The sequence below is a fragment of the Leucopleurus acutus genome (assembly GCF_964270905.1).
Source record: "Leucopleurus acutus genome assembly, chromosome: 20".
NCBI lineage: Eukaryota > Metazoa > Chordata > Mammalia > Artiodactyla > Delphinidae > Leucopleurus > Leucopleurus acutus.
The window spans coordinates 58,624,464-58,751,608 of record NC_139162.1 but is presented as its reverse complement, the minus strand read 5'-3'; the positions used below and the strand labels follow the sequence as shown (position 1 = coordinate 58,751,608).

Genomic DNA, 127,145 nt, shown 5'->3' with positions numbered 1-127,145 from the left:
CAGTTCTTGGGCGTCCTGCTCAACAAGCTCCAGCCCAGGGTGGTGGCAGAGCAGCCCAAGAGCTGCAAGAAGGCAGCCTGCCTGGTGGAGGACCTCACCAAGGCCCTGGCGGAACCAGGTGAGGCCACCTTCCCAGAGGACAGTATGCCTTTGAGGAATGGGAGGGGATCAGCCCTGGAAGGAGTGACATTGACAGAATGGATCCCAGACCCCAGCCAGCGGGTTACCTGAGAGAGTTCAGTTCCCTCATGTATAAGAGGCACAGAAGCTAAACACTCTGAGCTGGTGGGGCAGCTCCTCAGCAGGGATCTGGCCCACACCACCCTGCCCAGGGGCATCACCCTCATGGTTGCCTCATGGGCCAGGAACGCTGCTTGGGTTCCTGCCCTCACATCTGCCTTCCAGATGTAAGGAAGCAGGAGGAAGCAACCCCTTAAAAACTAAGTAAGTATTCTCGGCACACTTCCGTCTCCTTATTATGGGAAGAAGGGGAGCACTGGGGCTGGGTGGGCAGTCTCCACCACATCTGAGGGCAAGGCCTATGGACTGGTGGTAATGGGGCCCTGGAGCCTTGGGCTCAGGGTTAGAAGCCTGCGTCCATGTTCGTCCCCCACCCCCAGCCCTGTGGGCTTACTGTGAACCTCTTGGGCTTACTCTCCCCTTGGGTGGAAATGGGGATGCCATCAAGATCTCCCTTGGGGTCCACCCACAGCTTTGAGCAAGGCAGTGCGTCACAGGGAAGCACACTGAGTCTTTCCTGTCTGCCATTACCAGGTGGGCCGGCGAGAGCCAGCGAAGACCCAGAACCCAGTAAGACCCAGGCACCCCCGAGACCTGTGAGTGACCAGCCAGCTCTTGGGTACGTGTGGTGGGCCAGGGTCTGTGGTTGGGAAAGGCCAGGAGGGAGACATTGTGCTAGTTCTTGAGGGAACCCGAGGGAAGCCAGGTAGCTGAGGCCTGGAAGTCTGTGCTGTAATTCCGACTTCTCCCCACAGGCTCTGTGAATGTCACGAGTATTATTTTTAATTAAATTCCTCTTCAGAGATGATTCAAATTGTACGTGCTTATCAGAAACAGTGAAAAGCATCAAGGTATAAAGAAGAAAGTAACAATCTCCCAACTCCCTCACACCCTCTGCAAATCAAAGCAAGGTGCGCACCCTGGCATTTGCCCCTTCGAGTTCTTTTGTACATCTCACCTGAGTGCGCACACATCTCACCCGTGTATGCACACATCTCACCCACGGGCCTGTGCAGAGGTTGGCAGCCCGTTTCCCTGAAAATGATGCCTGTAGCACTGGCTGTTTGCATGGAGCAACCCCTCACCCACCCAGGCCCCTCCAGGCAGTGGCTCGATATCCAATGGCATCTCCTCACCTCCATGGCGTTTCACAGGATCCACCGTTCGTTGTCCTAGAGTGGGAACTTTGCTGCCGTTAAGGTTTCTGCCTCTCCCTGTAAATATGCAGTGAAACGTCCTCAGACATGTGCCTGGGTGTGGGAAGTTAGTTCTGTTTGGGTAGGGTGGGATCCTCAGGACCATTGGACAAAGGGCATTTCCACGTGGTTTTCCGAAAGTTCTATAGCATATATGTACAGGGTGCCTATTTTCCCACATCTGTGCCAGCACTGCATATTGTTGCTTTTTAAGATCTCTACCGACCCGATGGGTAGAAAAATGTGTTATCTTCTTTTGGCTTCTGTTTGAATGTGTAGGGCCACTGCTGAGCTTGAGCTGCTTTTTGCTTTCTTCTTGGCTCTTCTGCTCTGTCAGTTGAGGACACGTGTAGGGTCAGTGGAACCCTGGGACCTGCTGTGATGTGACCATGCTGGGGCCTCCCTGACTGGCTTGGGGGTGCCCAGCTGTGAGATCTACTCTCCTCAGCTTTGCCTTCCCTTCTCCCCAGTCTCTCCTGTTCCAGACCCCGTGCTTCTGGAACAGGAGAGCATCGGGGAGAAGACCAGAGAGGCCAGGCCCACAAAGGCTGAGCCAAAGGTGGGTGGGTGGGGACCCACTTGCCCAGCAGCTCACAGGGCCTGTCCCACTCTGTCTTATCAACCTCCCTCCCTCCCTCATCAGTGTGCTGCCAGCTGCCCCAGGGAGGCTAGAGGATGAGGAATGGTGTTGGGCTGAGGTTCCAGGGCTGGGCACCCAGGCTGCTGCCTCCCCAGGAAGCTAAGGGACGAGCCTGGCCCTGAGCGGTGGGTGAAGCTGGGGGAGTTCTCTGAGACCAGGGGGAGGGCTCTGACTTGAGCCGTCCCACTGCCTCCTGGGGAGTGCTGGCCAGGTGGCCCCTGACTGCAGGCTCCCCCCAAACCCACTTTGTGGTGACTCCATGGCCTCTTCCCTGTCCCTCTGGCTGTGTCAGGTGGACCCTTAGTCCCCCCAAGGGTGCACTGTGGCTGCCAGCGGCAGCTCCCCTCCTCACCCTTCCTGCTGCGTCTGCTGTCCCCAAGTCCCACCTCGCACCAACCAGGACTCCTGGCCTCACCCGGCCCCCCACCCAGCAGCTGCCTCCCCACCCTCAGGCACCTTGCTCTTCTGCATCGAGTCTCAGGTTTTGTTGCCCTTGGGCATCACAGGTCCCTCAGACCTCCTGGGCTGGGCAGAGTACAGGGTCCCTGGCCACGTGGGCCACCTCTAGCCATGTGCTGCCCTGCAGTACATGAGCCTGGGGGGTGTCCCAAGGGAAGCCCTAGGTGGGCAGCACTTGCGGGGGGACCTTTGTGTGGATCTCCCGTTCATGGATCTCAAGAGCCACGGCAGGAAGCTCTACACATGCCAGAGCTGTTGGAAAACTTCCACTTCAGCCTGGCCCTGGCCAAGCACCAGAATTCCCATGAGAAGGAGAAAGGCAATGCATTGGAGAGTGCCCTAGGCACCCCCGTGCTGCATGTGGAGCCCATGCCAATGGAGGATTGGCAGGCTCCTGGAGAACATGGGAGGTGATGTTTTCCCTGTGCACTCTGAGGCATAGAGATGAGCCACTTTCTGTAAGTGCCCCCAGAGAAGGACAACTACCTGCCTGAAATTTCAGAGTAACACATTGGGCTCCTTCGAAACCCTTGCGTGGCTTCCTGCGATGTCAGTGTGGATTTAAGTCTGCTTGTTTTCTAAACGAGCTAAGGTGGCTGAAGCACTTAAACCCAGGAAGGGCCCACATGAAGCCCTCACCTTGCAAACACAGCTGTAAAGATGCTTACCTGTGAGCACAAGCCGCCAGGAGTGAAAGAAGACTGCTTTCTTCTCTGACCATTTCAGCACCACCCACACATTGGAACATTGGTCTTTGCAAAGTGTACGAGTTGCCTTAAGTGTGTGATTGCCAACTCTTTCTTGAAGTCAGTCTTGTCTGTTCCTCTTGTTAGAACTTCCCAGGGCTGCTGTTCAAGCAGAAATCTTGCCTGCTGTTTTGTTTTTCTCGTAAATATGTGATGGCAGGTTTACTTCTGAGTCCTCAGTAGCGTGCCATTCTCCAGTTTAACTCACATGGGTATGGAGTGGCTTACAAAGATCACAAAAACACTCGGAGCCTAGTAATTGCAGTGTTTTCAAACTATGTCTCATCCCATTAGTGAGTTGAAAAATCAAATTAGTGGGTGGCCACCGGCATTACAGAGCAATGAAATAGAATAAAATAGGTCAAAATTCATAATGTAGTAAAGGCAAATATTGTTTTGTGAAACTTTTCAGCCATACCTCTAAATATGAGAACTGGTTGCAATGTAAAATGTATATCTTACTAGGCAGGGAGTGGGGGTGACTGTGATCAAAACCAGTTGAAGACACCAATAAAGGTTGATGAGATCTGCCTGCGTGGGCAAGGGGAACTTAACTCCTTGGGCTACGTAAGGCGATCTTTGAGTTTTGCATTTAATCTCAGGTTGCAGCATTGTTTTCATTGCCTGAGCGTAAATTTGACTGCTTTCTGTGGATAGAGAAACTGGTGCCTCTTTCTGTCACTGTGTTTGGGCAGGCAGTCTGTTGTGATGGTGCCCGAATCACGGGGGCTTAACATAATAAAAGATTTATTTCCTCACTCACATCACAGTCTTGTGGTTGCTCTGCTTGAGTGTTAGTGGGTTCACACGGAGTGTCAGAGGGTAGCTGTGTTCATAGGGATAGGGGGAAGGTAAACCACATAAATGGAAACCTGGCAAGATGGGAATGAGTTCCAACGGGAAGGAGATGCTTAAATACCTTATGTAATGGACTGAGTTGTGTGCCACCTTGCCCGCCTTCCCTCCTTCCCCCTGCCCCCAGCTCATATGTGGAAGCCCTAACCCCTAATTTAGAGATAGGGCCTTAGGGAGATAATTAAGGTTAAATGAGGTCATATGGGTGGGGCCCTAATCCCATTGGACTGGTGTCCTTATAAAAAGGAAGAGCAGAGATTGCTCTCTCTTGCCAAGTGTGCACAGAGGAAGCTAGGAAGAAAGGTCTCACCAGAAACCAACCCTGACAGCACCTTGATATTGGAGTTCCAGCCTCCATAGCTGTGAGAAAATAAATTTGTGCTGTTTTAAGCCACCTAGCCTGTGTGTTTTGTTTTGTTTTGTTTCGTTTTTTGTGGTACGCGGGCCTCTCACTGTTGTGGACTCTCCCGTTGCGGAGCACAGGGCTCCGGACACGCAGGCTCAGCAGCCATGGCTCACGGGCCCAGCTGCTCCGCGGCATGTGGGATCTTCCCGGACCGGGGCACGAACCCGCGTCCCCTGCATCGGCAGGCGGACTCTCAACCGCTGCACCACCAGGGAAGCCCAGTGTGTTTTGTTTTTTGTTTCTCATGGTAGCCCGAGCAGACTAATACATGACCCCCGTTATTATTTGGGTTGATGAGTTTTGTAAATCAGTGTCAACCAGTGCAACTATCTGGAACACAAACAGCCCAGTTGCTTAAGAACTACTTTGACATTTGTGTTCCTTGAACTTTCAATTTCAGGTGTGGTGATTTTTCCTAGAGAATTAGTGGGGAAAAAAAGGAGAAAGCTACATACATTGAGAGGCTGAAATCCTTTCTGGATCTAGGTGGAATACTACAAGTAAAATACATACAAGTGACTAGGACGCCTATTTACATGGAGTTAAATACCCAATTACAGAGGAATGATGACTGAAATTTTGGTAGAGCCATTCAAAGAATAATGAAGCATAATGATAATTAAGAAGACTGTAGCAACATGGAAGAAAAGTTTCTAAGTGTAGCTCAAGAAGTAGAATACAAATATTTGTTACATTGTAACTATAAAACATGGTGGAATTTTGGCTGCATTTGTTTTTGCTTTTTGAATTCCCTTGGAAATTCTTTATTTACAGCACTTCAATAAAATTCATTTTTCACCATTTTGAAAAAAATTCTCCCAATCATGGAAAACTGGAAAAAAAAAAAAAAGAAATGAAGGAGAAAAAATTTTTTTCTCATGTTCCCAGCTCATAGGAACTTTTGACATCTCAGTATCCGTCCTTCCAGTCATTTTTCTGTGTACAAGATTTGGTATGTATGTGTTCAGTGCATATATAAAATTTGTGAGCATCTTCATTATAAATGTGTGTGTGTTTCTTGAGTATCCTGAGTGAGGGATCAGTCCAGATTCATTGGGCCTGTCGCTCACACGACTGAGAAGTCCCTCTTTGGGAGGAAGAATTAAAAATTACTAAGATAAAATGAGGTGTTAGGCTTTGGAAGGGGTGCAATAGAGTGAAGGACCTTGGAGTTTCAGCTTCATTTACTTCATGGCCAATCCATGAAACCCGATCCTCAAAACATAATGTAACTCAGGCCTCTCTCAACCAGTGAGCACCTGAGTTTATAGAAAGGACAGTTTCCAGAAGCCTTAGTGAAACAACCAGCTCTCCAGCTCCAGCCTCTGGCCGACAAAAACTGTCTCTTGAGAGTTGGGCTCCTGAGAGGCCACACACAAACTGAGGCATTTCTTAGGGCAACCCTCCGAGGCTTCCCAGAAGTGTAGGGAAAGGGGCGTGGCTTCTGCAGTAGGAGGTTCTGGTTTCCTGTAGTGGAGACTGCTCTGAGAGGGAGACTCTGGGACAGATAAATCTAATCCTTCCCAGGTTCTTACCAAGTTTCTTCTCAATGGTTCATATCCCTGCACCTTTGGATGGGAGTTAAGCACAGACCCATTTTCCCTAATGCCTGACCCAACCCAGCTTACCCTGAGGTTAACAAGTGGGGACATCTAGCGATATTTTTTCTCTCTGTAGAATAAATCATCCATTTGTGTGCTTTACTATGTGTTGGGCAGGGTGGTGATGGAAGAAGAACAGCAAACAAATTCTAAATTTCTTTTATTAGGTTTGTTTTTGTAGTGGTTTGAGAAAAGCAACTCTGAAACTATTTTACAAGTATTTTAGAATTCAGCAAATTAGTACGTTTATTTTAGGGGTCTTAGCATTCTCGCTATTGAAGAGGGACATAAAAATACGGGGAGTCACAGATTGGAATGGGAGGTATTTCTGTGTATGTATATGCACCCATATACCTTTTTGTGTGTATCTATGTAAGTGTTTATACATGCGCCTTAATTTCCTAGCTCAGCAGTAGACAACCTAGTAGCAGTGAGCACACCTGGCACTCAGATTTGGTCCTGAATAGCATCCCCTACTAATATGAACCAGTTCTTTGGACCTGCAGAAATATGGCTGATTTCGGGGCTGATTTCAGGGTAGAAACAAGATGAGTTTATAACATCTTATACTGAAAATGATGAAGGCATGTCACAGGGATGGCAGGAACTTTCCTGAAGGGACTATTATTGGCCACATCTGGGACAACATGAGCACCAAAAAACCTAAGGACAGCAGTAAGTCATAAAACAGGTGGTCACCAAGGCATCAGGGCAAGCCTCTCTGAAAAAGCCAACAAACCACAAGTGCAGAGGCTCCTAATGTGAGACCCCTCCCACCTCCCAATCCACCACACAATAATGCAGGTGTTATTATCTCTGGCCAATCTTCACCTTGTCTCCTTCTCTCTATTCTGACTTTGATGCTGCTCTTCCCAGCACATCTAATTTCCTTGAGGACAAGAAGCTACACAAGGATAGAAGCACAGGGAAAGGGAAGAGGATACATGTAATAAAGGGAGGGAGGACAGAACACCTGACCAAAGGACCAAGGCTATTGAGCTGCCTTGTCCTGTACAGCCACTTGCTGGCTACATGTGGCAAATGAGCACTTGAAATGTGGCTACAGCAAATTAAAATGTACTGTAAATGTAAAACACACACTGGATTTCAAAGACATAGTATAAAAAGAAAGCAGAATATCTCAATTGTGATTTTTTTATATAAACAACATGTCAAAGTGGTAACATTTGGGATATATAGGGACAAATAGTAAATTAATTTCACCTGTTTCTTCTTTTTAAATGGGACTATTACAATATATTTAAAATTTACCGATGGGGCTTACACGTTGTGTCTATTGGAGAGTGCTGCTATGCACTACTTACTGATTTTAAGTGTTTTTTTTTTCACTCTCATAGTTCTTTATTCACTTATTGTTTCCCCCACACACACTAGAAGGTAACCTCAGTGAAGGCAGGACCTTGTCTGTCTTGCTGTATCCTCAGAGTGTATGACAGTGCCTGTAGTAGGGGTGTATAGACATTTAATGAGTGAACAATAAGTGACGTCTCTCCATCAGTTTGAATAATTTAGAGATGATTATGTTGGTATCATTAGTCATGATTATGTATACACCCAAGCTGCATTTTTACTATTTACTTTGCAACTTCTGGTTACTGTTTCCATCAATCTAATTTATATTCCTCCCAGTCATCTCCCTCCCTTGCACACATTTACTGACTCTCCAGTGTGTGCTTTAAAAAACAATATTATTTTATTACTACCAGCAGAAGTGGCCTGCATGGGGTGGTGGGTGTGCCTGGCTCAGGGTATGTGTGGGCTGTGAGGGGTAGATGATAATTGGGAGGCTGAAGGAAAGGGAGTGGGGCTGCAGGCCAGGCCCAAAGTCTCCTCTGATTTACTTCTGGGAAGAGGTAGACTTAATAAAGGAGTCATGGCAAGCTACGGCCAGGCCGCCAACACGATTAAGAAATTCTTGGAAATCTAGCTGCCCATCAGAGTCGAGGTCCAGTTTCTTCATCATGCAGTCAAGGACACTAGGGTCCTTCTGGTTCTTTGTGAAGGCACCCAGCTCTGTATTCATGAAAATAAGGAACTCGGCCTTGGAGAGTTTGCTGTTGTTACCGTCCCTTCCAGCATGCTTTTGGAAAACAGCAATCAGAAACTCAACGCACCGTTCAGTCTCTGTAGGGCTGGATATTTTTACCACGTTCGGAGAGGAGCGAGGCACGGGGCTGCGAGCGGGGAGCGGCGCGGCAAGCCATGATTTTCTCACATGGTTTTTAAATGACTGAAATTAAGTCCAAAAAAGAGGGGGCATTCCACAAGCATACTGAGGAACAGTATTGGAAGACTATTTGCAACATGGTTTCCCCAAGGGAGAAATTTCAAGTTAACTGGAAGCTTATATCCTAGCACTGTGATTAGAAAAGTCAAACTGATTGTTATAACCCTAACTGATGGTTAGTGACAAAAACCAGCCAATGCAATTTACATATGGGTTCTAGTGAGGGTGACAAGTCACTGTTTAAGGATCACGGTTGTCAGGGTGACTGCTGTTAGTGGATTCAGGGTTCAGTGAAATACTATAGACTGCCTTCAAGTTAAATTTTATAAAAACAAAAGCTTATTAAACACCAGGATAAAGAATCAATGAAAAAACAACAGTTCAAAAGATTAACTTGTACATTTCTCAAGAGATAAATCTTGCAAAACATAAGGTTCCAACGTGGGTGTGCTCTTGCTCATAAGATGGTGGCTTAACAAAGAAAAAAATCTTCCTCTTTTTGTGAAACAGCAACATCTGCATTTCTAATGCCTGTGAGTTCTGTAGAAAAATTTATAGCAAGAACAGAGCAGCAAAAGCCATCTCAGAATCTGCAAGACTCCATGGAAGTGGCTTTACCTTTCAAGTCTTCCTATACAAATCTTTTCAATTCCATTGCATATAAAGATTAACTTATTGCAATATAATGCATATAACTACTTTAAAATCTGTTTATAGTACATGGATACTTTGTCACATGGCATTCACATCTGTGAGGCTGGTGGCCATGTACCTTGACCAAAGAATTTACACAAGTCAGAAAATTTTGTACTGAGACAGCTGAATATTCATGGTGATTCCATAAAGTGCCACTCTCATGTCTGGAACACTCTGCCATATTGTTTTTAGGGAATATCAGAGTCAAGTTGCACCATTCATAAGCAACCCCTGCCAAGAATGTAATGTACAATAATGATAAATTCTGACTGCGTTTGGTTCTTTTATATGAAAGGCATTCGCTGAGTTTGTCACCACTTTGAAAATCTCTGGTTTGGAATATGGTGAATCCTTAGAAGCCACCCCAGATCCACATTTTTTTCCATTTCTCTTTTGTAGGTTCTATAATGAAGCATTAGTGGCTACTCATGGCTGAAAGTCCTCAACAGTGATTAACTCCACACTTCCCTACTGTCTGGATGATCTGATATCCCGGGATGGATGACCCAGAGCTAGGTATTCCCACAATCATTTCCATAAATATGAACTCTCTGTGGGGGTGTAAGGAGTTTGCTGAGCATGAAGCCTTGGGTATAACGTTTGTGTTGTTTCTCAGGAGTATGACTGGGTCAAATCTGGTAAGCAATGCGCTATAGCTTAAGGCTTTGCTGGGTCCCAGAACATGTGGAGTGGGTCTACCCAGCATGAGTTCTCTGGTGCTTGGTAAGGGAGGAGCTGTGTGTGAAGGCTTTCCCGCAGTCCCTGCACTCATATGGCTTCTCTCCTGTGTGGATCCTCCGGTGCTGAGTGAGGTGGGTGCTCTGCCTGAAGGATTTTCCACAATCCTGGCACTCGTAGGGCTTTTCCCCAGTGTGTGTCCTCTCGTGCTGGCTGAGCGATGAGCTGTGGCTGAAGGATTTTCCACATTCGTTGCACCCATAGGGTTTCTCCTTGGTGTGAATCCTCTGGTGTTCTATGAGGAGGGAGCTCTGGCTGAAGGCCCTGCCACACTCATTACACTCATAGGGCTTCTCTCCCGTGTGGATCCTCTGGTGTTGAATGAGTGGCGCAAGCTGGCTGAAGGCTCTGCCACACTCGTTACACTCATAGGGCTTCTCCCCGGTGTGGATCCGCTGGTGTTTGGTCAGGGATGAGCTGTGGCTGAAGGCCTTCCCGCACTCGCTACACTCATAGGGCTTCTCCCCGGTGTGGATTCTCTGGTGCTGAGTGAGGTGTGTGCTCTGCCGGAAGGCCTTCCCGCACTGACTGCACGAGTAGGGCTTCTCACCCGTGTGTGTCCGCTCATGCTGGCTAAGCGACGAGCTGTGACTGAAGGTTTTCCCACACTCGTTGCACCCGTAGGGCTTCTCTCCTGTGTGGATCCTCCGATGCTCGGTCAGGAGCGTGCTCTGGCTGAAGGCCTTCCCGCACTCGCTGCACTCGTAGGGCCGCTCACCTGTGTGTGTCCTCTGATGCTGAATCAGTGGTGTGATCTGGGTGAAGGCTTTTCCACATGCCTGGCACTCGTAGGGCTTCTCCCCCGTGTGGATCCGCTGGTGTTTGGTCAGGGATGAGCTGTGGCTGAAGGCCTTGCCGCATTCTCCACACTGGTAGGGCTTCTCCCCGGTGTGGATTCGCAGGTGCTGGGTGAGGTGGATGCTCTGCCGGAAGGCCTTCCCGCACTGACTGCACGTGTAGGGCTTCTCACCTGTGTGCGTCCGCTCATGTTGGCTGAAGGAGGACCTAAAACTAAAGGATTTCCCACATTCACTGCACTCGTAGGGCTTCTCACCTGTATGAGTTCTCTGGTGCTGGATCAGTGGGGCAATTTGGTTGAAGGTCCTCCCGCACTGAGTGCACTTATAAGGCTTCTCACCAGTGTGGATTCTCTGGTGTTTGGTAAGCGCTGAGCTGTTTCGGAAGCCTTTTCCACATTCGTGACATTCGTAAGGTCTCTCTCCCGTGTGTGTTCGGTGGTGTTCGATGAGTGCTGAGCTGTGACTAAAGGCCTTTCCACATTCCTGACATCTGTAGGGCTTCTCTTTTGCACAGGTTTTCTGTTGAGTATCTGAGTCCGGATCCTCCCTCTTTCCATGTGTTCCCCACACGGGGGGGCCTTGCCTTTTAGGAGTCATTGGTCGAGTTGAGAGATCAGGCCTCAGACTCAAGTTTTCCCCAAACCCATTCCCCTGCTGCTTCTCCTGAGTGGGTGTCTTCACAGGCATGAAGGCAGACTGCACCACATGGCTATCTGGCCTCTTGCGACCCTGTTCCCAGTGGCCCTCAGCATTTTCACCCTTGGAGTTCCACAGACTTTCCCACAGGAACCTTTCTACCAGAGCATTATTGGGTATTTCTTCAGTTATGTCTTGCTTCACAGTTGATAGTTTGGTTTGTCTAGTTTCAAAGTCTAAAAGAAACAGAAAAATGGAAATGTCCCTTAATCCCAGTTCTGGGGGAAGAGTTTGTGGTGGCTGGGTGGGTGGATGAAAGAATAAAACTGATGGTTTTGAAAGGTCCAAGGCACAGGTGGCTTTGTCCATTAAAAAAAATAGAGTTTTGCAAATCAGAGAAGGAACAGGAGAGGGAGGAGAAGCACAGAGAATAACCAGGGGTGGGGGACTTGGTGTAGGGGTTTTCAGGGGGAGCACAGAGAATGAGGGTGGGAGACAGTGCTGAGGAGAGAGTTAGAATCCAGGGAAACTGCTGACAGACGCCCTGGGCCTGGAGTACTGCCAGCCCAGAGCAGAGCTCAATGGGCACGCTGAACGAACAAACAGATACATTTGCTCCTCCTCCTCCTTCATTTTGGCCCTCTCTGCACAGCCATGGCTTCGGTGTCCCCACCCTGACACCGAACTGGCCTAAAGGTGTGACATGGGCACCGTTCCCATTTATGTTACACTCTAGTGAAAAGCTAAAAATAAAAAAGGCCAAGCCAGATGTGGTTGGCAGAACAGTGGCTCCCAAATATATACACATCCTAATCTCTGGAAGCTTTGAATCTATGCTTAACTTACATGTCAAGGAGGAATTAGGCCGCTCATCATCTGACATTAGCAATCATCTGTGATTACCCTCATTGGCTTATCGGGGTGGGCCCAATGTAATCAAAAGAGTTCTTCAGTGTGAAAGAGAGAGGCAGGAGGGACATGATGTGAGAACGCTTGACCAGCCATTGCTGACTTTGAAGATGGATAAGGCCTTCTGTCAAGGAATGTGGGCAGTCTCTAGAAGCTGGACAATGAAAGGAAACGGATTTTCCCCAAACCCTCCAGAAGAAACACTGCCCTGCTGACACTGTACTGTAGCCAAGGGAGACCCATTTTGGACTTCTGACCTCTAGAACTGTAAGGTAATTTGTGTTGCTTCAAGCCACTAAGTTTGTGGTAATTTGTCACAGCACCAATCCAAAGCTGATATAACTAAGGACTGGTTATTATTCGAGGCTAGGGAGACCCTGTTATAACCCCCCACACACACACACTGGCTCATCCCTTATTAGGCCCTGGTGATGGGCCACTGCTTACATAGGGTCAGGGCCTGTCGCCAGAGGGCCGGGACATTCCCACTCCCAACAGACTTGCCTGCTGGTCTCAGGAGCTGGACAAGAGGTATGAAGAGCAGAACTACCCAGCCAACCTACAGGCACATGGAAGAGCCCAGCCTGGATCCACCAGCACACCGATGCATGAGTCATAGGTGATTCTTTGGTTTAAACCCCTGAGGCTGGAGTGTTTGTTACATGGCAAGAGCTGGCTGTTGCACTGCCTTGGTGGCCTTGTGCTTGCTGTTTCCTCTGCCTGGAGTTCTGTCCTCCCAGATTGTCTCATGGTCACATTGTTCTCATGGTTTAGCCTTCAGCTCACACACCACCTCCTTGGAGAGGCTAGCCCTCATCTCTCTGCTCAGTCCTCACCCCAATCCTAGTCTCTATCTCATCCCCTGCTTCCATTTCTCAGCATTCATCATAACCTGTAATCATCTTGTTCACTGTTATTATTATTATTTTAGCTATTTATCATGTGCTCCTCTCCCTCACCAAAATGTAAATTCAGTGAAGATGGGAACTTGGTCTCACTCACAGCAAAATGGATGCTTGGTGAATGTTCCCTGAAAGACTGAGTAGTTAATTTGCTCTGAAGAATCAGGGCAGAAATGGAGAGAGAACCTGGGGGGTGAATGGGTTCCTCCCAGACCTGCAGGGCTTTCATCTCACCTGTGCACACACCTCGGGGGGCTCCCTTGTCCACCACCCACAGCTCCACCTCGTGCTCCAACAGGGAGATGACGTCCGGCTTTGGGAGCCAGTGTCCTGCTCAGGGAGAAACCCATGGAGTGAGCATCTGTGTCCCAGGACCCTCCCCAGCCCTCTGCCCACTCCACCCTCAGTCTTCCGGGACCCAAGCGGCTGGGGTTCCAGGAGGCCATGGTGTGGTAACAGCCTCTGACATTCCTTAGGGACCTCCTCCCCTCATTCAGCCCCTGACCCCATCCCTGCCCCGGTGTGGCCAATCAGAGCTCTGCTTCATCCCGTGCCTGCTGGCAACAACGACCAGGCTGGAGGGGACCTGGCTGCCAAACCAAGACAACCCAGGGGCCTTCTATGGGTGCCCGGGACACAGAGCCTGCCTCTTCTGCTGGTCTCAAACCTGGGAGAGGCACCCTCTCAGCTGTCTTGTCACCTTCAGAGGGCCCCGTCTGCGAATGGAGGCAGAAAGGGGTATGGGGGCGGGAAGCAGAGGGGTCCCGACAGCACCATAGGAAGATCCAGGTCTACCTGGGGTTCTGTGGTCATGGGACCCGGTATGTCCCTCTTACCCCATGACTTTCTGCTTCTGGCATTGTTAGCTAGGGTCTGTCATTTGCAACCAAAACATCCTAATTGACATTCCCTGCACTGAAACAGGTCCCTGAAGGCCAGGTATTTGCTTTTATGGCCTAGATCTACTCGCACTTTTATCCCAGGAAAATTAGAATCTGTACTGTAGGCAGACCATCAGGGGCACGGGGGTGGCCTCACCCACAGAGGCAAGGAGCCCAAAGGTCTCCAGCATCACATCTCGGTACAGGGTCCTCTGGGCTGGCTCCAGCTGTCCCCACTCCTCCCAGGTGAACTCCACGACCACGTCCTCAAAAGTCACTTGCTCCTGAAACGTCACACATGAGCGTCCTCAGTGTCCCCGGCGTGGCTGCTAGTGGCAGCATCTGGTGAACGGGGGCCTTGGCCAAGTGGGTGGGAGAGTCTGGGGATTTGGATCAGGTTTTTACTGTGGGGCCCGGGACCCTGCTGGAGAAGAGTCTCTTGAAATGAGAAATGCTGCTGATGCGTCATCAATGAAGGGGAGGATGGTCCTGGCGAGTTGGGTTCACAGGAAGTGTGCTTGCGTGGGTAGCCCCTCCGAGAAGTAGCTGGGTCTGGGCAGCGGGGAAGGAGCATCTGGAAACTGTCAGGTTGGCTCCCTGCCTCACCCTTTGGCCAAAATAACATCCTGATGGGTCCAAGATGCATACATAATGAATGAAACAAAGCCCTCTTTAAGAGATGAGAGGGTCCATGCTGCCACGAGCACATTTTACAGAGACTGGGAAAGCTTAAGTGTCTTGCCCAAAGTTATAAAGCTAGTAAGCAGCAAATCCAAGGATTGAATCTGGGTGACTTTATTAAGAATCTGTTCACGTGTAAATTAAATTCAAGTACATGAAGATCCATGTATATGTAGAAAATCAGTGTGGTAGTGGGAGCATTTCAAAGCAATGGACACACCAGGGCAACTGGCCCTCTGTTAGGGGGAAAAATCAGTAGATCCCTACCTCACCATAAATAAAAATAAATTCCAGAAATATTAAAGAGATGAATATAAAAAAGGAAAAAGTTGGAGAAGTATAGGCCATGAATTTAATAAATGGGTGGTAGAGAAAGTCTTCACAAATAAAATATAAAACACTGAAAGTCAGAAAGAAGAAAATGAGTGTGGTAGGCAGAATTGTGTCACTACCATCCCTGGATTACATGGCAAGGAGGAATTAAGATGGCAGATGGTGGGACTTCCCTAGCGGTCCAGTGGTTAAGACTCTGTGCTTCCACTGCAGGCGGTATGGGTTCGATCCCTGGTCGGGGAACTAAGATCCCACATGCCATGGTGCGGCCAAAAAAAAAAAAAAAAGATGGTTAGATGGCATTAAGGTTGCTAGTCTGCTGATCTTAAAATAAGGAGATTATCCTGGAATATCCTGGTGAGCCCAATATAATCACAAGGGTCTTTCAATGGGGAAGAGGCAGAAAAGTCAGCCTCACAGTAATAGTATGTGAGGAAGACTCAAATGGCCAAAGCTGGCTTTGAAGACAGAAGCAGGTCAGGAGCCAAGGAATGTGGGAGGCCTCCAGAAGCTGGAAAAGGCAAGGAAGTGGATTCTCTCTTAGAGCTGCCAGAAGGAACACAGCCCTGCTGACACCCTGATTTTAGCCCAGTGAGATGCACTACAGACTTCTGACCTCCAGAACCATAAAATAATAAATTGTGTGGTTTTAAGCCACTAAGTTTGCTAGGATTTGTTACAGAATCGACAGGAAAATAATACATTCAGCAATCACAATGCATGACTTCTGGATGACAAAGCCTTTACAAGCCAATTCCAGGACCCATGACAGCAGAATGAATATTTGCACCATAAATGGAAGGAGAAGGATGAGTGGCCAGCACATGCAAAGAGCTGACAAATCAGTAAGTAAAAAGCAAACAAGAGGACAGAGAGTCTGGGCCTTCTGAGAAGAGGATGGCTTAGCACCCAGGCATGGATTACTTTCACAATTGGCAGGTTTTTAAAAATACATACACTTGTTACGCCAGCAATTCCACTTCCCCTCCATCTCCCCCTTCCCCCAAGAACCTTGCTCCCCTGCTGCAACGTCATAACAGGCAACCGGTAATGGCCTCGATGCCCATCGTGGCAGAGCAGCCAAAGTCAGGTTCTGGAAAATCTGCAGCCAAGCATAAGATGGGGGGCACTAATAGGCACAGCTGGGGAACGACCTTCCAGATGGAAAAATCCTGGATGGCGGGACGTTGCCAGCCCAGTGCTATTTATGTAAAAGGAAACAAAGCTCTAATTCTAATATTTGTCTGGAAATGTGTACATAAACACAGGAAAATGAGGCACGTGGAAGTGACAGCAGTGGCAGCTTTAGATGGAAGCCTGGGAGATGGGGCTGAGGAGCAAGGGGGACTTTATAAGTGCTGCTTGACATTTTTATAGCGAGAATATCATTATGGGATATTATTTATTAAAAAAATAAATAAGCCAATTCATCAACCTAGAAATCACTATGAAACGTATCATGGTTTTGATACATTAAGAACTTTAAACTTGTGAACCTTAAAAACAAAATTCAGAGCAAACACATAGATGGTGCTGAAAGATGCACGTGGATTGCTCACTTAATAACCCCAGGCCACGGGTGATCACATCCAACCACTGTTCACCCAGGGAGGACGCCAACGAAGTCACCCAAAATCACCCAGGGAGAAAGGGCTGAGCCAGGATTTGAACTTGGGTAGTCTGGGTCCAGCGCGTCCCCCTACTGGCCATGTGGCTGAACCACCTCCCTGAAAGACAAGTGAGAGAAAAACACACCCCAGGAGTCAGAATGGAAGTTCTGGGCCGGCAAGGAACTCGCATCCTCCTATCGGTTCCTCCTTGGACAAACAAGGACCCCTGAGATGTCACAGCAGCAGCGACTGAGGGAGGGGCACGAGGGAGCCCCAGGGAGGCTAGGAACTTCCTGTGCCTCAGCTGTACCATCCACTGGTGTCCATACATGCAGTTGCCAGGCTGCACACTCAGACAAATCTATGCTGTGCACAAATGACACCTGAATACACAGAAGAGGGGCTGGGGAGACAAAGAGCCAATGGAGAGTGGCCAGGCAAATGAAATGGGTGGGGGTCTCCAGTGGCAGGACCCCTGAGGACTGTTTCCTAGTCTTCAACTTTGGACATTTAGATAATGGGTTAATAGAACTACCATATGATCCAGCAATCCCACTCCTGGATATATATCTGAAGAAAACAAAAACAGTAATTCCAAAAGACACATGCACCCCAGTGTTCATAGCAGCTAAGTGTCCATCAACAGATGAATGGATAAAGAAGACGTGCCATACGCGCGCGCGCACACACACACACACACACACACACACACACACACACACAATGGAATACTACTCAGCCATGAAAAATGAAAATTTGCCATTTGCAATGGCATGGATGTACCTGCAGGATGCTATGTTTAGTGAAATAAGTGAGACAGAGAAAGACAAATACTGAGTATTATCTCCTATATGTGGAATCTAAAAAAATAAAGAAATGAATGAATATAATAAAACAAAAACAGACTCATAGATATAGAGAACAAGGCCAGTTTCTTCCATAATCAAGTGGGTAATTTATGATTTTCTTTAAGGCCCATGAGGTTTGGGCACAGACATCCTCCACAAAGGGATTTTCATCTCACAGAAGCAAGCACTATGGATGGCTAGTAGGGGAGATGCAAGGTCTATAGACTTTGGCCATGTGGGTGGGAGTGAGGCACACAAGGTGGCCCACATCCTGGACCCTGGTCTACCAGGCAGAATCCGCCTCCGCTCGAATTTCTCCCACCAGAACTGGGCATCTGGGAGGTGACGCTGTGAAGACCCGGCCCTGGATCCACATGATGGAGATTCAAACTCCAGCACCAGCTGTCTTTTAACTGCACTGTGCCTCCCTGCCCTCATCTGCAAGTTACTGGGAGCTCCCTGAGGGCTGGTGGGAGGAGTGAGGGAATTCACAGGAAGTGTGTACCCTTGGCCCGGCGCATAGTGGGTGGTTTACCTGAGGACCCACCGTTCAAACAGCTGTGCTGGGGGGCCCGGGGAGATTTTATTTTCTCTCGCCAACCCTCCCTGCTTGCTCCACACCTTCCAAACTCATTAGGTCTCGCTCAGTGGTTATCTGCGGAGTCCTAGGTGCAGGTCACCGTTCAGGCCGTGGAAACAGGACAAACACAGCCCGCCTCCTGGTGCTTGTATGCTAGTTGCAGGGTCGGAGAGCTGGCAAAAATGAAAACCCCAGGAGAGGCCAGTGCTCTGGAGAAAATGGGGGGATGCTGCTGGGCAGCCACACAGGGATCTGAAGGAGGAGACATGAAGGCAGCAGGATGTGTGCTGGGCACTGGGGACCTCAGGGGGCAGGTGGTCTGCGCCAGGCCAGGGGTTCTGAGCTCACGCCTGCCTCAGCCACTCCCAGTTGCGTGACTTGCCCCTGTGTCTTCATCTCCTCCTCATCCCACCTCGTGGGACTGATGTGGGGGCTGAACAGAGTGATGTGTCCAGCACTGACCAGAGTTCCAAACATTCATTGTTCACCCATTCACTGTACACCTACTGTGTGCCGGGCCTTTGCACGTGGCCAAAATGGCCAGAACTGCTTCCTAAGGCCCCAGGCCCCTGAAGCTGGCCTAGGAGACCTGGTTCTCAGTCTTCCTGCCACACGTGTGCCTGGTCTTCATGTTAGGTGCCTGGTCTTCATGTTAGGTGCCTGGCGTGCTCCCACCTCCAGGCCTTTTCTCATGCTGTTCCCTCCACCTGGAACATTCTCCCTGTGGGCCCTGGCCTCACCCTGTTCTTTCTTGCAGGTCTGTTTGGGGGCCACTTCCTCAGAGAGGCCTCCTGGGCTGTACTGGTTAATGCCTGGTCCCCAAGTCCACCCTCTTCTGGGCCTCATTTCCCTGCCCAACACTTGGCAGGTTTACATTCCTCATATGGTCTGTGAGCCCCCGGGGATGGAGATTTCTGCTCATCTTGTCTGTTCCTCTACCTGGAGTACCTGGAACAGTGCCTGGAATGGTGCCTGCTCATTAGCAGTGCTCAGTACAGGTTGGCCAAGTGACTGGATGAAGAGAGTGAGCTGGGAGAGCAGACCTAGAGCCCTGTGTTGAGAAAGTGCCAGACACATCAGTGGGATGGATGAACCATGTCTGCCAGGGTGGCACGGAGCGGGGGGGAATCCAGGAGGTCTTCTCGGAGGTGGTGAGGTAAGAAGTGGAGGAGGACATGGAGCTGATTAAAGCACTTTCCTGGTGAGGGCAGAACGAGCCTGGTGGGGACCACAGGTAGAGCCTGGGAGGCCTGAGAGTGAGGTGGTGGTGTACTCACCGGGTCCCTGGCAGTGAGGAGCCCAGCGGTCATTCCCTCCTCCTTGGGCCTCTTGCAGGAACAGCCAGCTCCTTGGCAGGCAGTTCTAGGGGGAAAGGGGATGTGAGAGACTGGACAAGTGACAGGTGACCAGTAACCCCTGGCCCTGGAAGCCCTGTGTGCAGGTGGAAGGAGCTCAGCACCCAGGCCAAACTCAACAGCAGTGCAACCTCAGCTTGGCATTTCCCGAGCTCCTGCTGTGCACCCAGGTGCTAGTCCAGGCACTGCTGAAGTATGAGCTCAAATTTTCCTTACCCATTCCAGACAGGAAATCTGACCGCCAGGTGGGCAAGGAGCACAGTCTGGGTTGCACAGATGATTTCCAGGGTGATGACTTACTGTGACAGAAAGCCAGACAGTATGGGGGTCTTGGGCACTGTATGGTGTGCGTCAGCTTCCCTCTCATAAAATGATGGCGGTGACCCAGGACAGAGCTTATGGGAATTAAAATGTGAAAACGGCTGGAAATGGAGCCCAGCAGGCAGCAGAATACACAGGAAGGCGATTGTTGCTGGGAAGGAAGACTCTTGCTTCAGTCAGCATCTGTTTAGCATCTACTACGTGCACGGCCCAATTCCCAGTGATTTACAAGCCGTTGCCTGGTTGAATGCCTAAAATGAAAGTCAGGCCAAAGGCAGGACGTGTTTCCCTTCTCTCTGTAATGTCCCTTGACGACCCTGCCTATGCACCCCTGATTCTGCCCCATCCAGCTTGTGCTCCGTTGTCTTCATTGCAGTTTCCTGGATGGGAGTTATCTTGTTTAGTGATGTTTTATGGGCTTATCATCATCTCCCTGACTCTCCTGTGGCATCCAGTGTGGAGACAATGTTGGGGGGCTCTAGGATATAAGATGGGCCTGGCACCCAGGACATATAAATACCTGCTTGTTGAATTAATGATGGAGCCTGAATGGTGCCTGGCATGCAGTCGGTGCTCAATAAGATTTTAATACAATGAGTCTGTTTCCTGGGTCCCAGGTGGCTAGGATCAAAATCTGGTGCTTTGGCTCTCCCTCTCCTTCATTCTTTAGACAGAAGTCCCTCAGGAAGGTGAAGCTCCAGAGATGACATTGTGGTGGGGCCTCGGCCTTACCCACTCTCCAAACCCTGGACGTCCCGCCAAAAAAGGGAAGGGACGCAGGTCAGGCTGGCTCCAGGCTCTGAAGGGTCCGGCCAGCCAATCTCTTACTATGCTCACGAAGCCAGAGACCCCAATGCCTTCCACCAAAGCCAGTACCCAGCCCCTGCCCCAAGCCCTCCTCTCGGACCCTGAGACCACCCCCCAACCCCCTACCCAAACCGGGCCCCGCCCACTCGGCCCCGCCCATACTACCCCCAGCGACCCGCCCTGGGCCCAAAGCAGCAGAAGAGACGAGACACAGACGCGCGCCGTTAGGTACACACCCGGGCCGGGGCCCCATAGAAGACCTTGGACCCGCTCCCGCCTCGGCCTCCGCAGCCCCTGCCACCCCCAATCTCACTTACCCACCGGACTGTAGGACAAAGGCCACGGCAGCCACCAACCAACCTGCGCCTGCGCAAGACCGCCACGGGCCGCTACTGCGCCTGGGTGGGCGGGCGCCGAACTACATCTCCCAGAGGGCGGCACGTGCACTTCCGTTCATCTCCCTGGTCGCCCCGCTCCCGCCCGGGGCGAGACTGAGCGGTTCGGAGCCCTTTTGCTGCGCTCCATGGAATGGAGGAGGAAGGCTGTACCGCCAAGGGCCGGGACTGCGCCTGCGCGAAGGGCGCTGAACTACATCTCCCAGAGGGCCACGCGCGGCTCCCTGCGCATCTGTCCCCTCCCGTTGGATTCATTAAGGACAGGAGTTCGAGTCCTGACGCCTGTACCTGTATCACCGTCAAAAATATTCCCTACCCGCTGATGTGTGAGGAGCCTTATGACCGTGGCGCCGGCGCTCAGCGGGTGATTAGCTGGGGGGCTAATTTTGGCAGAGGGTTCAGGAGTGAAAGGGAGCAATCCCTGGATGGGCTCTCTTGGTAACAGACTCCTTTGTGTTCTCTATTTCTTGCTTAAAGAAAAACTTTAGGGCTTCCCTGGTGGCGCAGTGGTTGAGAGTCCGCCTGCTGATGCAGGGGACACGGGTTCGTGCCCCGGTCCGGGAAGATCCCACGTGCCGCGGAGCGGCTGGGCCCGTGAGCCATGGCCGCTGAGCCTGCGCGTCCGGAGCCTGTGCTCCGCAACAGGAGAGGCCACAACAGTGAGAGGCCCGCTGCAAAAAAAAAAAAAAAAAGAAAGAAAGAAAAACTTTAGTCCACTGAACCTTCCTGGAGTTTCAAAATGTCTGGCTTGAAGGTTAATGATCGGAGGAGTGAAAGCAAGCAGAGACAAAGAACAGAAATCCAGCTGGAGAACTTGTAACAATTTAAATAATGGATCAGTCATATAGCAGAGTCATAGGACCTTTAGTTCCTCCCTGAAGGACATAGATACCAATGTCAGACTTGCATTCCTAAGTGGTTTTTACAGAAACCAAACTCCCATCAGATGGAAACTGCTGACCATAAGCACATAGACTCCAGGCCAGTTGGAACGAGAAGGTTGATGATGTTGACTCCGAAAACATCATCCTGTTACCTCGCCACCAACCAATCAGAAGAAAGTCCGTGAGCTGCAACCCTTACCCCAATGTTGCCTTTAAAAACCCTTCCCTGAAAGCCAAGGGAGAGTTCAGGTCTTTTGAGCATGAGCTACCTGTTCTCCTTGCTTGGTGCCCTGAAATAAACACTACACTTTTCTTCACCACACCTGGTGTCATTAGATTGGCACGTAGGGCAAGTAGACACAAGTTCAGTTTGGTAACAATATTGGAAACTATACTGTAAACTTTATTGTTGTAAAACAAACCAGTGTTTAAAAATACATTAAAAATTGAAATGAGAGACTTCCCTGGTGGTCCAGTGGTTAAGAATCCACACTTACATTGCAGGGAGCGTGGGTTTGATCCCTAGTTGGGGAACTAGGATCCCACATGCTGTGTGGCCCGGCCAAAAAGTATAAAAAAAAAAAAAAGAAATAAAAAATTCACAAAAACTTCAAACACAAGAGCAGTTTACATTTTGCCACACTAACCCAGGCTTGAACAGTTGCCAGTATTTAGTACATGGTTATAAGAAACATCACAGGCTAGACACTTGAACATTTTAAAACTACTTTATACATTGCTATGTAATTGTCAAAATGGTGCATTTCAACAGCAGCACAATATTCAAAGCTGATGTGCCCTCACATGATTGCATTCGCCATTTGGTGAACACTGACCAAGGCCTACCAGGTGGCAGGTCCAGGGTACAGCAGCCAAGTGTACAAGGTGAGAACATTCACCATTCCCCCACTTGAGTTGGACTTATTTTCACTAATGCGGGTGGAACATCTGTGGAGTAGTGAATGGAAAGAATCTAACCATGGCTGAGCCATGTGCCTTTGCCCTTTTTTTTTTTTTTTTGCCTTTGCCCTTTTAAGAAGGGACTGATTGATTCTGATCAGTTGGGGCTTGCATGATGGATCTGAAGCTGAGAAAAATGTTTCAAGACAAGGGCATTTCTTTCTTTGACTGAAACAACTATTTCTTTGGAAAAACTCTGACTCTGAAAACAGGAGAGAAGACAATAAGAATTCTTATGTTAGGAAAAAACCTAGCTGGTTACATCTTCTTTACACGTACAGAGACACGTGAAAAGATTTGGCTGGTTCACGTGTGAGTGAAAGACTTTAAATCTTGTAAGCTCTATAACAGTGGTTATTATGAGGAGACATGACAGATGGCTCAAAATTGGAATGCACTGATGTAAACGAAGCAAAGCCAAGCTTAGCAGCTTTTCTTTAAAGGTGTCCTGTACATTCAGAGACTATAAGCTTTAAAATGTACATAAAACGTCAGTTATCACTTCCCTCACCTGCAAATCCAAATACAAAAAAAGACTCAATTTTGTTTTTCCTGTTAACTTTTTTTTTTTGCGGTACGTGGGCTTCTCACCGCTGTGGCCTCTCCCGTTGCAGAGCACAGGCTCCGGACGCACAGGCTCAGCGGCCATGGCTCATGGCATGTGGGGTCTTCCCGGACCGGGGCACGAACATGTGTCCCCTGCATCAGCAGGCGGACTCTCAACCACTGCGCCACCAGGGAAGCCCTCTGTTAACTTTTTCTTCCACAAAATGTGTACCCTTGTCTCCCCAGTTTCCTTTTACCAGATCATGAAGCATGAATACACTTGTCATGATGAAATCTTTTTCCCAGAGGTCTGGGCAGAGTCCTGGTGACGAGCTGTTGGTGGAGCCGTGCCAGGTTTGCCTGCCCATGAGGGCACAACCCAGCCCTGACGTTGGGCCAGGTCGCCCTGCTCAGCTCCCCTTGGATTTGCCCCTCTGTCCCCTGCCTCTGACCATCTAATTCTTGTTTTTTCCCAACAAACTTTCACAAGCTTAAAGGCCTGCAGGGGCTGGTTTTTTCCTAAAGGGGCTGATACTAATGGCTCCAGCCAAGTGGTGTCACGGGGACAGGTAAGCCCAGTGTCCCGGGTCTGGATTTCTCAAAAGAAGCCAAAAGTCTGCATTTGTGTGTGGAATCTCTTGATTTTTAAAAGCTGGCAGGGATTCAAAGTTTTTAAAAACACTCTGCCAGTCAAATAACATATACTGAAGGCTACCTCTGAGCTGACCTCACCCTCCAGACCACGACGTCACCACTGGCTGGGGCTTTTTGAGCCCAGTCTTTCTCCAACCACAGGGGGATGCCTCCATTTGTCTGTGACAGGACCCCCCATGAGCAGCTGCGTTACAAATCAGTGAAACTTTCAAGGAATTCTATAATCATATCCTGGAAAGCACAACTGCATTAGTCTGCATTTTTGTTAATTTGTTTGATGTACATCTAAATATACCACAGTGTTTACATAGCCCTGTGGATACATTTTTTCCTTTAAAAAAAAAAATATCATTTCGGGAGCCTCAAAACCTAGCAGTGCCCAGCCGTCCTCTGACCCCAGAGGCCCTGGCTGGGGTGGGGAAGAGTCCTCCGGTGCATGAGATGATGAGGGCCAGCAGTGCATTGCAGCACCCAGGACCAGTCTCAGCAGCTGCTGAGCTCAGACCCCGGGGGTGCGGAGTCTGAAGCCTCTAAGGGAAGCCGGGCTCTGGGGGGCTGTGTGAGGAAGGGCTGATGGCGGGAGGGAGCTGGGATGGGGTGGTGCAGGATTATTCTGCTTTCAGGTTGGGGATACATGGAATGGTGTGTTTGGCTGGATTCTGGATTTTTTGTTTCTTGCTGAACACTAGGTTTGATTGTAAAACAAACACCATTGAATTCTGTAATAGTCACCAGAGAACCCGCCGTCCACAAGGGGGAAGGCAGGACTCCCTTCGCTCTTCTGTCTTGTATGTGACACCCTGAGACCCTCAGCAGCAGTGAGTCCTGCATCCTCCTCAGTGGCTGTGACCGTGACCAAGGATGCAGAGGGACTGAATGAGTGAGAAGACCAGGACGTGTGTGTGTTTGGGGGTACGTTAGGGCATGTTTAGTACCCCTCCCCACTTGGAGGCGTGGGCTGCCATCCAGAGTTGTCTAGATACACATGCTTCGGCTGGGCATCGACACCAGGACATTCCCAGGCCCTGTCTGTACCTCCAAATACAAGAAACATCCCAAAAGTCCCGTGGACCTGGGCTTTGATCATTACAGAGACTGCGAAGGGCGGTGAGTGGGACCTGGGGACCCAGATCTATCGTCTAACCAACGAAAGAAAAGCAAAGAAGAATAATGGGGAAATGTGGCCGCCAACTGGTTATTTATTGCTTTCAGGGACAGCAATGGGGGGGGGACAGTCAGGAAATGGGTAAACATGGTCAAAATGTACAAACTTCCAGTTATAAAATAAGTCCTGGAGATGTAATGTACAGCATGATGACTATAGTTAATACTACTATACAGGCATCGCCCTTTATGGGAGTGAGAGGGGATGCATTCTAAGACCCCCCAATGGATGTCTGAAGCCACAGATAGTACCAAACCCTATATATACAATGTTTTGTCCTATACATACATACCTATGATAAAGTTTAATTTATAAATTAAGAGATTAACAACAATAACTAATAATTAAATGGAACAATTATAACAATAGGCTGTAATAAAAGTTATGTGAAGGGAATTCCCTGGCGGTCCAGTGGTTAGGACTCTGCGCCCTCTCTGTGGAGGCTGGGGGTTCGATCCCGCAAACTGCGAGGCGTGGCCAAAAAAAAAAAGGTGGATATGGTCTGTCTCTCTCAAAATGTTGTTCTGCACTCACCTTTTTTCTTGTGATGTGAGACGATACAATGCCTACAGGGTGAGATTAAAGAGAAATGAAAGACATAGGTGTCGTAACCTAGCGTTAGGATACTGCTATTGACCTCCTCGTGATACTTCAGGAGGAGGATCATTTGCTTCGGGTGATCCAGGATCATCATGTGATGATGTAGATGGTTGGGTATCCGAGGCAAGACGGAGCAGGACTGCTGAGAGTTCATCACGCTACTCAGAAAGATGTGCAACTTAAAACTTACGAATTGTTTATTTCTGGAAATTTCCTTTTAAGATTTTTGGACCACAGTTGACCTCGGGCAACTGAAACCATGGAGAGTAGAAGCTTGGATAAAGAGGGACCACTGTATTGTATATTTGAAATTTCCTAAGGGAGTAGATCTTAAAAGTTCTCATCACAAGAAAAAGTTTTGTAAGTACAGGCAGACCTCGGAGATATTTCGGGTTTGGTTCCAGACCACGGAAATAAAGTGAATGTCGCATAAAGCAAGTCACACACATTTTTTGGTTTCCCAGTGTATATAAAAGTTATGTTTACACTATACTGTAGTCTATTAAGTGTGCAATTGCATTATGTCTAAAAGCACAATATGCATACCTTAATTAAAAATACTTTATTGTTAAAAAATGTTAAACATCATCTGAGACTTCAGTGAGTCCTAGTAGTAACCTGAAAGATCATTGATCACAGATACCATAACAAATATAATAATAATTAAAAAGTTTAAAATATTTCGACAATTACCAAAATGTGACTTAGAGACATGAAGTGAGCAAATGCTGTTGGAAAAATCGTGTCAATAGACTTGCTCCGATGCAGGGTTGCCACAAACTTTCAATATGTAACAAATGCAATATCTGCAAGTGGCAAGAAAGCAAAATATGCCTGTGCATGTATGGCGATGAATGTTAGCTAGATATATTGTGGTGATCATTTCATAGTACAGTAGTCCCCCTTATTTGAGATTTCACTTTCCGTGGTTTCAGTGACCCTGGATCAGTGGCATTCTGAAGACATTAAATGGAAAATTCCAGAAATATGAAACAGTTCGTAAGTTTTAATTGCAGGAGACGACATTCACCTAACTTTTATTACAGGATATTGTTATAGTTGTTCGATTTCATGATTAGTTATTGTTTTAACCTCTTACTGTGCCTAATTTATAAAGTAAATTTTCTCAAAGGTATGTATGTATAGGGACAGAACATAGTGTATATGGGGTTCGGTACTGTCCGTGATTTCATGCATCCACTGGGGGTCTTGAAACGTATGCACCTTGAGTAAGGGGAGACCACTGTATATAAAAATGTTGGATCACTATGTTGCACACCTGAAACTAATGTAGAAAGAACGGAAGAAAGAAAGAAAGAAAGAAAGAAAGAAAGAAAGAAAGAAAGAAAGAAAAGAAAAGAAAAGCAAGAAAGAAAGAAAAGAAAAGAAAGAAAGGAATTCATCAAGCCCAGGCCTTCCTTGCTGTGCGTGGAGATGGCGTGTGAGCACGTCTATGGGGAGAATCCAGGATGGAAAAGAAGCTCCATCTACACATCTGGCTACCTGTCAGGCACTTGTGTTCCACCTGGGACTGACTTCTCCATCAGGCACTGGAAACCTAGTGCCCAGGACCCATAAAACTTTTCTTAGAGGAGGAGATTTCTTATGATGTTTTAAAATTTATTTATTTATTTATGGCTGCATTGGGTCTTCGTTGCTGTGCGCAGGCTTCTCATTGTGGTGGCTTCTCTTGTTGCAGAGCACTGGCTCTAGGCACGTGGGCTTCAGTAGTTGTGGCATGCAGGCCTCAGTAGCTGTGGCTCACGGCCTTGGTTGCTCCGTGGCATGTGGGATCTTCCCGGACCAGGGCTCAAATCCATATCCCCTGCATTGGCAGGCGGATTCTTTTTTTTTTTTTTTTTTTTAATTTATTTATTTGGTTGCATTGGGTCTTAGTTGTGGCAGGCAGTTTCCTTAGTTGCAGCTCACCAGCTCCTTAGTTGCGGCACATGGGCTCCTTAGTTGCAGCATGTGAACTCTTAGTTGCAGCATGCATGTGGGATCTAGTTCCCTGACCAGGGATCGAACCCGGCCCCCTGCATTGGGAGTGCGGAATCTCAACCACTGAGCCACGTGGGAAGTCCGGCAGGCGGATTCTTAACCACTGTGCCACCAGGGAAGTCTGTGATAATGTTTCAATTTCTTTTAAAATCAGACGAGGGAAAAAATGAACATAGTGACTACTACATCCTGGAATATATTCATCTTTATACCAGCATGGTCATAAAATATAACTTTCTAAAAATTGAAGTAAAGTTGGCTTACAATGTTGTGTTAGTCTCTGCTGTACATTAAAGTGATTCAGATCTGTATATACATATAGATATACTTTTTCAGATTCTTTTCCATTATAGGTTATTACAAGATTTTGAATATAGTTCCCTGTGCTATACAGTAGGAACTTGTTGTTTATCTATTTGTATATAGTAGTGTGTACCTGTTCATCCTAAACTCCTAATTTATTCCCCCCCTTCCACTTTGGTAATCATAATTTTGTTTTCTATGTCTGTGAGTCTATTTCTGTTTTCATTTGTATCATTTTTTAGCTTCCACATATAAGTTATAGGTATTTGTCCTTCTCCGTCTGACTTACTTCACTTAGTATGATAATCTCTAGGTCCATCCATGTTGCTGCAAATGACATTATTTCATTCTTTTTTTTATGAATGTAGTATTCTGTTATATCTATATTTCTATATAGATATAGATATAGATATCTCACATAGTCTGTATCCATTCATCTGTCAATGGACATTTAGGTTGCTTCCACGTCTTGGCTACTGTAAGTAGTACTTCTATGAACATTGGGGTGCATGTATCTTTTTGAATTAGGGGTTTCTCTGGATGTATGCCCAGGAGTGGAGTTGCTGGATCTTATGGTAAGTCTATTTTTAGTTTTTTAAGGAAGCTCCATACTGTTTTCCATAGTGGTTGTACCAATTTACATTCCCACCAACCATGTAGGAGTGTTCTCTTTACTCCACACTCTCTTCAGCATTTATTATTTGTAGACTTTTTGATGATGGTCATTCTGACTGGTGTGAGGTGATAACTCGTTGTTTTGATTTGCATTTCTCTAATAATTAGTGATGTGGAGTATATTTTCATGTGCCTTTTAGCCATCTGTATGTCTTCTTTGGAGAAATGTCTATTTAGGTCTTCTGCCCATTTTTTGATTTTTTTTTTTTTGATATTGAGCTGTCTGAGCTATTTGTATGTTTTGGAAATTAATCCCTTGTCAGTCGTATCATTTGCAAATATTTTCTCCCATTCTGTAGGTTTTGTTTTCCTTTTGTTTATGGTTTCCTTTGCTGTGCAAAAGCTTATAAGTTTGATTAGGCCCCACTTGTTTACTTTTATTTTATTTCTTTTGCCTTAGGAGACTGACCTAAGAAAACATTGCTACAATTTATGTCAGAAAATGTTTTGCCTATGTTCTCTTCTAGTAGTTTTATGGTGTGATTTCTTATATTTAAGTCTTTAAGCCATTTTGCGTTTATTTGTGTGTATGGTGTGAGGGAGTGTTCTAACTTCATTGATTTACCTGTGGCTGTCCAGCTTTCCCAACACCACTTGTTGAAGAAACTATCTTTTTCCCATTGTATATTCTTGCTTCCTCTATCAAAGATGAATTGACCATAAGTGTGTGGGTTTATTTCTGGGCTGTCTATTCTGTTCCTTTGATCCATATGTCCACTTTTGTGCCAATACCACACTGTATTGATTACTGTAGCTTTGTCATATTGTCTGATGTCTGGGAGGGTTATGCCTCTAGCTTTGTTCTTTTTCCTCAGGATCGCTTTTGCAATTCTGGATCTTTTGTGGTTCCATATAAATTTTAGGATTATTTGTTCTAGTTCTGTGAAAAATGTCATGGGAAATTTGATAGGGATTGCATTAAATCTATAGACTGCTTTGTGTAGTATGGCCATTTTAACTATAATTCTTCCAATCTATGAGCATGGGATATCTTTCAATTTCTTTGAATCATCTTTAATTTTCTTTCTCTTTTTTTAAATATTTATTGGAGTATAATTGCTTTACATTGTGTATGATAATTTTCTTTATTAATGTTTTATAGTTCTCAGCATATAAATCTTTCACCTCCTTGGTCAGGTTTATTCCTAAGTATTTTATTTTATTTTTTATTTTTTAATTTTATTTTATTTCTTTGATGTGATTTTTTTTTTTTTTTTTTTTTTTTTCGGTGTGCAGGCCTCTCACTGTTGTGGCCTCTCCCGTTGCGGAGCACAGGCTCCGGACGCGCAGGCCCAGCGGCCATGGCTCACGGGCCCAGCCGCTCCGCGGCATGCGGGATCCTCCCGGACCGGGGCACGAACCCGTGTCCCCTGCATCGGCAGGCGGACTCCCAACCACTGCGCCACCAGGGAAGCCCCTGATGTGATTTTTAAAAGGTTTTTTTTTGTTTGTTTGTTTTTTACTTTCTCTTTCTGATATTTCATTGTTACTGTAAAGAAATGCAATAGATTTCTGCATGTTAATCTTGTATCCTGGACTTCCCTGTGGGCACAATGGTTAAGAATCCACCTGCCAATGCAGGGGACGTGGGTTCGAGCCCTGGTCCAGGAAGATCCCACATGCTGCGGAGCAACTAGGCCTATGTGCCACAACTACTGAGCCTGCACTCTAGAGCCCTTGAGCCACAACTACTGAGCCTGCGTGCCACAACTACTGAAGCCCGCGTGCCTAGAGCCCATGCTCTGCAACTAGAGAAGCCACTGCAATGAGAAGCCCGCACACTGAAACAAAGAGTAGCCCCTGCTCGCCACAACTAGAGAAAGCCCATGCACAGAAACGAAGACCCAACACAGCTAAAAAAAAAAAAAAAAGCCCGTGGCTGCTGATGCCAGACCTGCCCTAGCCACAGAGGCGCCAGATGCCCCAGGGGGTAAACCCTTGGAAGTCACACAGCTGCAGGGAATCAGCTCAGATTTCAGCCCTGCCTCTGCGTGTGGGTAACCTGCAGGCACTCGTGCGCTCCCAGACCTTATAGAGGTTGAGCTGAGCCCACTGTGAGCACGCTGAGAATGAGGCTGCTATGGGGGGGGGTCATGCCCTCCCCTTTACGTGTGCATTGACAATGGCCTCCCCAGTTGTGGCCTGGACCACACTCCAGGCCCTTTGGGCTGTCCCCACACAGCTGACCTCAATCCTGTCCCTGGATCTGTCTGTTGAAGCCTGAGTTTCAGCCCCCAGGCACTGCATACTCCAGCTGGTGAGATCTCTGGCTGGGAAGTGCAGCAAGGTGACCAGGACCATCTGTGCTGCTCTGTCTCAGTCCTGCCTGATGCAAGGCTGCTGCACTCACCTCTGAGCCTCTGAGGCTCCCTATCTGTGCTGGCTGATCTCTCAGCCAGGGAGGATTGCCAGGGAAAAGGAACCCTTCCTCCTTCACAGCTCCCTCCCATGAGCACAGGTCCCATCCAATTCCTTTTTCTTCCCCCTTTGGTCCTACCCAATCTGGGGATCTTTCTTGCAGCTTTGGTTGTATGAGATCTTCTGCCAGCTTTCAGTAGGTATTCTGTGAGAACTGTTCCACATACAGATGTATTTTCGATGTACTTGTGGGAGGACGTGGGCTCCATGTCCTATTTCACCATCTTGATCTCTAGCTCATTAGATCTTTTTTCAAATATAACTTTTTGTTTGTTTGTTTTTGTTTTTTGGCCGCACAGTGTGGCTTGTGGAACCTTAGTTCCCCAGCCAGGGATTGAACCCACACCCTTAGCAGTGAAAGCACAGAGTCTTAACCACTGGAGAGCCAGGGAATTCCCGTCAAATATAACTTTTAATGTTATTTTGTTGAAGCTCAAGAATGTAACTTTTTTAAATAAGAATTTATTTATTTATGGCTGCATTGGGTCTTCACTGCTGCCCACGGACTTTCTCTAGTTTTGGTGAGTGGGGGCTACTCTTGGTTGCCATGTGCGGGCTTCTCATTGCGGTGGCTTCTCTTATTGCAGGGCATGGGCTCTAGGCACACAGGCTTCAGTTGTTGTGGCTCACGGGCTCAGTAGTGGCGGCTCATGGGCTCATTAGTTGCGGCTTGTGGGCTCTAGAGCGCAGGCTCAGTAGTTGTGGTTCGTGGGCTCCAGAGTGTAGGCTCAGTAGTTGTGGCCCAGGGGTTTAGTTGCTCCAGGCATGTGGGATCTTCCCGGGCCAGGGATCGAACCCGAGTCCCCTGCATTGGCAGACAGATTCTCAACCACTGTGCCATCAGGGAAGTACCGCAAATGTTAAGTTTTGATATTACTTTTATGGGGCAAAACCACACAGGACCCACAAAAGTCCTAATACAACCCTGGGTCCCTGCCTTTGCTCGTCTGCTTAGGTGTATACAGTGTGTCTGAGACCCATGCCTGCTGTAACAGGTTACATTCCTCTGGCGTCTCTGCCTCGGTTTGTGTGGTGCGTATGAGCTCCTGCCTGGCCTAGGCAAAGCTTGGTGCAGCGGCTGAAAACACAGTCAATTAACTCCCGCAGCTCTAGAAGCCACAAGTCCAGAGTCACTTGCCTTGCGCTCATGCCCAGGTGTCTGCCAGGCTCGTTCCTTCTGAAGGCTCCAGGGAAGAGTCTATTTCTTGGCCTTTTCTCAGCTCTTGGTGTCCCCACATTTTTATGCCTTGTGGCCCCTTCCTCCCCACCTTCTCTGCGGTCTTCACGACCTCTGTGCTCACGTCGCTGTCCTCCTTCTCTGCCCCCCTCCCACTTAACACCCTTCAGGAGCTTCCCATCTGAGAAATGAAACCCAGCCTCCTTGGGAGCAGCGTGTGATACACCTGCCGTGTCCCTGGCTCCCAGGACTTGGAGCGGGAGGTGGAGAAGCCATATCAGGCCCAGCAACCCGCCACCCCCATAACCTCACCTTTCCATAGACCCAGGCACAACATAGAGGAAAGCCCCTTGCTGGAACTTCAGGATGGCAACGGGGAAGCCTTAAAGCCAGCCTGGGCCCTGCAGGCTGCGCGGGTCCCCCAAGTACCATAGCAAATGCTTCTGGGCTCCTCTCCCTGGGGAATGGGGAGGAGCTCCAAGGGCTGCTTTATCTGCCTTGCCGCATGTCACCACGCCACAGGAACCTGAACCACTCAGCGCCTGCGGATGCGGACGAGGCTCGTGCCTCTGCAAAGCCGCATGTGTCACCCGGCTTCCCGGGGCAGCGTGCAGAACCGGGAACCCTGTTTTCTGTAAACGGCAAGTCCATTCTGAACCGAGGGCCTGGAGACGCCCTAATCGCAGCACTCATGCGTGATGGACCTGCTCCAGACGTTGTGATGGGGCCTGACCACATGGTGGGCAGCCAGGCACCAATGACCACGTGCACGATGGATAAAAATCCCTCCCGCGACCCCATGGACTCCTGGAGCTGGCGACAGGAGGGTGCACCCGCGCACAGAATGGCCCTTCTCACCCCCTGACTCTTGTTCCTGCTGTGCCCTCCGCCTGGTGTTCCCCTCTTGTTCACCATGAACTCATTGACACTCCTCCCAAAGCCTTCGCTATTCCACCCTGCGTCGCCTGGCTTTCGCATCCACGTCTGCTTTTGGGGGGCCCCTCAGTGTCCAATTCCTGCACTTTTGTTGACATTCCTAGGAAAGAGCGAGCCCTGTTCCATGCAGCTGGCCCTGGGAGGATGCAAGCTCACATGGGGTCACAGGGGCAAGACAGCACAAGGAGGGACGAAGTCTCTTCAGGGGAAAGGGGAGCCCAGAGCGGCGTGGGGTCAGGGCCGCCCGAGGGCGAGTCCCCTCTGCTGAGCTTTCCCAGACAGACCCGGGCGTCCATCTGCACAACCAGCCCGCGAGTCTCTGGGACAGGGTCTGCGCCCCACCGACCTAGCGCAGGGGAGGGTTTCCGACAGGGCCCAGGGTCCGGGTCGGGGGCAAGCCTGGTCTGCAGCAGCGCCGGGGGGAACCGGTGTCCTTCTGACGGAGAGCAGACAGACGCAAGCCGCAGGCCAGATGGACAGGTGGTAAAAGGGAGGCTCTCCAGTTACCGACGGAGCGAGAGAAGTGAGGCAGAGGCGTGCGGCACAGTGACATTTATGTAAAAAACAAAAATTAAAAGCACAGGTGCACGGAACTCGATGCATGTTGGGCAGGACGTGTGCAGGGACACGGTTTGCTGGGATGGCCTGGGGCGCTGCGGGCGGGGAGGGGGCTGGGACTGGAGCGGGTGGTGGGGTGAGAGCAGGGCTGGGTGGATGCAACACTGTAAGTCCCAGAGGAAAAAGAAGCGATCCGTGGGCACCGGGCCATGGAGACGTGGGCTGGAGCCCAAACTGGGCACCCGCAGGCTCTCGGTGCGGCCGCCCCCTCACCTTCCTGCCGCGGCATCTGGGTGAGGTCCTCTACCAGGCTAGCGGCCAATCGGAAGCCGCCTAGGCTGTGTTCCCCGCCCCAGTGGAGTCCGGGTGTTCCCGGGACACGGATTCGGTCGCCATGGTAACAGGGTGCCCTGTCCGGAGAGGGGGCGGAGAATGTGCAGTGTCTGCACTGCCTCTGAGCGGTGCTGTGCAAACGTGCTCCCTTTGCAATTCAGCTGCCAGATAAGGCCGAAATTCCAGACAAATGAAGAAAGTTTTTCTTTTTGACTATGAGTGTGTCTCATATTTAGTATGTTAAAAAAATTGTTTTAAAAATATTTATTTATTTGGTTGTGCCAGGTATTAGTTGAGGCAGGCGGGTTCCTTAGTTCCCGCACATGGGCTCCTTAGTTGTGGCATGTGGTCTCTTAGTTGCGGCATGCATGTGGAATCTAGTTCTCTGGCCAGGCATGGAACCCGGGCCCTCTGCATTGGGAGCGCAGAGTCTTAACCACTGCGCCACCAGGGAAGTACCAAAAAAAAATTTTTTTTAAAAAGTATGTCTTGGTTAGTGTAATATGTCCCAGTATAGGATTTCCAGATTTAGCAACTTAAAAAATAGGAGAGGCCCAGTTAAGAATTGAATTGGAGATAACCATGAGTGTTTTTTAGGATTAGCATGTTTCACATTGAGTGTATTTTAAGAACTTCAAATAGATAAGCAGCAAGGATCTATTGTACAGCACAGGGAAATATAGCCATTATTTTGTAATTAATACAATAAATTTAAATGGAGTATATTCTATAAAAATACTGGACAATACGTTGTACACCTGAAACTAATATAATATTAGTTTCTATACTTCAATTTTAAAAAAACGATCAAAGCCCAAGTATAACAAAGGGATGATACCACATATGAAAAAGGAAAACGAGGATTACCTTGTCTACTATCGGACCATGTAATACCAATTAGTCAAATAAATATGAAATAGACACACGAAAAGCAAGTTTTGTTGCCTGTTATCAAAGATGCCTGCGGGACTTCACTGGTGGCGCAGTGGTTAAGAATCCGCCTGCCAATGCAGGGGACATGGGTTTGATCCCTGGTCCGGGAAGATCCCACATGCAGCGGAGCAACTAAGCCCATGTGCCACAACTACTGAGACTGCGCTCTAGAGCCCGCGAGCCAAAACTACTGAAGCCCGCGTACCTAGAGCCTGTGCTCCGCAACAAGAGAAGCCACCGCAATGACAAGCCCGCGCACCCAACTAGAGAAAGCCCGCGCGCAGAGACGAAGACCAAACACAGCCAAAAAAAAAAAAAAAAAAGAGCCTGGGACTTCCCTGGCGTTCCAGTGGTTAGGACTTCGTGCTTTCACTGCAGAGGGCACGGGTTTGATCCCTGGTCGGGGAACTAAGATCCCGCGTGACCACCTAGTGGGAGACATGTGGTCAGCCCTGCACATCCCCATGGCCTGGCTCCTAGGGCTCTATAAATTTCCCAAGGTGAATCACCCCAAAGCCTGTCCCCTTCACAAACTGTGCTTTCGCTACTACCAGCCAGGTTTCCCGCTAATGCTTTATGTGCCAGACACTATTTTTACTCCACACCATAACCTGGTGGTGAGGGAACCTCAATCCCTGTGACATCAACGAGGAAAGTGAGGTTTAGAAACAAATCAATGATGGGTCCAAGTTCACCCAGGGAGGCTTGGAATGCCACCACCTGGCATTCCCCAAATTTCAGGCCCTGGGCATCATCCCTACGACGGTGGTCATCTTCTTGTCTTCCTTTAAATTTGGCTCCTACGTTCACAGGTTTGTTGAGATAGAATTCACACACTACGCCACTCACCCACTTAAAGTGGACAATTCAGTGCTTTTAGTCTACACTCAGAGTTATGCAGACATCACCACAATCAGAGAACATTGTCATCACCCAATAAAGAAACATCAAACCCATGAGCCACCACTTCCCATCATCCTCAGCCCCTGGCAACCACTAATCTGCTTTCCATCTCTATGAATTTGCCTTTTCTGGACATTTCATATAAATGGAATCATGTCTCATGTGGTCTTTTGTGTCTGGCTTCTTTCACCCACCATAATGTCTTCAAGGCTCATCAGTGTTGTAGCATCTATCAGAGCTTCGTTCCATTTTATAGCTGAGTGATATTCCATTGTATGAATGGACCACGACGTGTTTATCTGTTTATCAGCTGAGGGACATCTGAGCTGCTTCCACTTTTTGGTTATTGTGAATAATGCTGCTGTGAACAGGGTAGGTTTTGTGTATGTGTGTTTTCAAGTGTCTTGGGGATTTGAGTGGACTCGATGGGCCACATGGTAATTCTATGTTTAACTATTTGAAGAACTAACAGAGCATTTTCCAAAGTGGCTGCACGGTTGTACATTCCCACCACATTGTCTGAGGATTCCAATTTAAACCTATTCATTTTGACTTTGAAACTATATATTGGAGTGAATTCTCTCCTTGAAGCCTTAAATCTGCTAGGTTCCCAGGCCTGCCGGGAGAGGATTTCTGTCTTACCCGTGAAGCTGGGGCCTTATAAGTCACAGAATAGGTTCCAGGGCATTTCTGGGGACGGGACTTTCAGGGTGTGGGTGCCACAGAGGAAGTCCAGCCCTGGTTCCTCCTCGGAGGGCTTGTCATGTGACGCGGTTTATTCTTAAGTGTGACACTCCAGGTATGGGCTCGGCTGTCTGACTGATTCGTCCAGTTCTCTCCTGATAAAAAGGAGTCTTAGAGAACCTCTGCAAGTAACCACACCGCTGTTACAGGGGAAGAAGCTGGGGACAGCTATCTGTGGATTCTGACAGGGCTGTGAATGCAAGATGCCATCTAAAGAAGAACGCTTGTATGGGGGGCAGGATGCTGAGGTAGCCCCTGAGATCCTTGCCTGCGGGTGCACACGCCCCCTATGGTCCCCGACCCTGAGCGGCCAGAGCAACCTGTGAGCGCGCTGGGGCCCTCGCTTTCGTGATTATGTTACATCATACAAGACTCGACAGAGTAGCCTGAAGAGACATTTTTCTCTTCTGACATAAAGGAGAATTAAACGGCCATACTGATATTTTTCCTTTGAGGTAATTTATCTTTTTATTAAAAACTTTTTTAGATTTTAACTTATTTATTTTTATTGAAGTAGAGTTGATTTACAGTGTTGTGTTAGTCTCAGGTGTACAGCAAAGTGATCCATTATATATATATTTATATATATATTCTTTTTCAGATTTTTTTCCCTTATAGGTTATTACAAAAATTTGAGGTCTTCCCTCGTGGCGCAGTGGTTGAGAGTCCGCCAGCCGAAGCAGGGGACACGGGTTCGTGCCCCGGTCCGGGAATATCCCACATGCCGCGGAGCGGCTGGGCCCGTGAGCCATGGCCGCTGAGCCTGCGCGTCTGGAGCCTGTGCTCCGCAACGGGAGAGGCCACAACAGTGACAGGCCCGCGTACCGCAAAATAAAATAAAATAAAACAAAATAAAAATTTGAGTATAGTTCCCTGTGCTGCATAGTTCCCTGTAGGTCCTTGTTGGAAACGGCCATATTTTGAGAGTAGGAAGCCATGTGACAAGAATCTGAGGTGGCCTCCAGGAGTGGAGAGGGGCCCTCCACCAAAAGCCAGCAAGAAAACAGGACCTCACTCTTACAACTGCAAGCAACTGAATTCTGCCAACAACCAATAATCCTGGACGTGGAGTCCACACCTCAGATGAGAGCCCAGCCCTGGCTGATTCCGTGCTGGCCACCTTGGGAGACTCTGAGCAGAGGACCCAGTTAAGTAAGCCATGCTCTCACTCCTGACCCACAGAAGATGTTAGCTAAAAATCCGTGATTTTTTAAGCTGCTAAGTTGCAGAAACAATTGGTCCTTGCTTAAGACAGGCACATAGATGGTTGTAGCTGCATTGCCTCAACTGAAATGATGATCCAGTTTGAAAATAAATTGATCAGGTGGTAACACAATAATAAAACTTCATTCATATCATAAGCAAAAAAAAAAAAAAAAGAGAGAGAGAGAGAGAGGCTTGTGAATTTGTTATTGTCATATATTATATTAATACAAGTCTGGAATTTGGTTTTCCTTCTGTTAAAATGCCAAACTGGTCTTGGCATATTCAGACCATTCTTAGCAACAGGTAGTAAAAAGGCGATTCTTTGTGTAATCTGCCCAGAGAGAGGAGATTCAGAAAATTACCAGAATAACCCCTGGGGCTTGGGCTGAATTGTCATGCCCCAGTTAAAAAAACAAACAAACAAACAAAAAAATATAGAATTTTTTTCCCTCACTTCTGAAAGAGCTAATTTTATTTTTTTAATTTTATTGAAGTATATTTGAGTTACAATATTGTATTAATTTCTGCTGTATAGCAAGGTGACTCAGTTATATATATATATATATTCTTTTTCATATTCTTTTCCATTATGGTTTATCACAGGATACTGAATATAGTTTCCTCTGCTATACAGTAGGACATTGTTGTTTATCCATCCTTTATATAATAGTTTGCATCTGCTAATCCCAATCTCCCAGTCCATTGGAGGCAGGAGATAGATGGTCTCCAGGCTAGACATTTACAACTGGCCTCCTGTTCACACTTACTAGGGTGAGAAAAAGATGGGCTCCAGGTTGCACATTCACTACCAGCCCCCTGTTTACATTTCCTGAAGCAAGAGACAAACGGCCTCTAGGACTACATATTTATGACCAGACTCCTGTTTATATTTTGAGATCTGCACCTCTATATAAAAACCAGCAACAGAAATAGGGTAAATAATTGGAGATTGGACATTCTTATGGCAGGGACGGAGTGGGACTAAACCCTGTTAAAAGATCAAGAGGTCATACATTTCCCATCCTTGGAGCAAGGGAAACATTGCACATGCGCAGAAAGGTTCCTTGGGGGTCAAAAAGGAGGGGGCGCCACCCCATAATAGGTGATGCTAAGGCCATCCCATAGGCCTCTGGGCTGTAATCCATCTTCGAAAAAAGTTGAGCACACGGGCTTCCCTGGTGGCGCAGTGGTTGAGAGTCCGCCTGCTGATGGAGGGGACACGGGTTTGTGCCCCGGTCCGGGAAGATCCCACATGACGCGGAGTGGCTGGGCCCGTGAGCCATGGCCGCTGAGCCTGCGCGTCCGGAGCCTGTGCTCTGCAACGGGAGAGGCCCCAACAGTGAGAGGCCCGCTTAGTGAAAAAAAAAAAAAAGTTGAGCACGCATGTTGGGGAGGGTCCTAGGGCAGGGCAGGTATGGAAAAAGAAACCAGATAATTGACCAGAGGTAAACAGAGACCCGGAAGAACTGCCCTATATGAATGACTTAACCGCCTCTTTACTGGTCTGCTCCTCATTAGGGAGGATGCCCACACCCTTTCTCTCCGGGTGTGCATCTCTGCCTTGCTTCTGTCTTAACGAAACAAACTGCTTCTCTGTGTGCTCTCCCACTTGTTGTTGTGCTGTCTCTAATAATAAACTCTGTACCTGTTTTTACAGTTTTTGCCTCCGTGAGAAATGCACTTTTCACTGGGGGCAAAAGCCATGGGGTGTAGTGGCCAGGATTCCTGGTTTTCATCCAGGCTCCCCAGGTTCAATTCCTGGGCAGGGAATTAAGATCTTGCTTCACGCCACCACTCACTGCTGCCTCTCTGAGATCCTTCCCCCACACCCCCTACCCCTTGGTAACCCCAGGTCTGTTCTCTGTGTCTGTGACTCTGTTTCTGTTTCATAGATATGTTCATTCGTGTCATATTTTAGATTCCACCTATAAGTAATATTATACGGTATTTGTCCGGAAAGAGCTAATTTTAACTGTGTTCTGTTTCTTTTAGAATCTAATCAGATATATGACTACTAGTTTCACATAATGTTTAAGATTTTTAAAAAATGTAACCTGGGACTTCCTTGGTAGTCTAGTGGTTAAGGCTCTGAGCTTCCACTGCCAGGGGCACGGGTTCCATCCCTGGTCAGGGAAGTTCAACATGCTGCAGCACAGTGTGGCCAAAACAAACAAACAAAAAACATGTTCAACTAAGTTGAATTATCATTCTGACACATTTTTATATCAATAGTAATTATGATCCATGTGGTATCAACTGAAGGATAATTTCCAAGAACCTAACTTAACATTAAGAGATTGGATTCATGCTAATTTCTTAATTATTTAACGATCTTTGGATACTGGAACAATTTCTAAGTAAGTCAGAATACTGAAAGTCTGGCCACAAAGAATAGATTTGGTGTTTTTTTTCTTTCTTTCTTTCTTGCCGCACCATGCTGTTTGCAGGATCTTAGTTCCCTGAACAGGGATCAAACCTGGGCCCCCTGCAGTGAAAGCGTGGAGTTCTAACCACTGGACACCAGGGAATTCCCTAGATTTTGTATTTCTACCTTGACTTCATATTTCTACGCATTGTAGGGTAACATAGATTTGGGTCGTGTTAATGAGTGTGCTTATTTTTGACACTTTAAAGTGTGTAAAGGATGTGTGTGGCTTTAGGGGGTAACATCATGTCTCCCAACATACCCATCCTCAACAGCCTTTGGGTTGTTGGGTCTTTTGACTTGTGGGGTGTGATGCTATCTCATTGTGGTCAGAACAGCAATTTAATCTCCAAAGGAAGGGGTGGCAGAATGGGTGAGAGTTGCTGTCCTAGTCGGCAAGGGCTGCCATAACAAAATACCACAGACAATGTGGCTTAAAGAACAGATGTTAATTTTCTCAGTTCTGGCGGCTGGACATTCAAGATCAAAATGTCGACAGCATTGATTCCTTCTGAGATCTCTCTCCTTGGCTTGCAGATGACCACCCTCTCCCTGTGTCCTCACATGGTCGTCCCTCTGTGCATGTCTGTGTCCCAATCTCCTCTTCTTACATGGCAAGTCCACTGTGGCTGTGGAGTGATGTAGCCGAAAAATGACATTTTATGAAAGAACTATCCAACAACCTACGACTGATGCTTGCCTTCATTACCCACCTAATAAACAAAAACACCCAGGCACAGGATATAATATTTAAATGTCTTTGTCAAAATAAATAAATACATTTTTGTCTCTTATTTAAAAAACACAGGGCTTCCCTGGTGGCACAGTGGTTAAGAATCCGCCTGCCAATGCAGGGGACACTAGTTCAAGCCCTGGTCTGGGAAGATCCCACATGCCGCAGAGCAACTAAGCCCTTGAGCCACAACTCCTGAGCCTGCGCTCTAGAGCCCATGAGCCACAACTACTGAGCCCACGTGCCACAGCTACTGAGGCCCATGTGCCTAGAGCCCGTGCTCCACAAGAGAAGCCAATGCAATGAGAAGCCTGCGCAGTGCAACAAAGAGTAGCTCCTGCTCTACACAGCTAGAGAAAGCCCGCACACAGTAACGAAGACCCGACGCAGCCAAATAAATAAATAAATTTATATATATAAAAAAAAACCCAATAACAACAAACCAAATAAACAAGTACGGTGACATTTATTTTTACTTCATCTCCAGGAAGGTATATTTGTGAAGATAGCATCTTCCACACCTGGTGTGAAGGGCAGGCTGTCCTCAGAGGCCTCACGAGGCCGGGAGACAATGGACTACAACTTCCAGAATGCCTCGCTCCAAGAGGTCGCAGACTGGGCCCGCCCACTGCACCGCGAAGCCCCCTGGGAGATGTAGTAGGACGCTCCAGGTGCCCGCGCGTCGCCTGGCGGACAAGGTTAGTGTGATTATGAGTTCCTAGAACGCCCTGAACGCCCAGAACGCTCATCCTCAGGCTCCCCGGACCCTCTGCATGCCCGCCCAATAGTCGCTTCTGTGTGTTACAGTGAGATAAAGTGGTCTCAGTGCGTCCTAGACCTGGCCCGAGAGCCAGGACTTTGATTCCCGAAGGCCCTCTTCCCAGCCTAGGCCCGGCCCCGCAAACCCATTGGGCGGTCCCCCCGCGCCGCCACGCCTTCTGAGAAATGTAGTGTGACTCCCTGGACGCCCTGGTCCAGAGTCGGCTGCAGGAATACAACTCCCAGAAGCTCCAGCGCAGCGGCGTCTCAACGTCCCGGGCTCCCCCGTCGCGCTCTCGCGTTGGTCGGTCGGTCGCGCCACAGGGTCTTCTGGTGAATGTAGTCTGACTCTCTGTGCGCTCAGGAGCAGGGCTCCGGCAGCGGCGCACACGTGTTGGTCGGCAAGCTGCGCCGCGGGTTTCCTGGTCTTGGTGGTTTCCCCGGAGGGCGCTCTGGGCCGAGGTCTCCGGAGTCCGCGGCCTGGGGACGGAGTAACCGTCGGGAGAGCTGCGGGGTCCGGCCGGCCGGGGCCTGGGGCGGACGGTGTCGGGAGCTGACGGGACCCGAGAACCGTGGCCCTGGCCCCTCCCTGTGTGCAGAGACTCCGGGGTGGGCGTTGCGGGTCGGACCTGACCGCCGTCGAGGTTTGTTACTCGCCTTTCCCAGCTCTGACTCGGTCGAGAGCTCGGAGTCGGAAGAGATGACGGCCACGGGGCTCTTGGCTGCCTGCCTCCCGGTGAGTGGCCTCTCCTCTCCCTCCTGATGGGCTAGGCCTGGACCCCAGGCTAGGGGCATAACTCCCCCGACTTCGGACCCTCAGCCCATCGTTCTGGCCGAGGAGGGATGAACAGAAGAGGCAGAAAACTGCCTTGTCCTGCAGTCCTTAAGTGTATCAATAAAGCCCTAGAGCCAGTGAAGATCTAGTCACAAAGCCCCCCAGCAAGAAACTTCCTGACCCGAATGGCTTCAGCTACCACCCGTTTAATGAACAAACGATTCTGGTATTTCCATCATCTGGAATGATTTGTCTAAAAGAGGGAGCATATCTCTGTTAATTCTTATGAAGCCCACGTAACCTGTGTTCCAAAACTTGTGCACTTCTCTCAGCTCAGGCTCCTCCTTTGAAAGGACAACAAAACAGACTCCAGGAAGTGGCAACTACTTTCTCAGACTGTTTCCAGGGTTAAGTGAATTTCCGTTAGAGAAAGTGCTGACTTAGCATTGCGCTCAGCCTGGAGAACTCTTGGCAAATGTTAACATTATTATCAGCAGTTAATAACATCATCTTTTTATGCCTGATATATAAAAAGGAAGAGGAATCGTGAAGGATGACTGTACATTTTGATCTTGTGGAGGATCCTTAGTTTATCAAGAAATGCGTGAGATTCTTAGGGGGTAAACATTTCAGTATTATGGGGGCTCTCCTCTGAAATGGCTGATGGAGGCCCCCAGATCCCCCGGGGAGCCTTGAGTATCCCTCCGAAGCCAGAACCTTCTCAGGACATCTCTCTGTACGCCTGAGTCCATCCTCACGTTCTCATGTATGCTGCTCCCAGCCCTTGTGGGAGCTTTGCAGAGATCAGGGTCTTAGCTAAGCAGACACGACGGTGACATTTCAGGGGCAGTTAACCTTCGATGATGTGGCTGTGGACTTCACCCAGGAGGAGTAGGGGCTGCTGGGCCCTGGCCAGAAGACCCTGTACCACAACATGATGCTGGAGACCTTGGCACTTGGTCACTGTGGGTGAGGCTGTGCCTTGTGTTGACTTGCATCTGCCTGGGGTCTTGGCAGAGTGGGTGTGACCTGGCTGGGAGTGTGGGGTCAGTGAACCCTAGAAGGGTTTCTCTTCTTCCAAGCCCTCAAGGCCTGATCTCTCACTTGGACAGTGTCTTGGATCTCCAAACCAGCTATCGTGGCCCAGCTAGAACTCGGAGTAGAGCCATGGATAATGGACAGAGGACTCTCCCAAGATTCCTGCCCAGGTGAGAAAGGATCTTTACAGTCAGTGTTTATATTTTCCTTCATATCTACCCTTTCGTATACTCTTCACTCCCTTTGGTATTTCCATAATTCCTCCTAGGATCATTTTCCTTTTGTCTGAAGAGCTCCCTTTATCATTTCTTTTAGAGTGACAGAATTTCCCCACTTTGTGTTTGCCTGAAAATGTCTTTATTTCATCTTCATTTTGGAAAGATACTTTAAGCAGAGAATTTTAAGTTGGCAGTTCTTTTTTTTCAGCCCTTTAAAGACACCATGCTATTGTTTTCTGTATTCCATGGTTTCTGTTGAGAAGTCAACTCTCCGTCTTATTATTGTTACTTTGAAGACAGTGGGCCTTTTTGTATGTATTTTTGCTAACAGTGCTTTGTTAAATACACAAATTTTAAGTGTACAATTGAAAAATTTTGACAAATGTGTACCTATATGTAATCATTCAAATTGAGCTTGAGGACATTTACATTACCTCACAAATTTCTTTTGTTACCTTTTCCATTTAAAAAAAAATTATTTATTTATTTTTGGCTGTGTTGGGTCTTTGTTGCTGCACGTGGGCATTCTGTAGTTGCAGTGAGCGGGGGCTACTCTTCGTTGCGATGCGCGGGCTTCTCACTGTGGTGGCTTCTTTTGTTGTGGAGCACAGGCTCTAGGCACGCGGGCTTCAGTAGTTGTGGCACTTGGGCTCAGTAGTTGTGGCTCACGAGCTCTACAGCACTGTCTCAGTAGTTGTGGTGTGTGGGCTCAGTAGCTGTGGTGCACGGGCTTAGTTGCTCCGCAGCATGTGGGATCTTCCCGGACCAGGGCTCGAACTCGTGTCCCCTGCGTTGGCAGGCAGATTCTTTTTTTTTTTTTTTTTTTTTTTTTTGCGGTACGCGGGCCTCTCACTGTTGGGGCCTCTCCCGTTGCGGAGCACAGGCTACGGACGCGCAGGCTCAGCGGCCATGCATGTGTTAATGAATTGTGGCTTTGTCATGGCACTTGAGGAGGGTGACCGGCGGTGTGTGCATGCTTCATGGCCTTATTCAATTAAGCGCTCTATTCTTAATTTACTACTAAATCCTCCTTTAGTTTTTAGGTTTCATAAAAACTTTCGTGTGGGTAAAGGGTGTTATTGGTGTAGAAAATGTAGCCTATTTCTTCCCACCCCATAGGTTACACCTTGACCTAACGTTCTTAGGTGTTATAATTGTGCTTACTTTTGCTCCTTTTTAGGGATTGCTGAAGATGGAGGCATATAGACTGGAGTAGCAAGGGTTGGTGAGGTTTATCGGGGTTTATCGATTAGAGAACAGGCTCCTCTAGAGAGGTGTGAAGCACCAGCAAGTCCTTTGAGTTTTAAGCTGTTGCCAGTAGTACTCTGGCGAATAGTCTAGTTCTTATGATTATTTGGGTTTAGGGCTAAGCCTAGTGGGATATCTAATCCCAGTTTGGATCTTAGCTATCGTGTGATCAGAATATGTTAAAGTCACTTTAGTAGTTGATTTTTATTTTAATTATGGTTCTTTACAGCTTAATTAAGGTTTAACTTTATATTGTATGGTTCTTTAACACGCTTTACGCCGTAGTTCTATTAATTTGGGTCAATCATATGACCGCGGTAGCTGGCACGAAATTTACCAAACCAGATTAATATGGCTTAGTCAAACTTCCATTTATGGCTTAATTTTTATCCCTGCTGTCTCCCGTGGGGGAGTGGTTGAGCAAGGTGCTGTGAGCTGCTGGTGTAGCGCTTGATGCCTGCCCCTTTTAATCTTAGGGATTCAGAGGGCATTCTCACCGGAGTGCGGATACTTGCATGTGTAATTCTATTAAAAACTAATAGAAAGGCTGGGCCCAAACCGTTATGTTTACGGGGCTAGTGAGCCCATCTAGACATTTTCAGTGTCTTGCTTTAGGAAATATTTAAGCGACATTAACTTGTTGCACATAGCTGGTGTTTGTATGGTTGTATTATGTGGCTTGTGTCAGATTTAGTATTAAATTTTTGATAAGATGGCTGGCGAATCTAGGGGGATGTCTGTCTATATGGGTGGTGAATATCTAAGTAGCTCATTGGTATGATAGGGAGGGGGTTGAGGTTGATTTATTGTGATGGATAAATATTTTAAGCCGGGGTGGGGAATAGTAAAGTGCTATGTCCTGTGACCATTAAGTGATTGTACAACACAGGTTGCTCTTGCCAATTAATAAATACATCCAGGTCCAGCTACAATTTGCTTGACTGTGTTAAGACCTTTTAAGGTCATAGCTGAGTCTAAGCACTTCGCACCCTCCCCCAAGATAGAAAATACCAAATATATGAAATCGCAGTTATATGTGAGCATGGGCTGATTAGTCATTAACCCATCGAGATGTCTTACTTAAGGGGAAAGAGTGGGCGATTTTAGGTGAGATGGCCCTGAAGTAAGAACCAGGTGTCGGATAAAGTTCAGTAGAAACCCCCACAAGTTATGGGCCCGGTGCGAGAAGAGGGACGCCTGCCGAGCGGGTTGATGGTTTCACGCAGCCTGGTGATTAAGCTCGTGGTCTAATGGACGGGATTCCAAGCATGTTGATTTAAATTGATTTAACTTAATGTACTATGTTCGATCAATAATATGTATTATGTAATATCAATGATTACATTACATACTAATATTCCCCATATTTGTTGTGTTTGGTTATACAACGGCTATAGCCGCTGAACAATATCCTGAGGTTTGGGTTTCTAATAAGGTTGTATTGGGGGCGTTTCTTTTAGGGTTAACAGTAGAGTTTTTACTGGTGTTTTGTATTTTGAAGGATGAGGATGTGGAAATTGTGTTTAAGTTTAATGGGTTGGGGGATTAGGTTATTTCTGATACTGGTGACTCTAGGTGTCTTAGTGAGGAGGCTGTGGGGATTGTGGATTATATAGTTGTGGTACTTGGTTGGTGATTGTTACTGGTTGGTCATTATTTATGGGTGTTGTGGTTATTATGGAGATTACTCGGGGTAATTAAATAAGAGTATACTAAGGGTGACGGTGATGAGAAATGATAGAAAGTATAGTTTAATAAGGTCTTTCTGGTTTGAGATTAGTGTGGAGGATTTTAGTTGAATGAAGGCTATAGTCTTTGGTAAGATAGTTTCTAGTCAGATTAAGTCTAGGAGGGAGGTTGCTAATTTTTGGCTCATTAATAGGTTTAGATGGGGAGGTAGGCCATGTATGATGGTAGGGAAATATCCTAGGAGAGTAGACAATTTAAAGGAGTTTGAGGATAAGTATATTTTGAGTTTTGTGCGTTAAGGTTGGTTTCGAATGCTAGTACAAAACCCGAGCTGTTACTACGAGGGCAGTTAGTTTTAAGTGCAAAGGTGTGGTTATTAGGGGGATGGTTGTTGGGGGAATGTTGTTGGAGATGATGAATCCAGCAAAGATACTTCCGGTTAGTAGGTGTTTGATAGAATTAACTAGGAGGGGATTGTTTTCATTGATAGGAGCTGAGGTAGAGTAGCGGGTTGTCCCAGTAGTGTGAAGAAGATGATGCGAGTGCTATAGATGGCTGTGAGGGAGGTAGCGATTAGAGTTATTAATAGGGCTCAGGCGTTGGTATAAGACGTGGTGGTGGTTTCGATGATTAGGTCTTTAGAGTAAAAACCAGTGAGAAAAGGCATTCCTGTCAGTGCCAGGCACCCAGTGATAAGGGCTGTTGCAATGAAGGGCAGGGTTTTGAATAGGCCTCCTATTTTTTGAATGTCTTGCTCATTGTTTAGGTTGTGGATAATGGATCCAGAGCACATGAATAGTATGGCTTTAAAAAAAGCATGTGTGCAAATATGTAAGAATGCTCGATGGGGTTGGTTGATACCGATTGTTACCATCATCAGACCTAATTGGCTTGAGGTAGAGAAAGCGATAATTTTTTTTAATGTCGTTTTGGGTGAGAGCGCATATAGCTGTGAATAGGGTGGTAAGAGCTCCTAGGCATAATGTTATTGTTTGAATGAGTTTGTTGTTTTCTGTTAAAGGGTAAAATCGGATAAGTAGGAAAATTCCTGCTATGGCCATTGTGCTTGAGTGGAGTAGGGCTGATACTGGGGTAGGACCATCTATTGCTGAAGGGAGTCAAGGGTGAAGTCCAAATTGGGCTGATTTTCCGGTTGCGGCTAGTATGAGTCCTGTGAGGGGGAGGTTTAGAGAATTTAGGTCGAGTATAAAAATTTGTCGTAGGTCTCATGCCTTTGAGTTGGACAGAAATCATGCTGTTGATATAATGAATCCGATATCTCTGATGTGGTTATGTAAGATTGCTTGGAGAGCAGCTGTGTTTGCGTCTGTTCTTCCATATCATCACACGATGAGTAGGAAAGATATGATTCCTACCCCCTCTCACCCAATAAAAAGTTGGAAGAGGTTGTTGGCTGTAACAAGGATTAGTATAGTAATGAGGAAGAAGAGTAGGTATTTGAAGAATTGGTTGACATAAGGATCTGAATGTATGTATCATATTGAGAACTCTATGATGGATCATGTGTTAGACAATGCCACTGGTACAAGCATAATTGAGAAATAATCTATTCTGAAGCTGAGTGTCAATTTAAGGGTTTGGACAGTGATTCAGTGTCAGTTTGAAGTGATTATTTCTTGGCCTGTATGAAGGAATATTATTGTTGGGATTAGACGGGTAATGAAAGTACATGAGACGGTATTTTTTTACATATCATGGGTATTTATCACTTTTGTAGGAGTTTGTACTAGTTATCATGATTGGAATAATTAGTACTAGTAATGTGATTAGGGCAAAAGAAGAGAACAGGTTTATTACTTTTATTTGGAGTTGCACCAGTTTTTTGGTTCCTAAGACCAATGGATAACTACCATCCTTTAAAAGTTTGAAAAAGCCATACTATTAGTCATGGGGGCATGAATTAGCAGTTCTTGCAGTACTTTCTCGGTAAATAAGAAGGTTTAGTCTTCTGTTGCTAGATTCACAATCTAGTGTTTTTTTAAACTATATTTACAGTATAGGGGGCCCAAGATGATTTTAGGATTTAGTGACAGGAGTAGAAGTGGCAGGATATGGAGAGCTATAAGGGCGTTTTCTCGTGTGAAGGAGGGTGTAATATTACTGATGTGGTGCGTACATTTGCCGCGTTGTGTTGTGATTAGTATATACATAGAGTATAGGATTGTAATTACAATATTGGTTCCTATTAGGATAATAGTGAGGTTTGATCATGAGAAAGTTGATATAACTACGAACAGTTCTCCAATTAGATTAATAGTAGGGGGTAGGGCCAGGTTTGTTAGGCTTGCTAGTAATCATCAAGTGATTATTAGTGGGAAGATAATTTGTAGGCCTCGGGCTAGGATTATAGTTCGGCTAGGATTCATTCATAATTTGAGTTTGCTAGGCAAAATAATATAGACGATGTGAGGCTGTGGGCAATTATTAGGGCGGTAGCCCCTATGTAGCTTCAAGGGGCTTGAATGAGGATAGCTGCGATAACAAGTGCCGTGTGGCTGACTGAGGAGTAGGCGATGAGTGATTTTAGGTCTGTTTGACATAGACAAATAGAACTGGTTATGATTATTCCCCATAAGGAAAGCATAAGGAAAGGGTATGCTCTGAACTCTGTTAGGGGGTTGAGTATTGATGTGATCCGTGGTATGCCATAGCCCCTGAGTTTTAGTAGTATGGCTGCAAGGACTATAGAGCCTTCGATAGGAGCTTCTACATGTGATTTGGGTAGTCAAAGGTGGAGGCCGTAGAGAGGTATTTTTACTAGAAAGGCTATCATGCAGGCCAATCATATAAAGACGTTGGATCAGGAGTTGAATAGTGGTTGAGCTCAATATTGAAGTAATAGGAAATTTAGAGAGCCTATGATGTTTTGTATATATGGTAGTGCCACTAGTAATGGGAGTGACCCAACTAGTGTGTAGAATAAAAAATAGAGTCCGGTGTTAAGTTGCTCTGTTTGGTTACCTCAACAGGTAATGATAATGAGGGTAGGAACTAGTGTGGCTTCAAATATAATGGAAAATAGTTCTGTGGCGGTGAATGTTGTGATTAGGAATGATTGGTATTAGTAACATGATTAGTATTGTGATGTATAGCTTTTTTTGGATTAGTGGCTCTTTGAGTAGGTAAGATTGGCTGGCTATTAGTATTAGGGGAAGGAGTCATATTGTTAGGATTAGTAATGGTGGGGAGAGGGAGTCAGAGAAGAATGTTAATGAGATGTTGAGGCTATTGTCGTTGAATTGGTTAAGAAGAAGTAGGCTTGTGAGACTAATTAGTAGACTGCGGGTTGTGGAGTTAATTCAGATTATACTACTCCCCCCCCCCCCCCCCGGGTACGCGGGCCTCTCACTGTTGTGGCCTCTCCCGTTGCGGAGCACAGGCTCCAGACACGCAGGCTCCGGACGCGCAGGCTCAGCGGCCATGGCTCACAGGCCCAGCCACTCCATGGCATGTGGGATCTTCCCGGACCGGGGCACGAACTCGTGTCCCCTGCATCGGCAGGCGGACTCTCAACCACTGCGCCACCAGGGAAGCCCTATACTACATTTTGATAGCCAAGTTAGGGGTATTAGTATGATTGTGGGGATGATAAATTTTAGCATTGGAGAAGACTGAGGTTTTGTATGTAATCGGTTCCATATTTGTTTGATACCATTACCGATAAGGCTAATACGAGGGCTGCTTCGCAGGCCGCGAAGACCAGTAAGGTGATTGGTATTATGCTGGCTAAGGTGAAATGTGAGTTTAAGGTTGTCAGGGCTGCTAGGATGAATAGTGACAGTATCATGCTCTCTGGGCAGAGTAGTGAGAATATTAGGTGGGACAGTGACACTATGAGGGACATAGTGAAAGCTATGATAATATTTATATGTACTAAGGACACTTGGTAATTATGAGTTTAACCATAATCTAATGAGTCGAAATCACTTGTTTTATTTTAAACTAAGTACCATATTCAGCTCGTTCCAATCACCTTTGAGTTCATTCATAGGCCAGGCTAACTGCTAATAATGAGATTAAAAGTAGGGCTATGGTAAGTATTGTTTTTAGGTTGTCTAGGTCGAAAAGGAGGAAGGTGATCACTACTAGGAAAAATTTTATGGAAAAGGGTAGGCGGGCGGATCCTATAGGGTCAGATCTGCATTCCTAGGGGCTTGTTTTTTCTGTGTGTTTAGTTGAGGAAGTCAGAAGGCGATAAGTACGAGTAATGAGGCTAGTATTCTGTTTGTTAATAGGGTCAGTATTAGGTTTATTGTTCTTTTTCGGGGTGTACCGAAACTAGCTGATTGGAAGTCAGTTGTACTAATTAATGCTAAAAGGACTATGAGCCTCATCAATAGACAGATACATAAAGAGTCACACAACGTCTACAGAATGTCAGTATCAATCAGCAGCTTCGAAGCCGCAGTGGTGGTTGGATGTGAAGTGGAATTTTAATTGGCGTAGGAAACAAACAATAAGGAAAGTAGACCCAATAATTACATGTAGTCCGTTGAATCCTGTGGCTATGAAGAAAGGTGATCTGTAGACTCCATCTGAGATCGTAAATGGGGCTTCGTAATACTCTGATGCTTGTAGGAGTGTAAAATAAACACCGAGGGCGATTGTAAGAAGAAGGGCTTGAAGTATGTGCTTACGATTTCCTTCTATAAGGCTGTGATGGGCTCAGGTAATGGATACGCCAGAGGCCAATAACACAGAAGTGTTGAGGAGTGGTACTTCTAGGGGGTTTAAGGGGTGAATGCATAAGGGGTAGCCAGCATCTGCCTAATTCAGGGGTAGGGGCGGGGCTTGAGTGGTAGAAGGCTCAAAAAAAGCTGGTAAAAAATAGGACTTCTGATATGATAAATAAGATTATTCCGTCTCAAAGTCCCTTTTGGACGGTTGGTGTGTGGTGGCCTTGGAAAGTGCTTTCTCGAATGACGTCTCGTCATCATTGATATATTGTTAGAATATTAGTTAGTAGGCCCAGTATTAGTAGAACTATTGAGTTGAAGTGGAATCATATGTTATGAGAAGTGCTGAAAGAGCTCCTGTGAGAGATCAAGGACTAGGATTTACTATGTGACACATGTGGGTTTGGTGGGTCACTATGTGTTGCTATGCAGGTATAAGCTTACTAAGAGGGTGAATACATAGGCTTGAATTATAGCAACAGCGAATTTGAGGATGGGGAGTAGGGCGAGAATGATAAATGTAATGAGAGCCGTGAATGTGCTCGTGCTTATTAGCACTAGGGTTGTCTCTTCGATTAGAAGTATTAGTAAGTGGCCTGCTGTAATATTGGCTGTTAGTCATACAGCCAGTGCTACTGGTTGGATGAATAATAGGCTGATAGTTTTGATAATTTCTAGCATAGGGATAAGGAGGGTGGGTGTGCCTTGTGATAAGAAGTGGGCTAGGGATGCTTGTGTTTTATTAAGGAAACCTGGAATGATGGCACTGGCTCATAGGGGGATGGCCATTCCCACATTCATTGAGAGCTGTGTGGTGGGGGTAAATTAGTGGGGTAATAGTCCAAGGAGATTGGTTGAGCCAATAACTAGAATGAGTGATATTAGTGATCAGATTTGTCCTTTATGATTATGGATACCTATTATTTGTTTTGATGTGAGTTGAATTAGTCATTGTTGAAGGGAAATTATGCAATTATTAATTAGTCCTTTTGATGTTGGAAATAAAATACTTGGGAATATAATGATTAGAACGACTACAGGGAGGCCTATTATTGGGGTTACAAAAGGGGCAAATAGATTTTTGTTCATACTGTTTCTCAAGGGGCAGGTTGTTTTTGCACTTTAGTGAGTGCTGATTTTGGGTTGGGGTAGTAGATGTGTTTTGAGATTTTTAGTTGAAATATAATAAATAATGTTAGAAATATAGATGAAATAGTAGTAAATCATGTTGATATATCTAGTTGTGTCATGCTATCAAGGAGAACTTTAGCTTTCAGTCTTTAATTTAAAAGGTTAACAATAATCTAGCTTCTTAATGAGTTTATAGCATAGACGTGGATCATTTTTCAAAGTATTTTAGGGGCACTAGCTCAAGGACAGTTGGCATGAAGCTGTGGTTTGACCCACAGATCTCTGAACACTGTCCGTAATACAAGCCTGGTCGTGTTGATATTAGGGTTGTTTGGTTTAGGTGCCCTGGGATTGCGTCTGTCTTTAGGCCTAAGGAGGGTACCGCATGAGTGTAATACGTCTTCGAAGGAGATTAGTATTTGGATTGTTATCTCTATAGGTAAAACTACTCAGTTATCTACTTCTAGCAGTCATAGCTCTCCTGGTTTTAGGTCTAGTGTTGGGATTATATAGGAATCAAAATTTAGGTCTTCGTGGTCTGTATATTCATAGCTTCAGTATCATTGGTGGCCTATAGGTTTTACAGTAAGAGATGGATTGTTGATTTCATCTATTATATAAAGGATTCGTAATGATGGCAAGGCAATTAAGATTAAGATAATAGCCGGTAGGATAGTCCAGATAGCTTCTACTTCTTGTGCATCTATTGTGCTAGTATGTGTTAGCTTAGTTGTAAGTATTATATAGAATATAATATAAGTATTATACTTAAAAGTAATATAAGTATTATATAGAATACTTAGAAGTAATATAAGTATTACTTCTAAGTAATATAAGTATTATAATACTTATAAGTAATATAAGTATTACTTCTAAGTATTCTATATAATACTTATAAGTAATATAAGTATTATATAGAATACTTAGTTGTAAGTATTATAGCATAATAATATGGAGAACTAAGGAGCTAATTAGGAAAACAGTTATCAGTGTGTGGTCTTGAAAATGTAGCAATTCTTCTATCATGCGTGATGTTATGTCTTGAAAACCTAGTTGGAAGGGATATGCCATAGAGTATACAAGATTTTCACTTGTGACTTAACTTCGACAAAGTTATGTAAAATTTTACTAATACCTCGTTCATGAAGAAAGACATAGCGGCTATGATGTTGGCCTGAAACCAATAAAAGAGGGTTCGATTCCTTCCTTTCTTGGCTACTTTAGATTAACGTAAGTTGGCTATTCAAATGTATGGTATGGTGGAGGACATCCATTTAACCACTCTAATTTGTAAGTTCTACTGTTAATACTTCTCCTTTGGATGTGAATACTTCTCAGATAATGAAGACTATCAGTATGACTGCTGTTAATGAGATGAATGAGCCTATTGATGAAATAGTATTTCATGTTGTATAGGCGTCTGGATAGTCGGAGTACCATCAAGGCATGCCAGATAAGCCTAGAAAATGTTGTGGGAAGAAGGTTATGTTGACACCCACGAATATGATCACGAAGTGAATTTTTGCTCATGTTGAGTGTATATCCTGAGAGTAGTGGAAATCAGTGTACAAATCCTCCTATGATAGCAGAAACAGCTCCCATTGAGAGCACATAGTGAAAGTGTGTGAATACATAGTAGGTATCATGAAGGACAATGTCTAATGATGAATTATCTAGGACAGTACCTGTTAGTCCGCCGACTGTGAAAAGGAAGATGAAACCTAAGGCTCACCTCATGTCCGGGCATCATTTAATATTGCCTCCATGGAGTGTTGCCAGTCAGCTAAATACTTTTACCCCTGTAGGAATAGCAGTAATTATAGTGGCTGATGTAAAGTATGCTCGCGAATCAACGTCTATACCTACTGTGAATATTTGATGGGCCCATATGATAAACCCTAAGAACCCGATTGATACTATAGCTCATACCATACTCATATACCCGAGAGGCTCTTTTTTACCTGAGTAATAGGTTACAATGTGTGAGATCATTCCAAATCCAGGTGGGATTAAAATGTATACTTCAGGGTGTCCAAAGAATCAAAATAGATGTTGATATAAGGTTGGGTCTCCTCTTCCCGCAGGATCGAAGAAAGTTGTGTTCAGGTTTCGATCAGTTAATAGCATGGTGATTCTGGCTGCTAGGACAGGTAAGGATAGTAGAAGCAATACTGCTGTGATTAGTACTGATCATACAAATAGTGGTATTTGGTACTGGGTTATAGTGGATGGTTTTATGTTGATGATAGTAGTGATAAAATTAATAGCCCCGGGCTTCCCTGGTGGCGCAGTGGTTGAGAGTCCGCCTGCCGATGCAGGGGACACGGGTTCGTGCCCCAGTCTGGGAAGATCCCACATGCCGTGGAGTGGCTGGGCCTGTGGGCCATGGCCACTGGGCCTGCGTGTCTGGAGCCTGTGCTCCGCAACGGGAGAGGCTGCAGCGGTGAGAGGCCCGCGTACTGCAAAAAACAAACAAAAAAATTTAACAGCCCCAAGAATTGAGAATACACCAGCTAAATGTAGAGAAAAAATAGTAAGGTCAACTGAAGCTCCTGCTTATGCTAAGTTTCCAGCTAAGGGTGGATATACAATTCAACCTGTACCCGCACCGGCTTCAACTATTAATGATGCTAGTAACAATAGGAAAGAAGGAGGGAGTAATCAGAAACTCATATTGTTTATACGGGGAAAAGCCATATTGGTCGCCCCAATAATTAGGGGTACTAGCCAGTTTCCAAACCCGCCAATTATAATGGGTATAACTGTAAAGAAAATTATTACAGATGCGTGGGCCGTTACTACCACGTTGTAAATTTGGTCATCTCCGAACAGTGTTTTGGGTTGGCCTAGTTCAGTGCGAATTAATAAGCTTAGGCCAGTGCCCACCATTCCGGATCAAGAGTCAAATAGTAAGTATAAAGTACCAGTGTCTTTGTGGTTGGTTGAGAATAATCAGCAATTTATGAATATAGGTAAAATGGCCGAGCAGGCATTAGACTGTAATTCTAAAGACAGAGGTTAAGTCCTCTTTTTGCTAAGTCCCGTGGTGAATTGATCATTTTGAATTGCAAATTAAAGGAAGCAGGTTCAACCCTGCCGGGATTTCTCCCACCTTTTTTTTCTCGTGGCTGGAGAAGTAGATTGAAGGAGTTGATTAGGGTATTTAGCTGTTAACTTAAAGTTCATGGGAGATGTATCCCTCCCATCTAGTGAGGATTTAGCTTAATTAAAGTGTTTGATTTGCATTCAATTGATGTAAGATACAGTCTTACAATCCTTATTAGGCAGGAATTAAGTAAACTGTACTTGCTTAGGGCTTTGAAGGCTCCTGGTCTGGTTTAACCTAAATTCCTACTCTAGGATTGACAGTATTGGTGTGAGAGGTAGAAGTATTGTGGATGCTGTGATTATGGTCCGTAAAAGGATTATTTGTTTTGTAGAGTTAAATTGTCATTTTATCTTCATGTTGTTTGTAGAGGGGAATAAGGTCAGTGCTGTGGAGTACGTGAGTTGTATGTAGAAGTACAGGTTGAGCAGTGCTGTGGTAGTTATGAGTGTGGGTAGGATAATAGTATTGTTTTTTGTTATTTCTTGAATAATCATTCATTTAGGCATGAATCCTGATAGTGGTGGGAGTCCTCCTATTGAGAGTAGGAGGGCAGTACATCAAAATGCTTATATTTTATATAAAGTTCTCCAAAGATAGTCCAGGTAAGCACGTACAAAGCGAGCAGCAAGTCACTATGACCCCTACAGAGTTGGGAAAGAATGCTGTTCTTTTTTTTTCTTTGCCACGCTGCGCGACATGTGAGACCCTAGTTCCCCAACCAGAGATCGAACCTGCGCCTCCTGCATTTGAAGTGTGGAGTCTTAACCACTGGACCGCCAGGGAAGTCCCAAGAATGCTGTTCTTTTAAGAAGTTACATTTCTAGAGTCAGAAGAAAGGGAAAAAAATTGATCTTTACCGTCAAGCAGGCACTCCCATCTTTGAGGAGCTCTGATTAATGTGTAATGCAGATTCACACTGCACATTAGGGAGGGAGGGAGAAGGCCCAAACAAACACAGATAATTTTATGTTTAATTTTTTCTTGTCCTGCCTTAAAATATAAATTTTATTTCATCACTGTGAACTTGCTAAAATCACTTACATGTTCTAGAAATTTGTTAGTTTCCTTGGATTTCTTACACAATCATGTCATATACAAAAAAAAAAAAAAATTGCTTTACTTCTTCCTTTCCAGCCTTTATGTTTTCCTTATTTAATGTTCACTATACTGACTAGGATCTCTAGTACTTAACAGTGAGACATGCTGTCCTTAAGAGTACAGTCCAGTAAAGTTTTAGAACTGTATATTTATGTAACCCATACTCTAATCCACACATAGAATATTTTCATCTCCCGATATATTTCCTTTATGTCCCTCTCCAGTTAGTACCCCCAGAGGTGACAGCCATTGTTATATGATATCTGTCGCTTTAGATTATCCAGTACAATCTTGAATAAAAGTGAGAATGGACATACTTGCCTTGCTCATGATACCAAGAAATAGCATTCAATATTTCACCATTAAATGTGATCTGATGCCCTTTATTTGATTGAGGGCAATCTGATTGAGGACACTCTATTCCTAGTTTGCTGAGTTTTTATCATGAGTGGGCATTATATTTTATCAAATACTCTACATGCATGTATTGTCATGATGGTATTTTTTTTACCTTTGTTCTGTTGGTTTCCCCACTTGACTATTTTGTTCCTTTTTCTTGGTTTAATTTGCTTTCCTTTTCCCTGGCTTCTTGAGGTAGAAGCTTAGGTCATTAATTTTTTTTAAGATTTATTTATTATTTATCTATTTTATCTATTTTTGGCTGCATAGGGTCTTAGTTGTGGCACGTGGGATCTTTGTTGAGGCAGGCGGGATCTTTCCTTGTGGCCCGGGCTCTTCGTTGTGGTACTTGGGCTTCTCTCTAGTTGTGGCGTGAGGGTTTTCTCTTCTCTAGTTGTGGCGCACATGTTCCAGGGCTCTGTAGTTGGCGGCATGTGGGCTCTAGTTGAGACGCGTGAGCTCAGTAGTTGGGGCATGTGGGCTTAGCAGCCTTGTGGCATGTGGGATCTTAGTTCCCTGACTGAGGATCGAACCCGTGTCCCCTGCATTGCAAGGCGGATTCTTTACCACTGGACCCAGGAAGTCTCTGGGTCATTAATTTTAATCCTTCCTTTCTGATGCTTGCATTTATAGCTACACATTTTCCCTTAAGCCTATTTTAACTGCATCCTGCACATTTTCATATGTTATATTTTCATTAGCGGTCAGTTCTTTGAATATATGAAACCGATTTCTTCTTTGATTTGTAAAATACACTGTTTAATTTCTAAATATGAGGAGATTTTTATTATTGATGGCCAGATTAATTCCATTGTGGTCAAATAACATATTCTGTATGTATCCAGTCCTTTTAAATTTATTGAGAAATGTCTTTATGAGACAGCATATGATCTATTTTAGTGAATGTGTATTCTGCTCTTGTTAGGCATAGTGCGTGATAAATGTCAATTAAGTCGAGTTGCTTAGTTGTGTTGTACACTTTATTCTCATGGATTTTCTTGTTTGTTTGTTCTGTCAGCTACTGACAGAAGAGTGTTAAAATCTCCAACCATTACTGGATTTCTTTATTTTTTTAAATCAATTTGTTTTTCTTTTTCTAGTTTTATTGAGATATAATTGACATGTAAAATTGTATTACATTAAGCTGTACAACATTATGACTTGATATATGTATATATTTTGAAATACTTACCACAATAAGTTTAGTTAAAAATCTATCACCACATAGCTATAAGTTTTTATTTCTTGTGATGAAAACTTAAAGTTTTTGTGAAGCTAGCGTAACTTTATTTTTTTATTGAAGTATAGTTAACTTACAATGTTATATTAGTTTCAGGTGTACAAAATAGTGATTCAGTATTATAGATTATATTCCATTTAAAATTATTACAAAACAATGACTATTTCCCTGTGCTGTGCAATATATCCTGTTGCTTATCTATTTTATACATAGTAGTTTGTATCTCTGAATATTTTTTATCAATTTTTGCTTCATGTATTTTGAAGCTATGTTACTGGGCTTAATGACATGCCAGATTGTTCGGTCTTCCTATTGAACATACACTTTTTTTTTTTTAATATTTATTTATTTGGCTGCGCCGGGCCTTAATTGCCGCACACAGGATCTTCAGTGCCACATGCGAAGATTGCATGTGGGATCTAGTTCCCTGACCAGGGATCGAACCCAGACACCCTGCATTGGGAGCGCAGAGCCTTAGCCACTGGACCACTAGGGAAGTCCCACATGTCCTTTTCTTTATTTTTACTTTCAACTCACCTGTTGAAATGTTAAAGTGAGCCTCTTGTAAACAGCATTTAATTGGGTTTTGTTTGTAATCCATTTTGCCAGTCTTATTTCTTAATTTGTTCAGTAAATTTGTATTTATTATATACTGATATGTTTGGGTTTATGTCTGCCACCTTGTTATTCTGTTTGTCTCATCTGGTCTTTGTACCTTTGTTTTTCCATTCTGCCTTCTTTTGGATTAATTGGGTATTTATTCCATTTCATCTCCTTTTATTTCTTCTTAGCTTTATGTCTTTGTAATATTGTATAATCTTATGTTTTATTTGCTCTAAGGTTAACAATACAAATTTTATTTTATAATAATCTACCTGGAATTAATATTATGCCACTTAATGTAAGAACTTATATATTAGTATAATTGCAGTTTTCCCTGTTGTATATATCACTTTTTACATATTATATAAGTCCATTATGCATTTTTTTTCTTTTTTTTTTGCGGTACGCGGGTCTCTCACTGTTGTGGCCTCTCCTGTTGCGGAGCACAGGCTCCGGACGCGCAGGCTCAGCGGCCATGGCTCACGGGTGCAGCCACTCCGCGGCATGTGGGATCTTCCAGGACCAGGGCACGAACCCGTGTCCCCTGCATCGGCAGGAGGACTCTCAACCACTGTGCCACCAGGGAAGACCTATGCATTGTTGTTATTCTTGCTTTGTACGGTCACCAGCATTTTAAAGAAATTTAAAAGTAATTTTGTACAATATTTTTTTCCTAGTTAATTAGTTTTGGGGTTGCTCTTCATTCCTTTCTGCAGACCCAGGCTTCTGTCTTTGATGGTTTCCTTTCAGGCTAAAAAACTTACTGTACCTGGAGGAGACTTCAGATGAGTCTGTCATCATTCTAAAGTCTTGGCTGCTTCTTCTGTCATTCCAGCCTGGATGAGGCTCCCACATGTGTCTCACTTCTCTCTGGGAGGGAGGTGCAGTTCATGAACTGTTTTTAAGGGAGCAGAGAGCATCTACAGGAAACAAATTAATGAGATTAGAACTGATGGTTCAGTTCCTGTGTCTCTGGGTTTGGTGCTTTAAAGTCTAAACCCACACTGCCTGTGACCTTTCACCTTTTTGATTCTGTTTTGGTAAGTGTTTAATACGGGCTCAACAAAAAAGTTACATTAAAAAAATGGAAATTAAGTGGGGAGGGAGTAAAATGGAATCTGGTTTTCATGTATAGTTTTCCCCCAGAGATTGTCATTTAGAATGACTTTACTAGCTGTATTTATCATACATTGAAGTGTGTAATGACATGCTAAAAAATATGATGTCAAACGTCAGAATCATAAGATTTTCTCTGCAGGTTGTTGCCCTTGAACAGTAAACATCTATTAGGGTAAGGACTACATTATCACCATATCTGGCTTCTTTATTCTCAGTTCAGATTACTTAACTCAGTAAATATTTGTTATATATCAGGTTATATATCTAACAGATGTAACATGCCAGATTTCAGTGCTTTGCAAATACCACCATCCAAGTTACTTCTATTATTATGATCTTTCTCGTACTGATTCGGTTCTAGCTTTCTTACTTAACATCACGTATCAGTAATTTCTCCCCAAGATCAGACTGCCGTTACCCTGGTTGAGATTGAGGCAGACATTTACAATAATTGACACTTTGCTTATTTATACAGATGATGAGTCTCAGTCATTATTTGTTAATTTTACTAGATTAACTCTCAGAGGGTAACCTTATGCTAGAGTTTTGAGGTTGTTTTACTATCACCATAGAGTATTAGCAACAGAAATTACCTGTAGATAAAAAATTAACATCGATGATAATTGATTTAACAAAGAGAAGAATAGTTTTTGAAAGATAATAATAAAATTTAAATGCTAATGTTATAAATATCAGATCTTAGGGATAGAACATTTGCCAGGAAATAAATGCACATACCTATACTCCTGCTGTTATGAAGGATAATGGTGGAAGGGGAGAAGCTTCTAGTTAGACATGAATCTTCTAAAACCCAGGTTATGCAGGCAGTTGATAGAAGCCATTACTAGTAAGGAATATTGGCTGAATGCAGTAGTGAAAAGATAGAGGGTCAAGAGTTAAAAGACAACATCAGCTCGTGGCTTTTCCTCCATTTTGTTAAACGATGTTCAGTTTCAGGTACCTGCTTTGTTATTGAGTTTCATCATCAGTATTATGTTAGTTACCTTTCAGTTTTATTGTTATATCATTTCTTATGACTGTAGAGTGATAGAGAATAAACTACTCTATGTAAAAACAACAACAAAACATGCTGTAGTATTTCTTGTGATATGCTCAGATGATGAAAAATTCTCTCCACTTTGTGTGTGTGTGTGTGTGTGTGTGTGTGTGTGTGTGTGTGTGTGTATGCGCATGCGTGCCTAAAAATGTCTTTATTAAGCCTTCATTTTGGAAGGATTTTTTTCTTGGATATAAAATTTTAGGTTTTTTCTTTCAGCTTTAAACGTAAGGTAGATAGCTAGTGGGAAGCAGCCGCATAGCACAGTGAGATCAGCTCGGTGCTTTGTGATCGCCTGGAGGGGTGGGATCTGGAGGGTGGGAGGGAGGGAGATGCAAGAGGGAAGAGATATGGGAACATATGTATATATATAACTGATTCATTTTGTTGTAAAGCAGAAACTAACACACCATTGTAAAGCAATTATACTCCAATAAAGATGTGGGGAAAAAAAAAGATGTTTGTCTTGGGGCTTCCCTGGTGGCGCAGTGGTTGAGAGTCTGCCTGCCGATGCAGGGGACACGGGTTTGTGCCCTGGTCCGGGAAGATCCCACATGTCACGGAGCGGCTAGGCCCGTGAGCCATGGCCACTGAGCCTGAGCGTGCGGAGCCTGTGCTCCACAACGGGAGAGGCCACAACAGTGAGAGGCCCTCGTACCGCAAAAAAAAAAAAAAAAAAAAAAAAAAAAAAAAGATGTTTGTCTTTTGTTTCCTTGTTTCCATTGTTTCTTGTGGGAAGTCAGCTGTTTTCCTTCTTGTTGTTCCATGAATATAATCTGTTGTTTTCTTCTGATTACTTTTTAAGATTTTTACTTTTTATTTGGTTTTCAACAGATTGTGATGTTTTAGGTGAGGTCTTCTTTGAAATGATTCTGTTTGGAGTTTGCTGAGCTTGTAGGATCTATAGGATGGTGCCTTTAATCAATCTAGGAAAACTCTCCCACATCTCTTCAAATATGCCTTCTGCTGCTTTCTGTCTCTCTGCTTTAACATTACACGTTACACGTTAATCCTGTGTCAGATGCTCTGTTTTTACATTCTTTTCACTTCCTTTGTATCATCATAAATTTTCCACCTACTGCCTTAATTCACAGTCCTTTCTTCTACTGTGTCCAGACTGCAGTTAAGTGCATTCATGGTTTACGTCAGATATTATACTTTTATTTAGTTGTAGAATTTTTTTTGGTTCTTTTCTTCTTTTTTTTCCATGAAATTATTTATCATGTTTATAATAATTTTAAAATCTTTTCCTGCTACTTCTGATGTTTGGGATATCTGTTTTTGTTGACTTTTTTTTTCTTGATTATGTGTCACATTTTCCTGATTCTTACATTTCCTGATTCTAGTCAGTTTTTTGTGTACTGGACACTGTGGATGATACCTTGTAGGGACTATAGATTGTTATCTTCTACTAAAGAGTGTGAATTTTGTTTTGGTAGGTGGTTAAATAATTACAAATCACCCTAATCCTGATGAGGCTTGGTTTAGGATTGATTAAGGTAGAGTTACTTTGATTTTGCTTAATCCTTGGGTGTAGCCCTAATTCTTGGGCATGGTCTTTCCTTCTGGGATGTAGCTTTCTAGGGTTTCAGCTGAATGCCTTGGGTGCTTACTGATGTTCTTTTGCCCAAGGTGGGTCAGAACTCTAATGCCTCCCAACACTGTGTAACTCCTGAAACCTCTGCTCAGAAACCTAGCAGCTGTTCTTTGCCAGGTCTTTGAGAGCCTTTTCCGATACATTTGCAGTTAGGGTCCAGCTAAGGACTCATGGAGAAACCCACTGCAGGTTTCTGGGTCCCCTCCTTTGCTCTGCTTGACTTTGCAAAGCCCTCCTCACAGACAATTCCATAGCCTCCTCCCTGTGGACAGGAATGTAAGGCCTCCCCGCCTGGCAGGAGCACAATTGTGTACCCTCTGTCCACCTCACAGACATGTACCAGGCACCCACAGAGCTACCAGTGCTGTGCTGGTATCTGAGGAAGAGGAGACAATAAAGGACCAAACGAACAAGGTGATGTTAAATAGCGCTAACCAGTGCTGAGCAGCAGATAAAACAGGACCGTGAGCTGGAAAATGAGGAGTAACCCATATAGGAGGGGAGGTCAGAGAGGGTCTCTTAGAGGAGGTTACCTGGGAGTTGTGACCTGAATGATGAGAAGAAAGGGAAGGGTTGCTGTCACCTGGGACCTTGGGAATCAAAACAGACAGGCCTCAAACAGACAGGAATTGTGTGTTAATGGGGGAAATGGTCACTTACAGGGAGAACTAAAGAAACCCAGCAGAAAATGGAACAAGGAGAGCTGTGGTAGTTTGACCCTGGTTCTGAGTGCTCGGGAGGATCAAGAGGTATCCTCTTGACATTGTGAAACTTGTTTGTTAGGAAGGTTAATATGATGTCAGTTACAGGAGGAATGGACCTAACTAGGGAGATGGATCAGAATTTGGAGATATCTAAGGATTAAGAGAGGTGGCTGTTCAGAATATTTTATGTTTGGGATGTCTGCTTATTCCATGATGTTTCCCCTGATATGTCTTCTCCCCCTGTTTTGCTGATGACTTTTTTAGCTGACCAGTCTTCCTGTGGATTCCTCTTGTTCTGTGTGTACATTTTGTGGCTTCTCTTCTCAAAGTTCCCTCTGTTCCCTTAGTTGATATTTAAAAACATCTACTTGTATTGTGCACATCTTGTTGCTTTTATCTCATCATTCTCACTCTAGGAGTTTTTTTTCCCAAGCACCTGTTTTTCATTTCCTTTCAGCATGGAAGCAGACCTAAAAGCCAAGAGTCACCACCAACAGAGGCCATTTCTGGTGACAGATTACCCAGCAGCATGAACCTGGAAAGATACACAATGGGTGATTCCTGGTGTTCTACCATAGCAGATGACTGGAAATCTGAGGATGAATCCGGAAAGCAGAAGATGTACAGTGTTAGTGTGGGGCCAGTGGAATATGAACAAGGGCAACTAGTGACCCCGGATGGGGATTGGGAAAATGCTGAAGTTGTGGGGAAATGCAGCTTCTATTCCGACTTTGTTTCTTCACAGAGATTTCTTATCAAAGAACATTTTAATAAACGGACTCAGGAGTTCACAGTTTACAGCATAATTTTGTTTTTCAGAATCATCAGGAAATCTTAGTAGAAAAGAAATCTTGTAAAGGCAATCCATGTGGAAAAGTCCTGGAAAAATTGTGTAAGTTGAATGACTTACAATAAATATACCAACCAGAGCATATGCTTTTCTACACATGAGATAATTAATACTGGAGAAAAATGTATGGATATAAGGAAAGTGGGGATTTTTTTGCCCATAGGTCACACCTCTCTCAGTTCATGAGAACTCATGGTAGGGAGAAGTCCTATGAATGTAATGAATGTGGGAAAGCCTTTAAGAAGCTTTCATCTCTTTCTCACCATCTAAGAAATCTCAGTAGAGAAAAAGCCTATGAATGTAATGAATGTGGGAAATCTTTCTGGCAGAGTGTTCACCTCATTTTGCACCAGAGAATTCACACTTTTGAGAAACCTTATAAATGTAATAAATGTGGAAAATCTTTTAGCCAAAATTCTCACCTTAATGTACATCAGAGAACTCATACTAGAGAGAATCCCTATAAATGTGATGAATGTAGAAAATCCTTCAGTGGACGGTGTAATCTTAATGTGCACAAGAGAACACATACTGGAGAGAAACCCTACAAATGTAATGAATGTGGGAAAACTTACAGTTTTCATTTATCCTTCACTCAACATAAGAGAACACACACTGGAGAGAAACCATATGAATGTCATCAGTGTAGGAAAGCTTTCAATCAAGGTTCTAACTTTATTGGGCACCAAAGAACTCATACCAGGGGGAGGAAATTACACATTTCATTTTAATTCACAAAAGCTATACAAGTATATGTAGATTTTGTCTTTTTTAACCATTTCCAGAGAAGGGCTGAGACTGGGTGGTATTTGATACCTGGGTAAATTGCCAATGAAAAATAATTAGTAAAATCAAAACTCCCTTCAATAATACTAGCTAATACAATCACCCAGTGTGGGAAAGGCCGTTGCTGAGAAGTCAGAATAGGTTGATGATATTTGACTCAAAGACTGAATGTACTATTTCAAAGAGCCAGAGTGCTATGATTTACTTCTTTGTTCTCCAGTGCTAGAAAGTTAGGGTACTTCTAATTTGTTTCAGGAAGTCACCATAAACTGTTATTATGAACACTGTGTAGAAATACGGAAAGCACCTGTAATGTGTACTGAGAAGTGCAGAATTGTTGTGGCTGTGTTATCCTATGTGTGCATCTGGACAAGGGCTTAGAAGAAAACAGAAATGAACATAGCTAATTTAATAAGAGTCTGGGAATACTGGGCCTTTTTATGTTTCTCTAAAAATTGGTACAGTTTTACAACAAATAAAAATACAAGGAGGAGGGGCTTCCCTGGTGGCGCAGTGGTTGAGAGTCCGCCTGCCGATGCAGGGGACACACGTTTGTGCCCCGGTCTGGGAGGATCCTGCATGCCACGGAGCGGCTGGGCTCGTGAGCCATGGCCGCTGAGCCTGCGCGTCCGGAGCCTGTGCTCCGCAGCGGGAGAGGCCATAGCAGTGAGAGGCCTGCGTACCACAAAAAAAAAAAAAAAAAAAAAATACAAGGAGGAGAAAGAAGCTCAAATGTCAGTCTGAATCATTAGAAATGGGTGCACTAAAGTAGCAAAAACAAGAAGAAATGGAAATAAATTTAGTGCTAAACACAAGAAATTAGAAAAAAAATATTTCTAATCAAGGCAGAAACAAGGATGTAATAGTGATAAAAGGAGAAAATACATAGTAAAAGATGATTCTGAGAAAAACAAACTATAAATTCCAAACTAACACGATCAAGAAAAATAACACACAGATTTGCACCATTGGAAATGAAAAGGGAAATAAACATAGAGAAAATTATATCATAAGATTTGTACATTTTTATGTTAACACCTGAAAAACTTAGACGAAAAAGATAGTTTTCTAGAAAAACATAATATTGACTGAAGAAGACACAGAAAACCTAATAGACGAAACATTTCAGAATAAATTGAAAAAGTTCTCAGGAAATTACTCCACAAAATTTCAAGCCCAAGCTATTTTACCACTGAATTATTTCCACCTTCAAGAAATAGAAAATTCTTTGATATACAACTATTCCAGAACATATAGAGAGTTGAATGCTACCTCTTTTGTGATACCAGTCTGTCAAAGCTCAAAGAAAGAAAAAGGCCAATATCTCTCAGGAATATTAATGCAAAAGTTGCAGACCAGACATTACAGAGAGTACACCTGGATTTAGGAACAATCACTCCAGTAAATGGGTACTTTGTATTAGGAAATATACGACTACCATGCTCCATTTTAATCAAGCAGTGGAGAAAAACAAGTCATCTCAATGGTTAATGAAAAAGAAGCTGATAAAACTTAATATTTATTATTTCGGGGGAGAAAAAAACCCTGGTAACGGAAAAAGTATTTTTGTTTGTTTGTTTTTGCGGTACGTGGGCCTCTCACCGTTGTGGCCTCTCCCCGTTGCGGAGCACAGGCTCTGGACATGCAGGCTCAGCGGCCATGGCTCACGGGCCCAGCTGCTCCGCGGCATGTGGGATCTTCCCGGACCGGGGCACGAACCCGTGTCCCCTGCATCGGCAGGCGGACTCCCAACCACTGCGCCACCAGGGAAGCCCGGAAAAAGTATTTTTATAATATGATGATATCAGGCTTAATGGTGGCACTAGAGCTGAGGTTGGCAAACTAGGGCCCACAGGCCAAATCTGGCCCATGTGTTTTTGTGAGTAAAGTTTTTTTGGAACATAGCATGTACCCACTCATTTCCATGTTGTCGGTAGCTGCTTTATGAGGTAGAGTAGCTGTGAAAGAGGTCGCATGGCCTGAAAAGCCAAAATGCCAGAAAAGCTTTGCCAATTCCTGATCTAGAGCCGTTCCTGTTCCATTCAGGAAGGACCAAGGCAAGGTTGCTCACCAGTCCTTATGTATGAGCAGGCAGTTCACAAAAGGAGTACATATGGACAATAAATACACGGAAAAGTGTATAAACTCATCAATAATCAAAGAGATATAAATAAAAATGATAAAAGTATATACTTGGGCACCTGTTATGAGGTAGGCAGTATCCCAAGCATTCAGTCTAAGTAACCTCATTTAATACAAAAATCCTAGTAAGGAAGTTCTGTTTAGACTGCAGAAAATTCAGTCCCAGGAGGCTAACTGACAGGTAGAGACTGGCAAGGATTTTAAAAGACTGTGTTGGATGTAGGCAAAACTAGTAGGGAAATTGACCCTATTATTCAGCACCCATGGATGGTTATATGGGTGCACCCTCTTTATAGGGTGGTCAGGTTAGAAGTGTCCATATGTAAAGTATGCTCATGAGTTGATTCAGCAGTCTCACCCTTGGAAATAACTGCCCAGTTATGGACGCACACGGGCCTAGGACCTTTGTTATAGCACGGTTTGTAACAGCAAAATAAGAAATGCTCACCAATAGGAGAATGTTTAAGTAACTATGGTGCAGAAATTAAATGGCATATTGTTGGGAGACAAAATTAGGTTCATAACAACCTGGATGATCCCAACTTTATGAAACCATAAATCTCAGGGGAACTCTGTGGAAGAATGTCACCCACATGTTGACATTGATTATCTATGGGTAATGGGACTTTTAAGCAATGTTTGCTCTACCTTTTCCTAAGCAATTTTGTTTACAGTGAATGTGTACCATTTGATACACATGCAGCTTACTTATTCAGCACAGTTCCCAGAATAAGTAACTTCTCAGCCTGTGTCTGGTTTCTGCCTGCCTCTGAATGCTCCCACCGTAGCACTGTCCCAGGTGTTCACCCTGCTTGGCTTGCACTGGCCCTGTTCTGGTTCCTGGAATCTTGGCAAGGTGCCTGCAAATGTTTTTCCCTCCATCTGGAACCACAGTCCACCCAGCATAACCTTTGGGAAGCTGAGACCCATCCTTCTGGTCTGGGCTTAGACATCACTTTAGAAAGGACATTCATGACCAACCAGACCTAGCTGATCCTTCGTCACACCATTTATCAGAGTTTGCAAAGATTTGTTTACCTGTTTATTCTTCAAACAGCAGGTAGAATTCCTGCTGAAACGTTAACTCCTGTCATGCCAGCCTCTGTGGAGAAAGTTCCTGTGTCTTCCCATTTCATCCAGAATTTAAGATTCAGATCCTTAACATGGAAAAGCTTACTGGGGCCCTCACCTGTGATTCTCCCCCTGACTACATTTTAATCACAGAGGTAGCTTTAAAGAAAATGACAACATCAAACTTGTTTCCAGTGAAGATGTAGGAGTGCATGAACAACCTTAGCTCCCAATGTAACAATGAGTAAAACAACGTTTAAAAATTATGCTCTCCTATGGCACACTACCAAGGAGGGGCTGGGAGCAAGGGAGCCTTGATGCATTTCAAGGAGGTGGCCCCTTCACAGGTGAGCACGCTGGGGGCAAGCAACTGGCCTGGGCGCAGGTAGGCCTCAAAATTGGCTAGAGCAACTCTGAACAAAGAAGGAGAAAGCAGCAGAGCCCTGGACAACAGTGAGCGGATGGAACACAGCCCCAAACTTGGGGCAGGAAGAACTCCAAGTGCAGAAGTAATTTTCTCATCCTGAGAATCCCCTTAGCCTAGAATTTTGCTGTGTACCCAGAACAGTGAAGTGCTCATATCTTAGATGCACCATTGAATCATTTTTGACAAATGCATATCAAGACACAACATTTCCATTACGCTAGCAAGTTCTTTCATGTCCCTTGCCTCAACCTGATAAAAGGCATCTACAAAAACCTACAGGTAATATCACACTCAATAGTAAAAAACGGAATGCTTTACCCCTAAGATGAGACAAGACAAGGATGTCTGATCTCACCACTTCTATTCAACATTGTAATGGAGGTTCTAGCTAAGGCAATTGGCAAGAAAATGGAATAAAAGGAATCCGTATTGGAATGGAAGAAGTAAAATCTGTTATTTACAGATTAACTGATCTTCAATGTAAAAATCTGATGGAATCAAAAAAGAAAAAAACTATTAGGACTAGCAAGTGAGTATAGCAGGATTGCACAATACAAGATCAATATTCAAAAATCCCTGGTGGTCCAGTGGTTAAGACTCTGCGCCCCCAATGCAGGGGGCCCAGGTTCGATCCCTGGTCAGGGAAGTAGATCCTGCATGCTGCAACTAACATAGCCCGCATGCCGCAACTAAAGATCTGGCACGTGGCAACGAAGATGCCACATGCCACAACTAAGACCCAGTACAGCCAAATAAATAAATATTTTTTTTAAAAAATTGCAGGGAGCTCCCTGGTGGTCTAGTGGTTAGGGTTCAGCACTATCACTGCCATGGCCTGGGTTTTGCTATAAAAAGAGGAATATTTTCAGTGTTATTGGCCACAGTAACTTTTTCTTGTTGTTGTTGTTAATGATGTTCTTCTAGAGATTTTATGTGAGAATAATTTCCTTAGGTAAATATCCAGTTATTTTGGAAAGATCTTTTTCCATTTTGTTTTTGTTGTTTTTTAAACAGTTGAAATAACAAAAATCCTAAGTACTCAAAAAAATTAATTGCAGAGAGTTCCCTTGTGGTCTAGTGGTTAGGATTTGGTGCTTTCACTGCCGTGGCCTGGGTTCAAATCCCTGGTGGGGGAACTGGGATTCCTCAAGCTGTGCATGCAGTGGAAGCATGGAGTGCTGTCTTTTACTTTGTTTATGGTGTCTTTTGAAGAAAAGAAGGATTTTTAAAAATGTCTTTTTTCTTTCATTGTTTGTGTTTTATGTCTTCAGTTCAAAATCCCAACTACGTTTGGGTCCTAAAAATAGTAGCTTGTATTTTCTCCTAAAAGACTTTCTAATCAGCTTAATTGCAATATAATTGACACATAATAAAACTGCACATGGACTTCCCTAGTGGTGCAGTGGTTAAGAATCTACCTGCCAATTCAGGGGACACGGGCTCAATCCCTGGTCCTAGAAGATCCCACATGCTGCGGAGCAACTAAGCCCATGCGCCACAACTACTGAGCCTGTGCTCGAGAGCCTGTGAGCCACAACTACTGAGCTCATGCGCTCTAGGGCGTGTGTGCCGCAGATACTGAGCCTGCGTGCCACAACTACTGAAGCCCTTGTGCCTAGAGCCTGTGCTCCTCAACAAGAGAAGCCACCACAATGAGAAACACGCGCACCGCAATGAAGACTATCCCCCGATCACTGCAACTAGAGGAAGCCCGAGCGCAGCAACGAAGGCCCAACGCAGCCAAAAAAATAAATAAATAAAAATAAACTGCACGTATTTAAAGTGTACAATTTCATAAATTTTGACCTTTTTAAAAAAATTTTATTTTTGGCTGCATCGTGTCTTAGTTGCAGCACGCGGGATCTTCACTGCGGCATGCAGGATCCTTCGCTGGCGTGCGCGGGCTTCTCTCTCTAGTTGAGGCGCACAGGCTTAGTTGCCCTGCAGCACGTGGGATCTTAGTTCCCTGACCAGGGGTCGAACCTGCGTCCCCTGCATTGGAAGGCAGATTCTTTACCACTGGACCACCAGGGAAGTCCACTTGACTTTTTTTTTTTTTTTTTTTTTTTTGCGGTACGCAAGCATGTGGGATCTTCCTGGACCGGGGCACGAACCCGTGTCCCCTGCATCGGCAGGCGGACTCTCAATCACTGCGCCACCAGGGAAGCCCCCCTTGACCTTTTTTTTAAAAATTATTTTTCTTTTGGCCACGCCATGCGGCCTGTGGGATCTTAGATCCCCTATCAGGGGTTGAACCCGTGCCCCCTGCAATGGAAGCGCTGGGTCTTAACCACTGGACCTCCAGGGAAGTTCCAATTTTGACGTTTAAATCTGTAAAACCATCACCACAATCAAGAAAATGAATATGACCATCACCCCCGCACGTTTCTTCATGCCCCGTGAAGTCTCTCCTCCTACCTCTCCACATCCTTCCCCATTCCTCTGTTCCCAAATGACCACAGGTCTGCTTTCGGTTACTATAGATTAGCTTGAATTTTCTAGACTTGTATATAAATGGAATGATATGTTGCATACTCTTTTTTTGGGGGGAGGGGGAGCTGGCTTCTTTTACTTAGCATAATTATTTTGATATCCATCCATGTTGTTGCATGTATCAATAGGTCATTCCATTTTACTGCTGACTAGTATTCCATTTTATGGATCTACTACAATTTGTTTATCCAGTCATTTGTTGGTGGACATTTGGGTTGTTTCCAGTTTGGAGCTATTACAAGTAAAGCTGCTATGAACACTAGTATAGTGTACAAGTCTTTGTATGGACATATATTTCCTTTTCGATAAATAGGATTAAAACATCTGGATCATACAGTAGGTGTAAGTTCAGCATTTTAAGAAACTGTCATTTTGTTTTTCAAAGTGGTTATACCATTTTACATTCCCATCAGCAAAGTATGAGAGTTCCAGTTCCTCCACATCCCCATCAATATTTGGTATAGTCAGTCTTTTTGATTTTTGCAACTCCAGTAGATGTGTATTGGATTCTCGTTGTGTTTTTTTTGTTTTGTTTTGCGGTACGCGGGCCTCTCACTGTTGTGGTCTCTCCCGTTATGGAGCACAGGCTCTGGACACGCAGGCTCAGCGGCCATGGCTCACGGGCCTAGCCGCTCCGCGGCATGTGGGATCTTCCCGGACCGGGGCACGAACCCACGTCCCCTGCATTGGCAGGCAGACTCTCAACCACTGCGCCACCAGGGAAGCCCTGTTTTTTTTAAATAAATTTATTTATTTAATTTATTTATTTTTGGCTGTGTTGGGTCTTTGTTGCTACGCGTGGGCTTTCTCTAGTTTTGGTGAGCAAGGGCTACTCTTCATTGCGGTACGCGGGCTTCTCATTGCAGTGGCTACTCTTGTTGCAGAGCATGGGCTCTAGGTGCGCGGGCTTCAGTAGTTGTGGCACGCAGGCTCAGTAGTTGTGGCTCATGGGCTCTAGAGCGCAGGCTCAGTAGCTGTGGTGCATGGGCTTAGTTGCTCTGTGGCATGTAGGATTTTCCCAGACCAGGGATTGAACCTGTGTCCCCTGCATTCTTAACCACTGCGCCACCAGGGAAACCACTGATTGTGGTTTTAATTTATATTTCTCTAATTACTATTGATGTTGAGCATCTTTTCAAGTGCTTGTTTGTCATTTGCCCATCTTCTTTCATGAAAATATTTTACTCTTTTTTCAAAAATTGGGTTCTAATTGTTGATCCACTTTAATTTTTGTACACGGTGTGAGTTAAGGATCAAAGTTCTTTTTTAAAAAAAAAAAATAAAGATAGATATCCTGTTGTTCCAGTACTACTTGTTGCAAAGGCTATCCTTTTCCCACTGTGTTGCCTTCTGTGCCATTGTAAAAAATCAGTTATCCATAGATGTATGGGTTTATTTCTGAACTATATATTCTGTTTCATTGATGTATCTGTTTATACCAATACCATGCTGTTTCGATTATGTACTTTATAATAATTTTTGAGATCAGATAGTGCTAACTCTCCAATTTTCTTCATTTCTGAGTTGTTTTTATTATTCTAGGTCTTTGCATTTTCATATGATTCCATGTCTACAAAAACTCCTGCTGGGATTTTGATTGGAAATGCATTGAATCTATATATTTGAAGATAATTGACATCCTAACAATATTGAGTCCTCTAACATATAAACAAGTATATTTCTCTATTTGTTTAGGTCTTCTTTAATTTCTGTCAGCAATATTTTGTTTTCAATGTATGAATTCTTCACATCTTTTGTCACATTTATCCCTAAGTATTTCATATTTTTTGATGTTGCGGTAAATGGTATTTTTACTATTTTCAATTTCCAGTTGTTCATTATAAGCATATAAAAAGGCAATTGTTGGGACTTCCCTGGCTGTCAAGTGGTTAAGACTTTGCATTGCAGTGCAGGGGGGTGCAGGTTCGATCCCTGGTTACAGAGCTAAGATCCCACATGCCTCATGGCCAAAAAACCAAAACATAAAACAGAAGCAATACTGTAACAAATTCAATAAAGACTTTTAAAAAATGGTCCACGTCAAAAAAATAATCTTTAAAAATAATGCAAAAATAATAATAATGCAGTTTTTAAATAATGCATTAGGACTCCATGCTTCCACTGCAGGGGGCCGGGTTCGATTCCCTAGTTGGGGAACTAAGATGCCACATGCCACACAGAAAAAAAAAACAACACTGAAAGGATAAATCTTTCCTTATATATGGAGCAAAAAATGCAAGTTGCAGATGAAATCTTATGCATTTATATGAATGCAAAACGTGCTTTTTATTGCTTTCGAACACAGGCATGTAAAGTTTCAGGAAATGTATGGAGTGATCCACATCTCATTCAGGATAGTGGCTGCCTCTGGAGGAAGGGGGGGTTTCTATTGGCGAGGGAAACACAGGTGTTTCAGCCTGTAGGTTGATTTTTTTTTTTTCAGCTTAGGAGTGTGTTCACAGGGTTTCATTGAATCTCTGACGAGTTTACTATATTTTACATGTTTTTCTTAAAAGAAAAACGAGCAGACGTCTAACGTTAAATTCCAGAGATGTGAGAATTTGGATGCTGAATGGTGAACTGGTGGCAAAGAAAAGCTGTGGAAGGGGGAGCTTCTGCATGGTCACCAGCAGTAAAGAAGCATCTTGACGTCCTTCTGGGGGGACTCAGAATCCCATAGTGTTGACCTTAGTGACTTTTGGACTCTTAGCTGGAGAAGATGAGTTAATCCTAGGATTTGAGAGCATAAGGTAACTTCAAGTCTAGCTGACTTGTGCTAGTTATTATACTATTGGCGACCCTACAACCCAGTTCATAAAATACCCTACTTATTCCAAGTAATGTATCCTGGACTCCTCCTCCCTTTACCTTAAAAAAAAGAAAAAAATTAATTAAGTTTTATTTATTTAGTTTTGGCTGCACTGGGTCTTCCTTGCTGCGTGCAGGCTTTCTCTAGTTGTGGCCAGTGCGGGCTACTCTTCATTGTGGCGTGCAGACTTCTCATTGCGGTGGCTTCTCTTGTTGCAGAGCATGGGCTCTAGGTGCGCGGGCTTCAGTAGTTGTGGCTCATGGGCTCTAGAGCGCAGGCTCAGTAGTTGTGGCACACGGGCTTAGTTGCTCTGCAGCATGTGGGATCTTCCCAGACCAGGGCTCGAACCTGTGTCCCCTGCATTGGCAGGTGGATTCTTAACCACTGAGCCACCAGGGAAGCCCCCCCTTTACCTTTCATTCTTATCTGGTTATGAGGAAATGGAACCAGCTGAAGCCCTTCACGTGGCATGGAGTGACCACATTTTGGGCACCTCTCAGAGGAAGGGCATGTCCACAGACAACCTAGATTCTCCTACTGCTCTGGTCTCTCCCCACTCAGAAACCTCAGTAACAGCTCAGACGTAGCCCAGACTTCCATAATGTGGCATCCAAGATGGCTGTTCGCCCCAGCGTTTGCCACCTCGTGACAGAGAGAACAAGGTAGCATCCAACAAGCTGGGGTACCTGAAGTAGGAGAGGGCCTGGGTATTAGGGAAGCAGTATCATCACACACCTGTAACCCACTCCCCACCGGGCCCTGGTGAACTGCTCTGCATTGAGAGGCCTCCTCCATGCCCTTCCTTGTTCTGGGTATTACAGACTGGACCGCAGCCCAGGATGCACAACCTTTAACCTACTGCCTGTTGGCGCTACCTTTTGAACGCTAACATTTCCACAGTCTGACCACGGATCACCACCCACGTTGATTACTGCATTGGTACAAAGGTCACTCTGGTCCTTCCCTCACCCTCTTTAACTCTGCTCTCCACACAGAAGCCACAGTGAGTGATCCTTTGAGGAGGCCAGAGCCCATGACTGCTCTGCTCAGAACCATGCCCTGGCTCACAGCCAGAGCCATTCCGATGCCCCTAAGGCTCTCTGCAATTGGCCACTCTCTGACCACCATGCTGTCCCCCCAACTAATCAGTCGAAACTAGGGTGGAGAAATGAACAGGCATGGCGAATAAGGAGCAAGGAGGAAGGGGCCAGGGAGCTCTGAGCAAGGGTCACCCCCAACACAGCTGGGAAGGAGGCCTCGGTCCAGCGGACTCAAATTCGTCTCGGTAACAAGGAGTAGGGCTTCATATGTGAGGGGGAGCTCAAAATTAGGTTCCTTGTCCAAAAAGGGTATCCTAACAATCACTTCCTTACAATCTTTTAACTACTGAACGAAAAGGAAAGTGCTCAGACTTCAACCAAGTTCCCACCGCTAAGTGCGGCTACAGCAAGCCGCCGTTCTACGGACGGGCAAACTGAGGCTCGCCGACCGGCGATTTACCGAGGCCCCCTAACTCAGGCAGCGGTGGCTGGGGAGCGCGGTCCGCCGCTGGGAAAGCACCGCCCGCCTCGCCGAGGTCTCTGGCACGGCGGTCCGGGTAAATCCCTAGAAGGAGGAACTCGGAGGCCGAGCACCTCCAGGAACTTGCCAAGGTCTAACCGGAAGCGCTTCGCCTGGAACTACCACTCCCAGCAGCCTGCGCGGCGCGTCCCGGTCGACGCCGGGCCGGGGTGGGTGGGGGGAGCGACCGCCATTGTCCGCTGCTGAGGTGAGGCGGTCGCCCAGACCGTGGGGTTGCTACTGCTGCCGCTGCCGCTGCCGCTGGCCGGGAGGTCGGGAGAACGGGTGGAGAGAGCCGACGCCTACACTCGCGGCGGGCGCGACGCCAGGGCAGGTCCCTCGGCCCGCCTACGGCCTCGCGGCCGCGCTGGAACAACTGGGCGGGCCTGGGTGAGCCCTGCGCGTCGGGCCTTTGTCCTCCGGGCGGGAACCCCAGACGCACGGGCGAGCCGGGCCGAACGTCCCCGGCGAAGCAAACGCGAGCTTGTTAAGTCGCCCGCGAAGAGCGGCGGGCACTGGCCCTCAGGGGTGCGAGGCCGGTGGTTGCGAACCAGGTGAGTCCGGCCGTTCCCGGGACGGGCTGAGAGCATCGCACCCGCGGCAGGGTTGCGGAGGAAATCCGGGGCGGGAGGCCAGGAAGCAGGAGGCGAGGACCCCTTCGAGGCCGTTCCGGGGAGTCTACCCTTCCTTCCCTGGCGGGCGTTTCTCGTACGAGTCCGTTCTCATCTGACGCAGAGGCAAGTCAAAAGTGGGTTGGGAACAGCCCAGGGCTCCTTTAAACGTACAGTGACCGAGGACTTTGTCAAGTTGCAGGCGAGAGTGCAGAATACTCAGTGTGCCGACTTGGAGTTCGGGCGCAGATCCCGGTGCCCCTGGTGCCCAGTGGGCGTCCCAGCGCTTTATGCACTCTCCCAGGAATCCGCAGAGCTCTGCCAATGGGCGTCGGGCCCTCAGAGAGGTGCGGGACTTGCATAAATAAGCCTAGAACTTAGGGAGTTGGGGATGGTCTGGGCTCCAAACCCGGCTTTCTTTTGGCCTCTGCACCAGCAGAGACAGACAGACTTGGGCCTGGTAGGTCTTCCAGGGGGATTTTTTTCTTTTTAAAGATAAAATTTAAGTAACATAAAATTAACCATTTAATAGTACAAGTCAGTGATTTTTTTGTGCTTTCAGAACGTTGTGCAGTCATCACCACTATATAATTCCAGAACATTTTCATAACAACCCCCAAGGAAAAAACCCCTGAACCCATTAAGCATTCATTCCCCCGTTCCTCCTTCCTTTCTGCTCTAGACAGCCACTTACATGTGAAGGTTGTACGTAGATTTTATAGTAATTTTCGTTAAATCAACAGAAAAGCTACCTTGTCCTTGTCAGTAGCTGTCTCTTGAGAACTGTTGACAAATTTCTGCTCTCTTATTCTGGAACGTGCCCATTTTTCAGCTAATTCTTGTCACTCTTCATTTCTCTTAAGAAATTCTGTTATGTTTTTGACATGTAAATTGTATTCTTATAATGCTCTGTAGGAGTGTTTTTGTTTCTGTGGATGTGTTCTCTTTATTCCCACTGGATCTTCTGTGAGGAAAGACCATTTTTTGTCTTTTTACACTTTTATCACTAGGTGGGTATTGCAGTTGCTTTCAGTAATCACCCAAATCCACTGCTCCTGGGCAAGCTCCTGGTGGATTAATCCTGCAGGATGGCAGCCATCAACCCGTGGGCTTCGTGGGGTGAGTACAAATCTTGTTTCTTCTGGGCCTCCCCAGCAATGATGTGCTGGAGAGGGGCTGAGGGCTTTTGGGATTGGGGAGGGGGGGGTCTCTCTGTCTTGGTATAGAATTAGAACTGAGTGAGATTTCTTTAAAAAGTTCGTTGTTTGTATTAAAGTCAGTGTAATTTTTGTGTATTTCATAGTCATCTCCTGAGAAGTCTCATGAGTTTTAAGAGATTTTCTAGTGATTTGTGTGACAGTCGTACGTACAACCAAAATTTCTCTACTACTCCCGTATTTTTTTACTATTATTATTGTTTCTTATTATATAGCAGTGTTTTATGATATAAGAACAATGTTAAAATAGTGTCAGTGGTGTGTTTTATCTTTAAGCGAGCTTTCATGTATCTGTCATTAAAGATATCAAAGGAGTATCTTTCTACTAATATTTTTTAAAAATTAAGTAATGTTAAATTTTATCAAATACCTGTCCAGCCTATTTAAGTAGTTCTGTCCTTAATGGTTCTGTTGCTGTGTCATATCAATAAAATTCCTGAAAGTGACCCACCTGTGCATTTCTGCTATAAATCTAGCTTATGTTGGGTTTGTTTCACACGTCCTTGGTCTCTACTTATGGAATTTTGTTTTGCGCATTAGTGAGACAGTTCTCCTTTTCCATTTGTAGCCTTTAGTCACTAGGATTGGTGTCACAGTTCTTTCCTTTCCTTGTCCTAACCGGATCCTCTGATGCAGGTATCTTTACGGACCAGTCCTGGGGGATGGCGGCTGTTGACCCGTGGGCCTCCTGGGGTGAGTCAAGAACTTTTGTCCCCGGACTTCCCTGGTGGTCCAGCAGTTAAGACTCCACACTTCCATTGCTGGGGATGCGGGTTCCATCCCTGGTCAGGGAACTATGATCCGACATGCCTCATGGTGTGGCAAAAAAAACAACTTGTGTCCCCATCAGCCACATTGGTTAACATGTTGTGGTCTCTCCCAACAGTAACCTGCCATTGCCAGGGAATTAGAGCTGGGGAGGAGGGGGCCGGGGGCGTGGGGTCTGGTCCAGCTCTGTCTCTGGGCAGAGCTGGAACAGAGAGGGACCAGAACACTCCACTGGGGGGTACAGTGTGATGATATCTCCAGGACAGGATGCATGAGAATGAATGTGTGGCCACTTAGGGCTCAGGCCTAGAAAGTCTGTGAAGAGACACTTTGTCTAAGACAGTACCTCAGCAAGGGGAGATTATCCCTGTGTTTAGGCACATTCTTTAATTTCTCGGCCCCACTGCTTTCATCTATAACATGAGGAGGTAGGGTTTTTCCCTTGCCCAAAGGGGAAGGACAGGGTCAGGAGGTGGGACTCATGTGGTCACACTTCTGGGAGGGAGAACTGCCTCTGTGACTTCACTTTCCTCCCCCAGCTCTGTGTCCTCAGGACTCTACCTGGTGCGTGGAGAAGACCCCTGAGGAGAGAAGGAGGGCCCCCAGGCTTCCGACAGCCCAGGCCCAGGTGAGATGGGGCTTTTGCTTTTTCGTGAAGGGTTGCCCTGTTCCCTAAGGTGTTCAGGGTGTTCCCGGCCATCCCAGTCGATGTACTTCCTCAGTTTACCACAGCTAGGGTTTGGGTAAAGAAGGAATCAGCTAGAAGTTTATTGATTCCTGAGCACAGGTCGGGAGAATTCTGTTTTCCATGACTTGCAGCCTCACTGTCAACCAGCCTGTTCAGAGTCCCGGGCCCCAGCTGTGCTGTGGGCTGTTTGGTGGATAAGGGGCAACCCTCTTCTGGCTAGCATCCCCCTCTTCTTTTTCCCTCCCACCTTCCCTCATGTATTCAGTGCCTGACTCAGATTGATGATGTCTGCTGAGCTCTGTGCTCTTGTTCTCTGAGGAGAACAAGGTGAAGTGTTAGCCCCCATCCTGAGGAGCTCCCATGCCACTTTCCAGGGTGGTTCAGTCAACTGCTGAGACTTCACCATCTGCCTAGTGCTGCACATGTTGTTCAGGACACAAGCCAGAGGTGCTTAGGGAGGCCCTGAGCCCTGGAGGAGCTGAGCACAACTGATGCCTTGGGAGAGTCTGCATAGAGGCCGTGGGGCACAGAGCACCTGGGGTCCTTTTGCTGTGGAGAGGAGGCTGCCTGGGAGATAGAACACCCCTGAGCCAAGGGGTAAAGGGGACACATCAGCCGGGTGGGCATAGCCTGCTGAGCAGGAATCTGGCCTCCTGTAGCACCATGGGGACACACCACATGACCAGCATCTGGGTGAAGGCTGGCCATAATTAGATTTTAGGCCAAAGAGGCCAGGACAAACCCAGCCGCATCCTGAATGCCCGCCACCGAGCTGGGTCTCCATCCTGGTGGTAATGAGAAGCCTCAGAAGTGTTGGAAGCAGGAGGAACCAGGGTCTAGAATGTGGCTGGAAAGTTGCCTCTGGCAGGGGAGTGGAAAGAATGGGGGCTGTGGGAAGCAGGCTGGCGTATCAGGCTTCAGTCTGACCAGCACCTGGAAGCCAGATCTGAGAGGTATAAGGGAGTCGAAGCAGGAGGACTTCGTGACTGTAAGGGCACAAGGGTGGTTCCCAAGAGAAATAGGGCAGCACAGTTCATGACGTTGGACAGGTGTCATCTCCCTCCTCCCCTCTTGCTCAGCCCCCTTACTTGAGGCAGCCACTTAAAAAAATTTTTTTAATAAAAGCTTTATTAAAATATTAATGTACCATAAAGTTCAACTTTTTAAAGTATGTAGCTCAGTGGGTTTTAGTATATTCACAGAACTCTGCAACCATCACCAGTATCTAATTCTAGAACATTTTCATCATTCCAAAAAGAAACCCTATACCCATTAGTAGTTACTCCCTGTTTCCCCAACTCTCAGCTCCTGGCAACCACTAATCTACTTTCTCTGTATTTGCGTATTATGGGCATTTCATATAAAGGGAATCATATAATATATGGCCTTTTGTGTCTGGCTTTCATGGGTCCTGTATGTCATATCGTTTATCAGTATTTTATTTCTTTTCATGACTTGGAAGTAGCCATTTTTAACTTATGTTTCAGTTTCTTAGGGTTTTTTCTAAATGAGAGATTTTTATCCTAGTTCTTCACATTTACATGTACTCTAATGATTGTCTGCTGTGAAAGACAAAAATAGTTTCATTACTATATTTAGATTTTTCATTTCTAAGTTAAAATAATGAATCAAGCAAATGTGAGATACTGTGATATAAAAATGTTAATAACATCTCTGCTTAGCATTACGCCTCCCGCCAAGTTAAAAAAAAAATTAACAAAACCTCCCACGGTTTCAAGGCTGACTGGTGAAGCACGTCGTGAGTATGCTGTCCCCACGTCACAGCACTGCCGTCTCAGGTCTGAGCCACGTAATGAGGGCATCACAGCTTGGGTGACTGGTGTTCGTTGCTCTTACAACGTGCGGTCATTTGCAGACAATCGATAGTGAAGCTAGACTAGGCTGAAAGATGGGCCCTGATCAGTTGCTTGGGAACAGAAGTTAGCTGTAGTGAAGTGCTGTGAAGAAATTCTAATAACCACTGTGCTGCACTCTGCTGTCCATTTATATGAGGGTTTCTGAGAGTTATTAGAGTTAATGCCGAGAAAATAAAATGGAGAATTAAAATAACACCACCCTCTAATGTCTGAAGAGTTGTGATTTGTGAGCATGTACTCCTGGCCCCTTCCCACACCCACTTTGGATCTTTCCCTGTGGGAAACTCAAGACTTGAATGTGTGAGTTTTGTATTAAGTGAGGTCTTGGGAACACAAACAAGAGCGCCTTATCCCTCTATTGTTCCCTCCAAATTAAATATTTATTGAAATAAAGCATTCACCTGGTGAAAATATCAAATGCTGTCATCCCTTGTTATCTGAATAGTCTGATCTTACAAACATGTTGGTTAGTGAAGTTTCAGCTAGTGGGAGCCCATTATTTTGATGAATAGGGAAAATAATAATATCCCAGCCCATATAAAAACCCCAGCCAGACCCCCCCAAATATGGAAACTCTCAAACCCCCACTATAACAATCCACCAAAGATTTCTGCACAGTAAACATTCACATAAAACACGAATTAATGGAATACTCTGCCTCCGTCTTTGGTTGTTTCAAGGTTGAGCACAGTTTAGTTATATTTTCCTTCTCTGCAAAGAGCTTGCCCTAAAATATTAATAAATAATGAAATTCTGAAGATGCCAGAGAGTATATCTGGACTTCGCCAGGTTCCATGAAGGGGCCAGTTGTCAGAGAATTCAGGTAATGCAGGAGCAATCAGATGAGATCCTTAGCTGTCAGGTAAACAGCTAAGACCCAGCTCAGAACCCCCTACATCCTCCCTTAAACCCTCCTGTAGTTTAAACGTGAGGCTGGTGTGTCAGATTTCATAAAGTGCCTTAGAATGTCTAGATAAATGATTATACTTGTGTACAAAGCAACATGTCCAAAAATGTTTACAAGAATTTGGGTGAAACATCTTTGCAAGTCATCCTGGCAGATGATATTTGGAAAGTAGGAGTTCAGGTAAGGGTTACCTGTGAAATGGAAGGGCTCACTCCTACCTAGGGGGTGGGGCCCTTCTCTGTTCTGCTTCCTTGCTCCTAAGCATTAGGTAACTGAGGCTTTCGTCTCCCAGCCCCACCTCTTGTCTCCACAGCTGGTGAGACTAGGTGCCTATCTTCTGCTGTCTCTTCTGTTTCATCACCAGCCTCAGTTTTGCATTTTCTTTGTATCCCTAAGGCCTCCAGGAGTTGTGGGCCCTGACATTGGGGCATATTCTGCTAGGGGTCTTTTTTCTTCCTGCTTGGCAGTCCATGGGCCCTTCCAGTTTTGATGACATCTCTCAACTCTGAAAATATTTTTTATTTAAATTTTTATTTTGACAAATTCCATAACTGCAGAAAAGTATAAAAAGTGATTAAACAGGGTCCCACTCCAAATCATCGTTAATGTTTTGCCATATTTACCTTTCGTTCTTTTTAGTCCCCAATCACATTCTTTTTGCACCCTTCCTGACAACAACCACTTAAGATACGTACATAGTTAATCCATTTTCATACTCATGTAGGTAATAAACTATATAGACATTATAAGGTAATAATCTGTTTTTTTTAACAATGCTTTTTCTACATGTAGCTTTTCTACACCTTTCAAGGTCAATTTTGAGGTATATCCATGTGGTAGATGAAGGTCAAGTACATTCCTTTTGCCACATCAGAGAAGCGCACTCTACTCATCTCTTCTGAGAATAAGCTTATAAGTCCTTCCTCCTTCCGCCATTTTTCCTATTCCAAACAAAGCCCTGTGGAAGTTCTTTTAGTTTTGCTTTGTGCGCACATTTAAGTTTATCTAGGCATACCTTGGAGGCAGCACTTCGCTGAGTTTTAGGGTGTTTGTGTTTTCCGTGTGACCAGTGCTTCCACGTGGTTCTGAAAGGGCAAAGCCCCTTCTCAGTCTCCCCACTCAGAAGGTGTATATTTCCCTGCATCTTTGCTGCCACTTGACAATATTAATATCGGGTCTTTTAATTTTTGTTTACCTCAAGACCACAAAAGTTTATTGCATTATTTTAATTTGCATGTTTTTGATTGCTAGTGAGGTTGAATATCTTTAAATGAGTTATTGGCCATCTGTATTTCCTTCTTTCTCTGTGTGTCTCCCATCCCTAGATTTCTGTAGATTCTCACATTAATATGTAGGCATTTCATGCTTTCTGGATCCTGAGTCTTTGCCACATATGGTTTATCTTCTCCAAATCTATAGCTTGTCTCTATGGTGTCTTTTATCAGTGAAATGTTTTTTGGTATATTTTTGTCAAATATATCTGTCTTTGTTTATGGCTAGTGTTGGTTGTGTCTTTTTTAAAGAAGTCCTGTGTTTTTAAAAAATTCCCTCCTGTTTTCCTTTATATTATTTTTCTGAGGTTGTCTGTTAGATGGCCCCCTGACTGCTGTGTTTTTTATCTCTTCTTCATATTCTCTGAGCCTCTTGTATTATCCTGTCCTATTTTATACCGAATCTTTCCAATCTGGGAATTAGAAGTATAGGTCATTGGAAGTTGGATGTGACTGCTGCCTGGATTCTCTGTCCTCTTAGCTGCTAAGTTCAGTCTTTCCACCTGTGCAGATGTTCCTCATGTGTGCAGGGGCCCTCTGGTCTGTCTTTGTTTACCAGAGAAGAGCTGTGAGGCTGTGTCTGACAGATCTGCTTTGTGCACCTGAGCAGGTCTGGTTCCTGATTGACCTGCCTCTAGGTCTCTGTCTCTATCTGTCTCTCTCCCTCCCTCCCCTGACAAGTCTCACTCTAATCTCCGTGTGCCTCGGTGGGCCAGGATCACCAGGTCGGTTCTGCTTCCGGTTTCCTGGGTGCACAGCTGGCTGTTAGGCCACAGACCCCTCCCCTCTCCCTGTGTTGGGCTGAAGGGGTCTCAACTCCAGGGTAGTCACTCATCCAGGCAGCCTGAGAACCTCCCACACTCTTGAGTATGAGGAGGGTCCAGGGAGTTTTTCCCACAAGGCAAACTGGCTGGCAGGGATGTGGGGCAACTGGCAAAGTTGTCCTGAATATAGAGGTCCTGAGTATAGACCTTGCAGCCTGATTCTCCTGGCTTCAGTGGCATTTAAGCTCAGAGCCCAGAGCCTCTCTTGGGGTCCTGCTTCCCCTGCAGCCCCTTCTAATGTGCAGGCCTGGGGTCTCCTTTGCTCTGGTTCCTTGGTCAGCCACACTCATCTCCCCATCTTGCGGGAATGTGTAGAACACCACATGCCGACGGCCTCTTCGCTGGCCCGTTATGTCGTTTACTTTCTTAAAAAAAACTTTTGGAGGGGCTTCCCTGGTGGTGCAGCGGTTGAGAGTCCGCCTGCCAATGCAGGAGACGCGGGTTCGTGCCCCGGTCTGGGAGGATCCCACATGCCGTGGAGCTGCTGGGCCCGTGAGCCATGGCCGCCGAGCCTGCGCGTCCAGAGCCTGTGCTCTGCAGCAGGGGAGGCCACATCAGTGAGAGGCCCATGTACCGCAAAAAAGAAAAAAAAAAATCTTTTGGAGATTTAAAAACCCTACGAGTTTCCTGTTGCCGCTATAACAGATTACCACAAACTTAATGGCTTAGAACAACATGAATTTATTCTCATGTTCTGGAGTCTGAAGTCTAGAATGGGTCTACAGGGTTGTGTTCTTTCTGGAGGCTCAAGGGAGAGGCTGCTTCCTTGCTTTCACTCGCTTCTAGAGGCTACCTGCCATTTCTTGGCTCGTGGCCCCTTCCTCCATCTTCAGTGCGCATCACTCCGACCTCTGCTTGCATTGTCTCCTTTTCTCTGACGCATACACTCCTACCTCTTTCACTTGTAAGGACCCTTGTGATTTCATTGAGCCCACTGGATAATCCAAGATAGTCTTCCCATCTCAACATCCTTAACGTAATCACATCTCTGTAACTATGACATCTTTTGTCATATTAAGGTAACAGTCATTAGGACATGGACGTCTTTGGCAGTGCCATTATTCAGCTGACGACAGACACCCATATTCACCAGCCTTAGCAAATGTCACCTTCCAACTTTCTGCCTTTTCATTTATTCGGACAACCTTTTAAAAAAAAAAAACTAGAGTATTTTATAGCAAAGCACAGATACTGTATCATTTCACACTTCTGTGTATGTATCTGAGACATTCATACCTTTTAGAAGATAAACACAATACCTTTACACACCCAACAAAATTAACAACAGTAATTCCTTACTATTACCTAATACCAAGCCCATATTCACTTTTCCCCACTTGTCCCCAAAATGTCTTTTGCAGTTGTTATTCAAATCAGGATCCAAGCAAGGACCACATGTTGCATGTGCTTCATATACTGAAGAAACCAGGTCACCTGTCTTGGGTTGCCTGATTTTGCCTTTGTGATGTCCTTGGATGAGTTCCTCTATCCAGCTGTCTCCCATAGACTGGTAGTTGAGCTAGAGGATAGGGCAGATTCAGGCTTTGTGTTTTGGGCAAGAGTACTTGATAGGTGGTGCTGGGTCCTTCTTACTGTCCTGCATCAGTGGGCACAGGTTGTCTGGTTGGCCCATTTCCAGGTGATGTGATGGATTAGTGGCTGCAGGTATTGTCAGCCTGACCCCTCCATCGGACATTTCCCTTATGCCTTTCACCTGTGGTTTAGCAGTCATCGATGATCATTGCCAATGTCCACTATTTTAGTAGGGGTTGCAGAATCTCTCTAGTGATTTCATTCCTTCTGTGTCAGTTAGATGTGGTGGTTTTGTTCCTTTTTAAGTATGTGTATGGGGATCTGTTGGGGTCTTGGGAAGGGTGGGAGGTGAACTTGTGGCTCAGTCCACCAGCTTGACAGCTGCCACGGTGTGGGCTTGGACCTTGTTAACTATTGAACTTTGAAGCCATCTAAGTAGGTGCCACCCTTGAGATTAGGGAGCATGAGATGGGCACACCAGGAGCACCCTGGGCAGGAAGCCTGGCCTCCCAGCTGGTCTCCCAAGTGTGATCACTCTGAAAGTGCATTGAGTTTAGGTATGGTGCACACTTCGGTTTTGTGCACTTCTCTACCCGAATGTTACATTTAAGTAAAAAAAGTTTACCCCAAAAATGTAGAAGCAGCAGCCAGTAAGGAAACTGAGGCCTGGGCATGTCTGTAAGAGGAAAATAAAAAAATTGGAATGGAGGAGTCCAAGGCTAAGGAGGGTTTCACTAAAGGAGGTTGTGAATAGCAGTTGTAAATGCTTTTTGGAGTTAGAGAATCACTGGAGCAGAAGCAGTTCTGTGTTTCAAGCCAGTCATGTGAAGGTGGAGGAGGAGCAGTTCAGACCAGCAGAGCAAAGTCTACACTGAAGACCAGCATGAGGGCTGACCCTGGTCGGGGATGACTCTCAGGACAGAAAGGAAGGCCACATGCGGGTGGAAGAGAAGTGAATAGCAGGCTGTGAGGAAGTGGAGGGATGCTTGGAGTGGAAGCGCACTGCACGTGTATCCATTCAGTGGGTGTTTGTCCTGGGGATGATTCTGCACTGACATGGAAGGGAGGACTGTAGTGCACAGACAGCCCAAGAGGGGGCCCTAGGAAGGAGCAGGGGCTGTGGGGTTTGTCGCTCACTCACCTCCCATGAAGCACAGCTCGCTCCCCAGTCCCCCTGCCACAACCTGGAAGTGCCCAGATACCTGAGGCTCACGTTGATGGCTTCAAAGGACTGTAAGGGATGCATTCATTGCAAAAATCAGACTTCCCTTTAGCTTTCTAGTGGGTATTCTTGGTTCTCTTTTTCCTAAAAACATCAGTTTGAACTTTTTCAAAATCAAAGTGCTTTGACAGCAACTGTAAGTGATTCTCTTTGGCTTGGGCTGCTCTGCTTAATCCTGTCTCACCCCTACCTCCAGTCCTTGGGTCGGAGACAATCTGGGAGTGGAAGTGTCTCTGCTGTGGCCAAGAAGGCGGTCACCCTTCCAGGTCCTAGATCTACACGTGGAGCAGACTTGAGCCCCAGGTTCTCTGGTCTGTGACCAGGACTCAGAGTCTGCATCCACCCTGGTCCTGGTCTCAGTCTTATTAAGTGTCTGCAGTTCCAGAGAAGCAGGAGGAATTGCCCAGATGGGAGTCCTGTCCATACTAGCCAGTGTTAACTAGAATTGGGCAAGATCTTAGGAGAGACCTGCTCATCTCTATTGTGGTTATTATGGGCCCAGATATCTAACTCCCTAAGAGTACATCCCAAATGCAGGGCCCTGGGTGGCTCCCAGTGAGACCTGACCCACGTCAGTGAGAATACCGAACGCATCCAGGACAATTCCTCTATGTACTATCTCCTCTCCAGGGCTGTCAGCCTCACTCCATCCCCAGAAAACACTGGAGTGGGGGTAGCTCCGGGCTGAGGAGGAACATGTGTGCTCTTTTAGGAACCAGTGACCTTCAAGGATGTGGCTGTGGACTTCACCCAAGAGGAATGGGGGCAGCTGGACCCTGTTCAGAGGACCCTGTACCGTGATGTGATGCTGGAGACCTATGGGCATCTGCTCTCTGTGGGTAAGGCGGGGACTGCCCAAGTAAACGATGCTGTCCCCCTTGCAATCCCCTGTGCTACTCTCTGTTTACAAGCTTACGAGGCCTCAGAAGGGCTGAGATGATCTTGAGCCCTGAGGTTCAAGGATGAAATCCCTATTGCTCATAAAGCATGAAGTGAAGTCATTCATGAGAAATAGACAAGGGAGGGTTACATGGCTCTACAAGTCTGTGTTTTTCCTCCACATGTAGGGAATAAGATCGCCAAGCCTGAGGTCATATCCCTGTTGGAGCAAGGGGAAGAACCGTGGTCGGTGGAGCAGGCATATCCTCCTCAAGGCACTTGTCCAGGTGAGAGCAGACCCCAGGTGGGAGCGAGGAACCTTCCTCCAAGCCATCCTTGTTTGGGAAGTGGGCTGAGGCCGTGAGGAGTTCACTTCCTCAGAGACGGTCACAGTTCCTTCCAAGGAGCTTTATCCCTTTATCCCTTGACTCTTTTCTGCTGTTGATTCAGAGCAAAGATGCCCACCTTTTTAACACGGTAACAGTTTTTGTATGCTACAGTTTCCCTCCTCACCTCTCATGTTCTTTGCTTTGTCCCTTTGTCTAAGAAGACTTCTCATTCATTTACCTGCTTTTTAATGTTTTATTGCCAAACTTGTGGCCTGTAGTCACTAACTCTTCTTACAAAAATACAACAAAAAATGTTTTTTTAATATAGATAATGTATTTACATGATTCAAAAAACTCAAAGCTATATAAAATGTGTAAGCTGAAAAAAATCTCATTTATACTCTCTCCTCTTATCCACATTATTATTATTCTCCAGAGAGACACACAGATAGACACACAGACACACAGAGGCACACACAGGTAACCACTTTCCTTTTACTATAAATTTTGGGGTTATTTTATTAGTGGTTGCCCTGGGAATTATAATTAACATCTTAATTTATAACAATTTAGTTTGGGTTACTATCAGTTTAATTTTGATAGTATACAAAAACTTTGCTTCTGTATAGCTCTGTCCTCCCTCTTTTGTGCTATTATTATCACAAATTACATCTGTACATTGTGTTTCAACATAGATTCATAACATATTTTTAATTTATTTATAATTATTGCTTTATGTAGTTGTCTTTTAAATCAGATAGGAAACAAACAAAAAATGCATTTGTATCGTCTTCTTGTATTTACCTATGTAGTTACCTTTACTGGTAGTCAGTATTTCGAGTTAGTGTCTTTTCATTTCAGCCTAAAGAACTCCTTTTAGCATTTCTTGTAGGGCAGGTTTACTAGCAGCAAACTCTTAGCTTTTTTTTATCGGAGAATGTCTTGATTTCTCCACTTTTGAATGATAGTTTTGCCAGGTATAGAATTCATGGTTGACATATTTCTTTTTCTCTCTGGCCTCCGTGGTTTCTGATGAGAAATAAGCTGTTTATCTTGTTGAGGATCCCGTGTATATGATGACTTGCTTCTCTCTTGTTGCTTTCAGGATTCTCTCTTTGGCTTTGGCTTTTGAAAGTTTAATTACAGTGTGTATGCATGGGCCTTCTAGATTCCCAGGAATATGTTAGGACTTTTCAAACCTATGGACATCTCACTCCTCAGGTTTTCCTTTCATTTTCTGGTTTGTGTATTGTGTACCCCGTCTGTTTTCCATCACCTCAGACAGTAACGCTTTAAAACATTGCCATTAAACGTTTGACAAATACCTACTTCCTAGAAGTTTTTAGCGCTGTGCAAGTTCCCACAAGCCTTTCAAGTGGGGTCTTCCTGGGAACCACCAAACAGGTCAGATAATGACTGTTGTTTGGGAATGAGGCTTTGAAAAAGCTCTAGCTTTGTTCTGTTCCTTCTATCACCAGAAATGTGAGCTGTTATTTTCCAAGGCTACTGCTGAGTTGAGGAGTCAGATGGGATTAGGGTAAGTTAAAATGCCACAAAACTCACCGTTATTATTGAAACTCAGTTTTCCTTGAATAAACTCTCCCTGGGTTGCTGCAAGTCTTTGGTTAATTTAGAGAATTCAGAAGAAACTTATTCTGTCAGGTTTTGCCAGTTTTATGGTTGCTTTTATGGAGTGGTGAAATTTCACTGATGTCTTACCGAGGTTAATTGCTTGCAATAATTTCTATTGTTTGTTTCCTGAGTTTTTTAATGCAATTATAAGAATATAGGCATATGTAGTTACTTTTTACCTTTCCAAAGGTAGAATACAATACACATCATTCTGTATCTTGTTGTTTTTAATTTAACAATATACCATGGCCCCCTCTTGAGTCCTGAAGTTGTACATCTTCCCATCTAACGAAGTGAACTTTTGAGGAGTCTTAACCAGCTGCCCCCTATCTGGATCTGAAACCTTCCACCAAGGAGTCATGAATTCCAGAAGCTTTAATGGTCAGTGCTGACCATTCTAAGTAACTGTCCTGAGCCCTGTGGTTCCACCACCTCCATCCTTACACTTCTGCCTTCTTGGAAATCATCTCAACTGTCTCCTTGATCTTGGTAGAACCAGGAATCTCAGCTCTCCCTTCTAGATTGTTTCCCCGTCTTCCTGATCTATATCCCTGATGCCAACCTTCTGTGAGTCTGCTAAGCTGGAAATGGGGAAGCCATCCTGACTGCCTGCTCTTTCCTCTCTAAGAAGTAATCTCTTGTCTGACTTCTGAGATTTTCTTCCTCTGAAATGTCAGCTGTGTCATTCAGCTTCCACCAACATCACCCTCAGGTAGGCACCCTCATAAAATTCCAGCTCAAGTTGGTGAGTGAATTATTATTTGTTATTAGCCCCCTCAGATGTTGTTTCTAGATTTATATCCCTGAAATCTTCCATTATGAGGTCTCTGCCAGTAAACCTACAGTGACTTGAGTTGCCTTTTAAATAACTCTGACCAGATTTCAAGACCTTCCAATTTTTTCTATTATTTTGCTCATTTCCTGACTAGTTCCTGCAGTTTACTCAGCTGGCATCCTTAAGGCCCTCCTTACATTTCAGTCACATCACGCATGCCTTTGCTCATGCCATACCAGCAGTCTGTCTGTATTTGAGCCATGCCCGAAGACTGAGCTCATGTTATTTCTCTTGTGTGAAACCTTCCTTGATTGCTTCTGTCGTGGTCTCCTTTTCTGACCTCCCATCCACTTAGCATCTACAACCCCACAAACTCTCAGTGATGTAATGTGTGTATTCATAACTGTTTAGATCGTCACCTCATCACATAGATTATAATTTACAGGTGGAAGAGACACTCAGGCCGTAAGTACTGAGTATGAAGCTGGACGGACATTATTTATCTAATCAGTGACTTGGTCAGCTACCATTTTTTAAAGTTTCTACTGGAAAAATTCAAAAGTTGTTTGAAGATCATTCCCTAACTACTAGAAGCTAAGCTTAAAATTGATAGTAAGTGCCATTTCTTGAGCAGAGTAGGATCTCTCCTGTTGTAATGGACTTGGGTAATAAAAGAGGGAAAATGGTGTATAGTGAAGAAGAAGAAAAACCTGGAGAAAGAGGACAAGGGTCTAGGCCCTGTTGGGTACCTGCAGCATTAGACCCTGTGGTATGCTGAATAATGAATGATACCCACCCCTGCAAAATGTCCACATCTGAAACTTGTGAATATGGTGCCTTATATGGCAAAAGAGACTTTTTCAGATGTGAATTAAACTAGGGATCTTGAGATAGATTATCTTGGATTGTCTGGATGGGCCCATGTTATTGTGAGGTCATTCTAAGAGTGAGGCAGGAGTGTCAGAGACACAGAGATGTGACTGACAGAAGCAAAGGTTGGAATGATAAACTTTGAAGATGGAGGGGGGAGCTACAAGCCAAAGAATGCAGGCAGCTTTTAAAGATGGCAAAGGCAAGGATGTGGATTTTCCCCTAGAGCTTCTGAAGGAAAGTTATCTTGATTTTAGCCCAGTGAAAGCCATTTAGAACTTCTGACTTTCAGACTGTGAGACAGTGAGTTTGTTATTTTAAGCCACAACATGTGTGGTAATTTGTTACAGCAGCAATAAGAAACTAATACAGACCCCTGTTGTTGGAGGACTGATACCTCAGCAGTGATGATAGGTAGCTTCCACATATTGAATTTGCCAGACATTTTGCTGGATTCACAATCTCATTTAATCTTCAGAAAAGTCACGTAAGGATAGTGGCAGAGCCAGTACTTAAATACAGATTATCAGACTATAACTCCTGTATCTGCTTCATTGCAGTGTGCTGTCTTTCCAGTCTATCTCTTTTGTCATTATTCTACACGTTAGAAGAACTTTAGGAGTATCCTGAAACCACGTGATTTTTGCCGTTCAGGAGGATGATTTTGTGTTATTGACTGAACTCTGTGAGATAGGAAATAATGTGATAGCTTGAAGCCTTTGTTGGTGATACTTTCTCTTAACCCCATCCCCTTCTTTTTTTGGCAGGTGTCAAAGTAGGGGAACAGTAAGGACATTATAACATAGAAATGAATTAGCACACTTTAATAATTTAAACATTAGTTTCTGAGGGGCTGGTTGTTCATCTGTCTTTTGTTAAGCCAGTTATTATTTTTTCACCTTAGTAGTATTAAATGCATCTGGATCCTCCAGACAACCCCCAGGTTCAGTGATTCATTAGAAGGACTCCCTGGACTCAAAAGGCATTATATTCAGGGTAATGGTTTATTACAATGCAAGGACACAAAGCAACATCAGCAGAGGGTAAAGGTGCATGGAGCAAGGTCTGGAGGAAACCAAATGCAAGCTTTCAGTAGTTCTTTCCCAGTGGAGTTGCAAAGAACACACTTAATTCCTTCAGCAATGAGTTGTGTGAAGTGTCATCTACTAGGGAAGCTTGCCCAAGCCTGTGAGTCCAGGGTGTTTATTGGCGGTTGGTCATTTAGACACACATGACTGACTGAGTAATCATGGAAGCTCCAGAACCCCAGAAGGAAGCAGGTGTTCACCATAAATGACATTGTTTGTACAAACTGTCTAGAGAAGTTGGTACAGTATACTTCAAGGGTTCAAGCATGCAGAACACTCTTATGAGTTAGAACATTCCAGGATCTCAGTCCTTAGGAGTTGGCCGAGGGCCAGTCATGAAACAGGCCTTCTTGGGAATGTGCAAAGTGTGACCAACTCAAGTGTGTAGAGTTAACTCTTTCCTGCACACACGTAATAACTGGTCCTCCTTTTCATGGGAAGATACTCCTAAATGGGTTTTATTCATATTCAGTGCACACTTTGTATTCTGGTTAACTACTTTTGTTCACTTTTTACTATTCTTCTCTTTCCTATTACAATCTTCCTCTGGGTTACAAGTCTATTTGGAAACAAGTTCATGCTTACCTTTTCAATAATATGGACAGTAAATCTTACCTTTTCCACTCTACTCTTAGAAGTTCTTTCCCTATGCTCTCATGGATATTTTCTGTTTATTTCAGAATGGGTGAGAAATCTTGAAAGCAAAGCGTTGATCCCAACACAGAGCATTCTTGAGGAGGAACAGTCCCATAGCATGAAGTTGGAGAGATACATATGGGATGATCCTTGGTTCTCCAGGTTAGAAGTTTTGGGATGTAAAGACCAATTAGAAATGTATCACATGAACCAGAGTACAGCTATGAGGCAAATGGTCTTCATGCAAAAGCAAGTACTGTCTCAAAGAGGCGCTGAGTTCTGTGAACTTGGGGCAGGGTGTAGCCAGAGACTAAGCATTGTTCCATCTCAGAAAGTTTCTCAAATAGAACATTTCTATAAGCCTGATACAAATGCTGAAAGTTGGAGATGTAACTCAGCCATAATGTATGCAGATAAGATTACCTGTGAAAATAATGAGTATGACAAAGCCTTCTACCACTCCATGCAACCTGTTCACCCTGCAAGGGTGCAAACTGGAGATAATCTTTTCAAATGTACTGATGCTGTTAAATCTTTCAATCATATACTGCATTTTGGTGATCATATGGGAATGCATACAGGAGAAAAACTATATGAATATAAGGAATGCCATCAAATCTTTAACCAGAGCCCATCATTTAGTGAACATCCAGGACTTCATATTGGAGGAAACCAGTATGATTACAAAGAATATGAGAATATCTTTTACTTTTCATCCTTTATGGAACATCAAAAAATTGGTACTGTAGAGAAAGCATATAAATACAATGAATGGGAGAAAGTCTTTGGGTATGACTCATTCCTTACACAGCATACAAGCACTTACACTGCAGAGAAACCCTACGAATATAATGAATGTGGGACGTCTTTTATCTGGAGCTCTTACCTTATCCAACATAAGAAAACTCATACTGGAGAGAAACCCTATGAATGTGATAAATGTGGAAAAGTTTTTAGGAATCGTTCAGCCCTTACTAAACATGAACGGACTCACACTGGAATCAAACCCTATGAATGTAATAAATGTGGAAAAGCCTTCAGCTGGAATTCTCATCTTATTGTACACAAGAGAATTCATACGGGAGAGAAACCTTATGTATGTAATGAATGTGGGAAGTCTTTCAACTGGAACTCCCATCTTATTGGACATCAGAGAACTCATACTGGAGAGAAACCTTTTGAATGTACTGAATGTGGGAAATCTTTCAGCTGGAGCTCCCATCTTATTGCCCACATGAGAATGCATACTGGAGAGAAGCCCTTTAAATGTGATGAATGTGAAAAAGCTTTTAGGGATTACTCAGCCCTTAGTAAACATGAAAGAACTCACTCTGGAGCAAAACCATATAAATGTACTGAATGTGGAAAATCCTTCAGCTGGAGCTCCCACCTTATTGCCCATCAGAGAACTCACACAGGAGAGAAACCCTATAACTGTCAGGAATGTGGCAAAGCATTCAGAGAACGTTCAGCCCTCACTAAACATGAAATAATTCATTCTGGAATTAAGCCCTATGAATGTAATAAATGTGGAAAATCATGCAGCCAGATGGCTCACCTTGTTAGACATCAAAGGACTCATACTGGAGAGAAGCCCTATGAGTGCAATAAATGTGGAAAATCCTTCAGCCAGAGTTGCCACCTTGTTGCCCATCGGAGAATCCACACTGGTGAGAAACCCTACAAATGTAATCAATGTGAAAGATCCTTTAACTGTAGCTCTCATCTTATTGCACACAGGAGAACTCATACTGGAGAGAAACCATATAGATGTAATGAATGTGGGAAAGCATTTAATGAGAGTTCTTCCCTTATTGTACATCTGAGAAACCATACTGGAGAAAAACCCTACAAATGTAATCATTGTGAGAAAGCTTTCTGTAAGAATTCTTCTCTTATTATTCATCAGAGAATGCATAGTGGAGAGAAACGCTTTATATGCACTGACTGTGGAAAAGCCTTTAGTGGTCACTCAGCCCTACTTCAACACCAGAGAAATCATAGTGAAGAGAAACTCTGTGAATTGAATTGATGAGAGATTTTTCTTTTATTGTACATTTGATAACACATTGAAAAAAAACCTATAAGTATAATCAAGAGGGGAAATTTTTAATACTAGTTCAGTAAGACTTCTCCCCTTATTAATCAGTAGAAATTATCATCGTAGAAGAAACCTGTGAATGAAAAGAATAGGCAAAAGCCTTCCACAGTTGTGTAGCCTTTATTTAACATCAAATAATTACAGTGAAGAGGACACCAGGAATCCTACTTGAGCAACATGAACGTAGGGAATGAGACATCTTTTTGTAAGAGATCTCAACTATTTGTGGATCAGAGTGCATTGTTAAGGGAAAAACTTTATCCTAGGAAAAGTGTTTCAACTAGAAATCCGCTGTTTTGCATCAAGCTGGAATATTGGATGGAAGCTTTACAATGACATTTTGTGCATCATTATGGAAACACAGATTGTGCTATTATAAGGGGAGGGTCTGGGTGCCCTTTAAGGAATAGAATATGGAATACTAAACGTGAATTTAAGGAAAAAAAAAGTGTTGAATGGAATATCTACTGTTGATTGAGATTAACCTTAGAAAAGATTAGTAAATGAGATTACTAATGATGGAAAGGTATTGCCCATAAGTATGAGACTGATGTTGTTGGAACAAAAGGTGATACTTAATAACCCAGTGTGTCAGTGACCATGGTTTACTCATTACTGCATTGTTGGACAATTAGTTTGTAATCTGTTTTAGGCAGTCACTGTAAGTTATAATTATGGATACTGAGTCAATATACATAACAAAAAAAGGAATAAAAAGGACACAAAATTGTATATACATATCTACTATAACATCTAAAAAGTGTATATGCATAACGACTGGAAAGACCCATGGATAAATTAACCCAGTTAAGGTTTTTTTTTAAGTTTTACAAACACATACAGCACTTATCACGTGCTAAACTTTGTTTTAAATACTTTTCAAATATTAACTTGTTCAGTCCCCTTAATTCTATGAGATAGGTACTATTATCCCAGTTTTACAAAGGGAGAAACTGAGGCAGAAATCATCAGAAACCTACCTAAGGACACACAGCTAGTTAGGAATAGAAAGATTGTTTGGCTCCAGAGATTGTTTTAACCACTGTGTTGCACTGCCTCTGCAGTGATTTTTTTTCCCCTAATGTTTTTTTTTTTTTAATTTTGTCCAGTGTTCTTATAGTAGATATTTGATAATAAAAATCAAATTCCTAAACAATGAGAAGTAAAGTTACCTGGCTTTCTACCCTGTGGGATTTCGGGTACCATGAGAGCAAACCTCCCTTTGGAATACGAAGTCTGGATTGGACATTCAGAATCAGTGCATTTTCTGGGCCCTGGGTTCCCTAGAATTTCACCACCTATGACCCTGAAGATTACAGCAGAGCAGGGGCTGGAGGACTCACTGGAGGTTTGGGCAAGTCAGAGGAAATGCCCCTTGATGGGTTTAGAATGCCCTTCATGAGTCAGAGGGCAAGAGACACATCTGCACATGAGAGCACCATTTCTCAAGGTCTCTGTAGAATTCAATGTTTATATTTTCTTTATCTTCTCCAGATGAAGAGATTACTTGATAGTAAGGAAGATTCAGAAGGAAAGGGAGCTAATCAGTCATAAAATGAGGAAGTTTCTCTGAGTGCTCAGAGTGGAAAGGGGGCAAGATGACTAGGAGGACTTGGGTGGCATTTCTTCGGTTCACAAATATTTCCTGTATTTCCCTAAGGTAGGGCTATAATTAGGGGCCAGCAGTCCTTCCTGGATGGGTTTCAAGGGCATTGGTTAGAAATCCAGGGTACAGAAGGTTCATCTAGTTCTCGAGGGGTCCATGACTCTCCAGTGGTTGAGAAAAAGTGGCCTGCTGGTATGGTGGGACTCTGTGCTCACTGTCAAACTCCTGTAGCTGGTGCTTCCATAGGTATGTAACAGTGACCCTACCTTAATGTATAGGGGTTGCCCAGTAAAGGTTGCAGGGGTAAATTAATTGGATTTCTTATATGATTTGTGCAGAGATCCTTGGAGAGAATAGAGGCAGCACTATTAACCTCTGTAAGAGACAGCAGCCTAATGCATCAAGAGGTGTACTGCCAATATATGGGTATTGTATTCTAATACCCAAAGTAATATACTTTGAACCCAGATTTTCTGATTTAGGGACTACAAAGGATTTTGTAAGTTATACACAAATATTCCACAAGCATCCTGGCAAGTTCTGTAACTGTACCACTAAGCTTAGTATCTTTTAAAAAATATTTCTAAAAGGGCCTCCTGGACTTTTAAAGTGTCCTTCTAAAAGGGTCCCAGACTTCTGCTTCCTCCTAGAAGGATTCCCTACCTCCCTACCACCTATTACACAACCTTATGTATGCCCAGGGCTCCCAGGTCCCCTCTTACCTCCCTATTCTAACCCACATCTAGCTCAGTTCATTGCCCTTTTGATCCCCACGCTCCACTCTTCCCCAACTCTGAAACCTGCTGGGCCCAGTTGGAACTCTCCATTCAGCCATCTTCTGCTGTGACTGAAACTTGGGTTTCCCCTCTGCACAGTACCTTTTCTTACCATCCTTGCAGGGAGTGGCTGCTTTGTCTTCCACTCTTCTTCATTTGTTGCTTGTAGATTGTTTCCCCTCCCTTCTCTCTAAAACTGAGTTCTGACTCTTGGGACACCAAACTGTCATATCACTCCTGCTTCCCTCTGTTGCAGTCACCTTATGAATGGTTCACTCTTCCCATCCGTAAAGATTTCAGCTCTTGCTGTATTGCATCTAAAACCACCCGCATCATAATACTTCCTGATTTTATTGTCCAGGTAGATGATCTTCCTGTGTCCTGACCTCACAGTTCTTTGACCTGTCTGCTCACAGTTTTGTCACCCACCCTGCAACAGACAGTCACTCCCATTGTCATCCCTAGGACCATTCCATTAACAGTGACTGGAACCTCCCCACCATCGGTTTCAAGTGTCTTTTCTTAAGCTAGTTGGCTGTTTAGTACCAAGATTCCAACAGTCCCTTCACTGAATCTTCCCTTACGCTTGTTCCCAGCAGAAGACTTTGCTTCCTGTTTCCCTGAGTGATAGAAGCCAGCAGAGGCCTTGCATGACATCTGTCCACCTTCTCTACCCACTTTCCATAATTTCCGTGCCTTCCCACTTGTGCGTGTATATGAACTGACTGGGTTGGCACCAGAGCCTGTCCCATGTCCACTACTCCAAGACATCGCTCCAGCAAGTTTCCCGTATCTCTTGTATCCTCAGGTTTTCTATATATACTGGATTATCCCCATGGACATGTAAACATACTTAAAAAAAACAAAACAAAAAATCCTCTGGCTCGTGAATCACTCTCTGCTTTGTTTCAGAAAGCAAAATATCTCAAAAGTTGTCTGTTCTTGCAGTCTTCACTTCCCTTCCATTCTTTCTTTCTTTTTTAAAAAAAAAAAATTATTATTTTTGGTTGCATTGGGTCTTAGTTGGAGCACACGGGATCTTTTGTAGTGGCACATGGGCTTCTCTCTAGTGTGGCACGCAGGCTTAGTTGCCTGGCAACATGTGGAATCTTAGTTCCCCGGCCAGGGATCGAACCTGCGTCCCCTGCATCGGAAGGCGGATTCTTAACCACTGGACCACCAGGGAAGACTCCTTTCCATTCTTTCTTGGACCCACTCCAAAACCTGCCTTGCTGCAAGATGACCTCCACATTGCTAAATCCAGTGGCCAGTTCTGTTTTCTTCCTTGACGTTATCAGCAGTATCTTAGATTCTTAGATAATAGATCATTTCCTCCTTGAAACATGTTCACCTGGCCTTTGGGACTTGCCTCCCGCATCTCTCATTTCAGGCCCCATTTGCTGTTCCTTCTCCACCTCCTTTACCTCTTACTGTCAGACTGTCCACTTCCCATCTGCTCACAGTGCCTTGATCTCATCCAGTCTGGAAGCCCTGTAAACACAACTGGTATGCTGATGACTCTCCCTTTAAGGCCACAGTTTGATGAGTTTTGAAAAATGTCGACACCCTTGCAACCACCACTACAACAAAAATAGAGAATATTTGCCCTTCTCCAAAAAGTTCCCTCATGTCTTTTCATAGTTAATCTCCACCCTACCCCAAGACCTGGGCAACCACATGTCTGCTTTGTCAGTACATATTAGAATTGTCTTTTAGGGTTTTATAAAGATAGAATCATACAGTATTCATATGCTACGTTTGTATGCAGATTCTTTTGCTCAGCATGTTTTGGAGGCTCATCCACGTTGTAGCATTTATCAGTAGTCTACTTTCTTTGCCGAGTAGCTTTCCATTATGCGGATGTGCCACAGGTAGTAGTCATCCTGTTCACCTAGATGGACATTGACTTGTTTCCAGTTCTGGGCTAGTGTAAATACAGCCGCTATGGGCATTCTTCAGGACTTTTTTGTGTATGCAGGTTTTCATTTACCTTGGGTAAAGACCTAGGAGTGGAACAGCTGAGTTGTATGGTAAGTAAATGTTTAACTCCATAAGACACTTCTATGGGCCTTTTAATTTGATATCTTTATTCTGTTTTACATTCTGGGAAATTTATCTCTTATTTTTTAATATTTCATTTTTGCCATTTAAAAAGTTTCTCTTTTTAGGACTCCTATTATTTAGATGTCAGCATATCTGTGTCTGTTGTTCATATCTGTTACCTGCTCTTTTATGTCCTCTAGTTCCTTCTCCTTTCTTCCTTTTGTCTGGACATTTCCTCAGCTTGCTAATTTGTTTCTCAGCTGTCCATTTTGCTGCTCATTTCCTCTATTGTGTCTTCATTTCAACCACTATTTTACATTTCTAATATTTCTACTTGGTTCTCTTTTATATGTTCTTATTCTCATTTCCTATTGTTAGCATCATGCCATATCTCTTTAAATGTACTTAATTGACTAAGTTAAAATTTTGGTCCATCTGTTCTAATATACGTGCTTCTGGTGGAATCTGTAATCCAGTGTGGTGTTTTTCTTTTTGAAATAGTTATGCTCAGAAAATTGCTTACTGCCTGGCCAGTGAGCACATTTATTTCTCTTAGGGAAGCAGCTACTCCATCAGTTTTTATGCATACATGAGACAGGATCAGATCCTGGTCCCTGTAAACCCCACTGAATTCAGGGGTGGGAGGATGGATACTAGGATGGAGAGGTGAAGGCATCAGAAAGCCAATCACTGACTTCTTACCTCACAAGATAACTGAAATGTGATTCACCAGCCCCAGGGCTCTGTGGAGGCAGGGTGGAGAAACATGTGCCTGATGTGATGTAGTCTCTGCCTGTCTCTCAGCTACTCCAAAGCCCTGCCTTGATTCCACTCCTCGGGAAGCCTGAACCAGAGGCTGTGTCACTGCAGCTGTGGGTGATGCCGGACCATCCAGTCAACGAATTCTCCTCACTTTCCACCTCACTGCCCTGTTTACTTGCTTCATCGCACACGTCACTACAGAACATCACCTGGTCTATTTTTTTCCTTCCTTACTGTCCACACCATCTCCCGAAACCACACATTAGGCTGTGATCTCCATGGGGGAGGGCACCTCGTTGGTCCTGGTCGTGCTGTGTCCCTAGTGTCCAGTGGTTCTGTGAGTGCTTGGAACACACCAGCAGGTTGTTGCTTGTGCTTCCCAGCAGCCCGACCTCATCAGGTGGGGTGGCCATGAGTTCTCATCATCCTGGGTCTCCTGACCAGGGAGAGGGGACTGGGGGTGACTGTGGAGTGGTGCCCACAGGGAGAAGGGCTTCGCAATCATAGACAGATGGTCAAGAACACCTGTATGTGGGAGAAGGACTAGTCAGAAGGCTTGGCCATAAAATGGGGGGTGGGGGTGGATATCAAAGACACCACAAATCAGACTCACCTTGTGGGCAGAGGAGAGAAGTGGCCAGGAATGTGGGCGGTCCTGCTCCCCAGCAACACAGAGTCTTCGAGTCACGAGGGTCAGGGCTCATCCCAGCCTTCCCTGCAGATGCTGTTCTGTCTGCACAGGCAACACCCTCCCTTGTGTCGTCAGAGACAAAATCCCTCTGCAGATGGAGTGAGCAGCACTTATGGGCAACAATGTTCTCAAGGTGGGTCCTCGTGGTGGGAGGAACTGCTGAAGAGTCTAGACAAGTATTTATGCCCTGAGGATGGAGGGTCCCCAGGTAGAGAACTGGGGGCCCGAATCACAGGGAACCCGATCAGATTTTCCAGCAGAAAGTCACTAAGTTTGGCCTTGCTCCCCAAACTCCTGATCCTAAAAGTCACTTGGGGGCTTATTAAAAATATAGACCTCCTGGCCCCAACCCCGATCCGCTAGACCCAGTGCTCTGGAGATTCTTGTCATGCTGGGAGCAGACATCCAGTGAGACCTGATAGGGAAGGAAGCCAGCTTGGATTGGGATCATTATGGGTCCACCTTGGGCAGAACCCAAGCAAGGTGTGAGGGACTCTAACCCGGCCCCATGCAATGATGACACCATAGGAAAAGTTGGTAGCCCAGGCTTCATGTGGCCTAGAGGGGCAACCCCAAGATCCTCTTCAAAGGGTTCTGGAATAAAGGAGGGGTGAAACCTGGAGGTGAGGGGTGACAATGTTGAACCTTTCCTCCAGGCTCCTGGAAAACAGACAGTTGGATCCCTCCAACCTTTTGTGTTCCAGGAAACAGCTTACTGTGAAGGACAGATGGGACTCTTGACCCCTCTTTCACATAGGACAAGGCTAGAGCCAGACTCTCCAAATTTCCATTCACTCTCATAAATGATTAGCTAGACTGATCAATCAGAACAAAAGTCTGATTGGTGAGTTGACTTCACCAAACTTTAGTTCAGCTTCTTCACTCCCCAAAGACCCTTGAACTCTGACTTACTCCTAAGGTTAAATAAGTATTCGAATGCAGGAAAGTGGCCCCTCTCTAGAACCAGCTGACAGCAAGACATCTCCTGCTGCAGTTCGATCTTCCACTCCCCGCACCCGGTTCTTTCTAGCCTTGTTCACTCCTCCCTATGAAAGAAAGTTCCTTTCTGTGCAACCTTGGAGATGCTTGCAGATCTTACTGTCAAGAGTGTTCTCCCTACTGCAACAGTCCCCCTCTCCTTACTGGAATCGTCTTTCTGAACATAGTCTCTCCTTGCCTAAGCTTGATTTTGTTTTCTGTTTGGCAGAAGTTGGCTCCAGGCCCTGCTTCTGGGTCTGGTCAGAACCCACAGCAGGAAGGATGACCTCCCACAAGGCCTTGGTGAGCTGCCCAGACACGCACGAAGGCTGGGTTTCTGTATGGGAACCACTGAGCAACTTTAACCAGGAAGGACAGAAAATGCTTTTGTTTTTAAAGAGGTCCTAGTGGCTGCTGTGTGGATAATGACCTGATGGAGGCAACCGTTACCAAGGAAGGCAAGCGCGGAGGCTACTGTGGTCGTTCCGGCGAGAGATGGAAACTTGGACCAACGTGGTGCTACAGTGCGCAGAGAAGTGATGAAACGCTTCACCGTACAGATTCAAACCGCTCAGTGAACTTCAGAGCAAGATAAACACAAAGAAACCACATTATTAAAAAGTACTGAAGCCCAAGAGAAAAGGTCATGGTCATGGTGGAGAAGCTTGGATCGGATTTACCTTCTTTCCGGTAATAATTAAAAACTCCTAACCTTGAGCAAAAAGCTTAAGGCAACTGGAGAACAACCGTAGCAGGAAGAGACTATGGTGGAGCCCATCCTCAGTTACCTAGGAGACGCGGCTGGGCTGCACAGCCTTCTGGGAGTTGTGGTCCATAGGCCGGGCCCTGGCCTCCTCGGACCTGTGAGGCTCAGACTACAACTCCCAGAAGGCACCGTGGCGTGCCTCCGACTAATGAGAGCACTCAGGCCGCTGAGAGACAGCGCCCTGTGCAGGCTTCTGGGAGTTGTAGTCCATGGGCTGCACTTAAGATCACCCAAAGTCGGGCTTCCCTGGTGGCGCAGTGGTTGAGAGTCCGCCTGCTGATGTAGGGCACACGGGTTAGTGCCCCGGTCCGGGAGGATCCCACATGCCGCGGAGCGGCTGGGCCCGTGAGCCATGGCCGCTGAGCCTGCGCGTCCGGAGCCTGTGCTCCACAACGGGAGAGGTCACAGCCGTGGGAGGCCCGCGTACCGCAAAAAACAAACAAAAAAAACAAAGATCACCCAAACTCAAAGGCTTTTCTCATTTTTTAAAAATAATAGCTTTGACAGGGAGGGACAAGACAGGGGTAGGTGATTAAGAGGTACAAACTACCATGTATAAAACAAATGAGTTACAAGTATGTGTTGTACATCACAAGGGATATGCCAATATTTTATAGTAACTTTAAATGGAGTATAATCTATAAAAATTTTGAATCACTGTGTTGTACACCTGAAACTAATATTATGAATCAACTACACCTTATTTTAAAAAGAGCTTTGAAGCTTTGAAAAGAAATGAGTTGCCAAGCCATGAAAAGACATGGAGAAACATACTACTAAAGAATATATTAAATAAGTATTAATAAGTGAAAGGAGCCAATTTGAGTATGTATTCAAGGCTACATACTGTATGAGTCCAACATACGACATTCTGGAAAAGGGAAAACTATGGGGATAGTGAAAATATCAGTGGTTGCTAGAGGGTTGGGGGAGGAGAGAGGGATGAATAGGTGGAGCATAGTGGATTTTTACAGAAGGGCAACTGTGCTGTATGACATTTTATAAGATTGGATACATGTCATGATACCTTTGTCAGAACCCATAGAATGTGTAATGCCAGGAGTCAACCTCAACATAAACTAGGGACTTTGATTATGATGTGACAATGTAGGTTCATCAGCTGTAACAAATGTACCTCTCTGGTGTGGGATGTCAATCATGGAGAAGGCTGTGTGTGTGTGTGTGTGTGTGTGTGTGTGTGTGTGTGTGTGTATGAGGGGGTAGGGGGTACGTGGGAACTCTGTTGTGAACATAAAGCTACTCTAAAAAAGAAAGTCTTTTGAAAAAGCAATAGCTTTCTTGAGGTATTCACATACCATAACATTAACCTTTTTTAAAGTGGTTTTTAGTATATTCACAATATTGTTCATTCCTCACAATTATCTAAATCCAGAACATTTCATCACTCCAAAAGGAAACCCCATTAGCAATTACTCTACTCCCTATTCATTCCTCCCCCCAGCCCTTGGCAACCAGTAATCTACATTCTGTCTGTATGGATTTTCCTATTTTGGACCTTTCATATAGATGGAATGATATAATGTGGCCTTTTGTTTCTGGATCCTTTCACTTAGCGTAATGTTTTCATAGTTAATCAGTGTTGTAGCATAAATCAGTACTTTTCCCCTTTTCTTGGATGAATAATATTCCATCGTGTGGATATACCCTTTTTGTTTATCCATTCATCAGTTGATGGACATTTGGGTTTATAATAACTTTTTGGTTATTATAAATGTTATGAACACTGTTTTATGTTCTTTTAGGTGATGGTCAGTCAGGTGCAGCCATAAGAGGAGACACAGGAGAGTAGCAGGAAGAAACAAAGTTTATTATACTCACAGGTCCAAGAAAGACGGAGTTACGGCATGCCACGAAGGTCCACACATGCTGTAAGCCAGGGAGCGGGCTCAACCAAGCAGGTGGGGAGCAGAGAGTGAAGACTAGCCCACAGGCAAGTGCTTTTATTAAGGGTGTGGGTAGAATACACAGGGATAGGCATGAGGTATGTCATTCGTGCTTTTGAATGTTACTAGGTCATGTTCAGGGGAGAGCAAAGAGGAAGCCCCTTGTAGCAGGGGCCAGGCTTATCACTTGATAAGCCTGGTCACCTGGGAGGGGTGCTCACAGCCTGTTTGCGGGTATGTTGAGGCAGCAGGAAAATACAAAATTTAAAATTTTACAATACGATGAAATAGGTGAAAGGGGTAAAAAGGTACAAACATCCATTTATAAAATAAGTCATGGGGATGTAATGTACAGCGTCACAACTGTAGTTAATAATGCTGTATTGCATATTGAAAGTTATTAAGAAAGTAAATGTTTTTATTTATTTGTCTTTATTTTTATTGAAATATAGATAATTTACAATGTTGCGTTAATTACTGCTGTACAGCAAGGTGACTCAGTTAGACATATATATATATTCGTTTTTTATATATTCTTTTCCATTATGATTTATCACAGGATATTGAATAGAGTTCCCTGTGCTATACAGTAGGACCTTGTTGTTTATCCAGTCTCTGTATAAAAGCTTACATCTGCGAGCCCCAACCTCCCATTCCATCCCTCCCCCAACCCCCTCGCCCTTGGCAACCACCAGTCTGTTAAGAGTAGATCTTTTTTTTTTTAAAAAAATATTTATTTACTTATTTATTTTTGGCTGTGTTGGGTCTTAGTTGCAGTGTGTGGGCTCTTCATTGTGGTGTGCGGGCTCTCTAGTTGTGATGCAAGAGCTTAGTTGCCCCTCAGCGTGTGGGATTTAGTTCCCCAACCAGGGATTGAACCGGCGTCCCATGCATTACAAGACATTCTTAACCACTGGACCACCAGGGAAGTCCCAAGAGAGTAGATCTTAAAAGTCCTAATCACAAGAAAAATTTTGTAATTATATATGTTGTAATATGTATATGTGACAGATGTTAACTAGACTTATGATCATTTCACAATACATACAAATATCAAATCATTATGTTGCACACCTGAAACTAATATAATGTTAATGTCAGTTACACAATTGAAGTTACACTTCAATAAAAAAAAACTACAATACAATCCACACTGTAGTGCTCCAACATCATTAACAATATTATTTGGGGTGAATTAACACTTGCCACCTGGGTTGTGGAGATGCTAAACTGACTGGGATGGCTGGACATGGCCACTGATGGCAAATTTTGGTAAAGGTGACAATGAGGAATAGTCCTATAAGGCATATGACGAAGGTTGGGAACACAGTTTTGCAACCGGACACACTACTTTGGAAGAAAGCCAAGAGAACAGGTCAGGCACCTCTGGATTTAAGGGAATCTGTTGAAAGGTTTTGGTGACATTATGAAAGATCTTATCTCTTGACCTAATCCTCATAGCTTGACCTTGTATTCGCTACACATCTGTCAGCATTATTAACTCACAGTGGTATTCTGATGCTTATAGGATTCATCCAGCTGGGCTGGGTGCACAGACTGTAAGAACCAAGTCTAGGAAGAGCCAGGTGTTCACAGACCTATCGGAGAGGACTGGGCATTGCGGCAGTAGTGACCATTGGGAAGTTGATATCCCAGACCAGCCCCAAAGACAGCGGTGTCCATGGGGAGCTTGAGAGACTAAATCCAGTCTAAAGGTCACAGTACCGAGAGGGAGCCCCAAACTAAGTTCAAAGAGACACAGCAGATGAACTCATCCAGATGGGCTTGATTGGGGGTGACTCTGAGACTGCAGGATTTAGAGAGAGAGCATGGGGCGCTTGTTCTTACCTGGCTCATCCCCGGGCATGGCAGGATGGGAGGAAGGCAGATTGGGCTGTTGTAAGAGCAGAGCAAGAAACTTCATGGTCCACAGAGGGCGTATATCTGGAGGCCTGCCTTGTCATCTCCTGACATTCAGGAAGGACAGCTGCCCTTTGGGGCACAGCACACAAGGAACCAGCTCCTAACCCCAGGGGACTTTACAAGCCTCGAATGGTCTCTGGTCTGTTCACTTATTCTAATTGGTAGGAGGAATGAAAACCTGTTTTTTGTATTGTGGGAACTACCAGATGGGCAAGGGGCACGTCCAGGGGACAACCTTCTTCCATGCCATCTAGTTTTCTATCCCATTTCCTCATTTTCAGATGATTCATTTAATCTCCTTTAAAGAAACTTCTGGAGATGACCACTTGTGTCTAAGTTTCTGAACAGCACCCCCAGAGGCTGGAGGAGTACTGAATTGCTTTATTGCAAATATTGTACTCTCCCATTTTACAACCAGAACTAACGTTCAGTGCCCACACTCTTTTTGAGCTTTGCATGGACTCCCTTATTGAGCCATCACTGTAACCCTGTGAAGTAGGTTCCTGTTCTATTCTTCTGCTGAGGAAACTGAAGCTCAGAGGGGTAAGTAACTTGATCAAGCTCAAACATCTAGGAAGCCAGAGATGAGGGTTAGAATTCAGGCATTTGAACACAGAGCCCTGCTGTTTTCTCTGTTGGCTTCTTATGATGTGTCACATTGAATTATTATTATTTTTTAAATATTTATTTATTTATTTAGCTGTGTCGGGTCTTAGTTGTGGCGTGCATGTGGGATCTAGCTCCACCACCAGGGATCAAACCCAGGCCCCCTGCACTGGAAGCATGGAGTCTTAGCCACTGGACTGCCAGGGAAGGCCTCACATGGGATTATAATTGATTTCTATCTGCCTCCTCACTAATCTGGACGTTCTCTGAGGGCAGGGACCTGTTCTTATTCACATCTGTACCCAAGAGCTTAGCATCCCTCCCAGCGCACTCACTCATTCTGTTAGGCTCACCACTGGCTGACCTGATTCCGTGAAAGAATTCCATGTGGCAACGTGAGCTGACTTCACACTGGTGGTTCCCAGTCAGAATGCAAACATTCTGTAGTGAGAAGAGCTCCTTAGTTCCTCAGAGAAATATAGGACAGATGCTAGCCTACAACTAAATACTTCCTTTCACCCATACGATAACAAACTAGCAGTTTTGGAACGATGGACAAGGTTGAAAGTTCTTTCGCCATTTTATTTTTGTTTGTAATGGAATTCCCACTTCATTTGTGCTTGTCTTATGCAGGTGAGTTCAAACCAGCTGGACAAACAACACGCTTAATGGGTAGCTTCAAGCATGATTTCACTTGTTTTAGAGGAAGTAAAAAGAAGTAATTATATTTCACTGCTACAACTTTTCTTTTCCAGGTTATATGCAGTCACAAAGACCCACAAATGTCACCCAAAAACCCACACTGTACGCTAAGGAATTTCAATTATCTCACGTTCAAGGAGCTTTCTCAAAACACAAAGGTGAGTCATGGTTAGTATTCGTTCAGTGAAATGAGAGTGTATTCTGGGGTCCTCTTATGTGCTATATCAATGTGTCTCTTCTTTTTTTTTTTTAAGATTAAAAAATTTTTAAATTTAGTTTTGGTTACATGGGTCTTCTTTGCAGTGCATGGGCTTCTCATTGCAGTGGCTTCTCTTGCTGCAGAACACGGGCTCTAGGCACACGGGCTTCAGTAGTTGCAGCACGTGGGCTCAGTAGTTGTGGCTCATGGGCTCTAGAGTGCAGGCTCAGTAGTTGTGGTTTGCGGGCTCTAGAGTGCGGGCTCAGTAGCTATAGCGCACGGGCTTAGTTGCTCCACGGTATGTGAGATCTTCCAGGACCAGGGCTTGAACCTGTGTTCCCTGCATTGTCAGGCGGATTCTTAACCACTGCACCATCAGGGAAGCCCAATGTGTCTCTTCTTGTATATTTGTTAGTAGCATGGTCCATAAAATAATAAAACTAGATAAGCATTGCTTGGAAATTATATCCTATACTCTTCACTCTCCGTAAGCTGGGTGACAGAAGGGCTGTGACTATTGGGCCCTCCCTGGCCCCGGCTCTCCGACCTGATGAGAGCACAGCCCTCTTCAGCTCTGTGCTAAGTTTCTCCAGGTCCTCAGCTTGGGAGGAGGTTTCCCAGCTTGCGTGACTGCAAAAGCATATCAGGACCCAAATGCAATATGTTCTTAATGGTCCAGATTCATCAAAGGAAACACTGGATGCAAGCAGAGCAGCATGCTTTTGCAAATTAAGCCACGCATTTCTATCAATACTAGGCATTGGAATAAATTTATTGAGAACATTTACCATCTTAGCTATTTGGAAACTACGTTTTAGGCCCCCTCATCTAATACCAAGTTACATCTTGATTTTCCTAAGTGCATCTTAAACCTGTCTCTTCTTTCTGATCCCCTTCAACGTCCGTATAGCTCCAGCACGTACTACACCCACGCCATTCCCAGGGCGTACTGGTAAGTCAAGGCATCTGGGAGGGTGGGTGGGATCCATGGACGTTCACACAGCTGCTGTGCTGTGTGGCTCCAGAGGGCACCCCGCGCTGCTTGTCACTAACCTGTACAGCCCCTTTGTGCAAATTAGAAAAAGCCGTCCCCCGCCCCATGGTTGGATTAGTAATGATGTTGCTTGGGGCAGATTAGAAAATAGCACAGAGGTCAAAGCATCAGGAAATACAGGAAAAAAAAATCCACAATTAATCCATCCCTCCATCCATCCCAAAGATGCTATTACCCTTCCTAAAGCCCAGCTATAATATTTCACTTCCCAGTTCACCACCCCCCACCCCCTCACCAGCACCAAAGCCCAGAAAAGGAGTTCAGGCCAAGGTATCAGAAGGCCCACATTCTAGTCCTTACTTTGACACTAACTTGTCTTGTGAGATGGCAATAGAGGTTCACTGAGACCTCTGCCACGCCTGAGCTTTGGGTCCCAAGTGTAGCTTCTGATACAGAGAGAGACAGAATTGTCTAGTCAGGTCACTGGAAGACTCCCATTTTCTCCTGTAACCTTCAGCTCTTGGTTATATGGAAAGATGTCTACCTCATAATAGGGAGAATACACATTGAAAATACACTAGAATTCCAGTTTTCAGCTATCATGTTGAAAATAGGCAAAATACTTCACAACAAACTCTCCTGGCAAAGGAGTAGAGAAAGATAATCTCATATCTTGTTTGTAGGCTAGGAATGAGTACAACTTCTACAGAGCACAATTGGCAATTCTTATAAAAAGAATGCATTCACTTTTTGACCCAGAGTGTTGAAATATACCTGGGATTTGTTTTAATCAGGAATGGTAATACACGCAGACACGGAAATGGTTGTCATGAAGGAAGACCTTTATACACATGGAATCCTAGAAACAGAAGGCATGGCACAGCATGCCAGGCCATGTGGGAAAGGACCAGAGTGGGTTAGGAGGCAGGAGGAGGAGAGGGGAGAGAATGACCCAGAGCTTCTATTGGGGGTTTTGAGGGAAGAAATGGGTGAGGTGGGGTAGGTACATGGAGTAAGCTTAGTGTTGCATAGTTTGAATAATTTTGGTGGGCTCTGGGCTATACGAGTGGTTCTCAGGTGTCCAGTACCTGGCCCTGGGGTGATTCAGGGCAGAGGGAGTATTGGCCTGGTGTGTGAGGGTTTGATGGTTGGTTTGAATATCAAAGACACCACAGGGGAGTCGCTTGCTGTCTCTGGGAAGTAGCCAGCCCTGAGAGGTGGAGCCTTCCCAGGATGAAGGCCCCAAATGGTAGACCATCAAGGATATAGAAAATAAGAAAATAGAGTCAGTATACCCCGCAATTCCATTTCTGGGAATTTTATTTAAAATATGCTATTCCAGGGAATTCCCTGGCAGTCCAGTGGTTAGGACTTATTCACTGCCAGGGCCTGGGTTCAATCCCTCGTCAAGGAATTAAGATCCCACAAGCCACGTGGTGTGGCAAAAAAAAACAAAAAGTAAGCTACTCCATTTCCTTAGTTCATTTACCCTCCCCTTTTTCTTGGTGACTTTCTCGTCTATTTTTCTCATCCCACAAATACTCCCAACATATCTACCCCAAGCTCGCTCTTAGGGGATGACCTTGTTTCCTCCATCACTGACAAAACACAAGCACTTGACAGAGTGTCTGCATCCCCTGATCCAGCACAGTTGTACTTTCTCATTTTTCCTCCTGTCTAGGCCAAGGCTGACCCCTCACCTATGCACCAGCTAACATCCCCTCAGGCCAACTGGGGACACCCCAGGCAATTCTCTCTCCCTTTCCAGGAACATCACAGTATTTAAAAGTATCATCCCCGTTCTTATATGAACATGATGTTGGTTTTCCCATATTAAAAATCAAAACTCATCTCTTGATCCCTCAGCTCCCTCTGGGAGCTGCCCCCATTTCTCTTCCCTCCATGACAGCAAAACTCTTCAGGAAGTTTCCAAACCTTGCTCTCTCCAATTCCTTTCCCCCTGTTCTCTCTCAAACCTGTTTCACTCATGCACATCGATAACATCTCCTTTGACTAGGTCTCCAATGACCTTCCCATTGCCAAGTCCAGCAACCAATTTTCAGGAGTCATTGTATTGAAACAGACTGTAACCCATACCCCCCCACCCCTAATATTTCATTAAGAAAATCAGAAAACACAGAAAAGTTGAGAGAATCATAGAATGAACATCTATGTAAGCCACACCTAAGGTCTACAATTAAGCGTTTAATCTGCAAGCATTTTTACAGTCCAGGTTCTTTTTGTCGTGTCAGGCTGACTTCACATTGAGGTATGAATCTCAAAGTACTTCTCAGCTCAGTCGTTGAACCAGTGAAGGGACAGAAAGTGAGGGAAGGCCACGTTTGCACAAGGAGTAGGCACTTCAATTTGTCAGAGTTTTACAAGTGGTATTTTTTGTTTGTTTTTTTAAAAATATTTATTTATTTTGTCTGTGCTGTGTCTTAGTTGCGGAACGTGGGATCTTAGTTGCGGCATGCAAACTCTTTAGCTGCAGCATTCGGGATCTATTTCCCTGACCAGGGATTGAACCTGGGCCCCCTGCATTGCGAGCGTGGAGTCTTACCTACTGGACCACCAGGGAAGTCCCTACAAGTTGTTGAGTAATGTACTTAGTCAATTGCTCTTTTGTTCAGTTTGTACCAACAATAACTCTGTTTATTTATTTTTATTTCAGATAATGGGAGAAGTGGTACACCTGGTCTACAAAAAGCATCCAAGGTTTTGTAGCACATTCAGTGGGCCTAAATACCAACCCCAATACAGGTTTGCGGAATTAGATTCTGAATTGCCCTACAATATTCCTTTTGTAACAGCACTACACAACCTAAGACCATCTGGGCAACACTTGAGTTGCAAAACTAAGGCCACTCTCCTTTCAGCTACATCAACGGCTGGTTCTGCTGTACTGAGTCAGAGATCCAGTCTCATAAGAGATGGCTTTGACCAAAGACAGGAAGCAGATGGAAAAAGGAATCAGAGATTGGGTGAGAATTCAAATTATATTTGTTCACACAGGCTGTACAATCTAACCTCTGTGGTTTTTTTTTTTTAGTTAAGAATACTATTTTTAAGGTTATTTCTGATTTTGTCTGCCAAAACAATATGATTAACAAATATATTAACTGATAGTCACACCTAAAATGAGATTTTATGAGAACTTTTTTTCCATTTTTAGCACTGATTCCTCATAGACCTGCTATTGTTCAAGTAATTACAATTGCGTGTATAGCCTTCAGTATTGCCCTGATATGTGGGATCACTATTTCCTACATGATATAGTAAGTCTATGGTAAATAACTTTTACCATCCTTAAGTAAGACATAACAAGTTAACTAGGTTATTATTTTGTGATAGTAATGATGATGATGGTGATAATTCTTATAATCCTTAAATTATTATGGTCATTATACATTTTCAGACACTGTTTTTCAGAATATGGGCTATATTCATGTTGGGTCATGATATAAATGAAAAAATTTAAAAGAAACTGGATAAAAAGAATTTTTAAAGTAAAAATAGAAATTAATTTTTAAAAAAGCAAGGAAACAAACAAAAAAGAAACAGGACAGAATACAATTTAGTAGAATAGAAAGTATTAAAGTAAATGTTGGGCTTCCCTGGTGGCTCACTGGTTAAGAATCCACCTGCCAGTGCAGGGGACACGGGTTCCAGCCCCGACCCGGGAAGATCCCACATGCCACAGAGCAACTAAACCCGTGCACCACAACTACTGAGCCCACGCACCACAACTACTGAAGCCTGTGCACCTAGAGCCCGTGCTCTGCAACAAGAGAAGCCACCACAATGAGAAAGCCCACGCACCGCAATGAAGAGTAGCCCCCCCACCCCAACTAGAGAAAGCCCACGCAGCAACGAAGAGCCAAAGTAGTCAACAACAACAACAACAAAAAGTAAATGCTGATTTTCAACCTTTTCAGACTCAAGATTGTGAGGTAAATCTTATCTCTTACTGTGGATCATGATCAAAAATGTTTGAAAGCCACAGTCAGAGATGCTGTCATCCTGCCAAAATGTGGCTTTCTAGAGTGAACTTGATACTTTGGAGGGAATCTTAGTAGTGCAAAGCAGAAAAGAGTGACCACTCTCTCTTTCACTAGAAACTTATTATTAATGCAATAGTAGGGGTAATAGTAGCATTTAGGGAAGACACTTCATCTTGTTCGCACAAATAAAGCTTGTGGTCAAGCTCAGGTTATGTGATCATTTTGAAATTAGTGTCAGACGAAAGCGAGCCGCACCATGACATCATGCTACTCTGATCAGGAAAAACACATTGATTCCTATTCTAGGATTTAGTTCCAGGACTCCATTATATCCCATCAGAAACAGCTTGAGGAAGTACTAAATTATTTACTCTATCAGAATTAAGTGTGTACATGGGAAATGTATTGCCATGTATGGGATATTTTTTAAGGTAGCCATTTTAGAACCACTTGGAATATGTCAAATGAAGGCAAAATTAAAGGTAAAATTGAAGAAATTTTGCTAAGGAGAGAGTGTCCCCAGTATGTTTGGTTCTGGGTTATCTATGACTCAATTTATGTAACTAGAATTTCAGTTTATTTCATTAGTCTAGACAAAGATGTTAACATATGAAGATTGCTAAAGTAACTCACTACAACGTATCCTCCTGGAATTTCAGTGTCCAATTAAATTACTGAGCTAATGTCAACATTTACAGCTTTTACATTTGTGTTACCCCCAGTGGCATTTTAGAACCTGAGGCAAAAGGAAAAATATGTGCCCCAAAGTACATGTTTTTACATAAATTTTAGTGGTTAATTTTTTCCAGAAATACATTTTTGAAAATATATTGGTGAGTTTGATTTCACTTAAACCAGGAAAGTAAAGTTATAATAAATTTTGTTTCTGGTAAAGATAAAGTATTTAAACAAAATAATGCTGTGAGTTATGATACAGCACTTTTCAATTTTTAAAATATATTTCAACTACTTTAATGTTTTGGAAAAGAAGAACCGTAAAATAATACATAAAAACATGTATATAGGGACTCACATTTTCCCTTTTGACTCAGTCTCCCATATCGTTCATCACAGCACTAATGGATCCTGTCTTTAAAATTTTGATATTTTGTTTATCATGGATTTTTCCCATTCATTTCTTTTTCTCTTTTTTTTTTGGCCATACCATAAGGTTTGCAGGATCTTAATTCCCCGACCAGGGATTGAACCTGGGCCCTAGGCAGTGGAAGCACTGAGTCCTAACCACTGGACCACCAGGGAATCCCCTCATTTCAATTTTTTACAATATTAAGTCAAAATGTTTATCCCCATTACTGAGTTTTTTGACACCCCCTTAAACTGTGCACCTAAAGCGAGCACCTCACTCTCCTCACCCAAAATCTGGTCCTGTTCCAGGTTCCTGATTATCTGTAACAGTGTTTACAATCAGGCCATTTCTTCCTGCTACAGAGCATGATTCTGGAATGTTCCCCCTACACCCCTTCCTCCATCACAGTCCCTTAGAACACAAATAAGCTAACCCTAAAATGGTTTGTTATTACATGAGTCAACCACAATTAGGAAGGTAAGTATGTTAGGAAAAAGTAGAACACTCTATTACCCATTTTCACTTCACACAGAAATATCTGTTCAATGATCCACTTCCAAGTTTGGGCCTAGGGTGGGGTGAGCGAGGCACTCACCTCAGGTGCAAAATTTAAGGGGGTGCAGTAGTCAAGAAACTCAGTAGTCAAGAAAAATAATAATTTATTGCAATATTTTTAAGTCTAAATTAATGCCCTCAAAAATCCATGATGAACAAAATATCAACATTTTAAATACATGATCAGTGATGATGTCGGGCCAAAGCATATTGGAGACTAAGCGAAAGGAAAAATCAGTGGTACCTATGCTACCTTTATTTAAAATGTTGACATTGTGTTCCTCATGGATTTGTTGGCATTAATTTTTCTTTTGTAAAATATTGCATTAAGATGTTATTGAACTTGATCATGGAGGTTTGTGCCCAGCCCGAGTGCCCCATTCCTGTCACCTGGCTCCAAATCACTCGCCCCTTTTCTGCGTGTCAGCCCCAATCTGAGTTCTATAACTCTATAGAACTATAGAATTCTATAATTCTAATTATATTTCTATAATTAATTATAGTTCTATAATTATTTGGGTTTAAGTCTATTTCTGCTTCCTCCCCCATGTACTAGTGACCCCTTTGCCGTCAGAAAGTCACAAGATTAAGACAGGATTATTTAGTGGGAAAATTGTGCTTTTAAATTTACCTACCTATTTTGTCCTCCAGTCGACTGGTACAGGCTGAGGAAAAACAACAACTTGCGTCACTCTATAAAAATGTCAAGATACCATTATTAGGAGATGAAGAGGAGGGCTCTGAGGATGAGGGCCAGGATGAGTCCACGCACCTCCTTCCAGAGAGTGAGAAGGAACTGGAAAAGTTCATTCATTCAGGTAGAGGGTCAACCAGCTTTTCTTGTCAGATCCAAAATCCAAGGGAAGCTGAGCTGACAATGATGGTTGGGTTTTCCATGGCAAAGCTAATGAATATTTACAGCCACACGTGCAGGAATGAGCCATTCGCATCAAATTACACAGAGGGGCAAACAGCTGTGTGGTTGTTTGATTCCTTTTGCAAGGCAATTCCAAGGACTGAAAAGAGAGTTCAGGAAACAAGACTTTTCCTGGACTCAACATTTCCCTTAAACATACTTATCAATGTCGTGTTGTTGCCGAGTTTTGACCACAGACAGGCAGATGCCCTCCTGCGCTGTCTGCCTCAGTTTGATGTGGAAATGGGATGCAGGCCCACAAAAAGAGGTTACTACCCCCAGGTCAGAGACGCCCCAGTGAGAATTGCCCACTACCCCTGCAAATCCTTGTGAGGATAGAACAACATATACGCTCATAGAAACCTGATTTTGTAGAAGTTCTGAGATTCTTCAGTACTTGCTTAAAATTTCTAGAGTAAAACGACGTAGATTGCAGTGTCTGATTCAATACTATTAAGCATGCACTGCATGGATCTCCTCTCTAACCACCCCAGAGATAGTCAGAGAGAGGCTGAGAGGCCAAGAGTAGAAGAGATAATTGATGCTTACTGAGGCAGACCGCCCTTGTACTCTTAGAAAATATTTTTTAATGTCTTTTCATTGCATTGAGTTATAACTTTTCTAAATGTTTAAAAATTGAAGTATAGTTTATTTACAATATTATACATTTTAAAAACTGGATATTTATAAAGCTTGAATACAGAAAGTGGGAAAATCATTTCGAAATGCAATTTTCACCATGCTTATCAGACAAATAACATTCATGAAAGCCTGAAAATTCCATTGTTTGTTCCTTTATTTTTCCATATATTTCCTCACTTCTTTTGTCTCTAATTCCTGATTTATTAGTATCTAAATAATGTTATGTCTACATTTTAGTCATTAGATCAAAAAGAAGAAAACATATGGAAAAGAAGAGATTGAACACAGAGCAAAAGTTGGTAAAGGAAGTGGAAATAAAGGATGCTATACATACCGCAAATCCGGGGTGTCTGTGAAAAGAAATGAAAGAGAGGCAGGACGTGCTAGCCAGTGTGGGGAAACAGTGACAGATGACAGAATGTGAGCATGACTTGCTCCTGGAGAACCTTGTGCAAGAGCACTCTAAAGGAAGAACACCAGACGTAAAAACAGGAAATAAATTCATATGATATAGCAACCTTGCTTCCTAGTTCTTAGAGTTTATGAATAAATACAACGTAATTGGAAAAGGAAAAAATCCAACTTCGTAAGTGTGAAAGAGAAATTGTCAGGATTTTCTTTTCTCACTCCTAACCAGTAGTTTCTTCGGGTAAGTCTCTCAGACCAGGTGAGGAAACCACTTTCATGAAACAAAGCTTCCCCAGTGACATTATCTGTTAATTCCAGTTGCTCGCTTCCATTTTACGTATAACAAGACTGAGAATGTCAAAATGAATATGACAGCAGACAGTAACCTTTGTTTTTAGGGATCTGGGACCTGGTGCAGGAAATAGGTCTGCAGGCAAAGAGCTATAAAGCATTGCCAGATGTACTGAGTGCTGTAAACTGGGAGTCACCGAGAGCTGTGGAAACACAAAAGGGGCAGGATTTAATCTGAGCGGTGCTATTGGTGTGGAAAACAGTGATGGTTCCTCGAAAAGGTAAACATAGAGTCACTACCTGACCCAGCAATTCCACTCCTGGGTATATATCCAAAAGAATTGAAAATATATGTACCTGCACACAAGAGAAACCCTCACACAAACGTTCATAACAGCATTATTCATAAGAGGAAAAAGGTGGAAACACCGCATATGTCCATCAGCCGATAAACAAATTAACAAGATGTGGTCTCTCCATAGAGTGGGATGTTATTAAGCAAGGAGAAAGATAGAAGTACTGACACATGGTACAACATAGATGATCCTTGAAAACATTATGCTAAGTAAAAGCGGTTAGAAACAAAAGGTCCACACATCGTATGATTCCATTTATACAAAATACTTACAATAGGCAAATCCATAGAGGGTCAAAGTAGATAAGTGGTTCTGGGTGCCGGAGGAGGGGAGAAAAGGGAAAGATGGTTGGTGGGTAGGAGGATTCTCTTGGGGGCAATGAAAATGTTGAAAAAAAAGATTAGTGTAACTTGAGGAGGCTGGTACCGAACCCAAGTTCAGCTGCTCACCACTCAAAAGACCAATACTCAAGAGACAAGTGTTATACTTGATTTACAACATTGTTTTAATTCCTGCTGTACAGCAAAGTGACTCAGTTATACATATATATATACACTCTTTTTCTCTCTTTCTTTTTTTTTTTTGGCCGCACCTTGCAGGATCTTAGTTTGCCGACCAGGGATTGAACCTGGGCTACCGCAGCAAAAGCACTGAATCCTAAACACTGGACCGCCAGGGAAATCCCCGGACTGCTTTTTATCAAGTGTCAAGCACATGAGAAGAGCACGAATCTTCTCAGGCAGATGTGTCTTAGCAAAAATCACTGAGGCAGGCAGAGTTCTAAGATGGCCCCAAGACTCCTGCCCTCTGGTGTACACAGCTGTGTAGTTCCCTTCTCTTGAGTGTGGGTCTTTGAATATGACGGATGTCACTCTTGTGATTATGAAAAAGTGATGGGATTGTCGCTCTCTTAATTGTTACATTAAGCCACCTGTCCAAGTCTTCAGGGACTGGCTCCATGCAGGGAAAGACATTTACTAATCAACCCAGTGTGAAGGCTTCAGGCTTTCTCAGTTTTTTTCCAGACATGCATCTTCCCTGGTGTGTGTGTGTGTGTGTGTGTGTGTGTGTGTGTGTGTGTGTGTTTCACCAGTTCTACCATATAAAGTATGCTGCATTTATTTTTATTTTTTTAAAGTAGGATTAAAAGCCTTTTAGTCTTTTTTTTAAATTAATTTTTGGCTGCATTGGGTCTTCGCTGCTGCGTGAGGGCCCTCTCCAGTTGAGGCTAGCCTGGGCCTTTCACTGCGGTGGCCTCTCCCTGCTGCGGAGCATGGGTTCCAGGCACATGGGCCCAGCAGTTGTGGCTCACGGGCTCCAGAGCATAGGCTCAGTAGCTGTGACACTTGGGCCCAGCTGTTCTGAGGCATGTGGGATCCTCCCGGACCCGTGTCCCCTGCATTGGCAGGTGGACTCCCAACACCTGTGCCACCAGGGAAGTCCCTATGCTGCATTTAAATGTCTTGATTTCCCTAATAGTCTCACTCCCCACCCTTGCTCCGATTTTTCTCAGGGCATTAAACATTCTACTGCATTCCTCTGCCTTAGTCTTTTTGTTGCCCGGCACTGTAGGACTGCAATCTCCCTGCAGCTGCCACAAGGTTTGGAATCTACCAGTGCCCTTGCTGGCAACTAATATTTGTGTATAGTTTGAAGAGGAGGTCTAAATTCATATTTTACCATTTGTGTACTTCAGTGCTGCAGACCTTATTTATTTATTTGGTCACGCCACTCGGCATGTGGAATCTTAGTTCCCTAACCAGGGATTGAACCCGCACTCCCTGCATTGGAAGCATGGAGTCTTAACCACTGGACTGCCAGGGAAGTCCCCAGACCATATTTATTTATTTATTTAAATTAATTTATTTATTTTTGGCTGCGTTGGGTCTTCGTTGCCGCACAAGCTTTCTCTAGTTGCGGCGAGTGGGGGCTACTCTTTTTTTTTCTTTTTTGCGGTATGTGGGCCTCTCAGTGCCGTGGCCTCTCCCGCAGCTAAGCACAGGCTCCGGACGCACAGGCCCAACGGCCATTGCTCACGGGCCCAGCCGTTCCGCGGCATGTGGGATCCTCCCGGACCGGGGCACGAACCCGTGTCCCCCGCATCGGCAGGCGGACTCTCAACCACTGCGCCACCAGGGAAGCCCGGGGGGGGGGGTGCTACTCTTGGTTGAGGTGCGCAGGCTTCTCATTGCGGTGGCTTCTCTTGTTGCGGAGCATGGGCTCTAGGTGTGTGGGCTTCAGTAGTTGTGGCACGCAGGCTCAGTAGTTGTGGCTCACGGGCTCTAGAGCACAGGCTCAGTAGTTGTGGCGCACAGGCTTAGTTGCTCCGTGGCATGTGGGATCTTCGTGGACCAGGGCTCGTACCCATCTCCCCTGCATTGGCAGGTGGATTCTTAACCACCGTGGCACCGGGGAAGTCCCTCTGTTTGTTTTTTACTGTAGATTTATATCTCAATTTGTTTCAGAGCAATTACTTCAAACGTACATAGTTAATTTATTTTTGTCTATGATCATTGCCGTATGATTGTTAAAGATAATTTCTTGAATTCCTAAACATGGTTGAATTTTTATAATTTTGACGCTTGAATGGCTTATGATAATTTTTATGAGTTTCCTATACCCGGGGACACAACTTTCGTGACTCTATGGAATGACAGGTTCATTTATATCTGTAGCCTTTAGGGGCGGCTGAAAGAATTTGTTTAGCCTCTCAGAGCACGCTGAGCTTCCCGGGAGTCCAAACTAATACGTCTCCAAACACCTGCGCCATCAGTTGCAGAAAAGGCTCCCCAGAAATCTGAGTATGGCCTTTTCAAGAAGGAGCGAACTCCCTCCTCTGCCCGAGAACCCAGACGCACAATTTCCCAGCGCCCCTGGCAGCGGAGCTCTGCCTTTTTTTTTTTTTTTTTCTGCCTTCTTTACTAGAGGTCGGCGGGGAGTATCCTCACACGCGGCCTGTGGTTCTGCGGGAACTACATTACCCAGAATGCTCCACGACGGGCGGCAGCGCCACTCAGCCAATCAAAGTCTCATAAAAGGGGCGTTTCCGTATCAGGTGCAATTTATAAGGGAGCGACTTCTGGTTTCCTTCTCGTGGCGGCCATTTTAACTGCTCTGGGTCTTTTCTGGCTCCGGACTGCTGGGTCTGGACCGACGTGACGGCCAACAAGGTCCGAGAAGAGGCCTTGTTCCCCCAGGACAAAAGCGGGTCTGAGGCTCGGCGACGCCGCCCCGATGCCCCGTGCCAGGCCTGGGAGAGGGACTGCCGATCTGGGTCCCGCTCTGCCCACAGACCCCAATGGCAGCGGTGGTGCTGAGGGACCCGCCTCAGGTAGATGCCTGTCCTCCGGACCCTCACCGCGCTCACCCCAGCAGACACTAAAGCCCCCAGTGCGGGGCGCCTGCTCTTGTGCTCGCAGCCCTCACCCCAGCAGACAATAAAGCTCCCAGTGTGGGGCGCCTACTCTCGTGCTCCCAGCCCAGGACCCTCTGTCCAGGATGGTGAGGCGGCCGTGGGTGTGATGCCAAAAGCTTGGCCTCTGTGCACAGGTGCCGAATCGAATCTCAGAGACAGTTTTCGGTGAAGCAGAAAATAAGTTTTATTGCTTTGCCAGGCGAGGGGGGACACAGTGGGCTCGTGCCCCGAAAACCTGTTGTCCCAACACCGGGGGAATTTGGTGAGGAGTTTTACAGCAACAGTTGAAGAACGCGGTTGTTGATTAGGATCAGGGTTTGAGTAGGGTTTGCATTCCTTTAATCTGGCCTCAGGTGGTGTCCTGATCTTCTCTGAAGAATGCTTCATCAAGTAGTTAGCATCTTCTATTTGTTGGGGGTTTTAGTTCAGTAGAGCTCAAGGATATTGTTATGAATATCCCTTGACCTACAAACAAGAAAAGCAAGACACAGAAAGGCTTCCGTACCCAGGAGCCCCTCAGGGTCCTGCTAGGTTTCTGGTGGGGCCCTGTTTCTGACAGTGTGGTGGCAAGTGGGGGAGGGTGACAGGCACAGGGACACCTTGTAAAAGGGGAACTGATCACTGAGGCTCAGAGATTAAGTAGCTATCCCAGACTTCAGGGCCAGGCAGGGGTACATGGAAGCCTGAGCCCATCAAACCCCTCCATAGACTCATCACTTGTTCCACATTTCCATGGCTGCTTATGGAACCAACACAGTCAAGTGGAAGATGTCCCGTTCCCTCGCTGGGCCTGACACTGAATCACATGTCTGGATTGTGGTGTCTTGGGACTCTTAAGTGCTATTTCCCCAGTCCTTGAGTCCCACCTGGGGTGGTGGAAAAGGAATTGGGGAGGCTCTCAGAGACAGTATTGTCTGGCAGGTGGCCAAGGCTCCCAAGAAAAGATGACATGAGATGGATGCACAGTCATAGTAGCAATTGAAGTGAGATGGCAGTCAAGCCAGAACTGGTGCTTATTTACCACTCTGTACACACCAGGATTTTGTGAGGACTTTGGTGGAACTTGTTTCTCTCTTTTTTTAAAAGAATAAATTTATTTATGTATTTATTGGCTGAGTAGGGTCTTTGTTGCTGCGCGCAGGCTTTCTCTAGTTGGGGCAAGCAGGGGCTGAGCGGGGGCTACTGTTCGTTGCAGTGCGCGGGCTTCTGATTGCGGTGGCTTCTTTTGTTGCGGAGCACGGGCTCTAGGCGCGCGGGTTTCAGTAGTTGCAGCATGCGGGCTCAGTACTTGTGGCACACGGGCTTAGTTGCTCCGCGGCATGTGGGATCTTTCTGGACCAGGGATCGAACCCGTGTCCCCTGCTTTGGCAGGCAGATTCTTAACCACTGTGCCACCAGGGAAGCCCATGTAGCTTGTTTTTCATTCAGCCTGGAGGATAAGGTCAAGAGCAAATGTAGTCATCTGTGAGAGTCACTAGGCCTGGGGTAGGCCACCTGTGGGCTGTTCTTTGAACGAGGGGTAGGTGGACAGAGGAAGGTTGTAGTGGTAGGGGGCAGCAAGTGAAGCACACAAGTAGAGGAGAGCCATGTGTGTCTGAGATACACGTGTGATTCTGTGTGACTAAGTCAGAGGCAAGGAACTGAGCCAGGCAGGGAGATCTTCATAGAAAGTTTTGGGGCTGTGACTGCTAGTGGAAGCCATGGGACGTCTGGCATCATACTGGATTGTGTTTAACTATGTCAAGCATAATCTTTATGTCATCTGTCAAATTGCAGCATAAGCCCATTATGGGTAGCCTTAACATGGGTGGTAGAAATGGGATGGCTCAAATGTCCTCAGTGCAAGTTGCCCTCCCCACTCTGCTCCTACCAGATACCCCCTTTTTAGCAAGGAGACCAGAGCAGTTCCTGTTCATCCCTTTGTAGCAGGTTTCAGTTCCTACCGATCCATGGAATTTTGCACAAAGCCAATCACACCCTTCCATGGGAACCAAGGAACACTTCTCCCTCTTGATACTACAAAGCTTATGTCCCACAGCCCCCGGTGTACAGCCTCTCTTCTGGAGTACAACCTCCATGTGGCCCTGTGTAGTGTGATGTGTCCTCCTCTCTCAGGCTGTGAGTATATGTGATTTATAAACTGCTGTCTATCTCATATGTTCAGTGTCAAATGTCACATGTTTGGCTGTCTCCATAACTATACACTGGGAATTCCACCCTCAACAGTGGGGTGAAGAGGTGTTGATTAAGAGACGAGTAATGTAGGGAGACCAAAGACATGCCTATGGTGTGGGCCCTAAGGTGGTGGTGGCCATGGGCATGTGGCTGTGGAATCTAGGGATGTGAGGGATGTGCATTCTAAAGAGTGGTGTGAACTTAGGGAGTATACCTGAAGGTTCCAGGATCTGGTATTGAGACTTTGGTAATACCAGGGTAATATGAGCCTCTGGATCCTCTATGCCAGGTCCATGGCTTAGATATTGTTGACCCTTCAACAACAAGGGGTTAGGACCACCAACCCTCTGCACACTCGAAAATCTGCATAAAAGTTTACAGGTAGGCCCTCTGTATCTGTAGTTCCACAACTGCTGATTCATCTTACCTATACACAGATCGTGAGTACTGTAGTATTTATTTATTGAAAAAAATCCAAGTATGAGTGGACTCTTGTGGTTCAAACCTGTGTTGTTCAAGGGTCAACTGTATGTTTCTCCACCTGCCTCCTGGACCCAGGGATTAATGGGCACATGAAGACACAATGGCATCAGTAGTGCCAAGGCCTAGTTTCTCAAAATGCTGATTTAAGGAGCTTGGGAGGAGGGTGGGCATGGAATAGATGTTGGGGGAAGGGATTGTGACTCAGAAGTGGACTGCTTTTGGTTCTTCTGTCATCATCTTAGCAGGGCAATGTGACCTTTGAGGATGTGGCCATGTACTTCTCTTTGGAGGAACGGAATCTCCTTGACGAGCCTCACAGATGCCTGTACCAAGATGTGATACTGGAGAATTTTGCACTTGTAACCTCCCTGGGTAAGACCCTCAAACCTACCCCTGTGCCCAGAGGTAGCCTCTGCCCTTTCTCTTTCCCCAGGACCAGCTATGTCATTCTCAAATCAGGACTGTGGGCACTGCTTCCTCAGTTTCCTGAGTAGGTGCTGTGGTTGGTAGGACTGCCCTCTCCTCTCTTTGAGCAGGTCCAACACCTGCTTTCCTGCAGACTCCCAGGGAAGGATGCAAGGTCCAGAGTCTTGTACTCATCCTGCGTCCTACCTTACTTGCCTTCTCCCGGGCCAGGTGACTTTGTCCAGATCCAAGGAACGTGTGTGACCCAGGTCTAACTTACTTCCTCTAGTTGACATTTCCTCCTGCCTGCCTGTGCCAGCAATTACCATCACTGACATAGTCACTACTTATGTGGATCATGTTCTGTTCTTGTAAGAGCCTCCCCCAAAGTTCTCTTTGTAATAGTTTTCTTTCCTGTGGGCTATCAGTATTCTGGGGCAATCCTGAATGCCTTCTGTCCTATCTTTCCCTTAACACTTCCATCACCCAGGTCCCATGTAGTTGCTCATCTTGGGGGTGGGGTGGAGAGCCCTGGGTGGTTCACAGAATGGAAATAAATTGTCGTAGTCAGTTCGTGCTGCTATAACAAACTAACATGGTTAGGTGTTTAAACAAACATTTATTTCTCACTCTTCTGCAGTCTGGGAAGTTGAAGATCAAGGCACTGGCCTTGTGGAAAGAGCCTTCTCTTTTTCTACGAAAAGAATAGGTATGTACTGTCTACTGCCCTAGGATGGTTTGCCTCTCTTTGACAACTTATCAGGATTTGGACAACATTCCATGAGGACATAAAACAAAAAAGTCCTCTCCTGGAGCCTCTGGTGAACAGTTGGGTCTTGCTTTACAGTGTGGTTCCATTCACAGCCTCCATCCTCCACCCAATCCTACTTCTAAACATGGCCTCTCTCAGCAAAGAAGCCAAGCATAGATTATGGGAAAAATTGTTAATAACCAGGAAACTGGGTCTCACTGAGGAGAAGCAGCTTGTCCAAGGAACTATGGCCTCAACACCCACAAACCCCATTAGGGACTTCAGGGTTCCAAATCCTACCTTAGCACTTGCAACTTGGAGTGCTTAAATGAGTAACAAACCTCATTCTCCTTTAGATCTGTAGAGCACAGTGATTTTCACATTCTAGGAACTATATCCTGACACTGTAAATTTTTAAACCTGCAGTTTAGGAGACAGTTTAAAAGGTAGAAAGGGAGCTAAAGGGCAGAAATTATGATTGCATAATACATTACATTAGTGTGTTGCTCAGTAGCTTACCAAACCCTTTTACCCACATGTTTATCCCTGTCTGTCTTAGTACATTCAGGCTGCTGTAACAAAATACCACAGACTGGGTAGCTTATAAACAACAGAAATTGATTTCTCACAGTTCTGTGGGCTGGAAAGTCCAAGATCAAGGCACCAGCATGAGGTTCTGGTGAGGGCCCTATTACTTGTTCATAGCTGCCACCTTCTCTTTATGTCCTTATATGTTGGAAGGGGCTAGAGAGCATTCTGGGGTCTCATTTATAAGGGCACTAATCCCATTTATTATGGCCCCACCTTCATGACCTAATCACCTGCCAAAGACCCCTACTTCCTAATACCATCACATTGAAGATTAGGATTTCAACATATGAATTTTGCGGGGACACAAGCATTCAATCTATAGCATTCTACCCTTGGCTCCCAAAATTCATGTCCTCTCAAATACAAAATAAATTTATCCATTCCAACAGCCCCCAAAATCTTTTTTTTTTAACATCTTTATTGAAGTATAATTGCTTTACAATGTTGTGTTAGTTTCTACTGTACAACAAAGTGAATCGGCTATATGTATACATATATCCCCATATGCCCTCCTTCTTGCATCTCCCTCCCACCCTCCCTATCCCACCCCTCTAGGTGGTCACAAAGCACCAAGTTGATCTCCCTGTGCTATGTGGCTGCATCCCACTAGCTGTCTGTTTTATGTTTGGTAGTGTATATGTGTCAAAACCACTCTCTCACATTGTCCCAGCTTACCCTACCCCCTCCATGTGTCCTCAAGTCCATTCTCTACGTTTGTATCTTTATTCCTGTCCTGCCCCTAGGTTCTTCAGAAACTTTTTTTTTTTTTAGATTCCATATATATGTGTTAGCATATGGTATTTGTTTCTCTCTTTCTAACTTATTTCCCTCTGTATGATAGACTCTAGGTCCATCCACCTCACTACAAATAACTCAATTTCGTTTCTTTTTATGGCTGAGTAATATTCCATTGTATATATGTGCCACATCTTCTTTATCCATTCATCTGTTGATGGACACTTAGGTTGCTTCTATGTCCTGGCTATTGTAAATAGAGCTGCAATGAACATTGTGGTACATGACTCTTTTTGAATTATGGTTTTCTCAGGGTATATGCCCAGTAGTGGGATTGCTGGGTCATATGGTAGTTCTATTTTTAGTTTTCTAAGGAAGCTCCATACTATTCCCCATAATGGCTGTATCAGTTTACATTCCCACCAACAGTTCAGGAGGGTTCCCTTTTCTCCACACCCTCTCCAGCATTTATTGTTTGTAGATTTTTTGATGATGGCCATTCTGACCAGTGTGCAGTGATACCTCATTGTAGTTTTGATTTGCATTTCTCTAATGATTAGTGATGTTGAGCATCCTTTCATGTATTTGTTGGCAATCTGTATATCTCCTTTGGAGAAATGTCTATTTAGCTCTTCTGCCCATTTTTGGGTTGGGTTGTTTGTTTTTTTGCTATGAGCTGCATGAGCTGCTTGTATATTTTGGAGATTAATCCTTTGTCAGTTGCTTCATTTGCAAATATTTTCTCCTATTCTGAGGGTTGTCTTTTCACCTTGTATATGGTTTCCTTTGCTGTGCAAAAGCTTTTAAGTTTCATTAGGTCCCATTTGTTTATTTTTGTTTTTATTTCCATTTCTCTAGGAGGTGGGTCAAAAAGGATCTTGCTGTGATTTATGTCATAGAGTGTTCTGCCTATGTTTTTCTCTAAGAGTTTTATAGTGTCTGGCCTTACATTTAGGTCTTTAATCCATTTTGAGTTTATTTTTGTGTATGGTGTTAGGAAGTGTTCTGATTTTATTCTTTTACATGTAACTGTCCAGTTTTCCTAGTACCACTTATTGAAGAGGTTGTCTTTTCTCTATTGTATATTCTTGCCTCCTTTATCAAAGATAAGGTGTCCATATGTGTGTGGGTTTATCTCTGGGCTTTCTATCCTGTTCCACTGATCTATATTTCTGTTTTTGTGCCAGTACCATACTGTCTTGATTACTGTAGCTTTGTAGTATAGTCTGAAGTCAGGGAACCTGTTTCCTCCAGCTCTGTTTTTCTTTCTCAAGATTGCTTTGGCTATTCAGGGTCTTTTGTGTTTCCATACAAATTGTGAACTTTTTTGTCCTAGTTCTGTGAAAAATGCCATTGGTAGTTTCATAGGGATTGCACTGAATCTGTATATTGCTTTGGGTAGTATAGTCATTTTCACAATGTTGATTCTTCTAATCCAAGAACATGGTGTATCTCTCCATCTGTTTGTATCATCTTTAATTTCTTTCATCAGTGTCT

The 127,145-nt window shown here is 44.7% G+C and overlaps 1 protein-coding gene across 7 annotated transcripts; it reads left to right on the top strand.

Annotated features, from left to right (window-relative positions):
- The first annotated feature begins 42,201 nt into the window (after window positions 1–42,201).
- Window positions 42,202–96,195, top strand: ZNF606 (zinc finger protein 606). 7 transcript variants are annotated; one of them, XM_082863270.1, is made up of 8 exons: window positions 42,202–42,532; window positions 43,684–43,779; window positions 77,278–77,386; window positions 78,121–78,177; window positions 78,792–78,880; window positions 87,287–87,413; window positions 87,642–87,740; window positions 92,828–96,195. In XM_082863270.1, exons 3-8 carry the CDS (start codon window positions 77,356–77,358, stop codon window positions 94,813–94,815), a joined length of 2,391 nt encoding a protein of 796 aa, XP_082719396.1. In that variant the 5' UTR covers window positions 42,202–42,532; window positions 43,684–43,779; window positions 77,278–77,355; the 3' UTR covers window positions 94,816–96,195. The 7 variants fall into 7 exon arrangements, with proteins under 7 accessions (XP_082719396.1, XP_082719393.1, XP_082719394.1 ...); XM_082863267.1 differs by having other exon boundaries at window positions 43,416–43,779; XM_082863268.1 differs by having other exon boundaries at window positions 42,202–43,540.
- Window positions 96,196–127,145: the final 30,950 nt, after the last annotated feature.

What these genes read in the sequence shown, in the direction of transcription:
- ZNF606 (XM_082863270.1), top strand. Translation starts at nt 77,356, where the DNA reads ATGGCAGCCATCAACCCGTGGGCTTCGTGGG. An exon ending in TGACCCGTGGGCCTCCTGGG is followed by an intron (nt 78,178 to 78,791) that starts GTGAGTCAAGAA and finishes TTCCTCCCCCAG; the next exon opens with CTCTGTGTCCTCAGGACTCT. An exon ending in TGGGCATCTGCTCTCTGTGG is followed by an intron (nt 87,414 to 87,641) that starts GTAAGGCGGGGA and finishes CTCCACATGTAG; the next exon opens with GGAATAAGATCGCCAAGCCT.